This window comes from Macrobrachium nipponense, chromosome 3 (genome assembly GCF_015104395.2).
Source record: "Macrobrachium nipponense isolate FS-2020 chromosome 3, ASM1510439v2, whole genome shotgun sequence".
NCBI classification, from domain to species: Eukaryota; Metazoa; Arthropoda; class Malacostraca; order Decapoda; family Palaemonidae; genus Macrobrachium; species Macrobrachium nipponense.
The window spans coordinates 9,446,036-9,566,035 of NC_087202.1; the positions used below are offsets into that span (position 1 = coordinate 9,446,036).

The following is a 120,000-nucleotide window of genomic DNA, read 5'->3' on the forward strand; positions in this document are numbered from 1 at the left end:
TTTGCATACATATATATATATATATATATATATATATATATATATATATATATGTCAGACTCAAAAATGTTGTTCTCAACCCCTAAAAACGTCGGTTTTGGTGTACCTCAAGGTTCAATCCTAGGACCAATTTTATTCAACATCTATGTAAATGACCTGAGAAATTTTTTAAGTGACTGTTTCATTGTTCAGTATGCTGATGACACTCAAATAATAATTGATGGATACATCGATAACTTGGAAGATTTAGTACGCAAAGCTGAGGAGATTTTATATAGAGTGAAGATGTATTTTCAAATAAATGGCTTATTGTTGAATGAAAGTAAAACTCAATGTATATTCCTAGGCTCCAGACAATATCTATCCGAAATCGGGGATAACATCAAAATCAATTTTTAATGGGGCATCATCGAACCTATGGAATCCGTAAGAATCTTGGAGTTCACTTCGATAAATACATGACATTTGAAAAACATATTGATGAACTGCACAGAAAAGTTATGGGGACACTTATTTATCTCAATAGACTAAAAAATTTATTCGAACCAGAAACTCGCCTAATCGTAGTGCAATCATTAGTATTAAGTTTAATTCATTACTGCTATATAATATGGGGTTCAACAAGCAACGTCCTTATGCAACGAGTACAAAAACTTCAAAATTTTGCGGCTCGGGTGGCCATGGGTACAGTGAGCAAATATGATCATATATCTCCAATTTTACTAGAACTGGGTTGGTTGAAAGTGAAAAACAAGTACACTTTTGATATTTGTGTTTTGGTTTTTAAAGTTTTAAAAAATGTTTTTCCGAACTGGCTTTATAATTTTAGAACCGTTGACTCGGTGACAGGGATGACTACAAGACAAGCAAATAATCTAGTGTCCAGAAGAGCCAATACCGATATAGGATCAAGGGAAATAAATACTAAAGGTCCACAGTTATGGAATAGTTTACCTGGCTCATTGAAAGACGAAGAATCCCTAAGATCTTTTAAAAATAAACTAAGAAAATACCTTTTAAACAATAATTAAGCTTCGTAGATAAGTTTTATGGGAAACAACCGTACCTGACATTAGCCACGTCTCACGTCAATAACCGCTTTTTAAGACATACCATTATCTATGAAGAACATTTTATGTTGGAGTAATTTTACTAATTATTGTTCTAGGAACAATGTTTTATAACCGAAATTATGATTTTCCTAATTCAGGTTTTGTATATATGTATGTATGTGTGTATGTGTGTATATGTGTATATGTATATAGATATGTATATGTATGTATGTGTGTATGTTGTTATATTGTTTTAATAGCTTTAATGTGCGCTTTCTAACCTTGGTTGATGACCTGATGTAAATAGAAAACCCAATGTATTATTGGAATAAAGGATATTATTATTATTATTATTATTACTCTCTCTCTCTCTCTCTCTCTCTCTCTCTCTCTCTCTCTCTCTCTCTCTCTCTCTCTCTCTCTCTCTCTCTCTAACAAATTACCCTGAGTAATCGCCCGAGAAGATATATAGATCATGTCCGTCTGCCTAATCGTGTATTTTTTCTTTTTACTTCCCATTCAGTCATGAACGCCAGAGCCGAGCTCGACGATCCAATATCACATTATCATCATCATCCGAGATTTGGGAATTAATCGAGATTTGAAGCTGCCAGTTAACGGCGCCCAAACAGGGTATAATAAACACGTCGACAGAAGGAGATGAATTATACAGACACCTGTCAGGAGGACGCAAAATGCCTCTTGTATCTATGTCCTTTTGGGAGCAATAGATGGTTAGAATTAGATCGCTCTATAAATGGGGGATACTTGTTGCAGTAAGGCTGTGAAAAAAAAATCCAGGGATTTCACGGAATTCCTGAAATTTCCAGGGTGTTCTTGAAATCGCCAGCTCACTCTGGGACGTTTGATTCCCCCCCACACCCAGGGGGTGGGGGGGATAGTTACTAAACACGGCGAAACAGCGTAGTAGATGAATCGCTGTTTCGGCACGTTTAGTACCAGTTCACTATATATATATATATATATATATATATATATATATATATATATATATATATATATCTATATATATATACATATATATATATATATATATATATATATATATATATATATATATATAGTGGTGGCAAAATCCCGCCGAGATATAGCGAAAATTCAGATCTCAGATGATTATATTATATATATATATATATATATATATATATATATATATATATATATATATATATAAAACCACAACAACAACAACAGGAAATTCGAGAGTAAAGGAAAATAAAATAAAATACCGAGATGAGACGCCGATGAAATTACGAAGTTGACTCAACTTCCTTCCTTGGGAGATGATCGTCTTGAAGCACAAAGGTGATGACGTGCGATGCTTATGAAAGTTTTTTTTCTCTCTCAATCTAGAATTTCCATGGTTTTTATATTTTTTTAAAGGTCTGATTTTCCGTCGTGAGATGGTCCATATTTTTGTTGTACTGTCTTTCTTTATAAAGTAAAAAAAATATTAAATTAAATATTTATCAAATAATAAAATCTTTACTAGTTACTTTGTTCAAAATGTGGGATATCGTCTCTTGGGGCCACTTGCAGTGGAATTTTTATTTTTATTATTCAGTTCAGCGTCGACAACTGCTTTCAATATCGAACCTTTTTCTTAGTGTTAGTACATGTTTTAATCGTTCTTAATCTTTTGTTCGTGTTTTTACCGATAATCTCTCTCTCTCTCTCTCTCTCTCTCTCTCTCTCTCTCTCTCTCTCTCTCTCTCATTTAGCGTTAATATAGCTTTCATATTTTGCTCTTGTCATATAACCTTAAGTTGCAAATTATTGATAAATATTGATCAAGAGACTCATGAGATCGGTGGAGTATTGTGAGGAAATAAAAAGTTCACAGTTTCTTAATTTGATCTCATTTCTGTTTTCCTCGAGGCGAACGCACTACATTTGTTCTTTTCAATCTACGACTGAATGTGTCATTGCCGTAAAGGAAGTTTATTAGTTTTATATAAGTTTGTTCCATATGTGTCGAAAACATTCACCTCAAGCAAGAATTGTGTTCTCGGAAGTGTTGCCAGTTTCGCGAAAAGATATTTTCATTCCAAACATTTGTAGAATTGGAAAAATTCATATGAGATATATTGTAACTGCTTAGATATTTAATCATAATTCATTTACCGTTACAATGTGCATAGTACTTACAACTTTCAGATTGACAGACAGAGGAAGGGCTTCTTCTTAAAATAATTTGTTCATCACTCAAAAACAGCACTCACCCCACCCACCCACCCACCCGCCACCCCGCCGTATGGGGGGTAGTGCCGTCAGTGCAACCTTGTGTGGTGCACTGTAGGTATTTTACTTAAGGTTCTTTGCAGCGTGCCTTCGGCCCCTAGCTGCCACCCCTTTCATTCCTTTTACTGTACCTCCTTTCATATTCTCTTTCGTCCATCTTACTTTCCATGCTCTCCTAACAGTTGATTTATAGTTCAACTGCTTTGAGGTTCTCCTCCTGTTACGCCTTTCAAACCTTTTACTGTCAATTTCTCTTTCAGCGCTGAATGACTTCATAGGTCCCAGTTTTTGGCTTTTGACCTAAATACTATATTCATTTCAATCAAAATCTGATAATAGTACATTAAAAGTGCAAGTCACGTCCATCATTACGAAAGATATGATATAAACCTCTGTACAAAGCAGTGTTCTATTTTTGTTTCAAAAAACTAAATTCAGTTCCCATCAGATTCATGACCCTTTGCTAACGCTGGGTAAACTTCTCCCGAATTTCATTTTAAGTCTTAAACTCTTCAATAACTTTTTAACCAGTTTTGGAACTTGTCTTCGGGGGAGTTTATCGTTCTATTGTGTTTTCCAAGAAATCCTCGTAAGTTGATTTACTCTCATTGTTAGAGTTTTATAATCATAAGTGGAAAGTTCCTTATATATTACAACTCTAAATTGTTTTTAAAATGGATCGGTTCAAATTCATTAGCATTACAAAGGCAGCTATGTTTGGCTCCCAAACTCTTGTGGTTGAATTAGGAGTAAATGCACTTGATTATTATTTACACTCTTACAGTTCAGATATTTTACTATTAGCTGGTCCGCTGGTATGATGATTAGTGTCGTGGTATGCCGCTCAGATGTTGCGGGTTCGCGTGACCCCCTAGGGCGATGCAACATCACTGGCTCTGTATCATGATCAGTTACTGCTGCAGTGTTGTGGGGTCTTTAGCGGTGGGAGGCTGCAACCAACATTCTTTGGAAGCTTGAATTTCCAGTCAGTGTCCCCTTTTGTGGGCTTGTTCCTTGTAAGTAGGTTTCAGCTACTGAAATTATTATAATAAATAATTACCATCGTGACTTGTTTCACACGGAGTAGTCCATTTCTGAGCTACCAACTCATGCTACGACTTTGTATGCATAAAGTCCTCTGAAAATGGCTTAGATATAAAGTCGAAACCGGTCAGGGTCTACATCTAGTCTTTCTTTATTTCCCTGTGGTAAACTGTTATTATATGTAAATGACGTGTCAGAGTGATTGTAATCATAAAGGTGAATGAGTTAATATCAAGGAATATCTTATAATCTTATATATATATATATATATATATATATATATATATATATATATATATATATATAATATATTCGCTGTTGGCTTACTGCTGAGATTTGACTGCTAATAGAATAGCAGTTTGATATTTTCGATGATAAAACAGTCTGTGTTTGTTCCTAGCGAGAGGGATGTCGTGGAAGGAAAGGCTAAGTTAAAAAATAATGTTTACGTTAGGGTAATATCCCAAGAATTCGGATAACTTGCAGTCTGGTACCTGACAAGTGCGTTGGACAGCAGAAAATTAACATTAAATGTAAAGTGAAGATCAAATCTAAGTCTGGCCAAGTCGTCCAATATGGCGGCCTCCTAAGCCCGACTGAGCTTCTCTCTTCCTTATCTCAGTCCCAGGTGTGGCCGAGGGCGCTTTCCAGCTGATTTCCTTGATGATCGAGGTATCTGCATAACAGTCAAAACTCGGCAGTAAGCCAACAGGGATTATTTAAGTTTCTCGTCAATGATAATATATTTAGATGGAGACAAACCTTTGAGTGAGTACATACAACGAAGGTTACCTTGATGTCTTTGGTTGCCTATAGATATCCCAGAAGTTATAATAACAATATGTGAAGGCCAGAGTTCTCTCTTCGAAGTTTACATTCATCTTGGAATGTAATAATGATTTAGCTGTCCAAGAGCAGAAACACAGATTCGAGCAGATTCAGAGGAAATAGCCCTCGATGGCGACATTTATACTATAGTAGATTCACATCTACCATTCATCTGATGTCCCGATCAGTCCCTTACGACGCTCATGCTTGGCTGTTGATAAGCCAGTCACAGGGCTGGAAACTCTCCTCAGTCTCTCGAGAAAGTTCACATAGGTAGGATGTATGTTTCACCTCTCCTGAGCGATACGTCTTTCAAAAGTATCCCTCAGGAGAGGTGGAACATACATCCTGCCTATGTGAACTCTCGAGAGAGACTGAGAGTTTGGATCCAGCCCTGTGATTGGCTTATCAACAGCCAATCAGGAGCATCCTAAGGGACTGGCTTAGACATCAAATGCACGGTAGATGTGAATCTACTATCTTACTATAATGGGTGGCTGGTCCGATGGGCATGAAACTTGGCAAAGTCATAGTGAGGACCTCTAAGATGGTTTATAATGGGGTTTCATCCTACCTCCCTCCCACACCCTCTGAAGCGGGTGAGGGTGAGAAAGGATTCCATGAAACGGAGCTGGTTCTGTTCGTGAAACGAGGTTGGTTATGCCCGTAGATTTTGTTGCTTTATAGGAATTTTCATACATAATTTCTGTATACATATGTTTGCTAGTAGCTGGAATGGTGTCATTTTCTATCTCTCTCTCTCTCTCTCTCTCTCTCTCTCTCTCTCTCTCCTCTCTCTCATCTTGTCAAGAGAAATTCCTTCTGTATTCCTCTTTTGTGCTTATCATTACAAAGACCCAGAGCCGTCCCTTCCAACATCAAAGAGCGGTCGAGGGGATGTCTGGTATCAAGTGGAATTGGTACTGAATGCAGAGTTGGACGTCCTCTCCTGTTTAGTAGGGGAACCAAAGACATGTTATGGCTACCGTGAATTTTCATCTCAGAATTCGTCTCATTTATGGGTAATGACGTCACTAGAGGATGCTGGTATATGCAGGTACAACATACAAAATAATTGTTCTAATTTTTTAATGCTTCCTTTCAGTTGTTGAATACTTTATAACATGACTACTGATTATTTTCAGCTAAAACATTTTTAGTGGAACCGTTGTTGCAAAGACGTTCTAGATGGCATAGCAACTTATATATATATATATATATATATATATATATATATATATATATATATATATATATAAAGGAAGGGGTGTCCAATCAGACGCCAGTCATATAAACGCGTTTTATTAAGAAACGTTTCATGTTATCACCAACACATCATCAGTCTGCAATTGAAATTCAACATTAAAATAAGCTTAAAAATTACAATAAAAATGAAAACATACTCAGAACGTTAAAATAGAGAATGAGAAGAAAACTACCTATTCTTAAAGAAGGAAAGAGCTAAGTGACTAAAAACGGTAAGGTCTGCACACAACGTAAACCTCACGCCAGAAACAGAGGAGATGACGAGGTGTTGGAGTTTAAACTAGGTGACAGGTGCTTAATAAACAATGACTCAAGGGTAGTTAGGTGGGTAGTTTGCTTTGTGGTGCCAATAATAGAGAAATGTTTCTTATCGATGGTGATTTTACAAATCTTTGCATGTGTTCTTATATTAGGGAACTCGGGATTAGAGATTCTGGACCCAGTTCTGTAACTTAATCCCAAATGGCTATAATACCGGACTTGTAACATTCTACGTGAAGATCCAACATAAATACCAAGACATCTTGGGCATTCAAATTTATATATAATATTGGACTTCATGAAATCCTGTAATTTGTCCTTGTAATTAAAAAGCCCTCCATTTTTGTGGATTCATGGGAATGAGATTGAGTTTTAAAAAACCAAATTCCTTTTCAATAATATTTTCTACTTTAAGACGTAAACTATCTGAATGAGTAAAGGGGATGGGTACGTATATGGTTAACTTAGGTACATTAAAATTAAGGGTGGGTGCTGACAGATACTTCGCTAGAAATTTACTAATGTTAAAAACCAGCTTTTTGGGAAACGAGTTCTTTACAAAATATTCTAAAAGAAACTCGACTTCAAGGTGGAAGGAGAGCCAATCAGATGTGTACCGAAGGGCCCTAAAAACCAAAGTGGAGATAGCATTATTCTTAAAATTACGGAAACACGAGCTAAAAAAGTTGTTGCCGAGCCTAGTGAAGGTACTATTTCTAGAAACACTTGTGTTGAAATGGTGGTCACTTCTAGTTATTTTTATATCCAAGAAGGCCAGGGTGTCATCCTTCTCATTTTCCAAAGTAAATTCAATGCTAGGATGGGCCTCATTAACATAATCTTAAAAAAGCTGGCATTTTAAGTTTAATATTTATTGTAATTTTTAAAGTTTATTTTAATGTTGAATTTCAATTGCAGACTGATGATGTGTTGGTGACAACATGAAACGTTTCTTAATAAAACACGTTTATATGACTTGCGTCTTATTGGACCCCTTCCTTTATCCTTATGGTTTTCCTGATGTGATATATATATATATATATATATATATATATCATATATATATAATATATATTATATATATATATATATATATTTTGGGCTTGTGCCTTGTATGATAAGGCGCCCTATGAGGTAATGTTAGACTTGCGATAATCTTACGCTAAGTCGGTTGGTATTGCACTTCCATATTCAATGGAGTGTCTGGGGGTTTGTAGATCACTTACGAAGTCGGTATTATCTTGTTGGTTATTACGACGATGTGTTAAACTCATGTTGGTTCGGTGAGGAGGTTCTTGTAGAAAACACAAAGTATAAAAATATATATATTCTTCTGAAGTTTTACATGGTGAAGATCAGGTATGATTGTACAAGTCTTCTAATAACGATAGCTTGATCGCTTCTGCCAATGATGATGGCTACTTCTGTTCTCTCTACATGATAAAGCTTAGGTAAAGAGATACAGGTCTTCTAATGACGATAGCTAACTCTGTTCTGCTTCTACTACCATCTCTGTTACAAGTTATGAAAGAACAGACAGTAGTTCGAACATATGAACATACTATCAGATGACATAGTTACATACGAACACACAATCAAATGAGACACGCTACAGATCACGTAGGCCGTATGAATTATAGGTCGCGGTAGTTGTCTCAAGCAGGGAGCTTGGACTGTTTCAAAACAAATGAATGACCACATACTTTAGGGTATACGTCATCTTTAGAGTCTCTAGTCTGATCACATTCCTGCAAGCAATCTGGTTGACCTCTTTAGTTTTAGTCTTTTATATATATGGACTAACATTCCATATTTTTATTATGTAAACACTTACATATATAATATATATATGTGTGTGTATATATATATATATATATATATATATATATATATATATATATATATATTATATTAGTTCTCCGTTGCATTAGTTAATTTCTCATTTAGCCTAAATTTTAATCCTTTTAACTGATTTTTTTTTCGACCGAAAAATAAATTAATTTTCTCTGAATATTAATATATACTTGTGTGTGAACTGATAATTTTTTTTATAATCATGAGAGATTTAGTATATCGTATAAAAAGTGTAAGCTATGATTACTTTCCAGTGATGTTGGTAAAGCAATTAAAAAGTATTCATTTTATAATCAGTAATTTGTAATTAAGATATATCTCCGTTCGAAGAGATTATAGAGCGATCTCAATTAAAAATGAAAGGACGATACTTCCAGATACGAAGTAATTTCAGCTGCTGAACTTATGGCTTATTCCAGAACCAAATCAGAAGAAGTTCTTAGCCTTGAAGAAAAAGTTGAGAAATCGAGATGAACAAGAATTAACCTTTTTCAGAATTATGTCTGGCGTTGTATAGAGGACAGCCTCAGACTGAGTATACGATGTGAATGGTAAAAGAATGACTATAGTAGATTCACATCAACCGTGCATTTGAAGTTTAGGCCAGTCCCTTACGATGCTCCTGATTGGCTGTTGATAAGCCAGTCACAGGGCTGGAAACTCTCAGTCTCTCGAGAGAGTTCACTTAGGCAGGATGTATGTTCCACCTCTCCTGAAAGACTTATCCCTCAGGAGAGGTGGAACATAGATCCTACCCATGTGAACTCTCGAGAGAGACTGAGTGTTTCCAGCCCAGTGATCGGCTCATCAATAGCCAATCAGGAGTGTCGTAAGGGACTGGCCTTAACATTAAATGCGCGATTGATGTGAATCTACTATAGTATATTTAAGTATACGATGTGAATTGTAAAAGAAAAATGATTAATATACTTAAATACTCATGTCCGAATGTAACTGGCCTTCAATGAAGTTCTATACATTAACCCTCACATTTACGAGGATTCAATTAGCGTATCATTAAACCAATAATGGAAATAATATCATTTCTCAAAAAGGCGCCTCACTGTACTGCTGACGCATGTGTGATTGGCTCTGCCATCGACGCTAATCTCCCAATTCAAGTGGGGATTCTGATCTCTCCTCCTCTCGTCTCTCCCATCTCCTCTCTCTCTTCGTCTCTCTCTCTCTCTCTCTCTCTATTTCTTTGATACCTTTTTCTATCAAGGAAGAATTTCAAATTAAATTCTTAATCAAATTGTAGGAAATCGCATAATGAGCGAGAAATGATTGCTGTTGGTTATATAAGGTTTCTTTCGAACTGTATAATATTGAAGGAAACAGTAGGAATTGTAATAATACAGGGAAACAGTAGGAACTGTAATATTACAGGGAAACAGTACGAATTATAATATTACAGGGAAACAGTGGGAATTATGATATTACAGGGAAACAGTAGGAATTGTAGTATTACAGGGAAACAGTAGGAACTGTATTATTACAGGGAAACAGTAGGAATTGTAATATTACAGGGAAATATTAGGAATTATAATATTACAGGCAAACCGTAGGAACTATAATATTACAAGGAAACAGTAGGAATTATAATATTACAGGGAAACAGTAGGAATTGTAATATTACAGATAAAAGATAAACAGTAGGAATTATAATATTACAGGGAAACAGTAGGAATTGTAATATTACAGATAAAAGATAAACAATAGGAATTATATTACAGCAAACAGTAGCAACTATAATATTACAAGGAAACAGTAGGAATTGAAATATTACAGGGAAACAGTAGGAATTGTAATAATACAGGGAAACAGTAGGAATTATAATATTACAGTGAAACAGTAGGAATTGTAATATTACAGGGAAACAGTAGGAATTATCACATTGCAGGGAAACAGTAGGAATTGTAATATTACAGGGATCCAATAGGATTGATTGATCTATTAATTCTTACTGGCGTCGCAACGATGAAGTTATTGACACCGGATCCAATAGGAACTGTAATATTACAGGGACAGTAGGAATTATAATATTACAGGGAAACAGTAGGAATTATATTACAGGGGAACAGTTGGAATTATAATATTACAGTGAAACATAAGGAATTGTAATATTACAGGAAACAGTAGGAATTATATTACAGGAAAACAGTAGGAACTATAATATTACAGGGAAAAAGTAGGAATTGTAATATTACAGAGAAATAGTAGGAATTATATTACAAGAAAACAGTAGGAACTATAATATTACAAGGAAACAGTAGGAATTGTAATATTACAGAGAAACAGTAGGAATTATGATATTACAGGGAAACAGTAGGAATTGTAATATTACAGGGAAGCAGTAGGAATTATAATATTACAGGGAAACAGTAGGAATTATAATATTACAGGGAAACAGTAGGAATTGTAATATTACAGGGAAACTGTAAGAATTGTAATATTACAGGCTTTCATCTTTTCGGCTGAATAAAATCCGGTCCACAAGTAATCGAGTGATTATTCAATTGACAACTGTATGATTTTTTTTCTTTTTGTAATTGTTCAGTAAATACTAAACAGTATATTTTTTTTTTTGAAATTTGGGAATAAGCGTGATATAAATTCAGCTATATGAAGTAATCATTTGTACCTGAGAAATAAGAAATATTTTCATATATATATATATATATAATATATATATATATATATATATATATATATATATATATGATATATATATATATATATATATATATATATATATATATATATAATTATATATATGTGTGTGTGTGTGTGTGCGTGTGTGTGTGTGATGTGTGTGTTTATGTGGGATATATATATATATATATATATATATATATATATATATATATATATATATCAAGTATAAAAGGCCCATTAAAACAATATATAGTCATTAGCTTTAAACCAGGGTGTTTTACTGTACCTCATTCCATATTATATACATTACATCTGATGTATATAATATGAATAGTGTTGGACTGAGTACAGATCCTTGTGGGATTCCACTTAGTAACGGGAATGGATTCCCTTTGTAATTTTGTGACTTGATTGCTGTCGTTCGATCTTTGATGAAGTTCCATAGTATTTTCTCAAAAATGCTTGGAAGGTTGAGATGTAATATATTGTATTGAAGTCCTTGTATCCGTACTTTATCAAATGACTTGGTTATATCTCTACATACTAGGTTGCATAGGTACCTTCTCCTTTGTGATAGTGCAATGCTCTCATATATTGTTGCTATTGCAATCTGGGTACCTCATCCTTTTCTAAATCCATATTGATTTTTATTGTGTAGCTGATTACCTTATAGGAACAACACTAATTTGTTGTTAATTATCTTCTCAAATATTTTCCCAGGTATTTCAGTAATAATATTGGTCTATAATTGTCTACCTGACACGTATCTTTTCCTGGTTTGGGTATCAAAATCATTATTGCATTCTTGAATATAATTGGAAAATATCCCATTGAGAGAACCCAATTGTATTTTTCTCTTTTTCTTTCAAGGGCAATATCTGGTAAATTTGTAATAATTATTATGACATTGGTAATTCCACTTCTTCCTGGTGCCTTGCGTTTAAAATTTTTAATTATTATTTTATTTCCCATAACTTTAGTTGTGTTTTGATTCTCTTTACGAGAAGAAAGGAAGAAGGAAAAAGCGCTGTCAATAATAATAATAATAATAATAATAATAATAATAATATATAGGTATTATTTCTAAAAAAAATAGTGTATTGGTATATATACATATATGCACACATATATACATATCTATCTATATAACTATATATGTACAAATGTATATATATATATATATATATATATATTATATATATATATATATATATGTGTGTGTGTGTGTGTGTGTGTGTGTGTATGATAGTTATTATTATTATTATTATTATTATTATTATTATTATTATCAAGTCTTCTCTCTCTCTTTCTCGCCCTGTCTACTTCCATGCATACATGCATACATACGTACATACATACTTACGTACATACACACGCACACACACATGTATATATGTATATATACAATACGATCATTATTATTATTGTTATTATTATTATTATTATTATTTTTATTATTAGCTCATATATATATATATAATATATATATATATATATATATATATATGGATGTACGTATGTATTTATGTATGTATGTATGTATGTATGTAGAGAGAGCGCGCGAATGAGAGAGAGAAGACTGATAATAATAATAATAATAATAATAATAATAATATATTATTATTATTATTATTATTATTATTATTATTATTATTATTATTATTATTATTTCTCCTCGGATTTTCTGAAACAAGCTTTTTTTTGTCTTTAATAATAATAATAATAATAATAATAATAATTTTACTGTATTATCATTACTGTATTATAATAAAAATAAAGTTAAGACGTGAAGAAAATTAATCCACAATAAAAAATTTAACGTAAGTAAACTTGAGGAGAAAAGATAAAAAAAAAAGCCTGTTTCAGAAAATCCGAGGAGAAATAATATTGGACTGGAAAAATTTAGATTGATAATATCAGTTGAGGTAAAGTTTGAAGGGTGAGGAGAAGATAATCTCCTCCTACGAGAATGCCTAGGTTGGAAGGACTTCATTGGTCAGAAGCTCTGGGAGCGAGAATCCTTCTTCATCCAAGCACGAAGAAGAAGAGGAATTCCTTGGAGCCGAGCCGGGAACGAGGCGCTCCGAGGCCCGCGCTGGAGGAGGAGCCTTCCTCGGATCCAAAGGAGCCACTGGTCAGTTTCAGAAACTAGGACTAGTGACGTCTGACATGTTAGGTATATCATTACCATGATGTTTGCTATACTTACCGTAGCTTTTTGCGCACTTATGTTAGTTGCCTGTGGATTGCTTAACTCAATTGTTGAGGACCTGATGATGCTCTATTTTGCTGAAGGACCTTTGAGTGGACCGCAGGATTTCGATTTTATAGCCGAGGAACCTGTTGTTCCCGAAATTGTTGTTGACGAACATATGAACCTTTGGACGTTAGGCTGGACCGTCGCCATCACCTGTATGGGTGTGGCATTGTTGGCTGGCCTGGCGGTGACTGCTTACCATAGATACCGACGACGAGGACATTACATTCACGAACTGGAAGAGGATCTGGAAATGGAACGAACCGAGGTGGCCAGACTGAGAGATCGTCTGGAAACTGAACAAGAAGGAAAATTGAAGACGGAGGAACGCCTGAACAAGATGACCCAAGACCTCCAGTTGTTGGGACTCCAGCGAGGACGTCTGGACGCAGACAAGATGATGCTAGTAGACGTTCTGGAAAAGAGTCAGGTTAAGGAAACTGAAATGGAATGTCTCTTGAACGGAGCTAAGGACCAGATCGAGTTTCTACAAAATCAAATTGTAGAGAAAGATCTTTTGATTGAACGGAACATGTTGGAAAGGAAAGAAATGGAAAATCGTCTGGAAGAAGAGGAGAAAGCGAGAGCCAGAGACATCCAGATTTTGGAAAAAGAGAGGAATCTCTTCCAGGAGTGGATGGAAAGCGCTCTGAAGGAAGGAAAAGAGCTCGCCTCGAGACTTAAAGAAGCTGAAGCCACCAATCGAGTTTTGGCTTCGGCGAATGAAGGCTTCAAGAGCGCGAATGACCAAATGCGAGAAGCTCTGGAAGAGAAAGTGAAGGAGATCGACCATCTAGAAAATTTGAAGGAAGCATCTGCACAAGAAATAGCTGATCTGCAACAGATGAATGGCGATCTTGAGAGGGAAATTGAAAGGAATCAGGATGAACAGGAGAAGAACAAGATTTTGAACGATGAAGTTCAGCAAATGAGAAATTGGGTTGCTGAACTAGGCGGTCAGAATGCTAAGATGGAGGAGGAACTGGCCAGTAACGAACAGGAAATCAAGTCACTGAAGGACTCTTTAGAAAAGGGAGAAGGCGAAAACAGAATTCTGAAAGAAGAAGTTCAGCAGATGAGAAATTGGGTAGCTGAACTAGGAGGTCAAAACGCCATGATGGAGGAGGAACTGGCCGATAAAGAATTGAAAATAAATTCACTAAAGGATTCTTTAGGAAATGAAGAAGGAGAGAAAAGAATTCTGAAAGAAGAGGTTCAGCAAATGAAAAACTGGGTAGCTGAACTAGGTGGCCAGAATGCTATGCTGGAGGAGGAATTGGCCAGTAACGAACAGGAAATCAAGTCACTGAAGGAACTCTTTAAAAGAAAATGGAGAAGGGCTAAAAACAAGAAGAATTCTGAAAGAAGAAGTTCGCAGTTATGAAATTGGGTAAAGTTGGGGTTTGCTCGGGGGGGGGGAAGGGAACTAGGAGGTCAAACGCCATGATGGAGGAGGAACTTGGCCGATAAAAGAAGTTGGCAAAATAAATTCCACTAAAGGATTCTTTTAAGGAAATGAAGAAGGAGAAAAAGAAAAGAAATTCTGAAAGAAGAAGGTTCAACAAATGAAAAACTGGAAACTGGGTAGCTGAACTAGGCGGCCAGAATGCTATGCTGGAGGAGGAGTTTTAGCCATAAAACGACCAGGAAATAAATTCACTGAAGAATTCTTTAGAGAATGAAAAGGAGAGGAACAGAGGTTTGATTGAAGAAGTTCAGCAGGTGAAAAAATGTGAAGCTGAACTAGGAAGCAGAAAGGCCCAGTTGGAGGAAGAGTTACTTGACAAAGTACAGGAAATAAATTCACTGAAGAATTCTTTAGAAAACGGCGAAGAGACCAACAGAATTCTGAGAGCCGAAGCTCAACTGATAAGAACCTGGGCAGCAGAAGTTGAAAGTGAAAAGGCTGAAATAAAGAAAGAGTTATTTGAGAGGGACCAGGAAATAACTCTTTTGAAGAATGGTTTAGACAATGAAGAAGAGAAATACATAATTCTGAGTGAGGAACTCGTACAGATGAAGGCGCGGGTGGCTGAATTGGAAGTCACGAATTTAGATATTAAAGGTGAAGTTACCCAAAAGGATAAAATTATAAAGTCCATGGAGAATGCTCTAGAAAAAGAAAAGGAGAGGAATAAAGAGTTAAGGAAAAAATTGCTGAAGCAAGTTGAAAGACTTGATCACATCATAGCATTCACCCAAACCATGGACAAATAATTCAGACGAGGATAACAACTGTCAAATGATGCAAGATGGAAGGAAAGAACATGGAAGGTGATGGATGCTGCTGTGTCGTGTTCCAGAGCAGCTGCGATCTTCTTGGCCCATTCGATGGGCTTGACTGCACGATGGGTGTTCACTGCTGCTCCCCCCCAGCAGCAACCAGTAACGGTGAGGTCCCCCCACCTCCCACACACCCATCCTGCAATCAACCTCATCGACTGGACCAAGAAGATCGCAATGGCTCTAGAACATGACGCAGCATCATTCAAATCCCTTCACATGGGCTTCATCAGGCATCCTTGACAATTCTCTCATCTCCCTGATAGAAGCAGGAGGAACAACTCTCAGGATGAGAGCTAACAGCTGGTTGGAGGAAGGAGGACCAATTCTATCAGAGAGAACAACAGTTGTTCGGAGGAAGGAGGACCAGTTCTCTCAGAGGGAACCAACAGATATTCAGAGGAAGGAGGACCAGTTCTCTCAGAGGGAACCAACAGCTGTTCGGAGGAAGGAGGACCAATTCTCTCAGAGAGAACCAACAGTTGTTCAGAGGAAGGAGAACCAGCTCTCAGTTTGAGAGCCAACAGCTGTTTGGAGACAGTGTGGAACCGTCAAGTGATGCAGGATGGAAGGAATGAACATGGAAGGTGATGGATGCTGCTGCGTCATGTTCCAGAGGAGCTGCAATCTTCTTGGCCCATTCGATGGGCTTGACTGTAGGATGGGTGTTCACTGCTGCTCCCCCCAGCAGCAACCAGTAACGGTGAGGTCCCCCCACCTCCCACACACCCATCCTGCAATCAACCTCATCGACTGGACCAAGAAGATCGCAATGCCTCTAGAACATGATGCAGCATCACTCCCAAATCCTTCACATGGCTTTTCATCAGGTATCCTTGGCGATTCTCTCGTCTCCCTGACGAAGGCAGGAGGACCAGCTCTCAGGATGAGAGTCAACAGCTGGTTGGAGGAAGGAGAACCAGCTCTCAGTTTGAGAGCCAACAGCTGTTTGGAGGAAGGAGGACCAGCTCTCAGTTTGAGAGCCAACAGCTGTTTGGAGAAAGAAGGACCAGCTCTCAGTTTGAGAGCCAACAGCTGTTGGGAGAAAGGAGGACCAGCTCTCAGTTTGAGAGCCAACAGCTGTTTGGAGAAAGGAGGACCAGCTCTCAGTTTGAGAGCCAACAGCTGTTTGCGGGGCCACTGGGCCAGCAGAAAGACCCCGGAAGGCAACCAGAGGGATACCAGAAGGATATCCAGAGGCAGGAGGACCAAGCTCTTCAGGATGAGAGTCAACAGCTGGTTGGAGGAACAGGAGAACCAGCTTTCTTCAGTTTTGAGGAGCCAAACAGCTGTTTGGAGGAAGGAAGGAGGACCGCTCTCAGTTTGGAGAGCCAAATCAGCTTGTTTTGGAGAAAGGAAGGACCAGCTCTCAGTTTGAAAAGAGCCAACAGCTGTTGGAGAAAGGAAAGGTAGGACCCAGCTCTCAGTTTGGAGAGCCAACAGCCTTTGTTGGAGAAAGGGAGGACCAAGCTCTCAGTTTGAGAGCCAACAGCTGTTTTGCGGGGCCACTGGCCGGCCAGCAGAAAGACCCCGGAAGGCAACCAGAGGATACCAGAAGGATTACCAGAGGGAATAACCAGAAAAACTTACCAGAAGGAAACCAGAGGGATACCAGAGGGATACCAGAAGAGGATTCTGTTGGAATAATCTAGAAGACCGGCTATGCAGAAAGTCAAGTATGCTATGTCCCTTGATGCAGACTTCTAATAGAAGATCTCTGTCAAAGCGGGCAAATAGTCGGATATTTAGATCTATTCTTGCAGATGTCTTCTTCCTGGTTATTCTGTTGGAATAATCTAGACCGGCTCTGCAGAAAGTCAAGTATGCTATGCCCCTTGATGAAGACTCTTCTAATAGAAGATCTCTGTCAAAGCGGGCAAATAGTCGGATATCTAGATCTATTCTTGCAGATGTCTTCTTTCTGGTTATTCTGTTGGAATAATCTAGACCGGCTCTGCAGAAAGTCAAGTATGCTATGCTTATGAAGATCTTCTAATAGAGATCTTGTAAAGCGGGCAAATAGTCGGTATCTTCTAATAGAAGATCTCGTCAAAGGGCAAATAGTCGGATATCTAAATCTATTCTTGCAGATGTCTCCCTTCTGGTTATTCTGTTGGAATAATCTAGAAGACCGGCTATGCAGAAAGTCAAGTATGCTATGTCCCTTGATGCAGACTTCTAATAGAAGATCTCTGTCAAAGCGGGCAAATAGTCGGACATTTAGATCTATTCTTGCAGATGTACTCTTCCTGGTTATTTTGTTGGAATAATCTAGAAGACCGGCTCTGCAGAAAGTCAAGTATGCTATGCCCCTTGATGAAGACTCTTCTAATAGAAGATCTCTGTCAAAGCGAGCAAATAGTCGGATATCTAGATCTATTCTTGCAGATGTCTCCCTTCTGGTTATTCTGTTGGAATAATCTAGAAGACCGGCTCTGCAGAAAGTCAAGTATGCTATGTCCCTTGATGAAGACTCGTCTAATAGAAGATCTTTGTCAAAGCGGGCAAATAGTCGGATATCTAGATCTATTCTTGCAGATGTCTTCTTTCTGGTTATTTTGTTGGAATAATCTAGAAGACCGGCTCTGCAGAAAGTCAAGTATGCTATGTCCCTTGATGGAGACTCTTCTAATAGAAGATCTCTGTCAAAGCGGGCAAATAGTCGGATATCTAGATCTATTCTTGCAGATGTCTTCTTTCTGGTTATTCTGTTGGAATAATTTAGAAGACCGGCTCTGCAGAAAGTCAAGTATGCTATTCCCCTTGATGAAGATCTTCTAATAGAAGATCTCTGTCAAAGCGGGCAAATAGTCGGATATCTAGATCTATTCTTGCAGATGTCTTCTTTCTGGTTATTCTGTTGGAATAATCTAGAAGACCGGCTCTGCAGAAAGTCAAGTATGCTATTCCCCTTGATGAAGACTCTTCTAATAGAAGATCTCTGTCAAAGCGGGCAAATAGTCGGATATCTAGATCTATTCCTGCAAATGTCTTCCTATGGAGAGGGTGGGTGGTTGGAGAGGGTGAGGTACAAATAACAGAAAACGAGCCTAGATGAGTTCAGTGGCCCATTGTAGGCGCATGAGCTCACTTAAGCTCAGTGGCCTATTGTAGTCTCATAAGCTTTGTTAGGCTAAGTGGCCTATTGTAGGTTCATAAGCTTAGTGGCCTATTGTAGGCTCATATGCTTTGTTAAGCTAAATATCCTGTTGTAGACTCATAAGCTTAGTGGCCTATTGTAGGCTCATAATCTTTGTTGAGCTATGTGGCCTATTGTAGACTCATAAGCTTAGTGGCCTATTGTAGGCCCATAAGCTCATTTAAGCTTAGTAGCATTTGTAGGAATATAAACTAATTTAAGCTTAGTGGTATATTTTAGGCCCATACATTTAGTAGCTATTGTATTCAAATAAGCTTTGTTAAGCTTAGTAGCTCTCCTGGTTGACCTCACAGAGGCCATTCTGATTGAGGTATACCTCGAGGAGGTATTTCTGAGATATTTTCCAAGACGCAAAAATCTCTCATAAGCTTAGCAAAGTTTATGGGCCTACAAGGCTACTAAGCTTATATGCCTACAATAGGCCACTTAGCTTAAATGAGCTTATGGTCCTACAATAGGCCACTAAGCATAAATGAGCTGATATGCCTAGAAAGGCTACTAAGCTTTTTTAAGCTTATGTGTCTACAATTGGCCACTGAGCTTAAATGAACTTATATGCCTTCAAAGGCTACTAAGCTTATGTATCTACAATAGGCCACTAAGCTTAAGTGAGCCTATATACCAACAAAGGCTACTAAGCTTATCTAAGCTTATGGGCATAAAATGGCTACTGAGCTTATCTAAGTTCAAGGGCCTGCAATAGCTACAAAGCTTATGGGCCAATAAGAGACCAATATACTTAAATTTGCTTATATGCCTAAAAAGGCTACTAAGCTTATCTAAGCTTATGGGCCTACAATAGGCCACTAAGCTTAACAAAGCTAAAGGGTCTACAACAAGCATTATATTGTAGGCCCATGAGCTTAGATAAGCTTAGTAGCCACAGTATGCCTATAAGCTTAGATAACCTTATTAGCCTCCTTTGTATGGCCATAAGCTCATTCAAGCTTAGTAGCTTATTGTAAGCCCATAAGCTTAGGTAAGATTAGTAACCTTTCTAAGCATATAAGCTCATTTAAGCTTAGTGGTCTATTATAGACCCATAAGCTTTGTTAAGCTTATAAGAGAATTTCATCGTCTGGGAAAATCTCTCGGAAATACCTCCTCGAGGTATATACTTCATTCGGAATGGCCTCTGCGAGGTAGTCATCAACCAGGGGAGCAAGGATGAGGTAACACTTGCCAAGAGGCTTTCCCCCAAGTTATTTCTCGTCCTAGAGGGCCTCTTTGAGGTAATCCTGAAACTAGATTTCCTAGAGGTATTATTCATCCGGAAATGTCTGTACGAGGTATTCTCTTAGCCTAGGAGGGGCCTCCACGAGGTAATTTTTGCGGGAAAAGACCTCGACGAGGTAAGTATCGCCCCTGCGTGCCTCTCTCTCTCTCTCTCTCTCTCTCTCTCATCATGTCAAGAGAAATTCCTTCTGTTATTTCTCTTTTGCGCTTATCATTACAAAGACCCAGAGCCGTCCCTTCCAACATCAAAGAGCGGTCGAGGGGATGTCCTCTCCTGTTTAGTAGGGGAACCAAAGACATGTTATGGATACCGTTAATTTTCATCTCAGAATTCGTCTCATTTAAGGGTAATGACGTCACTAGAGGATCCAGCTATATGCAGATGCAACATACAAAATAATTGTTCTAATTTTTTCAATGCTTCCTTTCAGTTGTTGAATATTTTATGATATGACTACTGATTATTTTCAGCTAAAACTTTTTAGTGGAACCATTGTTGTAAAGACGTTTTAGATGGCATAGTAACTTTATATATATATATATATATATATATATATATATATATATATATATATATATATATATATATATTAGTTCTTCAGTTGCATTAGTTAGTTCCTAATTCAGCCCAAATTGTAATCCTTTTAACTGATTTTTTTTCGACCGGGACAAAAATAAATTCATTTTCTCTGAATATTAATATATAGATGTGTGTGCACTGATTAATTTTTTATAATCATGAGAGATTTAGTATTTCGTATAAAAAGGGTAAGCGATGATTTCTTTCCAGTGATGTTGGTAAAGCAATTAAAAAGTATCTATTTTATAAACAGTAATTTGTAATTAAAATATATCTCCATTCGAAGAGATTATAGAGTGATCTCAATTAAAAATGAAAGGACGGTATTTCCAGATACGAGGTAATTTCAGCTGCTGAACTTATGGCTTATTCCAGAACCAAATGAGAAGAAGTTCTTAGCCTTGAAGAAAAAGTTGAGAAATCGAGATGAACAAGATTGTGTGATTGGCTCTGCCATCGACGCTGATCTCCCAATTCAAGTGGCGATTCGGATCTCTCTCTCTCTCTCTCTCTCTCTCTCTCTCTCTCTCTCTCTCTCTCTCTCTCTCTCTCTCTCTGTAATTGCTATGGGGAGCAAGAGCTACAGTTCGGTTTCTCAGATTTCTTTCCGCAGATTAGATATCTGTCAGTAAAATGGATATTTATAATTAAAAGATTTGCACAACAAATGACCAGGAACCTTTCTCTCTCTCTCTCTCTCTCTCTCTTCTCTCTCTCTCTCTCTCTCTCTTTGATACCTCTTTCTATCTTGGAAGAATTTCAAATTAAATTTGTAATCAAATTGTAGGAAATCACATAATGAGCGAGTAATGATTGCTGTTGGTTATATAAGGTTTCTTTCGAACTGTATAATAATAAAGGAAACAGTAGGAATTGTAATATTACAGGGAAACAGTAGGAATAATAATATTACAGGGAAACAGTAGGAATTATAATATTACAGGGAAACAGTAGGAATTATGATATTACAGGGAAACAGTAGGAATTGTAATATTACAGGGAAACAGTAGGAACTGTATTATTACAGGGAAACAGTAGGAATTGTAATATTACAGGAAATATTAGGAATTTTAATATTACAGGCAAACAGTAGGAACTATAATATTATAGGGAAACCGTAGGAATTATAATATTACAGGGAAACAGTAGGAATTGTAATATTACAGATAAAAGATAAACAGTGGGATTTATAATATTACAGGGAAACGGTAGGAATTGTAATATTACAGATAAAAGATAAACAATAGGAATTATATTACAGCAAACAGTAGCAACTATAATATTACAGGGAAACAGTAGGAACTGTAATATTACAGGAAAACAGTAGGAATTATAATATTATAGGGAAACAGTAGGATTTGAAATATTACAGGGAAACATAAGGAATTGTAATAATCCAGGGAAACAATAGGAATTGTAATGTTACAGGGAAACAGTAGGAATTATCATATTACAGGGAAGCAGTAGGAATTGTAATATTACATGGAACAAATAGGAACTGTAATATTACAGGGAAACAGTAGGAATTATAATATTACAGAGAAACAGTAGGAATTATATTACAGGGGAACAGTAGGAATTGTAATATTACAGTGAAACATAAGGAATTGTAATATTACAGGAAACAGTAAGGATTATATTACAGGAAAACAGTAGGAACTATAATATTACAGGGAAACAGTAGGAATTGTAATATTACAGAGAAACAGTAGGAATTATATTACAAGAAAATAGTAATAACTATAATATTACAAGGAAACAGTAGGAATTGTAATATTACAGAGAAACTGTAGGAATTATGATATTACAAGGAAACAATAGGAATTGTAATATTACAGGAAAACAGTAAGAATTATAATATGACAGGGAAACAGTAGGAATTGTAATATTACAGGGAAACAGTAGAAATTGTAATATTACAGGGAAACATTAGAAATTATAATATTACAGGGAAACAGTAGGAATTATATTACAGGGAAACAGTAGGAATTGTAATATTACAGGGACACAGTAAGAATTATAATATTACAGGCTTTCATCTTTTCGGCTGGATAAAATCCGGTCCACAAGTAATCGAGGATTATTCAATTGACAACTGTATGATTTTTTTTCTTTTTGTAATTGTTCATTAAATACTAAACAGTATATTTTTTCAAGTTTGGGAATAAGCGTGATATAAATCAGCTATATGAAGTAATCGTTAGTACCTGAGAAACAAGAAATATTTTCATATATATTAATACTATATATATATATATATATATATATATATATATATATGTGGTGTGTTTGTGTGTGGTTATGTGGTGGATGTGGTATGTGTATATATTTATATATATTATATTTAATAAATATTATCTATATATATATATGGGTATATATATATATATCTATATCTATATATATATATATATATATATAGATATATATATATATATATGTGTGTGTGTGTGTGTTTATATATTTGGGATATATATATATATATATATATATATATATATATATATATATATATATATATATATATATATATATATATATATATATATATATGTAGTTGTAGTTCTAATAAAAGGAGCCCATAAAAACGCCAAAGTACAGAAAGTAGATAGTACTATATTTCAGAGAGAGACAGAAGTCTCTGAAATATAGTACTACTTTCTTTCTGTATTTTGGCGCTTTGGTGTTTTTATACTATTATTGATAATTAGAAATCTTTATATATATATATATATATATAGATATATATATATATATATATATCTATAAAAGGGGCCCATAAAAACGCCACAACGTAGAAAGTAAGTAGTACTATGTTTCAGAGAGAGACAGCAGTCTCTGAAATATAATACTATCTGTATTTTGGAGTTTTTATGGGCTCTTTTTATTAAGATGGAATTGTGCTGTAACAAGATTTTTACCAGTCATGTATATAATTATATATATATATATATATGTGTGTGTGTGTGTGTGTGTTGATGTAGATTTACATACATGCTTGTTTATGTGTCATAGTATAGGCATATTAAGGAGAGAGAGAGAGAGAGAGAGAGAGAGATTGTTTGAGTATCTATCAAGAAGAGAAAGTCAAGAGTTAACATGAACCATTGACTTCTGAGGCAGTAGGGCAATTCTTAATCCACCCAGCTACAGAAAACAAGAAAAGAGAGATCCCGGATATGAAACATCACATGCAAAGGAATCTAGGTTGAACTTCTACACCCAAAATTCGGGTGTCACCCTCCCCCCACTCGGCCAGAATTGAGTGGACACTTTTAATGAAAAGGGGGTTGTAACTGATGACAGTTTTGAAGTAGGAGTGACTTCCTCCATTTTTATGCTATTTGTAGCTGTAGGTCCTTGCACAATACTAATTTTTTTAGCCGTTCAGATCCTCAAGGTTACTTTCATTCTTGCCATATATTTGTGGTCTGGTTTTTTTCCTGTTTTTGATGAACGTAGCCCTATTCAAAATTTGTTGGTGAGGATTGAATGCGTCAACTTTACTGTGGTTTGAGCAGAGAAGAGAGAGAGAGGGGGGGAGGGATCATTATTATGATTGCATTTATAGACAGGTTCATAAGCCTTCCATAGCTAAATGGATTAAGCCTTGTTCTATTGTTTCAGTGGTCACCAGGTTAGTTCCTTAGGGCTATAATTAACATCTGTTTCCAGGCGAAATAACAGTGGAGGAAAAATCAAAATACCTATCATAATTATGCAATTTAGTTTTCTGTAAAAAAAAAACTATTTTGCGGCTTTGTCTGTCCATCCACCCTCAGATCTTAAAAATACCGAGGCTAGAGGGCTGCAAATTGGTATGTTGATCATCCATCCTCAAATCATCAGACATACCAAATTGCAACCCTCTAGCCTCCTCAATAGTTTTGACTTCATTTTACGTTCAAGACAGCCAAGATCGTGCTTCTGGCAACGATATGGGCGTTGGTTAAAATATCAAGGGCCGCGGCTCATACGACATTATACCTATACCACCGAAAGATAGATCTGTTTTCGGTGGCCTTGATTATACTAAGCTGTAGCAGCTATACAGAAAACTATTGCATATTTTTACTCGTTAATTTAGCACCTTATTTCGTAGGCCCACTGTGAGATAAAGCACAGCATTCCGGGGGCCTCAGTGGCGTGATCGGTATGGTCTTGACCTGCCACCTCGGTGACCGCGAGTTCGATTCTCGGGCATTCCATTGAGGTGTGAGAGATGTGTATTTCTGGTGATAGAAGTTCACTCTCGACGTGGTTCGGAAGTCACGTAAAAAGCCGTTGGTCCCGTTGCTGAATAACCATACTGGTTCCATGCAACGTAAAAACACTATACAAACAAACGCAGCATTCCGTTTCCTGAAACGAAAGTCTGAAGTTTTGCAAAAGTTTTGCTGTATAAAGAACTAATAATTCCCAAACCAATTAAAAAAGATAAACTCTTTCCTGTTTCCTAGAGCCTTTAGGGATTCTTGCTTGGTTCCTTCTAAGCCAATTTCAAGTTACGGTGTAACAAGCAACGTTGTAAAGCTCCGATTCCATGGAAGTTAAAGTGGAATTATATATACATTCGGGCTCCACCTGTTCCCGCGTTTTCAATATATTCTCTTCGACGAGGCAATGGTTGATTGTAGTAGTAGACTGGAGGTAAAAAGAGAGAGAGAGAGAGAGAGAGAGAGAGAGAGGAGAGAGAGAGAGAGATTGATGTTCGCAACTACACATGCATTTTCAAACATATATATATATATATATATATATATATATATATATATATATATATATACATACATACATAAATATATATATATATACTATATATATACACACACACACATATATATATATATATATATATATATATATATATATATATATATAAACAATTATTAAGGACTGTAAAGAGACTCGGTAAAGACACAGGCAACAGACTCAGACAACAGACAGGTAGATAAAAAAAAAAGACACAGACGGACACACAGACAGACCGAGATATAGATATTTTTCAAAGACTTCCTGACCGGCTATCGTGGAAGCGACGTATTGCCAACAGCGACCTGTATGATATATGCCTTCCCTCCTATAATCGTCGATATAATGCGAAGTTTAATTGAACCAATTCTATAGGTCATCAGTTGCTGCTTTCCCGTAACAATAAGGTGACTACTGTACCGTTCAGTAGCGCTATGGGATTTATATAATTAACTTAATGGTGCTTGAGGAAGACTGCTATAACCGACGCTGTTATCTTTGTGTAAGTGTGTGTGTGTGTTTGTGAGTGTGTCCAATTACGTACTTTATCAACTTGTAAAAAATACATCCACATCTCGTAATAATCACAGACGCGTTTTCCTTTTAAAATCTTCTATTTTAAATTTATAGGTCGGAATGTTATCTGAAATATCTGACGGAATGGTGACATATATGAGAGATTTCACGTTTAATGTAAGTGTCTCCTGGCGTAAATAAGTTAAGATCATGAGAAATGTATTATCAAAGACCTCTCTCTCTCTCTCTCTCTCTCTCTCTCTCTCTCTCTCTCTCTCTCTCTCTCTCTCTCTCTCTCTCGCTTCTTTGCTAAGTGAATCAGCTGTAACGAAAAAATAATTACATAGAAGTTACTTTTTAAAAATAATTACATAAAAGTTACTATTATCAAATAAAGCCTCATATAACTATATATTATATATGTCGTTTTTCCTAGTTTTGCGAAATATTAGCTGAAATCAACACTGCAGATCATTCTTGGGAGAAACCTCCTACGGGCTGCTTTATGAGCAAGAGCCCGTGCTGGCATAAGGCTAGCTTAATAAAAAAAACAATAAACATCATTTAGTTGAAGTAGATAGAACTAATGGAATTACAACAATTTTCAAAAGATTCCTTCTCTATAACTGCATTTACACTTAAAGAGTGCAAAGGAAATGCAAGCAAAAAATATTTTTTAAATCTGAAGTTAAACTTTGTAAATACTCCCAGAGTCCCAGTTGTTACGGAAAAGGTGTTTTACTACTAGATTTCATTACGTTTAAATTAGACCTAAGTTTAGAATGCAAGCGACTCACTTATTCAGAATTATTTTGCCAGAAGTTTCTTCCGTGCACCATCACTTACTTCAGGTCATTCAAATCCAAATACGTGGATTGAAAACGATGTTGGAAAATGGAGTTGATAAATAATTTTTTTTATGAACAGCAACAGGGAAGCGTTAGAAAAATAGTGTAAGGTTTCCCTTGAATTGTATTTCGACGAACGTAGTTTTAATTCTACTTGGAATTCAGTTTTCCTGGCGTATTCAAACCCCATTTCATTGTCCGCTGATTCGTAATGAATTAAATCAAATGCATAAGGGATGTTATTTGGTTTGACGGTGAATTATGCGAAGCTAAGAAAAAGAAATTAAAAATGGAAGATCTATGGAAAAGATCGAAAAAAATCAGTAGGAAATTAAAATTGGCCACTGTATAAAGCAGCCAGAAACCAGCACAACGATCTAATTATGAAAGAAAAGAAAGTGTATGACAATAAAATATTTAGTGAAAAGAAAAATCCTTAAAGAAATCCATGATCATTTAGCTGGAATATTACGACTCAAGAAAGAAAACGTTCTACCTGATGTAAGTGACCTCAAGAATCTGGCTGCTAACGTTATTCATTCCGAAGTGGTTTGTTTATTTATTTATTTATTTATCTATTTATTTATTTATTTAAATATGTTCAAGCAGCATCGAAAGCTTTCGCTTAATGGCAACTGTCAAGATACGAATTCGTTTCCAGCCCTGTGTTAAGTCTTTTAAAAAACAAATCTACATTTGTTTAATTTCCTATTTTTATAGAATTGCATTTTACTGTTAAAATTTAGCAGTAAATATATTTGCAGATAAAATTTTTGTTGATTTTGATTAACGTTATACGATGGTTTTGACGTAGAAAGTTGAAGAGCTGTCTACTCTAGTCTGGGATGGGAGAGAAACATGTGAAGAAAAGTGACGTCCGACGGTCCAGCCTCCAGGAGAGCTAAGGGAACTTCGTCCCACGTCGCTCTACGTCGTTCTACTCCTGTTTTCGTCGTTCTGCTTCAAGACTCAAGGTAAGAGTAAGACACGTCTGGAGATGTCGCCAATAAGGTGAAAGGATGATATATCAGGGTCGTTTGTGTGAAATTAATAGTCGTGAAAAGAAACATGGCCGACAACTCCCCCCCCCCCCCCTTTGAAGTAGGCCTCAGTTTCCATACCTTTGTTCAAAGTCCTTTCTTCCTTCCTTCCTTTCTTTCTATTCTTTCTTTTCTTTCTTTGTTGTCGGGAAAGGAGGCATCTTGTTTTTTTTTTTTTTATGGGGGGGAGCCTTTTATGAAGGCCTTGGCTGTTGGAACTTGCCTAATTGTTGGTGTTGATTGACAGCTACTAGGTAGGCTAGTACTAGAGGGAAGACACGTGGTGAGTTGAATTATTATTATCATTATTCTTGGTTACTCTTCAATAGATGAAGGCTGGCAAATGGCCGTGTAGGCTTAAAGACAGGGTGAGAGCAATCCTTTAGGAATGCAGAGTGAATCTTATAGGTAGGTACTACCTACCTACTACTAGGTACTACCAGAGTGACCTTCAATACCTAGATTTGGTCATGTGCCAAGCGGGCCGTGTCTCTTGCGTACCAACCTAGGTATAAAACCAATTCAGAATTGCCTGTGAGCATGTTCTCGTTGGTTATACCCTTTAGCCTATTTTCCTTGAGTTGTCATTACAAAACTTGGTGCTTAGATTAATGTAGCCTTGGCCAGCAGCAGTCTTTCTGAAATTCTTAGGTTAGGTAACACATTAGGCACTTGGTACACTGGTATTTCTACAGAATAGCTAGTTCCGCACGGACTGCAAGGAACGTAACCGTGGATACGACATCCACTAGGGATTGGGGTATCCAATGTATTTCGCTGTGTTTAGTACTGGCCCCTGGTAGTTAATTACAGTCGTCCGAATAATATCAAGGTAGATCTAGGGTACTTATCCGCGGTGGTCTTGACTATGGCAGTTGCGGTTTTTCTATGCAGTTTTACGTACTGAACAAGAATTTTAAGTAATATTTATTCGGACGACTGTTATTAATCCCCCAGAGGCCAGTACTAAACACAGCGAAATACATTGGATGCCCCAATCCCTAGTGGATGTCATATCTGCGGTTACGTTCCTTGAAATTCTTGTTCAGGAGGTAAAACTACATAGAAAAACCCCAACTGCCATAGTCCAGGCCGCCACGGAATAGTATCCTAGATCTACCGGTACGCTTATTTTGGTTCCGGTGCTTGGTCCTCAGGACCTAAATTTAATAATCAATCAATTAATCAACTTACATTTACATTTATGCATTTTGGTGGTTGAATTATAAGTGGTTATATTGTATGATTGGTATTTTTCTTTTTAATTTTAATACCATCTCATTTAGGTAGTTGGAGATTTTTGCATCATTCGCAAGTTTTTTTTATATACCCAATACAGGAAGCATGCTAAAATTGATTGTTACCAGCTCTGGCTTTTCTTAGTTTGCCCAATAATGTTTCGGTGATCGTGCTCCCTTTTGGATTTTATTGCCCTTTGCATTGTGGGTAAGGATGTCTTAACATATTTTGAACATTGTTACTTTAATTTATGAATGTGGGTATGTGGTCAAAGTTGAAGCCTGATGGGTTCTTTTGCTTGATTCTCACCAGTCAGTTGGGAATTTGGATTTCTGGCCATCTTGAAAAAACTTGGTTCATTCCTCGTACTGTCAATGTGTAAGTCTTTTTTCCCATATTTCACCTGCATTACAAAATTTCACCCAAAGTATTTGTGTCGATTGATAATATTAGTACAAAATTAGTAAGTACTTCAGTTTTTGGGACATACAGGGATGTATCTTCTTAACATCCCATGTTAATTCTGATGAAAGTGAGGTAATGTATTCAGTGTTACACCCTGATGAGGATATAATAGGTTGGGAGGTTCAGGGATGCAAAACGCACTCCCCTGGTCCACCAGGTTTGGACTCTGTATATAAGGTTAGGTTTGGTTGCAACCCTGTTGTTTGTGTAGTATGCTGTGCTAAATAAAGTTAAATGGGGTGCATGCATCTCTAGTGGTGATGGAATTGAAAAATATATTTTTAAATCAATCTTTGCTCTCCATTATGATACCTGTAATTACATCATTGAGTGGGAGGGTGCTGCTAATGAGTGTAGTTATGATTGTGATCATTAATGATTACATCATATTCTGTTTTGTGTGGTTTGGATTATCTTGGTTATTGTCATTAAGTTGTCATCCAAAAAGGAGGAAATCGCGTGGTTTCAAGTCTGTAAGGAGAGAGGATCTGTACTTGGTGTTACTTTTCACTTTATATGGTCATGACGTAATGCTGTGGTAAATGTAGGTACAAGAGTTTTTATAACAACTGTGATCAATGTATCGTTTTGTTACATGAAGTAAATGTTTATTTAAAGTGTAAGCAGATGAGAAACATGTAAAATATAGGAAAGACAGAAAAGATTCTTCTAATGCTAGTACAAGAAGTGAGGTTATGAGTAAGTCTCTCATCTCTTTAGCACCTATCAGAAACAGCTCTCCTGCTCTCCCTGCTTTGCTAGCAATGCTTCATAGATTATTTCATCTCCACTGTAAGTAGTCTTGAGGCTACTTTTGGAAGCATATAGAGGTAATATTCTCAAACTTCCTACTTTACCAACCCAGTAGTATAGTCCTTTACTGTCTTTGCTGTGCTGACCTAGGCACAATTGTCCCACTTTCATCAAGGTGTGAGTGGTATCCCTTGCAAGGAGCCCCTAGCATCTTTCAGGGGTCTTTGCAGCATAATGAATTAGTCCTCTCCTGGCAACAGTTCCAGCAGTTGGATTGTAATCATTGGGTAATAAACATCTTATTCCTGGTGGAATTTTGTTGTTGCCATGTGGGTTATGATTATTTTTTCACACCTTGTACCCACCACCTTTTCAATGTGCAAATCGGCTATCATAAGAGATGTAAGATTCTTTAAAAAAAGAAATAGAAATTTTTATAATTATTTTTTTAATACCTCTCTATTACGTATCCCCTCCAACGTCCCCACTCATGTGGACAGGAAATGATTGGTAAACATTTGACACTTGAATCACCTGAAAGAAATTGGTTAATAGAAAATTAAAACTAAACGATCCTGTTAATTTTAAAGTGTTCACACTATAGTCCTTTTGCCTGTGTTTCATAATAGAGAGGTATATTTGAAAAATAAAATTTATAAAAAATTTTATTTTGGTCTTTTACAAAGGATCTACAGTATGAACAATTCTCAAGACCCTGACACTACAATTCCCAGAAAGAACTGCTTTAGCATAACTGATTTTCTGGGCTCAGCTCGTGTCGGCCTATGATGGGATTTGGCCAAGATCTTAAACAGCGGTTCTGTAGCATATGAGAGAGCAGCCATTTCCGTTATTATCAGTGAATTGAGGGACCTGCCAAACCTAGTTCGCGCGTCGAACTCCGCCTGAATCAAGGAATCAGGCAGCCTTGGAAGCTTCTCGCCGAACTGGTCCATGGCGCAGTCCGGTTTGAGCTTGCCAAGCGTGAACGTGGCTGGCAAGTTCTCCCACAATTCTCCAAAAGCTGGGAAGAGCGGAGAAGTAGACTCCGCCTCCCTTAGCTGTGGCATGGGCTCATCCTTGAGGACTGCCTGAAGAGTCCTCTCTACTATTTTCGTGGCGAACGGAAGAGAAGCCTCTTCTTCCGTCGCAAAAATAGTGAAAGGACTCTTATAGGCCTGGAGCTTAGTGTTTGTGCACTCCCAGTCCTCAAGGCAGTGAACCCATTCCCGTTGGGCATGATCCCTACTGTAGAGAACATCCTCCCTAGAGATCTTGTCTTCCCTAGTAAGAGCCGCTACAGTCAGCCTAGCATAGCCGATGAAAGGCTGCGTTAGACCCGGAGGATAAAACTCGAAGTCCTCAATCCTTCGAGTTCCACACTCCGGGATAGAGATCATCCCATCCTTAAATGGAGCGTAGGCGGCTACTCTCCAAGGGTTCTCCATAGAGAAAGCTGGCAGAGAGTCGTATGGTGGGAGCTGGAAAATACCAGCACTTGGCACTGGGGAGACTGGAAGAGGGACCTGAGAGAGCCCAGCTACTCGGTCCTCATTCTCTCTAACCCTGTTAGAGAGATCCTGGATGGATTGGCCTGATTGAGACAGAGTGCTCGACAGTTGTGCGAACATCTGCTCAAATCTCGTCCCCAGGGCGGAGACTTGCGAACCAACCATCTCACCCACCTGTTGCATCACCACTGCTGAGAAAGCAGTGGGATCAAAGGTGCTGGGTCCCGCTCCTCCCACCGGCGTTGCCGGAGTGGATGCGGTGGAGGCAGGAGAAGGCATTGGCTCGGCGGGAGCGCGAGCCTTCTCCTTAGAAGCCTTGCTTCTAGAGCTCTTCGAGTAAGAAGGGCTCGGCTTGGCCTTCACCGCGTCAGCGTAAGAAGTCGAAGACTTCCTAGCCGAAGAAGACGAAGACGACTTCTTAGAAGTCGTCTTAGATAGAGTCTTCGGTTCTCTCTGTCCCTTCACCTTAGGGGGTACAGAGAGAGCGGGAGAGCGGGTAGGGATCTCAGATCCCACAAAGCCTTGGAAAGAAGCGCTCGAAGAAGGGACAGGAGAAGATCCAGGAACACCCAAGGAAAGACCTTGGGCGCCCGACACACCTACCTCAACCAACAAATCCTCTACCCCTACCGCCATCGGCTCGGTGTTTAGGTCCAGGGCAGCGACGTCCGGGACCGACTCCTGTGAAGCTACGACCCCGAAAGATTGCTGGAGATCTTGCTGGATGGAGGCTATGAGAGGGGCTGCGGACAAGGGGTCAACATACCCTGTTGACTTGCCCGCAGGGAAGATCTGGACGGCCAGCTTCTTGTCAAGGATGTACGGCTGGCCTTTGGCGGCGTTCTTCCCGAAGCCGCCCACCCACGCTTTCAGGGTAGCAAGGGCGACCTCCCTCACACCAGTAGCCTGGAAGAAAGGGCGAGATGAGCTTCTAATGGCGGAACGGGGTTAACAAACTTATGTCTAAGAGTTGTTAGTAAATGATAAAGAAGCCTATAATCGACTTACCCCCTCCACCAGCTGACTGACTAGGTCGTAGCAGATGGCGCAGGCTTCCGGGTGCCAGACGATCATATCGTTGAATGACGTGGCACATGGAGTGTGAGACCTGCACTCATCGTGGCCGCAGGGGTCGTACAACGTCGCGTTGCACGCCGGGACCTGACAGTTGGTAGCCTCTAAGTGGAAAAATACATGAGTATCAGGAGAACACTTACAGTCTAACAGTTGCTCCGCTGGTGCTGGAGCGAGAAAGTTAGATTAAACCAGAGCCCCGCCATAATACGTGTGGTAACAAGGTTGGTTGGTTGTCCTAGGCTATGCTCCGCTGGCGGCGGGGACAAGAGATAGAATCCAACCAGGAGTGGTGGTAAAAGGAAACCACGACGAAAAATGGCGGGGATGGTAAGCATATGAATAATAAAATTAAACAAATCATCGTAAAATTAGGGTACGTATATCCTTAAAATAACAATAATATCAAACCTTTCTCCACCCGTCTACTAGAAGAGTGCCCGGGTAAGAAGCAAGCTCCCTTCCGGTAGCGGGGGAGAGATGTAAGGATATAGGGTAGATCATCACAGCAGGCCAAGCAGGCCACCTACCATCAATGCAAGCCACCCTCCGAAAAAGTACATTATAACGCGTCCTGACACCCGAGATGGGCATCAGTCGCGACTTGTTGTTGGTGAGAAACGGAGCTAAAGACCTCTACTCTCCTTTCGAAGTAAGTATTTTCTCCAAAGTTAGAAATTAAGGCCAAATTTTACGATTTAAACAGAGGGTACTGAAAACGGTCTCAAACGTAGTGCAAATCTCACCAAAACGCGTTCAACATTTTTACTTACAACTCGAGGTATTTAGAAGATTGACGCCATCTCGATGTTTACGGAGTAGCTTGTGTCAATAAACTAACCATTTCCTGTGATAAATCCGCACACCACTTGTACCCACAGACGCTGGAGCACTTTTATCACAACAATCGAAACACGATTTCTCATCAACAACAAGCCAGGCGTAAACAGCTGTTGGGGTAGAAGATGACGAGAAGCGTGCTCTTGGCTAATTTTTAAATAAGTAGTAAAACATCAATATTTTACATATTTATGATGATTAATTTGAAAATATTCGTTATTGAAAAAGTAACTCGACTCTGACTCAAATTTAAGTAATTATTTTTCTGAATTAGAACGTTCTTTCAAGTTCTGTATTATGACGTCACGACATCTTGACTTTCGTACCTATTGTAAATAATTGCTATACTCAACTGTCATTGCAGAACAGTTTACCAGTTATTCATGCAGATTGTTATCAGCTATACATGTAATTGTTATAATCGTAATGCGCATATATATCTTTATTATTTACTTTTTGGATATATGAAGATGTTTTACTGCTGGATTATCGCCGTAGTGTGACGCAATCGTTTTCGGTCCATGGGCCTCTTGTCTGTTTTCGCACCATAAGAAATTATGGGGCCGAATTTGCAATGACCAGAAAGTCGTTAAAAGAGGAAAGTTAGCATTGAGGGGCATATGTTTTGACTGAGAAAAATACAAATTTATTCAATAGCTAGCTTTGTAAAAAATACTTGGTTATAAAAACTTGATTGACAACTAAGCAGCATGTCTACTATGGGTTTTCAGAGACAGTGCAAGCAGGTTTTTGGGCAATACCTATTTCTGTAACGAACACTCTTAACAGAACGAGATTTTGCTATAGTGCATTACACCCAGTGCCGTAATTTATAAGGGTATCGTGAATCACTAATCGTAAAGAATAACGACACTTGTCCTTGTACCAAGAGACAAAAACTCCATTATGCAGAAATGGATACGAACACGCGTATAAAGCTCCACCTACCCTCTCCCCAACTCCCCAACCCCCCTCCACCGCCATCCCTTTTCTTCTTCGTTCCTCCGCCTTCCTTTCTCTCTCTCTCTCTCTCTCTCTCGCCTCCTCTCTCTCTCTCTTTCTCTCTCTCTCTCTCTGTTGCCATTCGGTATGTGTTGACCCTCCAAACTGGGTATAAGACTACACACAAAACGTTGAAATTGGTGAAATTAGGCTATGTATTGGAAGTATATATACATAAATATTAAAGCAATTTTATCATTATTGCATTACTATGACAACTAGAATTCATGGAAACAGTTTATAACCTGTTAAGCGTCACCCACGTAATAATACGTTTACCGCGATCTACTCGGTAGCGCCTTCAACGGGATATTACGTTCAAGACTTTAACTGTGCTTGTCAAGCCGTCAGCCCCGTAATAATACGTTTACTCGTATAGAAAGTGTAGGAACATCATTTGGTAACACTCTCAGCACATGGGAAACTTATTTCCAGCCTGGCAACTCTTTCCTGGTGGTCGCTTATGCTAGAAAACTGCCTGTCCCTGTTGGTTTTCTTTCAATATGCTTCGGGCGTTTATCGAGACAAATTGATTTCGCGTCTTTCACAATGAATGTCCCAAAGAGGAGGCATATTTCTTTAGGTGAGATCAATCAAATACTAGATGAGGAGTGTGATATTGATAACCTATTTGATGATGAGAGCTCTAGTTCTGAATCCTCCAGTGATGATACAAACTTTTCTTCCAATTGCGGGAGTGAAGATGACTTTTCTTTGCCGAGTGACTGGACTCCGAGAGAGAGAGAGAGAGAGAGAGAGAGAGAGAGAGAGAGAGAATTTCCTACAGTTAATTACAGTATGAATAACAAGCATAAAAATCAATATTAACTTTGAAAAACTATCATCAGTGCTATGATCGCTGATTACAAAAAAAGCGTGACGGTACGTTAGCAGCGAGCTCATCAGGGGCGGACGCTTAACAGGATAATGGAACGGCGTATGTGTGAAGCCTCCACTAATGTGGCAACGATGATTTTGCCATTCTTAGCATGCAAACATTAAAGGTTACATTTATTTCTGGCATACGATTATTTAAGAAATTCAAAATACTAATAAAGACTGAAATCAATGAAAAGTGCTAGCAAAAACAAAAAAGCAAAAAAAAAAAAAAAAACGTAGTCGTTCCTCTATGCACTTTTCCGTATTCGTTCCTCTATGGTTTTCGGCAGCCAGATGTACGAAAACGTTAGAAACATTTGATTTTATCTACGTTAGAAATATCTGTAATTTTTCGGGGTAATTTGGTTGCAAAAAAGGGATAATATACATGAATTAAATCAAAATTTTTAAATAACAATGTAAATTTAAACTAAATAACGAGTAAAGTAAACAGTTTAGGGAATAAAACTTTGCAGTTTCGTCGTCTGTCGTCGTCTGCTGTTTGTAATTGTGTTTATGGCGCGCGCGCTTAGAAACCAGGAACAGCAACGGGTTTAAAGTACAATGTGGAGTGAACTGAGACCAAAATGTGTATAATAACAATCAAATAAGCACTGTGGAGTTTCAGTTGTGATGGCAGTAAGGATAAAAACCGCCGATTACAAGGTAAGAATGAATTCAGTTCCAACCATAACCCCGGGAATAACAAGTTTCATACTTTCACTAATATAGGCAACAAAATGTTGTTTTATTGTGCTGATTACAACTGCAATCTTGAGTAAGATCAATAAACGTTACATACATACGCTAACATTGTTCAAATGAGTGCTGGGAAGGCTGGGGAAAGATGGTGGCCGTCACTGATGAGAACCGTCCATGAAAATCGTAGCCGCCATATTGGATTTCAAAACTGCCTTGAAAACATATTTTACGAAGAGCTCACATGCTTATTTTAGTTCGTATGGGGCTTTCATATATCACAATATGTTGACGAAACTTCAGTCTTTTAAATGGTATGCTTAGAGTTGCAATTGTATTCATGTTTCACCAATTAAATATCGAGTGAATAAGACCCGTCTACCGTGATGAGGGTTGGCCTGTTGTGATGTTTCCCCCTAGTAGGCAAGCAACCGACCACTAGTAGTGACCACCCCGCCCGCTGGCGGAGCCAGTAATCTATAACCAAAGGTGCCCCGGCTGCGACGGAAGGCTCCGTTCGTTATAGAAAGGGAAGGTGGCTGAGCAACTGGGGAAGGGGGGGGAGGGTCTCGGCGTAACACGGCGGGAGAGAGAGAGGGGGGGGTTGGCCTACTCCTCCCCGACTCAACAACTACCCGCTCGGAGACCCGGTACCCTATGAGTGGTCGCCCTATACCCCCCGCTCGGAGGAACCCCTGGCCACCTCAGAGAGGGAGGGAGGAAGGCAACTGAGGTTGTCATGACAACCAAGGGGTCCCCCAGCGCCTCCCTATACCTGGTAGGGAGGGAAGGGGAAGGGGAAGGTGCGATGGAACACGTGACCGCAAGTGGCCTAAGCCGCGAGCAACACAACCGTGGGAGGGCCACGTGAACCAGGCTGTACCAAACCATGGGACATGCACCTAGGCTAGCCTAACACCCTAAATAGAATAAAATTACATCGTAAAGATGGAAAAGACACTTTTAGTAGAAGAAAAAGAAGCCCAGGAGGAGGCAAACTGTTCCGAGGAACAGAAGCCTACTCGGAGCCAGCGATAGCCGATGAAGAGCAAGAGCCGGGATGCTGGGCTGGAACAATAATAATAGCCCTAAATACCAAACTAAGAGAAATGGTAAAGGGGCTAATCTAGCTAAAACTCGATGTAAAAAACGATGAACGTAATAAAGTAAGCCCATAAGAATAAGAAGTCCCAGTATGGAGGACCGGGAATTCTTAACGAGGCAGCATGGCGCCGCCACGAGACAACCGGGAAACCGTATATGACCTATTAGAAGGAAAATACTGGTTCCCGGAAGACAAAAATATAGTAAAACATTACTTATGAGGCACTTAACTTAGCCGTTGCGATGGCAGAACGTTCCATATCGAAGAAGATAATAAAACCCGTAAAAGGCACAGCACAGAGAAAAAAGCGTCTGGACGCTAGTGTTAATAATTAAGGATGACCGCTAGGGGCGCTGCTGTCCGTGGCGTCCTCTAGTAGTAGTAGTAGCGGCTGCATCGCCCGTTGGTATCAGCTCTCTCTTGTGGGGATTCTGATTGGAAGTTCTAATTGGTGAATGTCTCGTGGTAGTGTTCCCACTCGCCCCTATCACCATACCGACACTTCTTTTTAAGAGTGAGCGAGTCAGTTTTACTGACATTTTCTTAATTTTGTTTTTCTCTGGTAATTTTAGATTAATTTTACCTAGAAAGTATGATATTAAGGATCCTTTCATAGGGCGACACGAGCCAATCACCCAGAAATAGATTTTTCCTTCGTCAAAATCCCTTTTTCCCACGTTCATATTGGTCACTTGGAACCATGCTGATATTAGCTAATATGTATTAGTCATGTTTCCATCAATTACTATGAAGTTTGAATCCCAAGATTAATGGAACAGGGAACTCAGGCCCATAACTACGAAATTGACAATACTTTTGTATTAGGATTAATGGTAGAGAACCATCAACCCTATTAATGTTTTGTACCTTATTTTTGGTCATTTCATACTTTGCTGTATTCTTTTGGAATTAGGACATGAGTAGCCTGTTAGATTGCAATGGAGATCTGGTTATGTGAAGAATACCCTTGCATTTTTTTTTATTGTAGTTATTAGGGTAAACATGACATGGCAGTTGCTAGGTTGGACTTTGGTTTTGTAATGTGTAAATGAATTGTTGACTATTTGTGCAAGGTTCACTGCTAGTTATTGTATTGGAACTCTTTACAGCTAAATGCAAAATGGTCAAAGACCCAAGTGCAATATCCCTCTAGTGGCCCTAAAGATTTGGCAGCCCATGAAATCCAGTCACCCACCCCATTATCCAGTCTCACTTGAATTTTTGAGTTCCACTTTGGCTCTCCCACAGAGCTTATGCCAACAGTATCTGCTGCCATTCACAGTAGTTGCCCATTCAAGTGCTGACCTGGCCCAATGTTGCTTGAATATGCTAGTTGAGAGACCACCTTTGTGGGGAACATGTTCCATATCATACACTGGTGGTTACCCATCCAAGTATTGACAAAACCCAACATTATCAACTTGATGGATCAGCTTAGCAATTAGTGAACTTACAACTGCCATCATTTGTGGTCTTTTCCCTTTGTTGGTCACACTAGAAATTTTTGTTTTATGTAGCTTTTATGTTTCATTATTGTTTTATATATTGGTAATTATGTATTTTCAATGGTACCATTTAGTTTCCTCATGGTTGCCTTACTCATTTAGCTGTATGCATCATGTTGCTGAAGTTCTGTAGCATATTAGCAAATTATAGAATTTACTATTGTTTGGTGTTAATCTAAGGCTGTTATGACATGCTTTCATTCTTCACTCTTTGTATTTGATCATTGTTTGTGTTTTATGTCTATAACTTTGCAGATAATTTTATTCTTTGTGTTAACTGTATTCTTCTTCCAGGCTAATGTTAAACTGAAGCCAAGAGAAGAGATATCATCCTAAATAATCAATGCAACCAGAGGGACTTCCGTCACATCCTCACTTGCAAAGGAAAGGTAGGTAAGCAATGTGTGGTCAGTCACCCACTAAGACCACATGTGGATTATAAAGTGAGATAATAGATCTGAATGTATGTAACCTGAAAAAAAAAATTTTGGCTTATGTATAATGGTAATTATATGTAGCAGCTCCTATCTCCCTCACTTCTTGGATTCCTCTTAAACATCCTTTTAGTGGTAATCTGGTGTTTCCTGCTTGTCCACTGAGGTCTGTTATTGGGTAGTTTTGTCCTGATGGTTGATGTATTTTTGGTTGGTGAAGGAACTTCAGTGTTTGTATCAAAGGAGTTTTATCCTTTGTGGATCCTGAATTCAGTTGCTTAACTTGATAACTAAGTTTTGAGTACTGAGACACTTGGGAATTTAGTTGTTGGTTTGTTTTCCAGTAAAGGATATAAGCCGGATTAGCTTGTGTGCATTGGGTGTTTATGATGAATTGATTTATGTAACCATCATTCTCATCTACGTCTGTACAACAGTTCATGTTTCCCATTTAGTGAAGCTTGAAAACACTACAGTTCACTTAATTTTATCTTATGAGGTGAAGCCCTTTTTGCTAAGGAAGACTAGATTCATCTTAAGAGGATTTTTGGGTGTCCCTGAAATCCATAATGATGGATTTGTGGAATGATAAAATGGAGGAATGCAGATAAAACCTGTAGAAGTAGGATTGTGGCAGTAATCTGTATAGAGAAAAAATGTGGAAATGGTATAAACTGTGGCCCTTATATGATGCAGTCCCTATCTGTACACGGTGCTGTATAATTTAGACAAGAATCTGTTAAAAAAAATCTCTTTAGCTCTTTCAGTTGAACTAGTTTTCATATTTAACTTGGTATCTTATTGTTCTAAGGCTGCCTCTTTCTCCATTGCATTAATATCTTTTTAATGCAGGGTTTTTTCTAAGGTGATGACTTCTTTAAAGTAAAAGACAGATCATTAGCTGAGCTCTGGATATTATCCTGGCTTTTGTAGACTCAAAGATTGCATTAAATTACTTGATTATATGTATCTGTAATAATATGAGTCTAGAGTGATTGAATTCTTATTCTTTTCATGTCACTGTAGTATATGACATAGGTAATGTTTGTTTTCAGCTTAGCTCATAACAAAATTTGTTAGTTACTGGAGACTTGTGTTGTGGAGAGTAGTCACAGAAAGTTGTTTTATGAGGTTTTTCCTAAATAATAGGCAGTTTTCTGTTGCCCTTTTGGCACATTTCATTATCACTGCGTAACTTTTTCAACGTTTTTGTGCTACCTTTCAAAATTCAGATTTTTTTTATATATTACATAAGCTGTTCATTTTCCACTTTATATTTAACTCCCCCTGCTGGGATGAGGAAGGCTTATGCAGTAACATCTGCCCCAAGGACAGGGTGAAGATGGCCTTGTAGAGGTAGGAGAAGAGGAGGACATCTGTCAGTTGGGAAGAGAAAGGCACCAAGTATGAAATTGCTTTTTTAGGACTGATTTAAAGTAATATACTCTGCAGGTCTAGGAAGAATAGACCCTACTTGGTTGGGACAAATAGAGATGAAGAGCTTAGGGGTGTTTCCTTCCTCCGTAGGAGCAATTCAGCTTCAGTAAAGCAAGAAGTGTAAATTTTGCTTGAATTTAAAAGAGCATGTGGATTTTCATATTCCCAAATTCAAGTGTCCTATTTTACTTAGTGTCCTTCCTTAGGGCCTGAAAGTTTCAGTAGTGCCAGGAGTCCATAATTTTATTACTATGTGCGCCGTTTCTAGGATCACACACTTCTTCATGAGTCCTGGAGCTACTTCAACCTCTAGTTTTTCCAGATTCCTTTCCAGGGATCTTGGGATCGTGCCTAGTGTTCCTATGATTATGGGTACAATTTCCACTGGCATATCCCATATCCTTCTTATTTCTATTTTCAGATCTTTATACTTATCCATTTTTTCCCTTTCTTTGTCTTCAACTCCTGGTGTCCCATTATTATTATTATTATTATTATTATTATTATTAATATTATTATAATTAGGGTCTGGTTTACTTTCCTTACTCATGATCATCTTTCAAAAAGAGTTGGAAACTCAATTCCCTGTATCAGGGAATCATATTAATTGAATCCTCTTTTAAGTGAATAAGCTGACAAAGAATGTGAATTTGTGGTTATTGTATGAAAGGCATACAATAATGGTTATAAACTACAACATTACGTAGAAATTAAACTCATTATTAGTTTTTACTATTTTGCAATATAAATTTTCAGTTTTTAGAATGAATTCTTTACTGCCAGTGTTACAGTATACAGGGAGTCATGGTAATTGACAGCTTAGGTCTTGCTTTTTTACCACTGGATGTGCCATTTTTATTGAATATTCTCTAATAATTCCTTACAACAGTAATTTGGAAGGATAGTGGTACCTCATTTGTCGAACATTTCTTATGTCGAATATTCCGTTTTTCGAACAAAATTTTCAAGAAAACTGTGTATCGTTTGTCGAACAAATATTGGTACTTTCAATTGACTGATTATCTTGTTTATACTTTTATTAGACAGCCTACTGGATCCTACAAGAAAAACTGTATTTAAATGTTTTTTCCTTTACAATACGTATATAATTTAACGATAACCATATTCAACAAAATTAATAAAAGACTAAAGCGTTCAATATAAAATTTAGCGTAAAAGGTGTACAAAATTATACGTCTCGCACAGCTGACTTGAGACTGAATGAGGGAGCATTGATATTGTAGAGGAGAGAAGGAGAAGAGATAGTTAAAATATCACTATGTATGTAAAAGCAATAATTCACAAAGAGAATTTCACAGTAAATTTAACGTAGAATATAAGAAAAATAAATACAATTCAGGAACAATAAAAAAAATCTTGAGCTAGTGTTCAGTACACTGACTGAGATGGTATAGTGTAATGATAACCACATTCAACAAAACAGTAAATGAAAGAATAAAGCTTTTCACAATGAAATTTAGCATAAATGACAAACAAAATCATACATCAGTGCAGTGGTGCACAGCTAATTTGAGATGGAGGGAGTGTTAGTAGTTTTTGAGGAATAATGAATGAATGATTTTTAAGTTATCTGGTGTCGTGATATTGTTGAGGAGAGAAGAGACAGTAAAACCTTTACCATATGAATATAAAAGCAGTACCAGTTAGCATAAAATAAAATTTTATTTCACAATAAATTTTCCTGTAATGATAAAACATGAAAACAAACACAATACAGTAAAAAAAAAAAAAAAAAAATCTTAGTTGAGCCAGCGTTCGGTGCATTGAGTGAGATGATAGAAAGAGGAGAGGGAAGGGATGGAGGGTCTGTTTCCTACTAACTTACCAGCTGGACTGGGGTGATTATTTGCCCGTTTCTTTCACAGAGTTACTAACAGTAACTCTGGTCCAAAAGAAACACACTGCTTGCCTACGATTGTTTGTTCAAACAACTTCCTTGTGAAAAGTTATTCAGTCTCTTTCATTTTCTTACGTGCATTCTTCACTTATTACTTTCATTTTACTTGCATTCTTTACTTAATACTTATTTGTTTGCAAATCCTCATGTTTATTCTAAATTTTGCCATCTGCCAACAGTAAGTTGATGTATTGTGGCTTAACTAATCTCTTTCTTGCACTTAAAATCCAAGTGTAAATAAGTCAACAATCTCTCTCTCTCTCTCTCTCTCTCTCTCTCTCTCTCTCTCTCTCTCTCTCTCTCTCTCTCTCTCTCTCTCTCTCTCTCTCTCTCTCCACACTTCCTTTGATTATCCTTGTAAAATGTGAATAAAATAGATTTTGTTATCAACCTATGCTTACTGCAATCATTTCAGTTTCCTCCAAGGGTTCCCGTCTCTTCTCCCTCCATCCCAGCTGGCCTGAACCTCGTAAAGGGGTAGTGCTATTAGTGCTCCTAATTCCGTGTATTGCAGCCATTACTTAAGGTTTTGCAGCATCCCTTTGGCCCCCCAACTGCAGCCCCTTTATTCCTTTCGCAGTACCTTCGTTCACATCCTATTTCTTCCATCTTACTTTCCACATTCTCCTTGTAAGGGAGAAGGGAATATGTAGGGAGAGAGAAAGCTAGAAATCTGAGGTTCAACAGGAAGAAGGGATCACAATAAATGGCAAACATAGAAGAAAATAATGAATGGGATAAAAAGCTAACATAAAAAAAGTAATTATATATAATTATCAACTACATACATACTATACTCAACTTAGGCATTAAATGGTGTATAAGAGACAAGAAGTACATTCGTTGATGGTGTTCCAAGCAGGTGTCTTCAAATGATTTGAAAATCGAACCACTTGCAGTAGGACATGAGAATGGTGAATGGCATCTAATCTTGAAGGTCAAGCCGAAGATCAAGAACACTGAACATTTACCAGGAGAGGAATAGCCTGTCCAGGAGGAGAATGTACGACGTAGCTGGGCTTCAAGGTACGTTATGCTATTTCATATATTCTTTTAAGCACTGTCCAAATATCCGTCTAGGCACTGTCCATTATTTTCAGCATGACTTGGGCGTGAATTATTTACATGAGAATCAAAACATCGCTTGACTAGGGTCCCACACCTGTCAATACGGGTTTGTTGTATTGCTCAAAAGCAGACTGGTTGAAGTAGAAACACCACCACATGAAGTAAACTTTTTGAATAAAGAAAACCCAAGGAATCAAGAAATAACAAAATTCCAAGGATTCTAAAATGCCCTGCCCTCTAGCGACTAGAGTTATATACTAAATTTTATTTTATATTCCAAGGATTCCATAATACCCTGCCCTCTAGCGACTAGAGTTATATACTAAATTTTATTTTTAGAAGAAAATTTCTAAATTTCCTTTACACTCCTGACTATTGTTTCAGAGTATAACTGCAAGGTTTTCCTCCTGTTAAACCTTTCAAACATTTTTACTCTGTTTCCATTTCAGTTCTGAATGACTTTTAAGTCCTTGTGCTTGGCCTTTGGCCTAAATTCTATATTCTATTCTGTTCGAAACTGTACTCAAGTTCTTTGAGAAGTAAACAAGTAGCATGATATCTATTTTGGGTAAGAATAGGGACGGTTAATGTGGAATCAGAGGGATCAGATTGTTAATGCTATGAGGAATAGTACTTGGACTAGTTAGCGTGAACTGTCATTAGGAAATACTGTAGTGTTGAGGAATGATTTTTACCTGGTTATAAATTTTTTTCAGTTACAAAGTAGAGAAATCAAGTAAGTTCTTTTGACAGTTAACCTAATCTAGAAAAATTCTTTTCAGGTACTTCAGCTTAATAAATGGTCACTTATCAGATCTTTGCGGAACACGTTGGATATTGTTGTGAAGGAAAGCAAGGACACTGCAGGCAAGAACATTCCTGTGTCATCAGTGAAGTTAGGACCATGTGACCATTTATCTCCCCTCCTGCCAAATCCATAAAATCTTAAAGTCTGAGGAACTTATAAAGCTTGTGCCTAAGTATTGGTTTACTTGTTACTAAATGAATTAAATTGTCATAGTTGAAACCAAAAAAGTTGCTGAAAATTGGAGCACATGCCATGCCACCATTTGTGCTTTGAGAAAATTTGGTTTAGTGAAACTGGTAAATTTTTAGTTTCAGCCAAATTTGGAAAAATGCAATAGAAATATATTTGTTGCATCAGAAATAGTGTGGTTTCAATGAATTTAACGTTTATTTTGACTGCAAACCAACCGATTTACCTAGGGCCCTGTACCCCTACCTAGGCCTAGCGGGGGGGCTCCGCCCCCCTGCGACCCCCCCTTAAGGCCACAGTGATTTTCGGGGCACTACCGAACCTAATACAACCACCTAACCTTACCTAGGGCCCTGTACCCCTACCTAGGCCTAGCGGGGGGGCTCCGCCCCCCTCGCCCCCCTGCGACCCCCCCTTAAGGCCACAGTGATTTTCGGGGCACTACCGAACCTAATACAACCACCTAACCTTACCTAGGGCCCTGTACCCCTACCTAGGCCTAGCGGGGGGCTCCGCCCCCCTGCGACCCCCCCTTAAGGCCACTACCTAACATCCATCAAACCAAATCCAAAGTGATGGTACTGCTGTATACATCGTTATACTACCACCATTATAATATACTCTATAAATTAATGAAGCTTACCTTAAACTGTTGGTTGATAAAAATGTGCTGGTGCTTTGAGGGAAAACGTGAAGCCGTTGCAAGGTTCCCTGACATGCAACTTAAAGTAGGAAGTGGCCAGGTACCCGACGACCACATTGCACTGCAAACAATCGGTAGGAAATCGAAGGTCTGTCAAAATTAATGCCAGAAGGGCCAGCCACTACCTCTGCCATAGGTACAGGAAGACAAAATGCCGTTTTTTGCTTCATTATTCGAGTATTCAGTCAAACAAGGATACCAGTGGACACTAGACAGGTAACTGTATTACTCCGCTGAAATGCTAGTGAAACTTAGTTTTCGACTCAAGTCATTCGTAATTGGTTATGAAACCCATGACGTCATAACGATGTCACACCTCTCAGCCAATAATGAGTAACTGGAACTGCTTTTGTTTGCGTAAGAAAGTAAGTTAGAGGGCTCATTAAAAGTAAACATTACCGTAGAGGAAACACCTCTCCCGACTTAGGAAAAATTCGAGGTAAAAACTTAATCTTTTTTTTTCTCTGTAAGTATGCATTAGCGACAATAATGTATTGAGAAGAAGTGTTTTGTTATCACGTGCTTTACTCGGGAAAAATATCAATATAATAGATTTCCCATAATGGTTGAAACTGAAATAATACCGTGAAACTTACTTTCTCTCTATTGTCTGGCTTTGCATTTCTCATCCTATTACCATATATTTCTGCATATATGACTTTTGTGTGTGTGTGTGTGTGTGTGTGTGTTAACCTAACCTACCTACATACACCCCAGATGTTGCCTATCTCTATGGTTAGCGCTAACCTCATTTGTTTTTTTTATAAACTAAGCTAAAATACTATATACATGTCACGAGAGGCTTCCAGATGACTTCTAACTTGCCTCCCGTCCCGGCACGATCTCCACTCAACGGCTCGAGGCCGGAGGAACGTCGTATGGCCAAATCTGCCGCGGAGCGCCAATCATGCCCATATAGTTCGAATATATTGACAGGCCTCCTTCCATGGCCTTCAGAATCATGATGTTCAAGTCTACATTTCTGAGGCCCAACTTCTTGAGTATCCCCACTGCTCTCTTGGAGGCCACTCCCCTCCAGTTTGTGGTGATGGCTCCCACTGTCGAAGTGTGGCCCGTTAATTCTGCCACTTTGCTGGTAATTTCGGGGGTATTATATTTCCTTATCTTTATATCGTCTGGATGGTTCAGCGAGCCGACATTCGAATCCCCGACTATTTGGACATCTAGTATCCTGGCTGCGTGGTGGTTCCAGACTGTTAGGTCTGGTTTCCTCAAACCTTGGGAGGTCGAGATGTGCAGCTCCTTCACTACCTGGTGTCCTCGGTCTTCTAACTCGGTGGCCAGCCAGTTCATGACGTTATGTCGCACTATCCTCCAGGATTGCATCTTCGGGCAGTTTTGCAGAATGTGATGCAGTGTGCTCTGGCTGGCACACCCCAGGTCGCAAAGTCCTTGCACATCTCTTCCTCTTGCACTCCTCGCAGGGGTGGACAGGACTCCTTGTCTAAGTTTAATTAGATTACAAAATCTGCCCCCAGGGACTATAGATGTTCCAGCATCTATCCAGTTGTGCCGTAGTCCCTGGGCTGCCGCACTTAGACCTGATCCATCAACAGAATTGGTGAGTTTCTCTCTCCACATGCTCTGTACATTCTTCTGAGTAGCTTCTCTAGATGTTGCCTCAAATTTTTCCCCTTGCAAGACCAGCCACCACTGGGTCTTGTGCTGTCTTAAGCCTGCCCCACTTGTTCCTAAGTTCTACAGGGACAAGTGTTTTAAGATTATATATCCCCATTCCTCCTTCCTCCAGCGAAGTGTATAGGGCCGTATTTGGGATGTCTTTTGGGAGGTGTAGGGCCTTCTTAATAAATTTTCTTATTTCGGCGTCTAGATGGTTAAGGTGGTACTTTTTAAGACGTCCATTTATTGCCATGTGCTTCATTCTGGGAATGGCCACTTTTTTCAGAGTCCAGAGTTTTTGTTGGGGCTTCAGCAGGGCCTTTTGTAGATGACACAGGCAGTTTCTTAATTTCCCTAACACCTTTCCATTTGTCTTAGTATCTGTGCCCTCTTCTATTCCTAGATATTTATATAGTTCGCCGGGCTTTATAGCTGGTATTTCCGTTCCCTGGTACTTAATTGGTCGGCCATCTTGGTACCAGGTTTTCTTAGACCGATCGCCGACGATTCCGAGGGTGGCACACTTTTCCAATCCAGGTTCAAGGCCCAATCTACCTGCTTCATTTAGTAGTTTCTCTACTCCTGCTGTAAGCTTCTCTCTTGACGTTGCCACCACAACGATATTGTCGGCGAAGGCTATGTATTTTATCAATTCTGACTCCAGCTGGGCCCCAATTCCAGCTGGTAGCTTTTCCAGAGCCGCTTCAAGGGCGATGTTGAATATTATGGGGGAGAGAGGGTCTCCCTGCATAACACCCCTCTTTACTCCTATCTCAGCGTTAACGATCTTGGTTCGGGTTTTTTCGTAATAGTTTGCTAGATACTCGATGGATTTCGTATCTAGCTGACGGTCTCTTAGGATTTCTAAAATGGCAGTATGTACAACCGAGTCGAAGGCCTTTTTAATATCGACGAAGCCTAAGTATAGGCTCGTGGATTTGGCCTTAGCCTTACTGATTAGGTCTTCAAGTATCAGCAAGTTTGCGCCGACCCCATCTTCTGACTTGAATCCTTTTTGTCTAGTTGAAGTTGGGATCCGGTCCGCCAGCCGCTTTGCCAGTATTTTATGTAACCCCCGAGGTGACTGTAATGGGTCTGAAGTCACTCGGGTCGGTTGTGTTGTCCTTGGGGATCACAAAATTCACCCCAAAAAATTGGGAGAAGTCTTACACTACCATTATAAAAATCGGATCATGAAATCTAAGTGATGTCTATTGGTAGGCTAGCCTCAGCCTAGCTTAGCCTTGGTGATATAACCACTGACATACATGAAAAGATTCACATTATGAAATAAACTGATGATAAAGGTAAGAAAACCATTATTACCGCATGTATTATTGGCATATTTGAGGAATAATTCCATATCAATGAAATCAGCTTTTTATCTATGTAAGCCCAGCTAAGAAAAAGTAAACATCTAGTTATGGTTGTGCTCATAGCAACCTTCAGAAATATTATTGGTAGTGTAATTATGGTAGGAACATTTAGGAGAACATATTGGTTTTAATTTTTCATTGAAAATTCATCATTTTGGTAGTAAATTACACAATTTTGGATTACAGACAGCTGTTTGGAATAATTCAGTCACACAACACAGTAATTATGCACGATTATTATTGTACAGTATCATATTGTTGTAAGGGGTTTGTGATTGGCAATGAACATAAACAAAATAGTGGATTCCGTTTTAGCCGACGTGTTTAGGAGACGCGTGATTTAGAATAGCCTTTGTTATTTTGAATATTTTTAATTTCTAAAGATACAATAAGTAAAACAGGATTTGTTATAACTTCATCTTTACATAACCTAAAGGAGCCTATACACAGATGGTTTTGTAATTTAGCAGTCATCTAGCACTACAGGTATGAGATCAATTCATGAAAATTTGCCATAATTTTTTATCTTGTCTTATCTTGAGGGTCGTCTTATACACGGAAATATGTTATGTGGTTATCCCTTGTTGATGTAGTATGTCCATGAAAAAAACTATGCAGCCCTTTTAAAACAGTAGTTGAGACTTTGTGCTGCAGCCCTTTGGTCCTTAGCTGTGTTGCTTTCTGCATTTTTCTATACTTTTTCCCATAGCAACAACCGCCGTCAGGTTTTCCTTTATCCTTGGGTGTTCTGATCTGTTCTACTATTTGTTTTCTTATTTCCTTTCAGTCTTGCTAGATCAGACCATGGGTGTCATCCTGTTCAATTGCCCTTGTGATAATGCAGAAAGTTGCTAACAAAAATTTTCCATATTTACAGTATTCAAATCTCTAGAACTGATGCTTGTTACTCATGATTTATATAACCTCGAAAAAGTCAAAACATGCACAAATACTCTTACATGTTGTGTAAATGTTGAGGAGAAATTTCTCTCTTTTTCATCAACAGGAATATTGACAACTTGGAGCTTAATGTATTTGGAAATATTTGCTGAAAATGCCATATTGCAAACTGTTAAGCTAAGCCAATGTGTGCTAAACATAAATAGCTGTGCATAGAGGGTTATTTACCAGATGATGTCATTAAGCAATACTCTCAATTTATTCATAATCATAGTTAATAGAAAATTGAATGCAGATGGTGTATTTATACCAATGTCAATTTTAAAACCTTAAAATTACAGTATTTGAATTTTAGCTAATTCCAGTGCATTACTTGATCTATCTCATATTGAAAACAAAGTTCATGTGTCAAATCAACATTTATCTTTGTAATAATTTGCTTCCAATTACCTGCAAACTTAACATACACTTTTTATACAGTAATTTGTGCCAGTTTAGAGTCTATTTTCTGTACTTGTTTCATACTTCAGTTTTTCTACTCTGAAAACCTTTTCAAGTGAAAAGGCATTGTGGTTCTCAAATTGTTTGATCTTGAACTTGGGAAATTCAATCTACAGTATAAGGAAATCCTTTTTAAAAGTTACCAAACCAACATTGTCAAATAGGTATTTACTGTTGAAGATCATGGATTGGTCATGAGATGTAATTTCAGATCTCCCATTTTCCCATCAAAAGTAACTTCATTCAAGGATAGAAAGTCATATAAGCTTAAGTGTCCACTTTTATTATTTACAGTGAAAGTGTTGCTCATTTACGTTCAGATAATTTTATTTCACTTAATTGGTTAAGATCTGAACACCACAAAGTTTATTTGTCAAGTTAGTTATTCAGATTTGAAAATTTAGGATTTAAACTGATGCATGATGATAGTGTAAAGTGACCAGATCATTACTGTAGCACAGCCATTAAAGAAAACTGGAAAAGTGCTGTGTAAGTAGATGTAAGCTTGAGACTTGGACCATTTCCATGTTAGCCCTCATGAAGCTAGTGGAAACAATCTTGGTTTTAAACCTGTTCATATAGGCACCATTTTCAACAAGTAAAGAACATTTTCTTTTCTCCAAAAATTGACAATTTCAGTAAAGCTAAAGCTGGTTAGAAACATCCATAAAAGAGACCATACAAGTTTTTCTTTTGACAAACCTAGACTAGTGTTGTTGTTTAGACAAGTAATTTTGCTAAAGTATTTCAAATGACTGTAAAGCTAGTTTTAAATTTGGTATGTTTTTCAAAGTGGTTAGTTCTCTTTAAAAAAAAAAAAAAAAAAATAATTTTGACAGATTTATTCTGCATAATTTTATATTTTCTGTGTTGAATGTAAAATTTTCAGTTTCATGTAATTTTGTTACTTTATCAATGACTTAATATATGAGTTAACATAGATATTTTCAATGTAAGTCCATGTGTTCAAGTTAGAAAGGCACTACATTGGTTTGTGTACTGAACATTTTGGGTGTTTTCATATCTTGGAACTGTAAGTTACTATAATCCTCACATGTAATTTTAGTTGCCTTCAGTTCAACTTAATACATTACAGCATTGTACTTTGTAATGGGAGAATTTTTTTTTTCTTATGTACACTTACTGTATAACCACTATATAGACTGTATTTACTATGCCATAATTATATTTGACATACTGTAATCATGCAGAACTGCAGCACCAAAACAAAACCTCAACTTTATTCTCTTCTCTCCTTTATTTAGTCTCTATGTACGTAGTAATATTTTGGACAATCAGTGTCTTCAGGCTCTGTGAAAGTTAAAAGCCAATACATTTATACCAAATGTGTAACTTTATATTTAATGAACATAAAGAAAATAAAAATCTATTAAACTAAATTAAAATACTTAATTGCCAAGGGCAGTGTTATTTAAAACTTAGTTTCAATTTTTCTATCTAAAGGCCTGTCCACGCGAGCGGGCCTGATTGGGTTGCTCCGGGGTTGACGGGCAAATTCTGATGGGCTTACCTGTGAATGTTGTCCACACGGGTGAAGCGATGTTGAGGTGGGCGTGCCCGACGATGCCAGTAGTGTGTTCAGTGCAGTACGGTAAACATGGTGCCTACCACAAAGAAGAAGATATTGTGTAGCATGATAATTGCTTTGTGTGATGAAAAAGAAGAGAATATGGTGCAAAGAATGGCTCAGTACAAGAAATGTATATAGTTAACGTACGTCTGCCAGGGTCGAAGCTCAAGCCATCGGGCACCTCCATGGTGATTTTGCTACAAGACACATCTGGCAATTTGACGGTTTGCCCATCAAGAGTGCCCGTTGGAGGGGAGGTCCGCCAATCAGGCCCAGTTGTGTGGAAAGGCCTTAAAAAGTCTTGCTAGTCTTCCCTCAGTTTCTGTCAGAGCTTTTCATAAAATACTAAAATCAGAAAGCATCAAATTATAGTTTTATTTTATGTAATTGATTTGACACTTACATTAGACAGTTCCTTATTCTATAGAGAAACTGAAACCAAGCTTAAATATGGATAACCCTGCCTTCAGCAGTAATTATTTTTTAGTTAAAATTTTTTTAATTTTCAACATGTCGATAACATGTCACTACATGTTTGCTTGGTATAAATGTATTGGTTAATTTACATAGAAGATGGACGGTTTTACAATAAGCTTAAGATGGACTGTTGCAATTGTCCAAAACATTGTCTCCCACACCGAATAAAGGAAAGGAGAGAACGTCGAAGCTTGTTTTGCATTGTAGGTCCTCACCTGATTAAGGTCTCTCTCATCTAAATACATTATTACTCATTACATTCATTACGTATCGAAAAATCTTTAATGGTACTTTGTTTAGGTAAATGTGATTTTAATACTCTTAAGGTAAATGTGATTCAACAGAAAGGTCAATAAAATCAAAACTTATCAACATGGCTTTTTATTTCCAATAAAACATGAAAATATTACAATAGTAAATTTAGCAAAAACATTTTTAGTAAATTTAGAATTTTTGTTTTACCAGTAATTCAGTGTCCCCCTCCAAAATAGGGGCTGACCTCATAAAACTGGTGGCAATAAGAGCCTTTTCTACGGCCCTACAGACCAGAGAACCTATGAAGTCAAACATATTTGCTTACTGGAAGCATTCTGTCACCAGAACACTATCTAAGTTGTTAATTTTCCACTGGAATAAGTCTAAAGAAGCTTCATAACAATCAAAACTTTAGACTCTTGCTGACAATTTATTTCCTTAGTGATAAAAAGTTAGTGCTTGGTTGATATTCATAAAGGTGTTAAGTTACGGAACCAGAAAAATAATTTTGGACACAATAGGACTTAAAAAATTCTTTAGTCATACTTGAAACTAGACCAAGTCAATCTCTCCCATGGTCTAATCTGAGAGCAAATTTGCCTTCTTGAAAGTACTGGAGTGACAAATGGCAATAAAAACTAGCTCATTTAGTGATCTAGCCTAATTTTGGCAGTGTCATTTCACAATTCTTTAAAGAACAGACTGAAAACTTGAATATCGTAAATTATTAATGCGAATTATAAGAAAGAGCACTTTTCTTACCTTAGCTGAGAAATGTATGTTACTCGAGTTGAAACCGACATTGAAAGCTGAAACTTGTGAATGTCTTCTTTTATTCAGTAAAATTTAAAAAACACTTAAATGAACATGACTGTAATATCATTAATGCTCAGACATTTTTAATTTACTTATACGTCCCAGGTCACCACTGACGGTAGAGTAGTACTTATTTCAAGTGCATTTTATTATATCAGGATAACAAAAGTTCCCTAGAAAGCAGTAGGGCTGAACACAAATCCAAGAGTTACATTCACACAGTGCTTCTCGTATGGGCAAGAGATTTTGGAAGAGGGGATGATGTCAATGCAGGGTACTACCCGGACACCATAAAGCTTCACCCCAGCCAATAAGGCATCCAATTGGACTACTGTCACATTCCCCTACATTGACGAGTTAGCACAGGCAGTACACCCACCAAGGTAAGACTCTGAATGACATACCAATGTTATCAAGGTAACCTTAGATACCAAACCGTAGCATCCAAATACCTTCCTTAGAGGATGACTACCTGACCTCTACATTAAATTACACCACCTGTACATAGTAAAGTTATTTCCTGCATACTCTATAAACCTAAAGACATATAAATATAGGAAATATATCCTTTTTATTGCTTGTCTTAGTGCTGGCCATCTTCAATTTCTGGATGTCCTTAATATACAACTTTACATTTTTGCCTTCACTGACTCTGACACACCAACAGACTTTAAGTAGATATGGTCCAAATAATTTATGACCATACTCAATAACATTTATGGATTCTGTTTATTGCAAGTAAACTGCTATAGTCAAACCAATATACGAGCGGACTCCGAGCCCATTTGCGACGTTGCCAGATCCTTCTGACCATTTTAATTCACACCTGGTTTGACCTCTTTAATCAATGGGCAGACTAAGATAAAGAGAAAGAGTAGTTTAATGATACGATTCCTGCTACAGACGGAATTCCTGACGTTCATCCCCAGGCACACCACTGTGGCGCTCGCACAAGAGAATCCCCGAGACCTTCGAGGCGAGATCCACGGCTTCGCCTCGTTATCCCAGATATGAATGGTCAAAGTAGATAATCCTTTAATTTGGTACTATCCCTCTAAATTGTTTCCTTACCCAATATTTTCCTTCACATGTAAAACTGTCTATCTTCGGAATTTCTTTCCTTGCATAAAAAGCCAATACAGTTCGCCGTATAACGCATCGATCGAAATCGTCCAATTTGTTACGGTTTTTTATCTTTTCATTTTCTTTTCCATAAAAACCAGCTCTCAAAATTCTTCTTCCTTTTCCCTAGCTTCTTTACAAATCTGATGAAAGTTGCTTTTGATATCTTTGGTGCATCTGCTTGATTGATTCCAAACATGGAAATTCCATTTTCTTTTTTCCATTTAAAAAACTTGTACATGTATACCATTTTGCGTTCTTCAGAACAAAGGACACGCTGTGGGGAACTCTCCATGGTGTTTATGGAAGCTTGCTGTGCGAGACAATGAATACGGAAGATTATCTCAACCCATTTTATACGATTTGACCAAGGGTCTCAGTGATCTGACCAAAGTGAAGAAGTGGCACAAAGTATGCCAGATCTCCAAGTTTGTCATTTTTTTCCCTTCTCTTAGTGAAGCGAAGGTAGCTGGGTTAAGGAGAATTGGCAAAGATGGAAATGGTCTTGGAGTCTGCTCATAAAGGGGTTTGACTTTAGCAATGAAACTAACCAACTGCCAATTTTCATACTCATCTAGCACCAACATATAAAAAAAAAATTTATCATCTACACAAGGGCAATAACTGATTTGCTGTGCAATTCAGAGTAACAGGCTAGGAGTAGGCCTGGGAGAAAGCCAAACATTCAATAACATTTGCCCACTGATATTACCTTCACACTGAAATACTATTCCTTGCACCTGTTATATCAGTATAAACAGGGAAACTCTTAGCCATCATCATCATAACAGTAGGAAAAAGACATTTGTACAAACCAGACCATGTACCAATTGTATGTATGTATTAGGACATGGAAACTGGAAATTACAATGAAATAATGCCTGCCTCTAATTGAAGATGAGTGCACCAATCTAGGTAAAGTTAATTTAAAGTTAAGCCAATCAATAACAATACAACATCCAACCTAATATGTCTTTCAAATGACATTGCTTGCAACAACACCTACTACATGAAGTGTGAAAAAGCTCAAACCTAACAAATAAATCTTTTCAGAAATTGTAAAACATTACTACTGTGTAACACAACCTGTTTTCAGAGTCCAAAGTAACAAGCTTGGAAGCAGCCTCACTAGAAAACTAGGCTATGAAGACAACCGTAAGTAATTAACTGAGAATAAGAAAAGAACTTCTAACCTTAACCTTAGGTCTCTATCGACCAATTTGAAGAATAAAACTCCAACAACTCTGAAAGGCACTCCAACAATTTAGAAAGGCAGTCCAGCAAATCAGAAAAGCAATCTACTATACAACACTGGGGAAAGATTGGATTACAAAATATTGCGGCTGGTCTCCTAAAATCTTGTCCACTATAAAGACTGTGACTGAGGAAACAGCTACTTTCCATAGTAAGCAATGATGCTGTCCTCCTAGAAACAAGATAAGATGTCCTCCAAGCACAAGATAAGGAGCAGCAGAGGACGTTGTCAACAGCACATCAATAACCAATACTTAGTAAATAGAAGGGCAGAACATTACAAAACGAAGTCTCAATTCTCGATTTCTTTTCCTTTTGCAAGAAACTGAATGCTTTTGGAGAGCTCCTCTGACCAAACTCAATAAACTACTAAATGCTTTTGGAGAGTTCCTCTGACCAAAATCAAACTTAACATCAATCACCAGAGTAGTTTAGGAACCAGGAAGGCATGAGTGTTACAAAAACCAATGAAAAGACAGGCTAAAATCAATAGCATATTCAGGGCACAGGCAGTGAACAACAAAACTGAATTAACCATCAACACAAAATATATTCTCATGCATGCAAGAATCCAGAGGAAGGAAGAACCTGACCTCAGTTGTAGCATCCATGCTGATCCTTTTTATTGCACACTGAATAAAGAAATTTGCTTCATCAATTATGCGGATGCCTAGAGCACAAGATGGTAAGGGCTACTAAAATCTTTAAGGTCTGCCAACCTGTATAACAGTTTTTTTTTAACCTTCATCTAGACCCTTTTGATAAAAACATTCTCTGTGAGCTTTCAGACTTATGAATGAGCTTCACAAAACTTTGAAACTACAAAACTATCAAGAAATCTAAATGTGCAAGGTCCAAATCTTAGAATCATACCATCCTATTTCAGTTACTACTATAATGGCAACCCAAGACTTAAATCAAAAGCTTGCAGAAAACTTTTCTCTATCAAAAACTCTTCGTTCCTTATGGTTCATCATTAGATGCTAGGATTAACCATACCATCTCTTCCTACTGTTTGTGTCACTTCCTGACTACAAAATCTAATTCCTGGTATTCTAAACTTTAGTTGGAATTCATTTCAATGACACTTCCTCTCTGACTAAGGGGACACCAGAATGGACAACTACCCTTTCTCTAATACATCAGCAAGCTGAACACCCAAAAGAATGAAAAAGTCAGAAAATATGGGCTGCTCTAAGAGCAGGTTCAGTGCTCAGCCTGATGCCACCTACAAATACTAACCAAACTAGACGTTCATAACCCAAATATACTTTTGAAATCAAGGATCAATCACAAATGAAGCACAATAATATAACAACAACATAAGACATCCATTGACAAATGAAAACTTTTGCAACTAAGTACATAACCTAGGGGTGAAATTTGACTGTGGCAAGGACAAACAATGAAATTAGACTGTGGTCCTGTGCTATGATTTAACGAAAGGTGAGAAAAACTTGTGATGCACATAGTAAAATACATACAGAACAGCCGGATGAGATATCAACTGTGGAAATTATAGGATATGAGGAGGAAAAAAGGAAGTGCAGGGAAAATTATAGACAGGCCCTGTTGCACATATTACAATTTAATAACAGCATACTGAAAGCAAGACCTTCCATTTGGAGAAATTTTAAGTTTGAAAGTCAGAAGCAAAAATATGCTAACCTGATACCAAACAGAGAGAGAGAGAGAGAATGAGAATCAAGTGTTCAATAGTCATGGTCTACTACTTAGTATTTGAAGTTTTAGCAAAGCAGATGAGGACTTCTTTCAGGAAACTACAAATAAAAAAATGAAAAATGCCAAAACAGCCTGTTACTTATTAGAACTAAATAAACAAATGCTGGCAAATGAAGGCTATGTGTGTATTGTTTACCCAAGAAAAGTTACACTTGTTAATTGCATTACAGGTAATTACTACTTAACAAATGGACTGATCTTATCAACTGATGCTTGAATCACAACTCTCAATCAGCATCAAGAGCTGTAATGTTTGACATGTGCCTTGCTATCAAGCGAGTGGCCTAGCATTCAGGTGAACAGCTAATGGCAGCGTCAACCAAATAAACACTTCAGAAAGGTCAGTAACAACTGATTTCTTACTGAGTAAAATAAGAGTGCTAAAATCTGTAAGGGTAAATGGGATTAGTACTGACAAGGAGACCTTACACAGAGATCGCACACACAAAAATGAAATATGATAAAGAGAAGATTATGCTTATTTATGAGGCTTTGGCCACTTTTAAATTAGACTAAACAATGCAATAACTTCTAGATTGTTTACACAAAACAGGATGAAATCCATAATGGATTTACAAAGAGCAAGCATGAAAGGAAACTTTTAGAACAGAGAAAAAGGTATCTAGATGACAAAGAAAATCTCTCCTGCTAAAAGAAGGAAACTCAAGACAAGATTCAAAATCATAAAAGAAACTCTTTAGACAAGAGAGAGAAATTTAAACAGACCTACAAACCAGACCCAAAATAAATCCCCCAGAGTTTATTAAATCCAGGAAAGATTTGGGCACAATATACTGAATAAATTTTCCAAACTGCAGGCCAACAATTCAGAATGGATTTATGTATGCGAGCACACAACACCTCCTTCTGACCAGAATGATATGGAGTATAAAGTTCATTAATCTTACAAAATCTAAATCAATTTTATCCCAACTGAAGCCAGTCTCAAAGAAAAATCTTGTGGGAATTCAGGAATGGAGAACACACTAAACCTTCAAAATGGATTTAAAATGCATCATGAGAAAATAACAAATCTTTACATCCTTGGCTGGTGGAAGTGTGAACTCTGTAATGATAGTGTTGTAAGCTGTGACATTAAGATTCCTGGAGACAGGAACAGGATAAAGTGCTCAAGAAGTGATATGACAGGGGTGAACAGCAAAACTGTTGAACAATAACTTCCAGAAAAAAAAACTAGTAAATATATCACACTGTAATCCATAAAACGTTTATCCTAACCTCAACTCTGATTATTGAGACTGACCAAAACTGATGATACAGCAAACACAAGGACTCCTCGTTTGAGAAGTAAGTTGAGTATCACCATATGAAACATGCCTTCAGGTACATAATTATTACTTTTGAGAACACAGTAATCCTGTATGTTCTCAATATGTCAGTAATTGGACCAAAACAATTACTTTACAATGCTTTGGAATGCCACCAAAAAACAAAAAGTGAACAGATAGAAGTGGAATAAGAAGGTGAATAGGTTTATTTTGTAGATTAACAAGAAAGTAAACCTTATATGTGGACAAAAGCATGACTGGTTTAGTGAAAAATTTTGTTAGAGATAAGGGAGTATTATGCCTGTTGCTTCATTTCATCTAGCTGCTTATTTTTTTAAATGTATGTTGGAAAGATTTTAAGATTTCATCTTTTTTTATGTTCACAAGTAATGGATGAAGCTGTGATAATTCCTTTCACTTCATACCAAGAATTGTCTTAAGCTCCTATAGAGGCTTAAAGGTAGAGCTAATATCATAACTATCATCATCAATTTTTTGTGCAATTTTTTCCTCTAGGATCAGCCATGGATTTAATATACAATCTCTTCTATCATGACAACAAATTTACAGGCTTCCATAGCACATCTTACCATTTGACAAAACCAGACAACAAGTCACTATCTGTCATTGTTAAACTTGGAATAGCAAAGTCCAAAACCTAAAGAGTGCATCATTAACACAAATATGTACTACTGTAATTCACTAAAGCTAACCGACAATGCGATTAGGCAATGGAATACTGAAGACAAATGATGAAGACATAGTGAACCACAATATTTGTCTACAATCCAAACTTTGCAGAAACAGACACTCCTGTGAACATTTCTGTAATGACGAACAACTCTGCTTTTGAAAAGTCTATCCATATATATCACTGCAGTCTAAAATGTATTCCCTAGCATAAGAAATAGCTCATTACACACACACGACAGCAATATTTAAAACGTGTTTTTGACAGTTATGAATTTATAAAAACAATTAATGTAAAAAATTTAATTACTCCATTATCCACATGAATTTACTCTCGGAATTATTGTGACCATTTGCTCCATCCTTTGATACAAATCAGCAGGAAGTAACAATACATGTACAGGCAATTTAAGGAAATGAAAGGCTCATGCTGCACCAGTTCTGGGTGAAATGATGCAACCATTTGCTTGTTACACTCTTCTTCAGTCAACTGTACAATAAGAAACAATGCATGCAATGAAACTTGGACATGCATAGAGGGCTACTGATCCCCCTTCTAGAAAGTTTTTGATACCCTGAATATAAAGGTGTCCTTGAAACTCTTCTGTGTCCTTCATGGGACAGGGTACAATCATAAACTACAAAAGGCCCAAGAATTAATGATGCTTACATTCACATTATTTGTGCTTTTCTATGTTTCCCCAGACAGAATGCTATAAACTGGCTTCAAGTCCAAACTAATACAGATACATCTCACAAAAATACAAAAACATTTCCGTGAATTAACTTCATTTTGTTATAAATAGTACTGGGATTATTGTTAGCTAAGCAGAACTTGAACATAGACATCAAGGCAAATTACTACTATGACTCAGGATTTTTTCCAGGTTATCCTGTATCCACAATTATCTTTGGTTTTGTGACAGTTAAAACACCTTTGCAAATTTCAAATCATTGAAGTAAAATGCTATACATTACCAGTACGATAAAAATGTCAACATCACGATCTTAAGATCTATATTCTTATGAAGTTGATTCGAGATACCTATTCCAGTAAATATTAACCAACTGGTACATGTCCGGGGGACAAAATGCTTCCAGTACCCAAACAGTTGTCACATTTCCACTTAGAGAAGAGTGAGCAAACCAAACCACAATAGTCACTCTGGAGTGTTTGACTCCCATAAGGCTTCCAGTAGCAGGGCAGCAGTTGGGATGGCTCAAGTAGCACCAGCTCAGTCTTACAAGACCAGCCCCTTGGGGTGTGGGCACAAGCCTTTATTCTTTCCAGTTCATCTAAACTATGTACATCTGGAAGAGAACTTCAACTTTAAACTGAACTTAAGAGCAATGTCAACAATACAAAGTGGACTTTCTTTTGGCATGAGCATGGGAGACCACATTTAACTCTGCAGCAAAATTCTATTGAATTCTTTGTTAAAAGTCTGGCTAATAATTTACAAAATAAAAGTCTAGCTAAATAATTTACAAAATATTCTTAAATGATTCCTTATGTATTCATCTTTCTGACAATGATGCATGTCATCAAGTGGTAAACGGTTCCCTTTACCCTTAATTCCTTAACAGAAACAGAAACCTCACTGCTTTTGATTAAACTGCTTTATGCTCCTTATACAACTCCTTCAACACAATGCTATTACTTTTTGTCAAACTCCTAGATTGGACATTAGTATAAATCATTCAGTTTTCCACCTATCTTGTGTCCTAAATTTTCTTTGCAATTCCCCTCTGTCCCCCCACTACTCATTATTAATAACAACTATTATATTTACTAGTCATCATCATCTAAGGACAAAAATTTCAACCTCATTTCATACCTGATATAGGCCTTGATCTATCATCTTTTTCTACATTATCCTGGGCCTTTTTTACAAGTCTCTTGGTCTTGCTACTTCTATTTTTACTATCTTTCTGACATACTCTTCCTTATCCCTTCTCATCACATGTCCAGACCATCTCAGTCTTTGAGATCCAAGTCTGTTCAGAGCTACTTAACCCGATGTATGTCCAATATTTCCTCATGCGCATCCAACCTACTCTGGCTTTAAATCTTAACATCCCATAATCAACCCTTCTCAAAATCTCCTTTGTCTTCTTACTATTATTATTGTAAAGAGCTTTGACAAAATTATAAATTACATTTATAAACTCTCTTCAGACACAGTCTCAGGGCTTGTTACTGGGTGGTCTGATAAAGCTATAAATTACAAAGCACACCTCACAGTACATACCTAAAATGACAACAATTCAGAATCCTAGGTCCACCTTGTCCAATTAATCATTTACTTCCACCTACGGCACCCTGAATATTGTCTTCATTACAAATATTTATCTGAACTTGGAATATATAAATAGTATAATGTCAAGCTAGATTCATTCGTATCTTTACCTCACGATCCATAATTAAAAGCAAATAAAATATCTACCCATTATACCTTAACTCACTGTGTTACCACACAAAGCAACATGGTAAGCCTTCTTTGCTAATTTGTAAAGAAATTTTTGATGACAGAGTAAAGCTAACCAACTCAAGAATGATAAAAGTCCTCTTTACATATAACCAAATTACAGTCAGGAAACCATTTAAAATGTACAATAATATATATAAACTGACTAGGAGATGTACCACAGTGCAGCATTGGCCAAATTCTTTTACTCTATCATTTCATTAAACAAGTGCACTAATCACAAAATACTCATCTCCTAAACAATAAAAAAAATGGAATTGAAAGAATTACTGAAAAGAGATTTTGCAAGTCAAATTCATACACTAAAATTACTGCATTAATGACTATAAATTTTTAACCGACATTAAAAATTAAGGCATTATATTCCACTGTAAGAAACAGACTGTTTAGTCTACAAATAAACTCATAAAAAGGACTAGACATCAACGGATCATACTAATCTCAATGCAGAGAGACCTAAACATCAACGGATCACACTAATCTCAATGCAAAGAGACCTAAACATCAACGGATCATACTAACCTCAATGCAAAGAGACCTAAACTAAATATAAAGCTATCTATGAACACGAACTGAAAATGAACAATCTTGAAGTTACATATAACCTAACATGAACAATCCTTCATACAAATTATTATGTCTTAAAGGCAGAAACAATGTCTAAGCCCAAAGAAAACTAAGAGCCGAGTTATTGCTTTGAAACCTATCAAATCTGTTGTTGCCAATGGGTGAAAACTCCATTGACTGGGGAAAGCCCAGTGTCTCACTTCTTCACCTCTGCATTCCAAATTATTTTTCCCTGTCAGAGTGACTGGGATGAGTCCATTTCAAGTTGAAAATGCAAGAATATGGAATACGTAATTTTTTTTAGTAATATTTACGTATTTATAGGTAAAATAAATTGAATATCTAAGATTTCTCTAGTAGACAGTTAGTTCAAGGAGTCTGGTGCAGTATTTATGTCCTACAACCAGAAAATTACCAACCTCAGCTTACTCTCTTGATGACTGGGTGTTGCAGAGTGAGTCTTACACCAGTTTTCCAAAAAAGTTAGTCTGATCAAGGATGGTATACAGACTTGTGACCCTACCTTGGACATTTGTCTTTTCTAATATATGAAGCAGGAGAAGATAACTACTAATGCCCATCCAATTGATGGTCTTTGATTTTCACTCAGTCCCTTGAATAAAGTTAATAGCAGAAGCAACAGTTTTTGGTAAACTTCAAGAGAAAAGAGAAAAGTACCATTCTGCAAATATTGCAGAACTAAAAGCTTTTTCTTGAATTTCTAAGCTCAACTGAAGTTTTGAGATTCTTGCAACTGATAGCAGGCAGGGGGCTCTCTCAGACAAAGGAGTTTTAACCAGTCAGCTAAATGCCTTTGTAATATGTTTTTACCTAGCACTTGGTTACCTTCATCTAAACTTGCAATAAGTCTCAGTAATATACTCTTTAAACTATACCCTCTAAACTAAGTGAGCAAAATACTACATTTTTTATTCATATTAAACTAACTATTTCAAATGGATTGTAACAGCCAATTCATGGCCACCTAAAAATGAAAACTGCCATTAAAAATGCACTTTTTGATTTGGCCACTGCTGCAATGAGATACTACCATACTAAATTTAAAGTCTATGAGTATTAATAGTCTAGGAGTATTAATAGGCAGAACACACACTGATACCATTCAAAAATAAAAAAAATATTTTCTTTTAATTTCAAAAGGATAGGATAGGATAAAAGATTATTTTGACCAGAACTTTGAGCTTTACAAAGGTTCTTCTTGGGCTGGTTTTAATACCAAAAATGGAAAACATTTGAGAAAAAGTGTCTTTTTTTCTATTTTCAAAAGGCTCAGATAGTGAACTGATAAGTTATAAACAATATTAACTGACAACTGATTTACAACTCTTCCTTACTCAAATTCACTCTTATTTCAGAATCCATCTATTTGAGAAATACCTCTCTATATCATTTCTGTCTGCAGTCTGGTTAATATACTCTTACAATAGCACTGACCCACAAAATGTCAAACATTGAATTTCAAACTGACATCCATCAACAGATACGTCTTTCTAGTTTACAGGAATCTTCCCTTTAGATTCAAATCAGAGCATTTCATATGAAAGATAAAAAAAGGGATCTCTGCTTCACTTTACAAAACCTTTCAAAAATGAAAATGTGTTCTGGCTTTTAAAACTCTAATAAAACCTCAACAAAAATAAAACATGGACAACAAATGTGCAGAATGCCAGTGAGCTTCCATCTACAGCAGAACTTTGTATTTAATGTACCAGATAAAAAAATTCACCCCTTTATCCAATTTTTAGTTGTGCACCATTGAACTGGAAAATGAATGAGAGACTGCCTTTTAGAAATTGCTATACAAATTGCTATACACCTAAGGAAGCCTGAAATTTCCTGCAAGAAGTATGACTGATACATTCGGAATATTTTTAGACAACTGCTATATCAGGACGTGTACTACCATGTGAAATATGAAATAAAATAACTAGTTCTGATGGAATATAAGTAGTGGCTACAAAACTAATTGCTGACATCAATTTAATTCCAAAAAACCATAAATACTTAAAATGAGAAATATATGCAGGAACGGTCCTCGTCTGACACTCAACAAACAATACCTGTTTAGGTGTCTTTTACAATCAGAATGTAAAAAGACAAGTAAACTTCTTGCGTAAGAAAGGAATCATGGTTTTACAATGCCTTAAATTTCATACATCATAAGGTACTTCAATGCATTGTGTGACTGCTTTCCTTCTCTTTGTGTGTTTGCTAAAATGCTGCAACTTGTTTAAATTCTTTGATCCACATGATACTGCTGTCTCCCTTTTCCTTTCCTGTTTCCCTCTCTAATAATTACTATATTAAAACACTAAGATTAGATTCGAAACATTCAAAATGAATGCTTAACAAAAATTACTTACTTCTTTCTTCAAGGCTAACTTGGGAATCATATAAAATAACTTCTCTTTGAACATTTTAAATATAAAGTCTAAGATCATAAAATCTTGCAAGAGTGACTGTGATTTATGCACACCCATTCCTCCCAGCTGATCTACTTAATAGGCAAAAGTTCTTATAGTCATGATTACATGTTGGGAAAGGTTTGTTAATGCAGGACCAAAATCTTGGGTGAACTAAGGTGAACTATACAGTATTAATATAAAAAACTTCTGTGCATGAAGATATCCATCCAATACAAGCGTACATTATCCTGCTCATGGAAAATTAATGTAGTTGGAGACACAAATTATGCAAAAATGAACATGCCCATTGTAACGCATTACAGAATTTAGCTCAATGGCATCTGCACAAGTAAAATTTATTACAACTGCTTAACAAGTAAATTCGTCATAAAGGGCAACAGGTATAAAATGCTTAAAAATTACATTTGTTTTGCAAAGCTCATATTTTACAATGACTCTTCCCTTCAAATCCTTCAAATGGTTTATCATACAAGTATGTAATGTATCATGAACTTTCTTCATTGTACTGTCACCATACAATGACTTTTATACATATTCTAATTCCATTAAATGACTTGATAATACCAATTAACAAATTCATTCTAAAATATATGCACAGTACTTATATTCATTATTCTTATTCTTGCAAAGTCCCAAAACATTAACTATTTTTAACAAAAGATATTACTATAATGCCACTAATCTAATTTCTTACAAGCTCAAATACAAAGAAAAGAATGCTCAACACAAAGTAGCATTTACAGGTTAAACTTACTGAAGACGACATAACCAACAGAAGTATTGTACAGGTTTAGGAGCTTAAAGAAACAGACTAAACGCATTAGGAAAACCGTTCTCAAAATCTTCAACTAACAAAGGCCTCATTGTCCAAGGGACTAAGCCTGAATACATGATTGTGCAAAAGACTTAGACAAAAATTGAGGTTACAAGGCTTGGAAACTGACAAAGAAGAAAAACTAATAATGAATTTTAGCAGTATACCCCTGCAGTCATTGTACAGCATAAGAAAAAAATTATTATTTCCCAAGAACCTTTCCAGTGACTGCCATCTCATAGATACAAAGGTATCTTTGAAATATCTAAAAACTGACGAATATTCAGACCTGATACATATCATCTGTACATACAAATATAACCCCCAGAATAGGCTGCATAGGTGCAGAAGTCATATAAAATTCCTCTCAAAACAAAATCTTAGCATGAAAGGAAAGTCAGCGACAGATCAGACAAAGCTTGATGTCGTCTGTTAGACAAAGCTGGCCCGACAATACAAGCAGGTATAAGGGATGTTATGATTTCTGGCAGATTTTCAACTTTATACAGATGCTAAAAACCTGAAAAGAGAAAAAATAAAGGTTTATGGAATTACATTAACAATATTTGATAATAATTCACACAAGGAAAAGACTGAAACATTTAGTAACCATTCTCTCAAATTCTACACAAAAGTTGTTCAGATTCAAACAGGCACCAGCAATATATGTACTGAAATTTTATATTTTTCAAAATATCTAAATCACAATTATACTATATAACAGCATAATTCTTAACTTTGGCTTACACGAATTTTCACAAATGTCTCCCACCTAACCATCTAATTTTGTAGACATTACCTTGCTCCAAATTTCACTTCTTGTTCAAGAAGGGAATGTTCAGCTGAGCCCTATGAGAGAGAGAGAGAATGACTTCAGGTGCTTAATGCCACCTGCTCATTGCTAAGTCTTATACAACCTATACTACAATACTGTGGATCAGGCTTTCTGGCTGTTAGATGGATGCTGATACTCATATGTTAGTTGCGCTCTTGACTTCAAGGGGGCATGTTGTGTTTCTCTTCCTCCCATGACATTTTGTTTATTTATTTGGTCATAAATACACTCAAGGGTTGATGTCACTTATAACAGTACTTTTGCAAAGAAAAGTGCAAAGAAATATTAAAAAAAATGTATAATCCTAAAATGTTACAGCATGTTCAATCTCAGTAAATTTGTGTAAATATTTACTAGGAATATACTCAGATTTTGTTACTAATTTTAGTTATGTTTTGAAGTTGTGTGAGCTGTAATTATAATTTTACAAAATAAAATAAAATTATTTATTAGAAAAAACATGTATAGAAAAAACAAGTATAATTTGGTAAAATTTATGATTGTCTTGTAAAAGCGGCCCTGCAAGGAGTAGTAAATAGTCTTTTTCAACTTATCGTGGAAGGTAGGGAGAATTTTTTTAGAATTTATTCCTTACACCATGTGCATTTGCACATCTTCCTTTTTCCATTAATGAGTTTTTCATGTTTTTTCTTGAACTGGCTGACCTCAAAGTTTCCCCAGCCTGGGGTGCTGCAAATGTTTTTTTTATCCTGGCTCTTAAGGGTTAATGGAGATGAGACAGGTTTGTTCAGGAAATGGATGCCTACCCACACATACATTGCCAAAGACAAGACAGCACCAGGCCATGAACTCAGCTAGAAGAGTTTGACTTTGCTTCTTGGGGCTTGTACTGCTGGTGATTTCAAGCTGAAGCCTACACTGGTGTATCTGCAGAACTAGGCTCACCTGCCTCAGTATCTCCAGTACCTTCTGCAGGTTACGCAGAACTAGACGACCCTACCCCAGTATCTCCAGCACCTTCTTAAAGTTCTGCCTCTCTAGACTCACCTGCCCCAATATCTCCAGCACTTTCCTCCACCCAATAGCCTAGTCAATCCTATCTCAACTTCCTTTGCAATGCCCAGTATGCAAGCCAACCACAGGAGTAAAGGTAAGGAATTGTTTCTTTTTATTTATTGTACAGTAAATGCATGGATAATATTTACCCTTTAACTATATGTACTATCTTCCATTCATCTTTTTTATTTAGCTATCTCTTTAAGACTTTCTCTCTATTACTCTTTATGATGGGTTTGTCAATAACTGGTGTCTGTTCTTCTCTTAAAATGGACATTCATTCGGTCTACCACAACCAAACTGAAATAAAATAAAGGACAAATCCACTGGTGCCTACGTAACTAAAACCTACTAGGTCAAATTAACCAGAAGCTTTTGTTTATATCAGGACGAAGTCAAGACTGCACCGCTCACCAAAAGTTATTCATTTTTTGAAGGATTGTAGATTGTTGGGCAGGTGTCTGGTAGTACATCTATGGGTGTACATAAATTTGGCGGCTCCTGCAAGGAAACTCTTCTTCTTCTTCTTTCCCACTGTTATCCCTACATTATGGGGTCGGTTGCCTGATGCGCCTTCTCCACTGCCTTCTATCTATCAAAGGCATCATCATCCACCAAACCTCTTCTCTCCATATCTTCCTTCACTTTATCTCGCCATCTTATTTTCTGCCTCCCGCTCGATCTTCCTCCTCTAAGGGAACTGCTGACCAGCAAATGGAAGTGAGCACATAAGTGACTGAACGCATGCTCTTGTAGAAATGAAAATGCACACCCACAAAAATTAAATATACATACTGAAATAATAAACAACACAGTAAACAAGCTGAAAATAATAAAGAGCCCTTTACTAGCGTAAATTAGCTTTTTGAAACAAAGTATCACCAGATATTTCTATTGACATTAAAAAAAAGACATAACTTAACTTATAGCATGCATGACCAAGTGAACTGTACTCTTCCCCTTCAGGTGTTCTTTTTATTGAACTATAAACTGCTTCACAACTCTTAAATTAGGTCTAAGGTAACTCGGCTATTCTCATGGTGTATCTAGATCTACATGACAAGTTAATGTCGTAATCTGAACCTTGTGTTTGCGGGGACAGTCTCTCTTTCAGATATGCATCTGCAAATGGTTGCTGTTCACAGGAGATGAATGTACTATATTGCACATAATTATTTCTGAACATATTTTTGCATCATCTATTCCTTTAAAATATAATTCACTGAATATTTAATGCCGATTATTTGGTATTTGTTGTATCAGCTCTTATAATAGAACCATGTTGTTGGTTTTGTACAAGAAATGGTACAGTGTGCTCCCACTGTACTCTTCTGATGATTACTTGCTCCATATTATGTAAAATGAAGTGGTAGAAGCCTTAGTAGATCCAAAAGCAGCGCAAGTGGTGGTGTACACAAATGAACGCCGGAAAAAGCAACATATTTTGGTCAGTCTTGGACCATTTTACATCCACAAACTTCACTGCTTATATAAAATGTTGCTTTATGCCTATGAACAATTCTGAACATTTGGCAAAGCTGATTGCCAAGCTTATTATTTCAAGCACTTAAGAGATACATCATCAAATGCAGTCAGGAAGGTACATATCATTTGAAAAGTTGATTACACCAAGATAAAGGATGGTATTAATGTTGTATGCTTTTGATATATGTCCTGCCAAGGGTAAAATGTTATCAGGATGTTATCTGCATCTTAGAATCATCACCTTCTACTAAGGATTACTCAAAAGTAACTAGTATTTCCTTTCTCTTAAAAATGCCCTGTTTTCCACCTTCCATGAGTTTAATTTCACTGGCAACTTCCACTGTAACGAGCTACTATCTGCAAACTGAACTGGGTGAGGTGTCGCGCTGTCATACTGACTCAAACAAACTGGCAATACCTTAGATTCTGGTGCGTGTCATTTCAAGAGAGGCAGACGAGCTGCTTCTTTTTCAAGAATTTCTTTCTCCCAAAATATCTCTACACATATACTGTAGGCTTATTTATTTATCCTGACTTCTTTTCCATTTCAGCTTTAACATATTCCTCTTCCACTGTAACTGATTTGATCTCCTTTCTTGCTGTTCTAGTCTGTGGTAACATTCTCAGAAAGTTACATTAAAACCCTTAAATATTTTTCCTAATGAATGATTCTTTACTATGTTTTATCTTGAAAACATCTTAACTGGTAAGAATTTTCCTTTATTCTATTAGCAAAAGTTAAAACAGTAAGATATACTAGCAGTGTCTACTTAGCCAAACACATAGAGAAATAGTACTGTGTTCATTCGATACAATACTGACCAGACATCAGGCTGAATACAAGGTACTTTCTGTGGAGAACTGTAGACGGCACTAAGAGTTCTTTCCTGTTTACTGTAAGGTCTGAAAAAAATAATAAAATGCTAGCATGCAAAGCTCCAAGAATTGTTTTGTGCTTCTAATAATGGAGTGAGATTTATGACTAAAATCAACTAATGGTCATGTTGAAAAATAGTCAGAGAGCAGGTAATTCTTAACTTTCTTAGTGAATAATAAACTATACTCTCTACAAAATACAGAAGACACTGAAGTTTTCTGCTATCAAAACCAGATATTACTCTTGTTGGTAAAAGCATTGCTCATGCAATTCAAAAATACTCATTGACAATCACGCATCAGGTACTCAAACATAAGCAAAAGACTTTTAGGATCTAATATTTTTTACAATATCAAGCTGAGAAATCAAAACAAATTTAAAAGTACACTTACTCTGAAAGGTTTTTTCTTTGACAACAGAACAGTTAGGACCAGTCCATAATGAGCCTGTTTGTTACCTCCACTCTTGATTGGTAAATAGTATGCCTTTGGTGCCCATCTCAAGTACCTCAAGAGAAAGTCACAGTTTGTGTAACTGATTAACAGACCAATCTGAAATAGAAGTAAAGATTTATGATGGCACACTGCAATTACATATATTTCTAAAGACATACATTACCATGAACACTAGGTACTGTAATGTAGCACAAGCAGTTGTAAAACCAAGTAGGATATATATAGGTAAAAAAATCACTAAGCTATTTCCTTAGACAGTCTTTATGATGTTGGTCTAATGGAAGGTACAGCAAACAGAACTAAGAACATTACTTAAATAATCTTTAAATTTCATAGCTGCATATGTGTGTGTCAACAGTATAAGACGTAATGAATATGTCAGACTATTGTGAGTTGGTGCAGGAATAGAAAAAGTCGGTGACTAGAGAGGGACCCCAATAACAGACTGTACAGGCTAGCCTTAATCTCTCAAGTTGTAGTATCTCAATGGACAGCTAGTGTCTTGGCCAACCTACTACCTTGAATTCCAGTAATCTTGGCAAAACAACTGACATGGAAATTTTTTTCAGTTAATTAATAATGGGTTGGGTTGGTTAGGTTACGTCAGGACCTTAATTAACACAGATGCAGATGTGGAGACAGTTTCAATGGTCTCATTAACTGAGATCAGCTGATATTGCTTCATATTATAAAAGTTCATTGGTTTACATCAACCGTTAGTGAAGGGGTCACAAGTAGCCTTGATTGTTTCCATAGTTATCCTGTCTTCTAGGGGGGAGGATAAAATTCATTTGGTTTTGGTTCTCTCCTGTAAAATGCCCCACTCCAATAATTGTAATATATAATAGACATTAATGAAAGATATAATGTAGTAATATTTTGTGAATTTATCAAAAATAAAACGGCAAATATCTTAATAAGTGCTTCGGCCGATATTTAGTATAAATGTGTTTATACCTTGAAAGAAGATACAAGTATGTTCTAAGGAAGATGAAAATTAGTGACGGAAAGTCCTATCGGTCTAGAAACACAACTTGAATATTTGTACCTACAGAAAAAACAAAGTCCTTCATGTTGTTGTCTCTGTCGTACCACCTATTTTAATGAGCTCCTGTTCGTTCGTTTGTGAGCTGCGCAGTCTCAAATTGTCATGGGGAAGCCACACCTTCCGAATGATGTCACGAAAAAAACTCCACCCAAAAAGTGACATCATTATAGACAATATCCAATCGTAAATAAGCACATTTCAATTTTCTCTGAAACAAAAGAAAGCAGTGTTTTCAGCCAATGACAATATTTAATGTTACCAAGTCGTTAATTTTTCGGCAAATACACCCATTTTCTCCAATTAAGCGTTACTTGCACTAGTGCCATGAGTGAATTTGCAGGACTGTCTACAAGCTCCGATTTTGTTCCCCAGGAAAGTTTCCCCACAGTGTGAGAAAATTGTTACGTGAATTATAGTGATTTCACAAACTGTTATTATAGGCATATAGAAAGGCTCGTAACTTTTGCCCAAAATCACAGTTTAATCAAGAGTGTAAATTTTGTTGATCCACAAACTCGTGCCCATACCAATACCATAGAGAGACGGTGGAGAGATGTCAAGAATTTTAGTCCCAAAATATGGCCAACGTAAATAACATTTTTGGTGATATTTAGCAGTTGTATATTTTAAAATGATATTGTTAGAATACAATAAAGTTTTGTACATACTTACCCGGCAGATATATACGATGAATGGCCCTCCCAGCCTCCCCTCAGGAGACAGGTGGAAGAGAAAATCTGGTTCTAGAACGGGAACGGTTCCTATTCCTGCCACCCAGCGGCAGGGGGGTAGATCACCTGACCTACCTGCAGCGTGTGCCGCGAAATTCGAATTTCTGTCGGACGTCAGAGACATAAGCTAAGTATATATCTGCCGGGTAAGTATGTACAAAACTTTATTGTATTCTAACAATATCATTTTTGTACATGCAACTTCCCCGGCAGATATATACTTAGCTGATTGACACCCTTGGTGGTGGGTAAGAGACAACTATTTACTGAATAGACAGGTAAACAACATACGTTGTAGGTAATAAATAAATAAAACCTTGGTTCCTACTTGTTCAGGCGGAAGATTCCATGGCTAATGCCTAGGAATCTGCTTCGCCTCAAGAGCCTCAGCGAGGATGTGACCTATGGCTAAGAGTTCTTGTGGGTCTGTCGATGGGGTCTTATCCATTTACTCGACAGAGCCTCTTACATGACAATATGCCTATGCCTAGTGGCATAATTAAGGAGCACAACACCGATCCCGATCACCTGATCCTAACACGAGGGTTAGTGCTTAAGTTGAAAAGAGTTATCCCCAAACTCCTTTCAAACAACCCAAAGAAAAAACACGACGTTAACTAAAATTTAACTCACTAGTTAAGGATCAGTATCGGCTCCCTATCCCAGCAATGTATCCGCAGACACGTATCAACCAAGAGAGAAGGATCTCTCGTAGGTTATCTTGACATCCTACGGATATGGGAAGTCAACACAGAGTTGCATCTCCCGTAATGTGACAGCTAATATGTCCTTATGACATATTGTTAGGAAAGAACAAGAATACAGAAAAGCTCGCACTTCATGCGCTTTTAATTCTCAGCTGTTTGAAGGAATCATCAATGCACTTGTCAAGTGCTTAGGAGATCACATTGTCTCAAAGAAGGCCAGGGCATTCTTTGATATAGATCTCTTCTGGGTGAAGCCTGGAGCCTGGCTAGCGCCTCGCGCCTGGCTGGAGCCTTGCGCCTGGCTGGCGCCTAGAGCCTGGCTGGAGCCTTGCGCCTGGCTGGCACCTCGCGCGTGGCTCCCGCCTGATTGGCTCCTCCCTCCTGGCTAGCGCCTCGCGCCTGGCTGGAGCCTTGCGTCTGGCTGGCGCCTTGCGCCTGGAGTTTGGCAGAAGACTTCATGATTACTGTCTATGAGTCTGCATGCCTCAAGAGTTTCAGCGAGGTAGGGACCTATGACTGACAAACCCTTCTGGATCATGTCAATGGGGGCTAGCCCGCTTACACGACAGAGCCTTCTCGGATCGTGCCAATGGGGGCTGACCCACTTACATGGCAGAGCCTTACCTGTCATATCAATGGGGACTAGCCCTCTTACATGACAGAGCTTTAGGTTTCTCTTTACTGGAAGGAGCCTTGCGCCTGGATGGATCCTCAATCCTGACTGGAGCCTAGCCTTGAAGGAGCCTGGCACCTGGATGGCGCCTGGCTGGCTTCTAGAGCCTGGCTGGCTCCTAGAGCCTGGCTGGCTCCTAGCCTGGTGGTCCTAGCCTGGCTGGCGCCTCGCGCCTGGCTTGGCTCCTCCACACTTGCTGGAGCTTCGAGCTTGGAAGAGTCTCTAGGCTGTCTGGTGATGTCCACATCGGACACTCTTATATCTGTCCGATTTGTTCGCCTCTGGCGCATTTGCGCCAGGTTGGAGGCCCGCTCCTTCTCAGTATCCGGCCATGACAGAGTTCCTTGGAACTGTCCGCCTCTGGCGTTTTTCGCCTGTATTGGCATTTGGCGCTTGGCTGGCGCTACATTGTCCGAGAGTCCTGACAACCACATAGTTTATCAGGAGACTGGAGAAGGGTGGAAGAAATTCTTCCCCTTTGAGCTTTTGGCCCCTGGCAAGGGGAGGTGATTTTTAGTCAGCTACACCCAGTAGACGACAGGATATCTAACAATACGAGAGAGAAGAGTCTTCCTCCGAGGAGGATCCTTCGTTAACACTTCTTTTGCTAACGAGATCTCTTCTTACATGTTTGATGAGGTTCCTCGTTGCAGAATCTTCCCTATCCTTGCCCGAAGGAAGGGAAGGAGTCTGGAAGTCGAAGGAGAGACTGAGCTGAAATTGGGCGGAACCCTGATTTCTAGCTCTTATTGTATTCTTCTGAATACCTTCTGGGAAGCATTTTGAGCCCTCATCGCACCCCGAAGACTCTGTAGGCATACGTTTAAACCATCTCTTCTTCTGTAGATGAAAATGTAAGTACCCTGCCTGGGCAACTAAACTTCTATCTGAAAGCCGTTTGCGTCCAAGGAACTAGAGTTTTGATTTAGTTTTCTTTTGCCAGACATACTATGCTGGCAAGAAACCCATTGCCGAGTCTCCATTGAATCTGATGCGAGATTCCAATGCACAAAAAATTCACTTGTCTTCTTGGTCGTTTAGGGCTAAGAGAAACAAAGAATTCCTTCATAAACTTCCTCAAAGAAGTTTGATGAGGAGCAGTTCCATTTTGTCGGAACACGGAATCTGTGGCCACAAAAAAAAATTCCATTCGAAGTACATGATATCCTACTCTTGTCGTATTGCGGTATCGTATAGATCCCGAAGATCTTAATCCTTTGTTATCTCTAACCTTCCCCTTGTAGAGACAGAGTATAGCCTTTTACTGGCGTTCTTTGATAGCAGATATCATACATAGGTGATTCTTCCCTCTGAAAGTGAAGAAAAAACCTCGCTATGTGGTTCACAGAGGTATCGGAAGAGGACAGTTTCCTCATTCCATCTAGCACGATCTGCAGCAATTCTATGTCTTAGCCATGACTATTGTCATTTACCTTGAAAAATCCTCTCATTCATGTCCACTTCTGGTCAGTCTGCACGTGGAAAGACTCAGAGTGGAGAGGTTTTTCAGGTCTATTTATAATAGGTTCTGATAGAATATCCAGATACTCTTGGAAAAGCCTTACGAAACATGCTGTGAGAAGAACGTGACTTCTGTGAATCCAACCTCTCTAAGGCCAAAATGAGGCATTCATCCTTTCTTCCTTTGACGCCCATTTATCTTAATATCTGTTAAGAATTTATAACTAGGGGAAAAAAAAAGATAAAGTTTATTATTCCCCTTCTTTAAATTAAAGATGTCGTCTATTGCTACCTCTCTTGGTTCGAGGTAAAGGAAGCAGTCTATAGGAAGCCTGTTCGTCTTCTACCTTGCGAAGAGATCTATGAAGACTTTCCGCAGGTTCTCAAACTCTTTTCAATAAATGTTAGACATACGTTTAACAGTTATTATCTTTCGAATCGAGAAGGTTCTCACGGACATGCCAAATCTTGCATCGAACCTTTAAGGATCGTTACGTTCCGTGTCTGTTCCCAAATAGGTTCTCTTTTGTTAACGCGAACAGGGGTGAAAAAGAGATTCTCGATGCTCTTTGCGATATGAGAGAGTCGTGGAATTGGGCCTAAGTGATTAAAAAAAAATCATTTCATCATTCCTTGTAAGCGACCCCTTTCCTTTGATTAAATGGGTAACGAAATCAGGAACGAATCTTGCCGTTACCGAGCCTCCGAGAGGCTACTGGTTTGTTTGTTTGTTTGTATGGTGTTTTTACGTGACTTCCGAACCACGTCGAGAGTGAACTTCTATCACCAGAAATCCACATCTCTCACTCCTCAATGGAATGGCCGAGAATCGAACCCACGACCACCGAGGTGAGAAGCAAACCCCAAACCAACACCTACTGGACTCTTAGGTTAATAACTCGCTAAAACGAGAACATATCTTGATGGTACTTCTGGCGCATTGCCGCCAGGCTGGTGGCGCTTCCTTCTAGTTCTTTTAAGGTTATGTGCCAGAACATCTGTGCCCTTATGGTACCCGACATCCTTCACGTGTTAATTCCGTTCTTAGTAGGAAAAAACTTTTATATACGTAGTATAGTCCATTCAGGGAAACAACTTCTGCCACTAAGAGAATGTTTCCCATCGACTCACCCATCTTCTCTTGAGCAATATCCGATTCTAAAAAGGTTGTGTGCGTTTCTCGAAAGGATGAGAGAATTATATTATTTCGTGCTCTGCCGTATTAGAACTCCTTTATAATACTGTCACATTGTGGTAAACAGCATTAATCTAGGAAACCTTTGTAAGGATACTAGGGAATTCTGTAGTTAACCTCGGTATGCGCATAAGACTTGACCAATACCCGTAGTCTTAAAGTGAATTCTCTTCTACTACTTCATCTTCTCACTAAGCATGTACTCTAATAAGCCATGTTTTCGTAAGCATGAGAGCATCATATATAGAGTTCCGCTGCGTTAGAATCCTTTAATAATGTTACCTACGGTAAACAGCATTGAAAGGTTGTAATATCTTTCTTATTGAAAGCTTCTTAGCAAAAGGCAGACAATATTTTATTTGTTTGCTTAACTATCCCCTCAATCCGAGGCTAAAACCGCGATTGTAGGGAGAGACACGGTTAGTTTATTCCATCCCGCAGGAGAGAGACATGTAACCAACCACTCATGACCGACACCTACATGTTACTGCGTTGGTCTCTAAGGCGCGATAGCAGTCTCCGTTAGCCGTCTGGCCTTACTCTTCCAAGAGTTGCCAGCTACTCCATTAAATAAAGGAATCTTATAAAATTATCGAACTTCAGGAAGTTCTTATTAATGCATATTTAAGCGAAACAAGACTTCGATAAATCTAGAAGCTAAGTAGGTGTTGTCTTAACAATCCCTTTAAGCGTAGTCCTTCCTAGGAAATTCCTGGAAGGATACTGATAATTGAGTTGCTCTACAAAGAAGTAACTACGGATGTGTGATTTGCCGTATCGTATTCTCATACAGCAGATACTCAACTACCTTCTTTCCCTGGCCGAGGCAGATAAAGGAAAAAATTTTTACTGTCTTCGTTTCTTTTCGTTAATAGAATGATAGAAAGAGTATATATATCTCCTTAAGGAAGGAAGTTAATGCCAGGAACTCTTTAAATCTTCGTGATTTCCTCATAAATCGCGGAAGAGACAGAATTCCTGTTCGTCTGTAGGGTTTACGGAAGGAAGTAGATATTTTCCTATCCGCCATCATACCCAAACGTCGATGAGATTCTTATAAGAAAAACTCCCAAAGCGCTTGCCTCTTCATAACGAGGGAAGAGCATGAATGAAGGAGTGTGTCCGCATTACTCAAAGAGGAGCCTCGCGACTGACCCTCTCTCTCTTAAGAAGATTTGGAATATTCTGGCGCCTGGCTCCTTGCGCCTAGCGCCTGGATAGTTCCGCGCGCCTGGAATGTTCCGCACGCTAGAAAGGATACTCGCTCCTGAACGTTCGCTTGTGTGGAAGGTCCCGTGCGCCCTGATAGTTTCCGAGCTTTTAGAAAGAGCCTCTTGCCCGGAAACGTTCAATGAGGATCGTTCTGATTGCCACTGTACTATAAGGCTCCTTGCTTTAGCCGTCTGTTTTTCTGTTGCAATTTGCGCCAGGCTGGCGCTTCGTCCTTTTCTTTGAAAGGCGCCTTGCGCCAAGAAAAAATTTTCTAGAACGGCTCGCGCTCAGTTGCTAGAACGCGGCTCGCGTTTGGTTGTAGGAACGCGGCTCGCGCTAGTCTGTTTTCTGGAACGCGGCTCGCTGCTGGCTGTTGGAATGTGGCTCACGCTAGCTTGCTGGAACGCGGCTTCCTAAGTTCCTGGCTGGCTCTTGCTCAGTGTTTCTCTTTAGTTTTCAGAGAACGCGCTAGATCATCAAAACATATACATTCTTCGTCTTTTCGGATGTAAGATGAAGAGACGCACTTTTTTTAAGGATGCCTTTTCAATGGCTATCCTTGGCAGTCTGGGACGCTCTACAGAACCTGCCGAGGGGGACGCCTGACCGGTGGGGATTCTCTGAAACCCCCTTACGGCTTTCGACATTCCTTCTCCCCTGGGCTTGGGAGCTTGAAAGAGGTCTAGGCCTGGGAGCGAGACAGAGCCGATCAGACGCACCCTCCACTGCAATGGGGAACACTAGTAATCACTTCTTACCTTTCAATAGCTCGCATTTTGAGCCACAATCCTTGTCTTCAAATTGCAATTATGAATTTGAAGTTTCTGCGAAGTAAGAAAGGGTGGATGAGGATGCAACACTACTAGTACTGTTAATACTCTAATTGCTCGTTAGTACGAGTTTTCTAAAAAACTTTTAAAAGAAACGTATCTAGTTACATGCTTTACTGACTCCCTAAAGTAGGAAGTCAGTATATTTCCTCAATCAATTCTAACACTTATTACACATATTAATGAATAAATATTAATATTTCCCTTTCTTGCAAACTATGTGAGTGTCTACTGAAAATTTCGGTAGTTACACGTCATATATTCTTCGAAATTTTCGAAGCCAAATTCATTAAAAAGTTAATAAAAGCGTATGCCGAAACCAAAGACCCAATACTTCCCTGCAAAAGACAGCCCAGGAAGATCGATGGGCGATGAAAAACGAAAATCAAGTCAGGAGGTAGCAACAACATAGTTGACACTACCGCGACAGAGGAAATCTGGTTCTAGAACGGGAACGGTTTCCTATTCCCGCCACCCGCACAACCCAGCGGCAGGGGGGTAGATCACCTGACCTAGCCCTGAGCAAGCCGTGGTGCCATGCGAAATTCGAATTTCTGTCGGACGTCAGAGACATAAGCTAAGTATATATCTGCCGGGGAAGTTGCATGTACAAAATTGCACATTCAAGACCCCTTATGAAGGTTTCACGCCTTTGTGATAGCTGCTGCTGAACTCTATCCTCCACTGTAAGGTAAGCTATTTCCTGTATACCTAGTACCTATATAGGGTAGAATATCACAGCAGGCCAAGCAGGCCACCTACAATCAACGCTAGCCACCCTCCGAAAAAGTACATTATAACGCGTCCTGACACCGGAGATGGGCATCAGTCGCGACTTCTTGTTGGTGAAAAACGGAGCTAAAGACCTCTACTCTCCTTTCGAAGTAAGTATTTTCTCCAAAGTTAGAAATTAAGGCCAAATATGATATTGTTAGTATACAATAAAGTTTTGTACATACTTACCCGCAGATATATACTTAGCTTATGTCTCTACTCCGACAGAATTCAAAAAACTCGACGGCACACGCTACAGGTAGGTCAGGTGATCACCCTCTCCCGCCGCTGGGTGGCGGGAATAGGAACCAATTCCCGTTTTCAGACCAGATTTTTCTCTTACGCCTATCTCCTGAGGGGAGGATGGGTGGGCCATTCATCGTATATATCTGCCGGGTAAGTATGTACAAAACTTTATTGTATACTAACAATATCATTTTTTGTACATGCAACTTCCCCGGCAGATATATACTTAGCTGATTGACACCCTTGGTGGCGGGTAAGAGATAGTTTACTCAATATAAAAAAATAACAATAAAACCAGGGAAACAACATCTGTTGTAGGTCATAAATATAAACTTATTAAAACCTTGGTTCCTACCTTATTGGGCAGAAGACTTCATGATTACTGTCTATGAGTCTGCTTGCCTGAAGAGTTTCAGTGGGGATGAGAACCTGACACTGATAGCTCTTCTGGATCGTTGTCAATGGGGGCGAGGGCGGCGCTTACTTGACAGAGCCTTGTCCTTGGATCATACCAATGGGGGCTGGCCCACTTACATGGTAGAGCCTTCAACCTTTGTCGTATCAACGGGGACTAACCCTCTTACATGACAGAGCCTAGGTCCAAATCACTAACAAGGAGCACGAAAAACCAATCCCGACCACCTGACCACACTACATTTGTTAACACTACGATTTTGAAAGGAGCATTCCCAAGACTCCTTCCAATCGACCATAAAAACACAACACCAAAAACGTTTAAAAATACTAACTTAACTAACTATAAAGGATTAGGTTCAGCTCCTTGCCCCAGCAACGAATCCGCAGACACGAACGGTCCGAGAGAGAAGCACTTGTCATAAGTGACTCGCAGCGTCTCCTTTAAGTAATTTGATGCAAAGACCGAAATTGCACAATCAAATAGGTGGATTCGACAAGAGTCTGTATCGACATATTCCTATGATACGCTAAAGAGTAGCTACAGCTCTGACCTCATGTGCTTTGACTCTTAGAAGCCTTAATGTTCCTCTTCACAGGAGCATGCGCTTCTTTGATAACGTCTTTAATAAAATACGCTTGAGCATTCTTAGAAATCATCCTCTTAGGATTTCTTAACGGAACACCAAAGGCTATCTACATTTCCACCAAGGTAGCTTCTTCCTCTCTAGGTAGAACTTGAGGATCCTGACTGGGCACAATGTCCTCTCTAAGTCTCTCCCTACCAAAGAGGACCAGTCCCTTAATCTCAAAAGTCCTTGGCCATGGTTTAGAAGGATTTTCGTTCTTTGCTAAAAACAGGGGATTAAAGGAGCATACTGCAGAATCTTCCTTAAAGCCCACAGTTCCTTCTAAAGCCTGAAGTTCACTAACTCTCTTAGCAGAGGCTAGTGCAAAGAGAAAAGAGGAGACTTTCTAGTCAAGTCTCTGAATGAGGAATTTTGAGGAGGTTCGAATTTCTCGGACATTAAATATCTAAGGACCACATCCAGGTTCCAACTAGGTGGTCTTATAGTCTTGGCCTTCGAGGTTTCAAAGGACCTTAACAGTCATGCAGATCCTTGTCTTCCGAGATATTAAGGCCTCTATGTCCTAAAACAGATGAGAGCATGCTTTTATATCCCCTTATTGTGGTAACGGCCAGATTGCATTTCTCCCTCAAATAAAGGAGAAAATCCGCTATTTCATTTACAGAGGTACTGGAAGAGGATACTTTCTGGGACTTGGCCCATCTTCGGAACACCTCCCACTTCGACTGGTACACGCGAAGAGTTGAAGGTCTTCTGGCTCTAGCAATTGCCTTTGCAGCCTTGCGTGAAAACCCCCTCGCTCTGACGAGTCCTTCGACAGTCTGAAGGCAGTCAGACTGAGAGCGGGGAGGTTTTTGTGGTATCTGTCGAAGTGGGGCTGTCTGAGAAGATCCTTCCGCAGTGGAAGGGCCCTCGGGAAATCTATCATCCATTCCAGTACCTCTGTGTACCATTCTTGGGCTGGCCAGAATGGGGCGATGAGGGTCAGTTTGGTTCCCTCCGTCGAAACGAACTTCCTTACCACCTCTCCTATTATCTTGAAAGGAGGAAAAGCGTACCCGTCGATCCCCTTCCAATCCAGAAGGAGACCGTCCACTGCAACTGCCTTTGGATCTGAAAATCGGAGAGCAGTTAGTTCTCCAACCTCGCATTCCAATTCGTTTGCGAACAGGTCGATATTGGGTCTCCCCCAGAGGTCCCAAATCTCGTCGCACACTTCTGAATGCAGAGTCCATTCCGTAGAAAGGACCTGATCTCTTCTGCTCAGAAGATCTGTTCTCACGTTCTTCTCCCCCTGGATGAACCTGGTTAGAAGAGTTATTCGCCGTTCCTTGGTCCAAAGAAGAAGCTCCTTTGCTTTCTCGAACAGGGAGAAGGAGTGAGTCCCTCCCTGTTTTCCTTATAATAGGCTAGAGCTGTCGTGTTGTCCGAATTCACTTGCAACACGGAACCCAATACTTGAGGTTCGAAGTAACGAGAGCTAGATGGAACTGCTGCCAGTTCCTTCTTCTTGTTGTGATGCCGGACACCTGTTCCCCATTCCAGGTGCCTGACACTTCTCTCGAGCCTAGAGTCGCTCCCCATCCTTTTTCCGAGGCGTCTGTGAATAACACTAGGCGAGGGCTCGACAACTGAAGGGAGAGCCCTTGATTCAATCTTTTGGTTTGGCTCTAACCACCAACTGAGTCCTTTTTTATGCTCTTTGAGAGCTGAAAGGAGTCCGAAAGCTCTTGGTGCTTCTGATCCCATTTCTCTCTGAGGAAGAATTGTAGGTCTTAAGTGTAGCCTCCCTAGAGAAACGAACTGTTCCAACGAGGAAAGGGTCCCCAGAAGACTCATCCATTCCCTCACGGAACATTGTTCTTTCTCTAGAAGGTCGTCACTTTCTGTAAACATCTCTCCTGTCGTTCCTTTGATGGATACACACTAAAACCCAGAGAATCCATCAGATCCCCAGATAGGGGACAATGTCTGCTGGGATTCATCTGGACTTCCCGAGGTTTAGTAACAGTACCAAGGACTGAACTAGATCCAGTGTTAATTTCAAGTCCTCCAGACAACGATCTTTTGATTGGGGCCCTGATCAGCCAATCGTCGAGATACAACGAGATTCTTACTCCTTCGATATGAGCCAATGAGTCGACCATTCCTCATAAGACCCGTGAACACCTGAGGGGCCGTGGCAAGACCGAAGCATAGGGCTCGAAATTGAAAAACTTTGCCCTGTACCATGAATCTTAGGTACCTCCTGGACGAGGGATGGATAGGTACATGAAAATAGGCATCCTGAAGGTCCAGGGACACCATCCAATCCCCTGGACGAAGCGCTGCAAGAACGGAGGAAGTCGTCTCCATCGTGAACTTCGTTTTTTACAACGAAGCAATTCAGGGCACTTACGTCCAGGACTGGTCTCCACTGTCCTGATGCTTTTGGTACAAGAAAAAGACGGTTGTAGAACCCTGGAGATTGAAGGTCTTGCACCCTTTCTATCGCCTCTTTGTCCATCATTTCTTCTACTAGTTGAAGCAGGGCCTGGTTCTTTAAAGAATCTCGGTATCTTGCTGTTAACTCCCTTGGAGTTGTTTGTTAAGGGAGGCTTCTCCCTGAAGGGGATAAGGTATCCTCTCTCGAGGATAGAGAGGGACCAGTTGTCCCGCCCCAGTCTCTGAGCCCATACTTTCGCAAACTTCGCAGTCTGGCTCCTACTGTAGTCTGGAGGACTCCTTTTTCATTGTGGTTTAGGGAAGGGTGGCTTACGTGCTGATCTTCCTCTCTTAACCGGTCTCCTACTCCTAAGAGAGGGTCTAGCCGTCGTTCTCCTCGAAAGGGTTGCTGAAAAGCAGGCTTTCTCTCTTTAGACCAAAGGTACTGCTGGTTTTAGTCTTTTCGCCGACTGCGCAAGCAGATCCTGAGTAGCCTTTCCGGATAACGACTTAGATATATCTCTCACTGTCTCTTGTGGAAACAGGTGACTAGACAGGGGCGAATAAAGCAGAGAGGATCTCTGTAGATGGAGACACCGATTTCGTCAAAAAGAACTGAATACAGATCTCTTTTTAAGGACTGCCGATCCAAAGAGAGAAGCCACCTCCGTAGATCCATCCATCAAGGCCTTATCCAGGCAAGAAAGTACACTTGTTAAAACTTCCATCGAAACAAAGTCTGATCCTGTGCTCTCTTAGCAAGAAGCTCCCAAGGCCCAATCCATAAAATTAAAGACCTCAAGTGTGCGAAATAGACCCTTAAGTAAATGGTCCATTTCGCACATTCCCCATGAGGCCTTTGCCGAATGAAGAGCGCGTCTTCTAGACGCATCCACTACGCTGAAAAATGCAATTTGTCGAAAATTGCATTTTTCCTAACTATACAAACCTGAGGTCCTTTAACAATAGGAAGGTAACTAGCGGCAGCTGGGACGGTTGTAAGCTTCGAACAAGGGGAGAACGGTAGTTAACTGCTTGTCCGATCGTGCGCGCGCCCGCGCGCCCCGAGAGGTGAAGAATCACTTTTGCTTTAGGCCCATGCAAAAAGTTGCAGAGTGAGGGGTGGCATGAGGTGGGACTATATGTAAAGGACCTCAGGTTTGTATAGTTAGGAAAAATGCAATTTTCGACAAATTGTCATTTGTTTCCGATACGTAATACAAACCCTCGGTCCTTTAACAATAGGAAAGCTCACTTCTTGGGGGTGGGAGGAATCTGAGTCTTTTTGGTGAACAGACTGGTGTTCGTCCAACCCTGGAGTGCCTCCCTGGTCGTAAGAGCAAGGGATGGGATCCAAACCTCTGTCCGATTGATCGGGGTGTGCACCGCAGGATCAATGGTCAGACCTCTGGGCCAAGTACTAAGAGAGAGGCAAGCGTATCTCTTCGTACCAGCAAGCAAGAACTTGTTCCTGTTTGCAAGAGACAATCATAAAATGATGGTTTGTCTCAATTTGGCATCCATTTTCCTCCCCCTTGTTGGAGGAAGGTGGTGGATATTTACTCCTATCCCTACTGAAAGGGATAGGATGGTGCTCTATTGAGTAGCCTCACCTGCATCTCGTCCTTACCCAGCAGGGTGACGACCGTGTCCCTCTACCCAAAGGTAGAGGGAAGAAAAAGATGGGAAGAGGAGCCAGTCACACTCTCATTCCTCATCCATTCTTACGGTCACACCAGGACTCGATGCTGTTCAGCCTGCGAGGGTCTGGGTTAACTACACAACGTGTTGAGCAACCACCAAGTTCCCAAGTAAAAAAGATCCAACCCCGGAACTGTGGGCAATATCCTGAAGGTAGAAGGAGGTGCATGCGGTCCGGTTGGACCAGGCTCCTGCCTTCTTACCCTGCGCCACGGAGAAGTTCTTGCGGAACGCGAGAGAATGATGAAGAGGCGTCCGCACTCATCCTGGGGTGTCGAGTTTTCTTCAGACAGCTCCGTCGCACCTTCACAGGACAAAGCAGCAATAGCCTTCGTATCGGTAGGCGGGTTGACGTCCATTAGGGAGGGTATTGTGAAGGACTCGAACCAATCGTCAGTTCTGAGTCTTCGCTACGAAGATCGGTACGAAATCGAGCGTCACAAATCCCCATCCCTTTGTGCTTGACTTCTCAAGAGAAGTCATGCAGTTACCCAAGACGAAAAGAAGGGAATAGTCGTATGACCTATCCCTCTTCTCGACTTTGGTTCTGTAACAGTAAGCTCTCCTACTCGACAAGCTATTAAGACGAAGTAATGATTGCTCTGGAACAACCGAACTAAGTCCACAGCATAGTTTCGTAACTGACTCGGGCGCTCTGACAGCTGCCGACTGACTGGTTCGGAATCAGTAGAGGCAAGTTGTCCAGCATCCGGGTAAGTCCACGTGACCTTCGCCCTTTAAGAGTTATGCTGAGAGACCAAACAAATAAAATATTTGTTAGTCACCGATGCCGGACGGCGCGGCGATGATTCTCTTAATGCATAAGCTCAAAAGGCGAAAGTCAATTGCCTTCAAAAGACCGAGGTCCCTGATGGCAAGAAAATCTCATAGACGTTGAATCTCAGCTTAAGGAGAAACAACACTATGTGACGTTGAAGACGAAGGTAGGCAATGAATGCAACCTACGTCTTCCAGCTGAATCGAGAGAAGGAATCTCAAGAATTCTAAACCTGTGCTTACAAATGACTGAAAACGCTAACCGCCATTTCATTGCTGTCCGTTGTGCATGAAAGCGGGGCGTTCTTCAGTAATGAAACACAGGGGAGAGCCGCTTGAAGAACTGCTTCTCATGGGCTGAACGTTTGGAGGTAGAGCTGGCAGGTGTGGGAGTAGGCGATGTCTTTCAATACATCTGCTAATCCGGGGTGAACAATGAACAATTGTACACCTCCGAATACAAGATATTTTGAGGACAAACTCAGATTCCGCAAAAATCATTCGAATTATCGGATACGATGCAGCAAGAGACTATTACAGAATTCTTTTTTACCGTGCGGTAAACAGAAAGATGAGAGTCGAATAGATATCTCTGTTTAAAATTCTCGCAATACCGAAGACGATGAATACTAGCGTCTCTCAGCAGTAGATGGTCATTCATGTATGCGAGAATCCCCGTTAATCAGAGACTTAAGTCCGTGATTGTTGGGCAGAGATACGGTTGTTATTCAATCAAAAGCAGGTGAGAAAGACATAAACAACCGTCTATCTCAAAGCGGCAGCTGATACTGAAATGCCTCGGGCAATTCAATACGCAGTAGCTGTCGCTGACTCGTCATCCTGAGTTGCCAAGTAATCCTTTCCACGAAGGAATGCGTTCGGCTAGAACCACCGAGCATAAAAAGATATGCTCGAGCAATTATATATTTAAGCGAAACGAATTTCGGTAAATATAAAAGCTTAAAATGGTGTTGTTGTGACAACACCATAAGTATATAAAATTGAAACTGGAAACTCCTGGGAGGTTGTAGGGCAACCCGGTTGCAGTTCAATTAGAATACTTTTCGTCTAAGTCGCAATCCGTAGAATAACCAGGATATGCGCCTACCCCTCTGGACCATTCAACTGCTTAGCAGAATCATGGTCGCGAGGTTAATATACGTAGTATATTTGTAGGATTCTGAAACAACGATCTCCATCCTAAATTCTTTCCTTCAAGAAAACAAATAAGGATTGGAGATCGACCACCTTCGTTCTCTATTAAAGAGAGTGAAGGAGAAGTCTTCCTCGAAGGAAAGCTTCAATGGTGAACAGAATACTAAGACGATAGTTCCAGCCAAACTGGATACTCCAGTCCGTTCTTCTCTATTCCAGGTGGTCGCCTACTGTGAGATAGTCTTCTTTCAGCAGCAGTCTTCTTCCTAATGCTAGAAATTCCAGGAATTCGAGCATAGGCGGAGGTTCCCGATTATCGTGTAACATATCGGGGATTCTCGTCTCGCTCACTTTGGACCGTGGTCTCGCCTAAGTGTTTGGAGATCGTAAGAAAACTCTAACACTCTGAATGCGCTAGAAATTCCGTAGAATTCTAAGCAGTCTGCGAAACCCCCACCGAATTCGTCAAACGATACGGCTGGTGGTCCTCTCGATTCCAGTAGAAATCGAGGAATGGCAGGATCCCTCCTCAACGACCGGGGCTTACGTCAGGTAGGAACCGAAGGTCCCCCCTGGTAGCGCAGTCCCCAACGTGGGATCCTACAGAGAAATCTCTGTAGGATCCTTCCCCTTTCCCTCGTAGCCGTAAGGAGAGAGGGAATGGGGGAGGAATTGGATACTCGCTCGCCTTCCCAGTGGAACTAGCAGTTGGAGAAGAGTAGGAGCAGCCATCGCCTTGCGGCGATGGCCTCTCAGAGTCTGGGAAAACGTATCGTCAGGAGAAAACGTTTTCCCCGAGGAGGGTTACGAACTCTCACTGTAGGTAAGGGTCTGCCGCCACTGTGAACGTCGTCTGGGTGGGGCTGATCGACACCTGACAGGAGAGAGCCGATACCGTCCTCCGACTCATTCCAGTCCTCGTCGAGGTCGAAACCTCTCAGGAGGACCGAGAAGGAGTATTTAAATACGTGTCCGAAGACACGTAGAAACGCCGCTGTCGCAGTAGAGGAGGTGGAAGTAGCTTGATCGACCGGCCAGAACTGAGAGAGCCTTCTTGTCCGGAGACGAGAGACTCTGGTTCAAGACAGAGACCGTCATGTCCACCCGAGGTACCGGCTGGTCGCTGCGAGAGCGGCCGCTGGCCTGGCGAGAGTCCACCTGAGTGGCTCTCGACAGTCTTCTGCTCCGTGCCTCGGTCATGACGCTGAGCGAACTCAGGCGTCTTAACTTTGGCTGCACGGTCACCCGAAGGAGTCGTACACTCGGAACTTCTCGCGGACGAGAAAACCGAGCCGGTACCTGGCTTAGCAGCAGAGCTGCCAAGACCAGGCGAGGGTGTACCAGCGGTAGCCAGCACACCCTTGGTCCCCGTCTTCTTCTTCTTCTCAGAAGGGGAGACGGGCCCCCCGTTCCCGAAGGAACAGGTAGGACCAGCAGAAGAACCCCCCCGTCACACCGGAATGTGACGAGCCCTTCGAAGTTCCCGAAGGAGTCCTTCTTAGGGGGAATACAAAACCCGGTTACCAGCTGGTCGCTGCGAGAGCGGCCGCTGGCCTGGCGAGAGTCACCTTAGCTGTTCTCGCCAGCCTTCTGCTCCGTGCCTTGGTCTTGGCGCCGAGCGAACTCTGGCGCCGAAACTTTGGCTGCACGGTCTCCCGAGGGAGAGCGTACACTCGGGATCTCCCGCGAACGAGAGACCAAGCCGGAACCTGGCGTAGCGGCATCGCCGCTAGCACCAGGCGAGGAAAGTACCAGAGCTAACCGATACTCCTCTGGTCCCCGTCTATCTCTTCCTTACGGAAGGGGAGGACGGGCCCGCTCCCGAAGGAGCAGGAGGACCAGCAGAAGGACCCCCCGTCCCACCGAGGTGGGACGGGCCCTTAGAAGTTCCCGCGAAGGAAGACTTCTTAGGGGGGGGAGGGCGCCTTCTTCTTCTTCTTCTTCTGCTTATGGGCCTAGAAGTCGATGGGAAGAGGCAGCAAACAGACGAAGGCGAAGATACCACCTTCTTCTTCTTCGGCTTATGGCCTTAGAAGTCGAAGGGGAAGAGGCGAGCAACAGGACGAAGACGAAGATGACACCTTCCTCTTCTTCGTCAGCTCACGCAGGACAGTCCGTCAGTCCTCCATCCAGGCCGGAGTCGGGCCTATTGCCGAAGCAACACGGCCCGACTGCACCCTGTCCGGAAGGACCTGGGACTGGGGAAGACACACCATGGCAGGACCATGGACATGGAGGGGGCAGGCAGGAACAGGAGCGACAGGAACAGCACCAGCTCAGGAGCGGCAGAACAGCGGCAGCGGTAAACACAGAAGGACAGCCAAGCCCAGTAGCGGAACCAACATCAGCGACAGGTAGGCAGGCCCAGCATCGCCTCGTAGAATCATCGGCAGCCAGCGTGGTACTGGCGGCCGGTCCAGGGGCGAGCTGCTGGAACAGCGGAAGTCTGGGGCAGGCAACACGAAGAAAACACAGGCGGCCGGCGGTACCCCTCCTCGGTACGGCGGCGACCGGCCCTAGAAGCGGCAGACGGCTGTCACCGACACAGCATGGGGAGTGTAGACCAGCGGGGGGAAGCAGCATAAGCGGCCGTGAAGGTTGTAGTGGAGACCACTCCAAGGTCACCGCCCCAGACCTCGCTAGACTCTGCAGCAGATCGTGGATGCTAGGCACGCCCTGCAGCCGCAGTGGTCCATACCTGTCCAAGGTCGTCTCCCACGGCTGTAGCACCTGCGGTAGCACAGACAGATTAGTAAGAGGGGTTCCCTCACGCAGGGGGGGGAGACATGCCCCACCCCGAACGGAAGGAAGACCCCAAAAACAAAATACGAGGAAGCTGAGCGGGGCAGGAAAGAAGACGAAGAATCGGATACCAAGGGAGTCGCGGGAGAGCTTTTCCGACGACTTCCTGGCAGACCTTCGCTTCCCCCACCCTACCCCCGCACAGCAGTGAAAAGTATATGAAAATGAAACAGAATACTGCACTTGCGATTCACTTCATAGAACTTAAAGAGGGAAAAATCAATTCCCGGTAAGAGCGGAAACTTGATCCATAATAATATGATGCTATCATAAATATATATGAAAATGAACAATACTGCACTTGCTATTTTCACTTTCACAGCAATAAATCGTAAGGATTAATTCCCGGGTAAGAGCGGAAATTGATCCAAAATTAAATTTGATGCAATTAATAAATGAAAATGAAAAGAAAACTGCATGCGAATCCACTTTCATTGCATTCTATTCATACAAAATAAGAGGCTCTTGCCGAGCGCAATCAAGCTCTCGGCAACGAACGCACAGGGCAAATATAAATGAAAAAGAGTACTTACATCTTTCAATTACACACTTTCGCCCAAAATACATGACTCGGCGCGAGTGCGCCCCGCCCTCGGCCACCGAGACATAATTCAAGGGTTTCAATTCATGGAAAAGAGCGGAAATCGCCGTCTCTACGGCGATAGCTCCATGTTGATTCATAATTAAGTAATGAAAATGAAAACAGTGTACTTACAGTTTCATTTTCAAGTCAAACCAACCATTAGTAGAAAACACAATATAAACAAAGCATACGACGATGAAGCGGGCAGAGAGCGATGACGAACACGTCCTTCACACCCGCGGCCGAAAGCAAAAGTGATTCTTCACCTCTCGGGCGCGCGGGCGCGCGCACGATCGGACAAGCAGTTAACTACCGTTCTCCCCTTGTTCGAAGCTTACGACCGTCCCAGCTGCCGCTAGTTACCTTCCTATTGTTAAAGGACCGAGGGTTTGTATTACGTATCGGAACAAATCAGCATCAGCTGAAGAAGGGAGGCCCAATCCCATTGGCTCTTTCGTGTCATACCAGACACCTGGCTTACCTGCCAACTTCGAAGGAGGGCAGGAAAATACCGTCTTGCCCGCTTAGAGAGGAGCCAGTTCTCCAAGCTCTTGATGGCTTTTCTTCATCGAAAGGGTCGGATTCATTTTCACGAACGAAGAGGACTTGGAAAGTTTAGTGCTTGAAAGCAGTGATCCCGGTGAAGGAGGATCTGCAGGACGAAGAGAGTCACCGAACTCTTGAAGAAGCAGGGCTGCCAGTCTCTTGTAATCGGAGACGACCGCGTCTACAGGAAGTTCCTCCTCAGTACCTCTTCAAAGGTAGCATTAGGAGAAGAATGCCTCTTCGGAGAAGGAGTCCTAGAAGGAGAAGCGCTCTTTTTCCTTTGAAGGAAGGTTTGGTAGAGGCAGGATCTTGCTGCTTGAGAGGAGAAGAGCTCGCATCTTTACAGGTAACTCTATAAGGAGTAGGGCGAGAATCCCGTAACAGGCTCTTTTCAGGCTCTTGGCGCCTGTGAGGAGAGGCGCTAGCGTTCCATCGGTAGCGTCTATCAGGCGCTACACGCCTTGGGGTAGAAAAACGTCTGCTCTCATCCTGGCTCCTGCCAGGAGAGGGGTTTACTTCCTTCCGAATGTTCTCGTAAGAAGGCAAACTCGTAACTCCTAAGGAAAGCCTAACAGGAGTAGACGTAGAGAACCCATCCTGCTCTTTTCAGGCTCCTGGCGTCTGCGAGGAGAGGCGCTAGCGTCCCGTTCTGGGCGTCTGGAAGGTGTAGAACGCCTGTTTGAAGAATACCTTCTAACATCACGATGGCGCCTGCTAGGAGAGGCGCTAAAATCTCTCCGAGAACGTCTGGGGGGCGAGACTTCTTCTTCTCTCTCTCTGCGTCCCCGTGAATAACGGAGATTATCTTGTTCCTTAAGATAGCAAGGAGAGGCGCTTGTATCTCTCAGACAACGCCTATAAGGAGAAGAACATTCTTTACTCCTAAGAAGGATCGACTATCCTTGTCAGGAGAGGGCTTGCGCCCTTATTCGGGCGTCTAGACGAATGTGGGATCCTACTAGAAGAAGCTCTTCTGGTCGGAGTAGTAGATTCGTTCCTGAAAGGGAGAGGTCGTATCGTAACGGCCTTGTTTGGGGAGTAGCGCCTTCCAGGAGAGAGGCGCCTACCAGAGTCCGAACGGCCGACTTGACGACCGTCTCTTAAGAGAGCTCTTTACTGGAAGAGAGACGTCCTTCCTGCGAGAAGCTCTTAGACCGCGAGCCTACTAACGAGGATAGCTGCTCCTGCAGTTCCTACCAAGAACTCTTTGTAGAAGTACGAATTCCTTCCGGTGGAGAAGAAACAGGAGACTTCATCGCTCTCTTCTTCTGAGCGGGAGAATACTCCGGAAAAGGCTCTGGACTGGAGTCTAATGCGTCTCCTGCAAGGCTCCTTCCAGGCTCTCTTCAGAGGCGCGACTTAGACGCGGTAGCATCCCAATCCGGCGTCTTGGGAAGAAGTAGAATCCGAGTCGGACCAAACCCACTTTCCTAATGGACTCTTTGTCTATAGCTGTCCAAGGCAGCCTGGGACGAGCCTACCATGGGCCTGCCGAACGGGACGCCTGACCGCGTTTAGGAATACTCTACAATCCCCCTTGCGGCTTTCGACATTCCTCCTCCCATTGGTCATGGGTAGTCTTGAAAGAGGTCTAGGCCTAGGAGCCAATGCGGAGTTCGGTCAGACGCCCCCTCCCACTACACTGGGGACACTGTAACACTTCAACTGCACACTTCACTCTTACCTTCCATTTCGCTCGGTAAATTGCCTTTGCAATTTTTTACGGATTCGAACGCTTCCATTTGCAGCTTTTCCTCCAATCGGGAACGAATCTAATACTACAATTTCGCTTCGTGGGGGGAACGGAGCTGAACTTGCGTTAGCAAATAAGGAAAAGAATTACATTAAAAGAAATAGTGAAAGATTGTCCTGATCCTGAAAAGCAGTTACCTACGTTGAACTTTTTAGCAGCTTTCCTAATTCTATCTTTCTCCAACTTAGTTTAACATACTCAGTCAAACTCTTCCAGTTGAACTTCAGTCAAACTCAAACATTCGTCCACAATGGTGTTACTAACTGAGGCATTCCATTCCCCCTACCATTTAACACAAAAAAAAAAAAAAAAAAAAAAAAAAAAAAAAAAAAAAAAAAAAAAAATAAGTGTGAGGGGTCCACCGCCTGCTTTGAGGGGGCAGTCTCACCTTACATCCTTCTTTCACACGGAAACCCGAATAAACGCGGTTTCAGTCGCCCAACATCAGCCATAATGAAGAAATCCTAAGCAAATCCAAATAACGGCTCCCAAATCAGCGTATACCAAAGCCAAAGAAGAAATACTTCACCAACAATCCTTTAGCAAAGCAAGCAAGAATTCCGTACAGGGTGAAGGAACTAACAACGATTTTGTTGTCAGCAACCGGCGCAAAGAAAAATCTGGTCTTGAAAACGGGAAATTGGTTCCTATTCCCTGCCAACCCAGCTTCGGCGGGAGGGTGATCACCTGACCTACCTGTAGCTTGTGGCCGCGAGTTTTTGAATTCCTGTCGGGACGTTCAGTAGACATTAAGCTAAGTATATATCTGGCCGGGGAAGTTTGCATTACAAAATTTAAGATTTAAACAGTAGGGTACTGAAAAGGGGGGTGGCTACGGCAGTGGGAAATCTCACCAAAACGCTTTAGAAATTTTTTACTTTACGAACTAAAAATAAAATGTTTCGGAAGATTGACGCTATCCTTCTGATGTTTTACGGAGTCCGCTTGGTGTCAACAAAACTTCCCATTTCATTGTGCTAAATCTTGCACCGCCACTTTGTACCCATAGACCGCTGGGGCACTTTCATCACAACCATCGTAAACCCACCACCTCTTGACCAGCAACTTATTCGTACTTATTCAAGGGGACTACGGCATTCTTTGCGGCGGTTTTGGCGCTCATTCATTTGTTATTCAGTGTTGTCAATTGGTATGTGTTTACCTCCAAACTATGGTATAATAACCTTACACAAAACACGGGGAAATGAAGTGAAATTAGCGTATCTATTTGTTTATTATATATACGTACATTTATTACAGCAAGTTTTATCATTACTGCATTACTATGACAACTAGAATTCATCGAAACAGTTTGGTAAATGCATTCGGCGTATGTGTTGGACGATCCACTAGATTGGCCAACGATGAGCCATTTTTTACCCTCACGTCGTTCTGCTCGTAAGTTATACATCCGAAACATTTGTAATTTTGTTTGGGGGTTTAATTTGGTTGCAAAAAATAGGGCATAATGGACATGAATTAAATAAACATTTTGAAGTAGAGTTAACAACCTAAATATTGAGTAAACGTAAACAACATTAAGGGAATAAAGCTTTACATCTCATAATCAGTTGTTTGTCGTCCTGGCTGCTCGTAACTTTGTTTACGGAGTGAGTGCTTAGGAAACACGAACGAGCAAATGTGGTTTCGGAGTGCCACTGTGGAGGTGAATTAAGACCAAAATGTGTATAAATTAACAATCAAATAAGCCACTGTGGGAGTTTCCAGTTTGTGATGGCAGTAAGGATAAAACCACTGATTACAAGGTAATAATGAATTCAGTTCCAACCATAACCCCGGGAATTAACAAGTTTCATACTTTCACTAATTATAGGCAACAAAATGTTGTTTTTTTATGTGCTGATTACAAACTGCAAATCTTTGAGTAGATCAATAAATGTTACTATCATCGCTAACATTGTTTCAAACATGAGTGCTGGGAAGGCTGGGGTGAAAGAATGGGTGGCCGTCACCTGATGAAAGAACCGTCCATAGCCAAAACGTAGCCGCCATTTATTGGATTTTCAAACAACTGCCGTTGAAAACATATTTTTACCGAAGAGCTCACATGCTTATTTTTAATTCGTATGGGTCCTTTCATAATATCCACAATATTTGTTGACGAAACTTCAGTCTTTTAAATGGTATGGTCGTTAGAGTTGCAATTGTAATTCATGTTTTCACCAATTAAATATCGAGTTGAATAAGAAACCCGTGACCACCGTGATGAGAGTTTGGCCTGTCCGGGTGATAATTTCTACCCTAGGGTATTTTTGATTATCATGTGAAATATGCTGGAGTGAATTTGTTCTCAGTTAGCCGGTAATGGGCCCGCTCAAATTTTTTCGGAATTGGTCCATGAAGTGTGCAAGGGGAAGGTAGTGCCCACTTCAAGGGGGGGTGCCCACCCGCTATCCTAGGTAGGGGTACAGCACCCTAGGTTAAGGTTAATTGGTTTGTTTTGGTTAGGTAGTGGCCCTCGGAAATCACTTTTCTCCTTTGCTCCCCCCTCCCAACCCAAAAAACCCCGGTTCCCCACTTGGTTCCCCCCAAAGATTGTTCAGATACCTAGGAAACAAGGGTGTACTACCTAAGATAGGTAATTTGCTTTTGACCTAGTACCAATAGTAAGTTAAGTTAATTTCAGTTTAAGTATAGCCTAATCAATAAAAAATACATCAGAAAAATATATATTCTTCTGCAAGCAAGAGACTGAGCTCTCCTTTAGGTAGATCTAGGCTACTTATCCGCGGTGGCCTAGACTATGGCAGTTGCGGTTTTTCTATGCAGTTTTACATACTGAAAATGAATTTTAATTAATATTTATTCGGACGACAGTAATTAACCACCCAGCGGCCAGTATTAAATAGGGCGAAATACATTGGACGCCCCGATCCCTAGTGGATGTACCTAGTATCCGCGGTTACGTTCCTTGCAGTCCGTGCGGAACTGCTTCTGTAGAAATACCCTCCTTTAGATTTACCAATCAAACTATCATACGATTACGTACCGAGATTAACATAAATTTCACTTAGGTATAAGACGTTTAAAGTGCTATAAAGGACACATGATCCAAGGGTACTCGAATTGTTGTTTATGTTATGGTAACTCCGATGATGCCGATGGGTCGAGATCTCTGTCTTTGTAATGGCTCCTCTTTCATCCCCTTAACGCGAGATTCTTCTTCTTCAAAATGGATTATGGTGTCCCTGTTTTTATCATATAAATTTAACCGCCGAACTCCATGGCCAGGGGGGACATTTTTGCGTACGTTCTTTATCTCCCTTGCAGCGTGTTATTTCTGGTTCTAAAGAATACTAGAGACACAGGATTATCACTTTGTTACTTTGTTTGGCTTCATGTCCAGCCCTCCACAGTGATGCTTCCCTCTCTGGTAGGCAGTTGTAGGTTTTTTTTTTAATAAGTTGCTTCTTATATTTCATAATAATTGTCTTTTAGTATTTTTTTTCGTCAGTATCGTAGCTCCTGCAGAATAGGAGAGTCTTTGGATCTACTTTAAATTTGCTTTCTTCTTGTGCGATCTTAACTTCAGGCGGTATTTTGTTGTCAGGACCTGTTTGTTATATAGTCTTGATGCGTAATGTTCAAATGCTCTCTCACCTGACTTACAATTTGTTCTAGGTTCAAAGAGACTATATGCTTCACTTGCATTATATCAAATAAGTCAATCGATCAATCAACTTCTTCAATGGTCTGTCAGACCCACTATAGTATAGGGCTAGGTCTTCGTCTCTCTTAACCAAAGTGAGTCGGCGCCTGCTGTTAATCATTTTATCACAATCCCGTATCTTAACCAGATAAACTTTCGGTTATATACTTAGTGCTTTAGACTAAACAGCGTCGTCACAATTTCCGCCTCCCAACGTTTGGTTTTGAATGTAAAAAAGTAAAAAAACTTTTAATTATCTGTGCAGATTCAAAGGTCGGTCTAATGATCTCAATATTGTTCCACGACGCCCATTCAATGGTCTCTGGTTCGCAACGCTCAACTGGCTTTGACTTCGTCTTCGCTGTAACCTTAAGACAAATGCAACACAAGGCGGGCCTTACTTAGCAAACATCATCTAAATTACACTTTAGTGTTGGTTACTTCATTCTCGGCCCCTCGTACTTACGAACGAGCAATGATAATTACTTAGGCCAAGTTGAAGTCAAGATCAAAATATAGCATACGATGGCGGTGTTCATCGTAACCGTAAGAACTACGATTCGGTGTAATTCTCTCTCTCTCTCTCTCTCTCTCTCTCTCTCTCTCTCTCTCTCTCTCTCTCTCTCTCTTTCTGCCCTTTGTGTATGGTTACACGAGCGACAGTAATAATACCCATGTATATGCATGTATACACATGTGTACGTATTTATACACATATACTGTGTATATGTATATGGCTGCATGCACACAAGCACATACGAATACGAAATTATTCACAAACCCACAAAAGACAATCGATCAATCAACTTCTTCAGGATCCTACCTTTCCTCAGTGCCATCCAACCCGGAATCGATCCTGTGAGTTTTCAGCACTCTGAACTGACAGTTTTCCAGAGCTGGTGAACCAAAGACCTGGAATAAAGTTACGAAACTCATGAAAATCACTTGGGGAAAAAAAAGCGAAATTGCAAAAAGCCAGTTAGTTAATCTAAGCTCTATAATCTTGGAACTCTCTCTCTCTCTCTCTCTCTCTCTCTCTCTCTCTCTCTCTCTCTCTCTCTCTTCTCGAATACATTTACGAAACTCATGAAAATCACTTGGAAAAAAAATGCGAAATTGCAAAAGCTAGTTAATTAATCTATGGTCGATAATTTTTGAACACTCTCTCTCTCTCTCTCTATGGAGAATACAGTTACGAAACTCATGAAAATCATTTGGAAAAAAAATGCGAAACTGAAAAAAGCTAGTTGGTTTATCTAAGCTCTGTAATCTTGGAACTCTCTCTCTCTCTCTCTCTCTCTCTCTCTCTCTCTCTCTCTCTCTCTCTCTCTCTCTCTCTCTCTCTCGAATATCTATCTATCCATCTATCTATCTATCTATCTATCTATCTATCTATCTATATATATATATATATATATATATATATATTGAGGTCAGCAAGATAGCAGCAGTCTCTAATTCTCTTTTTCAAGTAATGGAATGAGATACATAACCTCCACCTCCTGCATTTCCGACTGGGCCTTCGCAGTCTGTTTTCTTCTGCGGAACCATTACTGGAAATGATTCTCAATAACGGTTCTATTTTCCCCGTTCGTTCCTCCTCCGCGCGTAGACTTTTTGGATTTCCGGTGTTCTGTCTCAATTAAATTCGGCTTTAATTGAATTTATCTTTGGTTCATCTTTAGTTACTTTAATTTATTTTCAGTTCGTCTTTTATTTAATTCATCTTAGTTTATCTTTAATATCTTTAATTTATTTTTCTTTAGTTTATCTTAACATAATTTTTGTTTATCTTTAATTGAATTAATTAATATTTAATTTATTTTGAGTTTATTCTAAATTTAATTTATCTTTAGTTTATCTTTCAACTTAATCTACATTTCAGTTCATTTATCTTGAGTTTTATCTTTAATTCTATTTGGTTAGTTCATCGTTAATGTAATTCATGTTGATTAGATGATATTCATATATTTTTGCAGATAGAATTTCAAGAAGTGTTTTTGTAACTGAAAATTTGAAATGGAAAAAAGTCTACAGTGAACTCATTACATTTTGCATATATATATATATTATATATATATATATATATATATATATATATATATAATAATATATAGTGTGTGTGTGTGTACATGTTTAAACTGTTCTATTAATATCTCCAATTGTCCTAACCTAATGCCGTGTAGATCACGCCATCTTCACATTAAGAATTCGCAAATGTAAGTTCAAACTAATGATCACCATTTAAAAAAAAATAAAATACGCAAGTCTATCCTCGTCAAATATTGCATTTTACAAATACGTTTCAAATTGTATCCATTCCCAAAATTTTGAAAAAATGAAGCCATTCGTGCATGGCAACAGACGTGAATCATTTTAGCAAATCCTTGTATAACGAGCAGAGGTCTTATTCCGTATCCTTTAAAGCAGGAGAGCATCCTATCTCTAATTAAGCTCTCGGGCTGGGCGGCATAAATCATCCTGGAATCCTGCTTCTGAGAAAGCAACGGAAAGTGCTGCACCTCTGCGCTCTCATCTTACGTTACTCTCCACCAATTATTTCAAGTTTCTCAGACCTCATTTTTTCCTTCATTATTCCTCTGAGGATGACGCCCAACAGGGAAGATGCAGTGTATATTACCCTAATACAGTTCTTGAATTTTAATAATTGGCTTACATTTTTTTTTTATGTGTATGCATTCATTTGTTAATTGGTCTGTTTTTTTTAATAACTGCTCTCTGTGCTTTGTGTTTCCAATTACTTTCTGCTGTTTCTTTCGAATTATCATCATATTCTTTGGAAGTTTGGATGTTCAGTTAATGGCCCTTTGGGTGGGCTTATTCCATATGAATAGAGTTCATATAATAATAATAATAATAATAATAATAATATAATAATAATAATATAATAATAATAATAATAAAATAATAATAATATATTGGAAGGAGACCCTCTTTCAAACAAGTCTTATTGAAAGATATTGCTGCATCAGCTGCATTCAACTTGTAAATAGTCTTCTCTATTTTTCTAATGATAGCTTTCTCTCTGCTATTACAGCTGGCGAGTATTGCGCCGATGTTACTCACCAGGAGCAGTCAATTTCAGGGATAATTGTTACAAATTTATTTATTTGTTACAGTAAATGAACAAATAAGTCAAAATATAAGTTAATATAGTGGCCAACGTTTCTCTCGGTATCATCCGAGCATGATCACGGCAGTGGATCGGAGCAGACTGTTGGTGCTGTCAAGATCTACTCAATATATAGCGGCAGGTCAGCAGGGGTTCAACCGCTAGCTGCGTTTAGACTATTTACAAGTTGAATGCAGCTGATGCAGCAATATCTTTCAATAATAATAATAATAATAATAATAATAAAGAAGTCCTTCACTAGAGCCTGTGCAAGAAACATCAGCTATCTTGCAGTAATAAGTGGTACGAACACCAACCTGAGGGAGTGATAGAAAACGATCAGGCAACGATCCTCTGGGACTGTGGTATCAGAACAGATAGGGTGATACGTGCAAATAGACCAGACGTGACGTTGATAGACAAAATCAAGAGGAAAGTATCACTCATTCATGTCGCAGTACCATGGAACATCAGAGTAGACGAGAAAGAAGGAAGAAATATTGATAGCTATCTAGACCTGAAAATAGAAATAAGAAAGATATGGGATATGCCAGTGGAAACTGTACCCATAATCATAGAAATACTAGGAGGCACGATATCCTGTTTCGTTAACAGAAGGTTTCGTTAGTGCTTACAGTGTGTCGTCTCGGTGATCTATTTTGCACAGAAATGTATTTTATTATCTATTTCTATTTTAGTCTAAGGTAACGTTACAGTTATATTCATGTCCTTAACTATAACGTTACATGGAGAAAGAAAATAAAAGATACAGTTTAAAAGTCGATCAGAGCTTCACTAAATATGAAATAATAAAACGAATAAAATATTTCATTTTTTAAATAAAGACGTACACACACATATATATACGTGTATATATTATATAATATATATATAATATATTATTATATATTATAACCATATATATATATATATCCTTATTTAGCCACCTTATGTAACATGTATGCAAACAAAATCCCACATTCGCTTCTCTCTCTCTCCTCTCTTCGTCAATTCCTCTCCCTCTCTCTCTCTCGTCCTCTCTCTCTCTCTCTCTCTATCTATCTATCTATCATATCTATCTATCTATCTATCTATATATATATATATATATATATATATATATATATATATATATATGATACATATATAGAGAAATAAAGAGAGAGAGGTTTGTTTTTGTGTATTCATAAGTATAATTCTCTATGAATTGTATTTTAAATTACTTCTCTGATATTTAGCTCCGTATCACGATTTTTTTAGTCTATTTTAAACTTGTCATAATTCTACCTGGATTCATTATACTTATCTGACTTTTGTTGATAGATTCTGTAAGTTTTCCTCGATTACGTTCTGTCTCTCCGTCTGATTCGTACTTGTCTATATTTTCGTTTGTCCGTCTCTAAGCTAAATCTTCTGCTTAGTCGATATCATCCGCATTTTTTTTTTTTTTTCTGTTGCTCGGAAATTGCGTCAGTCCCGAAGGTATTCCCAGAGGGGATACGACCCCCGACGAGGGTCGCATGAGTAAACAGGCGAGAACCCAATACCGGTTGAATTGGCCACGCCCCTTTTCGGGGAACGTAATATCGTTAATATCATCTGGGGATTTTTATTTTCTATTATTTCTTTTTTTTATATTTTTTAGCCTCGGCTACAAATTCAAAAGGGACCTATTTAATCTTCCTTTTCATTCAACGTAAAAACTGGAATTATAATAATAATAATAATAATAATCTCGGTTTTCATCGTGTAGGTTCTGGAAGGTGCTTTGGTTTTTCTTTTTTTTTTTTGCTGACTCGGGGAGTAAACCTACAAACTATTTTGTTGTTATTGTTGCTGTTGTTGCGCTGTTGTTGTTCTTCCTGGGGAGGGGGGTAGGAAAGCCCTAGAGATGAGCCTAAAAATGTCTGAAAAAGATGTTTCGCGTTGAGTTAAAGATGCGGGAATTTTACATTATGATATTCACGAATCTAGGAAGAATTATGACAAGTTAAAAAAAAATCATGATACTGGGCAAATCATCAGAGAAGTATTTTAAAATCATGTTCGTGGATTATTACAAATAAATAGAACATTAATAGAGAATATATGCTTATAAACACAAAAACAAAGCTCTCTCTCTCTCTCTTCTCTCTCTCTCTCTCTCTCTCTCTCTCTCTCTCTATGTACGTGATACCATAGTATATTATATATATATATATATATCTACATATCTATATATATATATATATATATATATATATTATATATATATATATATATATATATATATATATATATATATCTATAGATATATATATATATTAGGGCTTGTGCCTTGTATGATAAGGCGCCCTATGAGGTAATGTTAGACTAGCGATAATCTTACGCTAAGTCGGTTGGTATTGCACTTCCATCTTCAATGGAGTGTCTGGGGGTTTGTAGATCACTTACGAAGTCGGTATTATCTTGTTGTTATTACGACGATGTGTTACTCATGGTGAGGAGGTTCTTGTAGAAAACACGAAATATAAAAATATATGTATTCTTCTGAAGTTTTACATGCTGAAGATCGATATGATTGACAAGTCTTCTAATAACGATAGCTTGATCGCTTCTGCCAATGATGATGGCTAATCCTATTCCTCTACATGATAAAGCTTAGGTAAAGAGGTACAGGTCTTCTAATGACGATAGCTAACTCTGTTCTGCTTGTCTACCATCTCTGTTACAAGTTATGAAGGAACAGACAGTAGTTCGAACATATGAACATACATACAAATGACATAGTTTCATACGAACACACAATCAAATGAGACACGCTACAGATCACGTAGGCCGTTTTAATTATAGGTCGGGGGGGTAGTTGTCTCAAGCATGGGAGCTTGGACTAAAAAATGTTTATAAACAATTGAATGACTACAGGTGACGGCATGTTATCTTAGCCTACATACTTATTGTATACGTCATCTTTAGCGTCTCTAGTCTGATCACATTCCTGCAAGCAATCTGGTTGACCTCTTTAGTTTTATTCTTTTATATATATGGACTAACATTCCATATTTTTATTATGTAAACACTTACATCAGCTCGGTCAGCTACCAAAACCAACCACTGAATATTACTCAAACTTGACTTGCATTTGACTTATAGGAGTGTGATACAGACACTATGTGAATATATATATATATATAGTAAATAAAAATTCATGGGTGTACATGAATTGATTCAAGTAATAAATATAAAACAATGATATTGGTAAATAATAGTGATCACGTGATATATAATGATACAGTTTTCCACTTCATCTCTTTAAGATACTTATGCTACAGAAAATACTAATGTACTCTGATAATTGCATAGAATGAAGATTAACATGATAAAAATCATATTTTAACTGATAAAAAATTTTCATATATGAATTGATAAAATTATTAATGTTTATGCTGATTGATTCGTTGATTTTTATGCTAAATGTTATATATCTGATTCATTAATCCATATACTAACTCATATATAACTGCAGATATTGGAAAGATAAAAGGTAACAGATTGATTATTAGGCTACCTGATTTGTTTATACATATGTATATGGATTCATATAATTATGAATAATATATGTGCACTTTAAATAGATTCCTATTGCGTACACGCAAAGATATATTTCGATTCTGTTATTTATGATCATTTATATATAGATTCCTAGTGCGTACACGCAAAAATATATTTCGATTCTGTTATCTATGATCATTTATATATAGGATACATGATACTTTATATATATAGGATACATGACCGAGGTTATACTACTTCACTTTTAACTAGCGTTTCGAACAACTTTTCGTCCATTACACAGTTCCAGACAACCACCTATAGCCACATGAAACGGCCGATTTCACAGGGTTAAAACAAGGGGAAAATTTGCCTGGGCGGGTCCAACGTTCTATTTTTGCGCTCATACTTATTCTCTGCATCCTAAGCCACACGATTACTTTCGCGATGAATAAAAAAACATCCCCAGCACGAGTCCTTCGCCAGCAAAAGTAGAGTTGAATATCCTTCGGGTCGTATCGGAAGTAGTCCCTTTCGTAGTCGATTTCCGAAAGTCGCTGGAGCGTTCCGCATGAAAACGAGATTAACGACGAGATACGGTGTTTTTGTTTTTGTCCCGGAGGTTCGAAGAAGAAGTCCATGATGGTGCTTATTCCTTTCACATTGTAGGCAGTTGTTACTCGACTGCCGTCGTCCGCAGCGACGAACGATTTTTTGAAGTTGCGATGTGAAACTCTCGTACTGCAGGATACTGTAACCAGGTTCCATTAATCAGCCTGCAAGTGAAATTATACTCACAAGGGCAAAGTAAATTCAGACGACATCCAAATACAGGGGAGGGGAGAGAGCCATTTAGACCAGACTTAACCCACATGAATTCGCTGATATTTTGGAATTCAAAAGAGTCCGCTGTACAAACTTTTTTATCCATGGCATTAACAATGAGTGAACCTATCCAGGTCTATGATGACTTGTAAAAATATCCATAATTATAAAAAATAAATAGATATCATTACGAATCTCAAAGAAAATTTGATATTACTGGTAGTAAGTTACTAGACAAAGAAGTGGAAAAACGGAGCTATTTGTAAGATTGCCAGGCAACATAAGAGTCAAGAGAAGATTAATCATGATTCTGTATTTCTCTATGCTAACTGAAATTAAGTTGTGATAAAATCTGATCCTATGTGCCCTAACAAAAGTTTCATATTCAATTTTCTCGCGCGCATCCTCTGAGGTTAATTTTAAAAACTATTAATAGGTAGGAGGTGCAACGAAAAAAACCCCTATGTAACTAATTTCTAAATAAACTTTGGGTTTTTCAAGAAAATGTGACATTTTCCCATGAATGTTTTACTTGAATTGCAATAGGCTAATGTTGCAAGTAAATATATCATATACATATCTTGATACTTCTAAATGTCTATGAGGTTCAGAAAAAATTAATCCATTTTGTTGTTATAGAAAATCCTATTTGCTTATTTTTGTTATTAATTTAGACCACGTCTCCCTGCCTCGCCCATGAGATGTTCGGGCTAGGCATTCCTTTCTCCAGTCAATCTGCTTTTGCAAGCGCGAGATGAAGCCTGTGTAAGCAGATTATTGAGGTTAAAAGGAACAAATACTGATACGGCAATGATGACGTCGTCACTTGGCAGGAGATTGCTCTCAGCCAGCTAAGAGTTACGTTACTTGCTGTAATAAATACGACTTTAGGATAAATTTATTATCTTTTAATACTCGACCCACACGAAAAGAATGTCTGAAAAAAAACAGTACCAAAATTGAACAATATATTAGTTTCATGTTGGAAATCTGCATAATTGTAATTATGTTAAATTAAATATTCCTTATTCAAACTATATGAAAAAGGTTTCCATACAAATTCTATATATATTATTAGCCCTGTATAAGATTCATATAGGATTATTTCATAGATAACATTTTCACTTCTAGACTTCCTGACTTTAAAATCTCTTTTATTTTATTTTATTTATTTATTTATTTATTTATTATTATTATTTTTTTTTTTTTTTTTTCATTGACTACGAATATAAATCACCGGGACAGACAATATGTCAGTAGGTTTTGGATATGTATTGAACTTTTAGCTTATTTGTCATTACTAAAGTCTATACGCATATATATTTGGATATTTAATTAATCTATGGTTACGTTTTGCTTATTGATTTTATTGTGATTCCTTTTTTATTATAATTTGTAACCCTTCCGACTTCTTACGGAGTGTATTATATTGACTCCACTTGTATCCATATTTATTTTATATATTTATTTATTTATATATATATATTTGATAAATTAATGGTTGGCTTGAATATGTGGAAAAAGTGTTCTAGCGGCGTACCGTATAAGGCTACTTGCGGCATCAATTCTATAGATACAAGATATAAATGATAAAAGTATTTAAAACCGCAAGAACCGCTATAATCCAGTTCGGATCCAATATCACGAGTTGTAACTCGTAAGACATTGACACTTCCTATTTAATTATCCGTTATTCTACCAAACCGATTGACTCTGGGTGATAAAATATATTATTGGTTTTTCTTAATGGAAAAGAATTCACACAACGTGTTATGGAGATTATTATTGATTTACACCACCCGAGTCAGATTATCATGTGTTGAATTCCATGTTTACTGATTTAGCACTCATCAATATTCCTAATGCCACTCAATTGCGGTGTTTTTTTTGTTTTTTAGTTGCTATTAATTCTATATAACGTGTCAAGGAACTATTAACACTAAGAAGTGTTTATTCCCTCTGTCAGACTCGTAATTCTGTTAATAATTCTACGTATATTCTTTCAAGGATTGATTTGGCACAGGATAGGCCCTTAAACTGACAGGTGTCTTAGTGTATCCCTTGTTTTCATGACACGTGTTACAATTAGTTATGTGCTTTTTATATCTGTAAGCATTGTAGGCCAGTAAAACAGTGATTTGGCTTTCTGTGACATAGGAGGGAACCCTGGATGACGGAATGCAACCAGTTTATGACGATTGGTATGAGAGAGATTATTACTACTACCTGGTCGTTAGTCATCTGCTGTGTTCTTCGGGTTTTCCTCGTCACGGACCTACATATAATATTACATTTGATTACATTATTCTGATACACATACTTTAAATATATTTTTGCTTTAGGGTTTCTGCTCGAAGTGTTTATTGGTTTGCTTAGCCGCTGACCCTGTTTCCGTCCGAAGTGTTTATTGTTTGCTTATTGCTGCTGACTCGGTTTCCGTTCAAAGTGTTTATTGTTTTGGTTATGTCTGTTGACTCTTGCTTTGTTCAGTTTGTAACAGTTCTGCGCTCCAACCCAGATATTCAATGCTCGCGATCTCTTGGGTTAAGGAATTTTCTTGTTTAGATACGGTTTTAAAACATGGCACGGGATGTTTCTATATCTTTTAGTCTAATTAATGGTTCTTTGCAGTATGGTGCGGGATTGCGGGATAATGCGTCAGCTATGATAATTGCTTTCCCAGGTAGATATCTTATCTTGGCTCCAAAGACCTGAATGATCATTTGTCACCGAGTTCCCTTTGGACTGTGATTAAAGCCTTTGAAAAAACTCGGTAAAGGACTCATGTTCGGTAAGGACTTTATCAGGATAGCCATAGATTATGAACTTAAAATGTACTAGTGAGTTAAAGATACCTAGCCCTTCCTTGCCTATTACTGCATTTTTACTTTCAGAGGGCTTTAGTTTACGTGAATAAAAAGCTATAGGAAAGAACTGTTTATCATATTACTGAAGTAGTACCCAGTCTTAACCCCTTGGTCTGAGGCGTCTGTTGCAAATAAAAAAAATAAAAAAAAATTCCTTATTTAAATCAGGGATTTTTAAGTTAGGTGAGCTGCATTATTCCGCTTTTAAGATATCGAACGCCTGTTGATGCTTTTTAGACCATAATAAATCTACGCTCTGCTTCGTAAGATCTGTTAAAGGAGCTGTCATGATTGAAGAGTTACATACTTACATACGATTGTAATACCCACTACAGCGCCAAAGTGCTGTATCCCCCTTTTACGTTAATAGGTACCGTAAAGTTATGAATAGCCGACACCTTACCATGGACTACTTTAAGACCTTGACAAGACACATAAAACCTAGATAAACATGTTGGGTTTTTTAAAACTCACATTTAGATATTTTACTCTGAGATTATTTGTCTTTGTCTCTGTAGCACTAGCTCTAGTTTATGTGAATGTACTTCTAAGGTATTAGAAAAGATTATAAGACCAACCAATAGGCATGTAGGGTATCCCCTAAAAGTCTCCAAACACTATATTGTAATTGGGGCGCAACGTAAGCCGGAGGCATACGTAAAAATTGATAATGTCCCCTGAGTGTGCTGAAAACGGTGTATGAGGTACAATCACTTAGGTAATGGTATCTGGTAAAAGCAATTAAGTAAGTCCAAGCTGGTGAAAAATTTATTCTAACCTAACAGAGATAAGATGTCGTCGCTACATGGCACTGGAAACTATCGGGAGTCGTTTCCTTGTTTAAGCGACAGAAATCTACGCAGATACGCCAAGTCCGATCTTTTATGGCATGACGTTTTGAGGGAAAATTATATGGGCTATTTGATTTCCTAATGGCTCCTATTACTAACATATTTCAACTTCGTCATTTATCTCTATTTTGAAATTGCAGTGAGAGTCTATACGAAGGTACGTATATAGCTTTATGTTTGTCCTTAGATCCATGATTTTGTGTTAAATTACATCCGTTTTTCCCAGAGATCACTCGCTAGTGGAGAAACTTCCTGGTATTCAGGTAAAAGATAAAAAAAATTTCTGCTGAATCACCTCTGCTTGAATGACTTTACTGATATTACTTTAGATAGATTATCAGAGAGATTCATCCACGACTGGTTGGGCGGGATTAAAAATTAGCAACAATAAAAGAAATGCGATATTTATATGTATAGGTTTTTGTGGATTACTATATTAACTTGTTTGCAGCGAGTCAACCGTGTCTAGGGCTTTGTTCGCGGAAATCGTTATATTTCAGAGTGTCGGGAAGGATTAAAATTTCATTTCCCAGCAAAGTCTTTTTACACGCACTAAGACATTCGAGGGTGCATGCTTCTCGAGATTTTGCGTGCAAACTACGACTGCGGTTGTGGGAGAATTCTGTTGGGTCATTTGAACAATGTTACGATTTATGAGACAAATGTATTGTTCCTTTATATAAGTTATTATTTGATTAATTGTCTCTTTTTTGTTCAAACTGATTTTGATATGTTTGAAGGTTTATAGGATTTTCCTTTGAAAAACACGCCTTATTTTGCAGGATGTAAGATAATATTTTGTGTATCCCTAGATGGATATCTTACAATTACACTAGATACAGATCAATGTTTTTTATAACTATAGAGGTATCTGTAAGCGCTCGCTTATCCGGACTTCTCATTAGGGAAGTTCGAACAACAGACGGTGAGTCCGTAAATACAGGATATTACGTGTGCTAAAGAAATGAAACAAGATATTCTCATTTTTACGGCGCGTACAGTTGGGCTTAATCCACCAGTATTTATTATAACTTAATGTATTAAAATTAAACGAAAACCTGCTCTGATTACTTTATACAGTCGTGTGTTTCATAGGAAAATCCTTTTTAATTCAAGAAGATATTGGCATGTATGAACCAACATCGCTTTTCCCCACTCTGCTAGAGTCGCTTATTGTGTGGAATTTGCTATGCTTTGAACACTTCGGCAGTTTTTGACTGACCTTGACCGCTTGACTAGGTGACACAGTCACCGAGTTTGCTTGTTTGATTCTGAACGGGCTACTGTTCTATTTCTTTTTGTAATAATTAGGATCCTTCTCTTTATTACCATCGGCAACGTATTGTGTGTTTTTAGCATTATGTTGCTGGTTACGTATAAAGCAATGAATGACGAACTATTAGGAACTGAGCGATTACTAATAAGACAAGTTATCACTACTGCATTCCATATTAACTGTTTGTACTTCATTCTTTGCTAAAATTTGAAATAGTGAGGGATCCTGGTCAGCGCATTTAGCCTGATGAAAGTTTATTACAGACATGTTATTCCTTGCAATCCAGCCATATTTTAAAAGTTAAGTTGAGTCATTGAGGTTCGATATTTTATATAACTCAAAAAACTCAAGGCTAAAACTGCGATCGGGACTTTGCAAAGGAGCATTTATTGTCATGACCCGAAATAGTGTTACCTCTAATTTATCTAGATTTGTACGGGTGTTCCACTTGTTTTTGTGTGTTTTCTAATCACTACGGTGCTTAACGACCCTATCCGTGCATCTGTATAAATACAGACGTCCACTGCGTAAACGCATATTCACTGTTTAATATAATTTGTTACGTAAGGGATTAATAATCACCCAAAATGATAAAATTAACACAATATATGATTATGATTTTTCAGTAGAACTTCTGGAAACAGACACTCAAAGATAAAAAACTCGCAGTAGCGAAATCTCAATGATGTAGATAATTTCTGTAAAAAAGTAAGATTAAGAATGTCTCGTAACTTCAGCCACAGGAATAACGAAATTCGACCTGCAAAGGAAACACTCAAAGTTACTCCAAATGAATAAAAAATTGTAGACTTAGCTTGCTTTTGTGGGAAGTCACGGTGTTCCGATAACGACACACGGCGGCCTTGGTCCTCCTTCTCTATTTAGCGGATGACCTGGTTTGGCTTCAGTTTCCCCCGTGCGCGTTGTTTCGATGATTCGAGCCCTTGAAAGATCCGATGCTGCAGACGCGCGTTCGGTTTGTTTCTTGGAGTGCCGGAAACGCTCACTAGCGATGTTTTCTTGAATGATTCTAATGAGAGACGAAGCTTGCGTTGTCCTAGGAAAAAGGACACGTCGGTTTTGTTTCTTGAAGTTATTCACTAACAATGATACTAAGTTGCTTAACGAATCTTGTTGTTTTCTGAAGTCGCTCACTAACGATGATACTAGGTTGCTTGAAGAATCTGCTGCTTTCGTCGTCGTTGACTTCATGATTTATTATTCTGTTTTTTCTTCGTAGGACGTTGTAGAGTTCTTCTGGTACGCTGGCCACCAATATTAGGGCTTGTGCCTTGTATGATAAGGCGCCCTATGAGGTAATGTTAGACTAGCGATAATCTTACGCTAAGTCGGTTGGTATTGCACTTCCATCTTCAATGGAGTGTCTGGGGGTTTGTAGATCACTTACGAAGTCGGTATTATCTTGTTGGTTATTACGACGATGTGTTAAACTCATGGTGAGGAGGTTCTTGTAGAAAACACGAAATATAAAAATATATGTATTCTTCTGAAGTTTTACATGCTGAAGATCAGATATGATTGTACAAGTCTTCTAATAACGATAGCTTGATCGCTTCTGCCAATGATGATGGCTAATCCTATTCCTCTACATGATAAAGCTTAGGTAAAGAGGTACAGGTCTTCTAATGACGATAGCTAACTCTGTTCTGCTTGTCTACCATCTCTGTTACAAGTTATGAAGGAACAGACAGTAGTTCGAACATATGAACATACATACAAATGACATAGTTTCATACGAACACACAATCAAATGAGACACGCTACAGATCACGTAGGCCGTTTGAATTATAGGTAGGGGTAGTTGTCTCAAGCAGGGAGCTTGGACTAATGTTTATAAACAATTGAATGACTACAGGTGACGGCATGTTATCTTAGCCTACATACTTATTGTTATCGTCATCTTTAGCGTCTCTAGTCTGATCACATTCCTGCAAGCAATCTGGTTGACCTCTTTAGTTTTATTCTTTTATATATATGGACTAACATTCCATATTTTTATTATGTAAACACTTACATATATATATATATATATTATATATATATATATATATATATAATATATATATATATCTATACATATATATATATATATATATGATATATATAATATATATATATATATATATATATATATATATATATATATATAGAGAGATAGAGAGAGAGAGAGAGAGAGAGAGAGAGAGAGAGAGAGAGAGAGAGAGGACGACGTTAGAACATTATCAAAGATATGTATTAGGTATAAGACGAATTACCAGGAAAATGACTGAAATCATTTAACTGAAACATAAATGGTCAAAATATTTATTTTCATTTAACGAATTTACCTTTACAAATTTTGCACCGTTGAACACTATATATTTAAGGTAATTTAATATATTAATAGATATAACGAAATGAATGTATATATGTGTGCTCTATATTCAACAGGACATCTAAAAAATGTCGACACGGGAGTAGGGGGGGGGGGGGGGTGGTGGGGGCTGTTTTTATGCAGGATATTAATGTGGAAGCGTAAAAAAAGGAATATTAGCTTTCTGATAGTGTGAATGAATAAATGGTGCCCCAGATATGTAAATAAAATACCATTTGATGCGTCCAAATGCAAAACAGGAAATTAGGGAACCTACTTAACAACCTGGAAACAGTTGAAAGCCGATAAAATTAAATTATATTACGTAGAACGTAGAAACATATTCTTTTTTATTACACAAACGGTGAGCCGTCAAAGAATGGAATAAACTAAACAAGGTTTACCAGCACGGTTCAATCAACTGACGCGGGCAGTTCGTTTGGTAATACGTTCAACTGTTATCACAACATCAAAGCCCCCCCCCCTCCCCCCCTTTCATAAGCCTGCAAAATTAGTCGTTTGTGGACTGACATCCTGTTGTCATTCTGTGAACTGACCTGATGTCGTCTGAGTACTGACATATCATCTGTGAACTGTCATGTTATCATCTGAGTAATGACCTGTTATGATCTGTGAACTGACCTTTAATCATCTTGAACTGACATGTTATCATCTGAGTACCTACCTATTATCAAGTGAACTGATAATTTATGATCTGTGAACTGACCTTCAATCACCTGTGAACTGACGTTTATTCATCTGTGAACTGACATGTTATCATCTGGGTACTGACCTTTAACAATCTGCGAACTGACCTTTAATCGACATGTTATCATCTGACTAATGACCTGTTATCATCTGTGGACTGACCTTTAATCACCTGTGAACTGACCTGTTATAATCTGTGAATTGACCTTTTTTCATCTGTGAAGTGACCTGCCGTCCTCTGAGTACTAACCTATTATCAAGTGAACTGACCTGTTATCATCTGCGAACTGAAGACTCAAAATCCTGGAATTCGTGTGTGGGTTATTTCCTGTTTTGCTATCAATTACTAGAGAAACTCGTATAAATGAAAGGTTGGTGTGATTAACAAAAATCAGAGGAAAGGTACTTTGTTTTGCATTTGGGGGGTAGCATTTAATATTATTATTATTATTATTATTATTATTATTATTATTATATTATTATTATTATTATTTTTTTTTTTTTTTTTTTTATCACAGTCCTCCAATTCGACTGGGTGGTATTTATAGTGTGGGTTTCCGGGTTGCATCCTGCCTCCTTAGGAGTCCATCGCTTTTCTTAATATGTGCGCCGTTTCTAGGATCACACTCTTCTGCATGATTCCTGGAGCTACTTCAGACTCTAGTTTTTCCAGATTTCTTTTCAGGGATCTTGGGATCGTGCCTAGTGTTCCTATGATTATGGGTACAATTTCCACTGGTATATCCCATATCTTTCTTATTTATATTTTCAGGTCTTGATGATTATCCATTTTATCCCTTTCTTTCTCTTCAAATCTGGTGTCCCATGGTATTGCGACATCAATGAGGGATACTTTCTTCTTGATTTTGTCAATCAACGTCACGTCTGGTCTATTTGCACGTACCACCCTATCTGTTCTGATACCATAGTCCCAGAGGATCTTTGCCTGATCGTTTTCAATCACTCCTTCAGGTTGGTGCTCGTACCACTTATTATTCAGAAGATGAGCCCTATTCAAAGTTTCCAAAGAATACGTTTTCATTAGGAAGGAGTAACAGGAGGTAGAGGGAAATACAGAAAGAAGAGATCTCACTCATTTAAAAAGACAAAATAAACTAATAAATACATGAAAATGTATTAGTATGTAGATACATATACATATGTATGTATGTATGTATATAATTAATTAAGTCAACGTCCAGCAACTAGTATAAACCCAGGTGAAACGGATCTCGGCCGAGTATAAACTTTCCTGAAGGGTTTTCTGAAGACTGAATAGAAGCTTTTCCAGGAAAAAGTTCTGGACAGCCAATCTGTCAGGATTAAAGTCCCGAAGTTGTAACCCTTTCCAGGCTTCTCAAGAAAAAAAAAGGGCCAGTTTTAAGATGCTGAATTCACGGTGATATTTCGGTAATTGGTTTATATATATTTTTTCTTGGTTAAGTACTTTCGCGAATAGATGATATGTACTGGAGGTCTTTATTGCAGAAGTCAATCCTCTCTTGTTGGAAATGTAAACAAATTGAGAGAGAGAGAGAGAGAGAGAGAGAGAGAGAGAGAGAGAGAGAGAGAGAGAGAGAGAGAGAGAGAGAGAGAGAGAGAGAGTTGAATATTCAAAATGATTCTTATCCACGTTTCGTGGGCTGCCATTTTCCTTTCATCAAATGTAAACAAACTGAGAGAGAGAGAGAGAGAGAGAGAGAGAGAGAGATGATAAATCAAAATTATGCTTATCCAGGTTTACCTTTTCATGTTATGACATTTTGCTTTCATCAAATGTGAACAATGAGAGAGAGAGAGAGAGAGAGAGAGAGAGAGAGAGAGAGAGAGAGAGATCAACAACGACCAAACTACTTACTACTCAATATCGCCGTCACAATCATACTAGCAGTATTGTGAACAGGGCGAATTTTCTCCTTTCCTAAGCGATTAAATTAATCCGCCCACGGTCCCCTGAACCAAAGGCCCGCCACAGTTTGGGGTTATTCGTCCACAGACATTCAGCGATCTTCCCGATTGCTGCATTTCCAGAGAGATGACTTTATCCAGAGGAGGAAGAGAAGTAAGTGCAACTCACATGTCAGTAAAGAATCAGGAATTTCATGCGCATGATCTGGCAATAAATAGATCCAACAGTCTTATAAAATACAAAAAATATCGCGCACGCAGGCATCGTCGTCTCTATTTCCTAATAACAATACACTTTCACAGGACATTCGGATGTGCCAACAGGTCCCAGGACCATGAAAGGAGATTTGCAACGTCACAACAAGAAACTTGGACGATGGGAATGACAACTCAGGCCATTGTACCCTAGAGAGAAGAGGAGTATCTAAGAACTCTGCATTTTGTTTCGCTGATTCCTGCAATAAATGAGGGAAGGCCACAACTTAGTTTTTATAATGCGAGACTCTCTCTCTCTCTCTTTGTCAAAAGTATGTAAGCGATAGGAGGAGTTATATTTACTTGTAATTGCTCTATTGTATCTGGTCGCCGAGGTTAATAAACAGAGAGAGAGAGAGAGAGAGAGAGAGAGAGAGAGAGAGAGACGCACTGCTCAGCGATCTATTAAAATAATACATACAGTAGGCGTTTAGGTAAGGTATAATCCTTCACATATTCGTCAAGGTGGAACAGTTATGAAGCAGTCTCTCTCTCTCTCTCTCTGCGCTGGTTCGAATCCACGAAAGGACGAAGTTATTGTAAACTTAAAAATTCTCCCCCTTATTCACTCCAAGGTAGAGCGAATTGGATATGAAAGATTTGTAACTTAATGCATATATACATACAGTATATCCATTAATTTAATTACCTTTATTTATATATAGATAGATGTTTTTGGTTTAGATGGATGTATCGGTTTCCTTCTTATCAAAGTGTGTATAGAGATGCCGCTATGACCTGTCAGAACAACATAATATCTTTCACAGACCGATAAAGAATCATATTGGAACAGGATATATAACTTTATTTGCTCCTGGCCCTGATACATTGTTATTTCATGCCCTAAGGGAGCCAGATCCGATTCTTTGACGTAGTTATTTCTGAAGAGTTGCTCGGCTTTACTTTGGGACGAAATTGTACGGGAAGATGGGACGGGGCGGGGTCGCTTTCTCAAAGGGTCTCTTTCTGGTTACCCATTTTTCGCTTACTCGGTAGTAGTAAGCCTACACAAACTACTTTATGTTGTTGTTGTTGGGGGGGGGGGTACGGGAAGACTGGGGAAGGGGGGGGGGTTGCTTTCTCAAAGGGTCCCCCGAGTTCGAATCTCGGCTCGGCCAACGCGAAATCAGAGGAATTTATTTCTGGTGATAGAAATTCATTTCTCGATGTAATGTGGTTCGGATCTCGCAATAAGCTGTAGGCCCCGTTGCTAGGTAACCAAATGGTTCCTAGCCACGAAAAAATATCTAATCCTTCGGGCCAGCCCTAGGAGAGCTGTTAATCAGCTCAATGGTCTGGTAAAACTAAGATATACTTAACTTAACTCAAAGGGTCCCTTTCTGGTTCCCCATTTTTTCACTTACTCGGGAAGTAAGCCTATACACTGCTTTGTTGTTGTTCTTGTTGGGGGGAGGGAGAGGGGTAGGAAAGGTCTATGGAAGAGCCTAAAAAGGTCAGAAAAAGGTGTTTAACGTCGAGTTAAAGATACAGGAATTATAGGATAGGATATTTATGATTGATTTATTAGAATGAAAATGTACAAAATAAATAATGTGCATGTTAAACAGTACAGGTAAATTATTTCTAATACAATATAGCGTATTTATTTTAATCTTCGTTGGTGGAACAAACCTCTCTTTAACAGTAGATTTTAGCACGCGCCCAGAGTAAGCTGGAAGTCGTATCACGCCTTGTTAGATGCTGGCTGTCTGAGAAAGTAGCAATTAAATTTTTGTTTTTTTAAATATCATGAATATTATTTCTTGTCAAACTGCAGTAACTACTGCTTCCAATACAACTCAATTGTTAAATTCTTTTCAAAGGATACAGAAGATATTGAATCTTACCCATCAGTTCTGCCAACACGAATTGCACCTCTCTCTCTCTCTCTCTCTCTCTCTCTCTCTCTCTCTCTCTCTCTCTCTCTCTCTCTCTCTCTCATAATTGGCTCTGTGCATCTCAAGTATTACGATGAACATACTTACAGAGTTTTTTTTTTATAACTTTATATCTCACTTATTAGATGTTGCAGAATTTCTTAAAAATACCGATAGATTTTTTTTATAAGTTTATATCGCACTTATTAGATATTACCGGAATTTTTAAAAAAATACTTAAGAATTTTTTATATTTTATTTCACTTATTAGGTTTTGCAGACTTTCTTAAAAATACTTAAAGAATTTTTTTTGTAATTTTATATCTCACTTATTAGGTATTGCAGAATTTCTTGAAAATACTGACAGATTTTCATGAGTTTATATCTCACTTATTAGATATTACACAATTTCTTAAAAATACTTACATAATTATTTTTATTTTATATCTCACTTATTAGATATTGCAGAATTTCTTAAAAATACTCAACGATGTAAAAAAAATTGTATATCTAAATTAATTTAGCTGGCCAGTTTAATTCTTGTTTACCATACTGTTTGTTAAGTAGTCCTGAAAAAGCCGATATTCGAAAAATAGAGAAGACTCTCTACAAGCGTTAAATGCTTTGCTGGCAAAGTAGTTGACTTTTAATAAAAAGTATTATTATCCTTAATATTATTATTATTATACTAGCAAACATACGTATACAGAAATTCGTACAGTAACTAAGTCTAGGGGCATAACCAGCCCCGCTTCAGGGAATCCCATCTCACCCCCACCCCCTTCGGAGGTGGGGGCGGGGTGGAAGGTAGGATAAAACCCCATTATAAACCATCTTAGGGGTCCCCACTATAACCCTGCCAAGTTTCATGCCCATCGGACCAGCCATTTGGCCGTGATTGAATGACTGACAGACGGACGGACGGACAGACAGACAGACATAACGCCCATTATAGTAAGATTATTATTATTATTATTATTATTATTATTATTATTATTATTATTATTATTATTATTGTATGCTGGAAGTAAACCCTCTTTTAAACATGTTTTATTAAAAGTAATTGCTGCCTCAGCTGCATTAATTTTATACAGGTTCTTCTCTATTTTTCTAATTATTGCTTTCTCATTGTTACTTAAACTGGTGAGCAACGCACCGAAGGTTGACATATCTCGTTCTACCTAATTGAGATATGTCAACCTTCGGTGCGTTGCTCACCAGTTTAAGTAACAATGAGAAAGCAATAATTAGAAAAATAGAGAAGAACCTGTATAAAATTAATGCAGCTGAGGCAGCAATTACTTTTAATAAAACATACTATTATTATTATTATTATTATTATTATTATTATTATTATTATTATTATTATTATTATCATAAGCAAAAAAATGAATGATATTAAATGAATGAGATGAAAAAAGAAAGGAGAAAATCTGGCCCTGGGAGAAAAAAAAAGGCAGAGAAAACCTCGAATCGAGTGACTTCGAAATCCAAGATATGCTAATGAGGACGCATCAGCAGGTGCCTGATTCTATCTCAGTTTCCTTCATAATCCCAAGATTGAGTTTTATCCAAACGAGGATCTCCCTCCGGGCAAAAAAGGCTTTCAAGCCGAAGTTTCGTCCGGAAGTGGCTCCGGAGGTGGGCATTTTGGGGACTTTTCAAGGAGGAGGAGGAGGAGGACTCAACTCGCCCTTAAAATACTGACATCCAGACATTCGTGTGCTTTTGGCTACAACCATATACTGACAACCATATTTTGATTTCGTTAATGAACGAGTAAAAAAATGTAATCGAGTTTTCTGTACAGAGTATAATGCTGTGCGAACCGTGGCCCATGAAACTTTCACCCAGGCGCACAATCATGGCTAGCATTAACCTTAAATAAGATTAAAAGTACTGAGGCTAGAGGGCTGTAATTTGGGTACGTTTGATGATTGGAGGGTGGATGATCAACATACCAATTTGCAGCCCTCTAGCCTCGGTAGTTTTTAAGATCTGAGGGCGGACAGAAAAAGTGCGGACGGACAGACAAAGCCAACATTAAAACAATGTTTCGTGCTTTGAAACGCATTTTGTTTGTTTGTTTGTATGGTGTTTTTACGTCGCATGGAACCAGCGGTTATTCAGCAACGGGACCAACGGCTTTTTACGTGACTTCCGAACCACGTCGAGAGTGAACTTCTATCACCAGAAACACACATCTCTGACCCCTCAGTGGAATGTCCGAAATCGAACTCGTGGCCAACGAGGTGGCATACGCCAACACACCATACCGACCACGCCACAGAGACGATGTCAATAGTAGTAATTGGATTAGGAAAAGTAACATCAGCATGGAAACAGTTTCAGCACGACACAAAGATTCACAAAACGCTGAATATGAACCGTAATATATTTTCTAATTGCTGCTCTATGAGCAAGAGCCCGGGATGGCGTACGCCAACACCATACCGACCACGCCACTGAGGCGCTGTTTTTTTTTCTTTTTACTTAAGGAACATGCAAATCAAGCGCTTCGTCGTACGCAATGTCAGTATACATTTTTCTACGCGTAAAAAAAAAAAAAGTCGTTATCTGGAAAATTACTTTGCAGATGAATAAAGCCTAGAACCTTGATCACGTCTATTTCACTCAGCGAAAACATCAGTATCTCCCAGAAAAATATGAGGCGAATGAAGCGTTAACTTCATTACCTTTTGAAAGGCGGAAGACTGATGGATAAATAACCAGCTTGTGGCAGGCAGTGTTGGTAGGAGGGGGCCGGTGGGTATAGAGGCTGAGAGACCCAGATCTAACCGAAGTAGGCTGTCTAAAGGTTTTGAGAGATAAAATTAAGTTCAGGAATAGATACAGTAATTACTCGCTTGTTATCAATACGGGCACTGACTTTTGTCATCGCATTTTAGCAACATAAAAGTAATGTAATTACATTTAGGAAGTATGAGAATGATGTAATTATAATTAAGAGACAATTATAATTGGTAAACAAGCGCATATACACAATAATAAAGAACTTGATCAAAGTAAAGGTAGTGAATAACTTTGATCTACGATAAACATTGTCATTTAAAGCGCCCTTTTTATCTTCTCGTTCTTCATTTGTTTGCTGTCAGCCCTGGAGCCCCAAAAGGAATGTCTCAAAGTGCTAGGTTTGGAAACTCCAAAGACCGCGAGGGAAAAATAAAAAAAAAGTGAGGAAAGACGTCGGGAGAGGAACAAAGATGATATGTCTGAAGGTGTCTCACATTCCAGTTGCTTCCAGGGGAAGAGGAGACTTTATGCTTTGGTGGAATTTTGCAGTTGCTTCCAGGGGTAATACCATATTCTAAAATTTCCTAATACCCCCCCCCCTCTCTCTCTCTCTCTCTCTCTCTCTCTCATTTCCTAATGACTATTTTCATAATTCTATCAGGCAAATTATTGTGCATTTCTTAATTTTTCTGGCCCACCTCTAAAATTATCTCATTTTCTTCATGATATGAGAACATTATTTTCTACATATTAGATTAATTGGGAATAATTTCTGTATTTATGAATTAAAAGTCATTTTCCGTAAACTATTACAACAAATAAGTGAGAGAACCCAGTGGTTACACATGATGCTAACACGCGTTACGTACCTGAGTAGATATATCGAAGTAACACAGCTATTCAAGAGATGAAAGTAGATTACGTGTCATAACTGCAATGGCAGTGTTTTAGTTTTCATCTATATATAGGCCCTGGATGACTACCCTCATACTATTCTCCTTGGATTTTAGTACATTTTTATCTATTTGTTAATTTATTATTTTTTTCTTTTTCAATAAGTGGGGGTCTCTTCATTCTTTATTTCCTTTTACCTCGTGTTACTTCTTCCTAATGAACACCATAATATTCTTTGGAAGCTTGAATTTCAAGTCAGTGGCCCCTTTGGTGGGCTTGTTCCACATGAATAGGTTTCACCTTCTGAATAATAATGATTATAATAATACCTCTTATGAAGCAGTTAATCCTGTTTAACTTCTACATTTCTCCTCCTCTTTAGAGCGCCTACGACGCGGACGTAATATGTTAGTGGTATTAAAGGTTAAATTGCAGCAATAAAACTCTGATTAGTTTTTATGACCGTTCTTCCAGCCTGAGCTGCAAACTTTAATATCCGGTTAAACGTATACGGAAGTAACATAAAGCACTCATAATTGCAAATGAAACGCTGTGTGATAATGTTACGCAATCTATTGCGATATTTCGTATATTCCTCAACTATGTAGGTATATATATATATGTATGTATAAATATATATATATATATATATATAGATATATATATATATATATATATATATATATATATATATATGGTATGTGTGTGTGTGTGTGTGTGTGTGTGTGTGTGTATACATATATATATATATATATATATATATATATTATCTATTATATTTATCTATATATATATATATATATGTAAATACATTCTTCTGTTAAAACAGGATACGTCGCAAGTATAAAAAGCCCATTAAAACACTCTGGTTTAAAGCTAAGGACTATATTTCAGTGGACTCACTTCCACCCTCATCAAGCAGTGAATGACGAAAAGGAGTTACATTGGCGAAATATATAGTGGGAGATATGCCCTCAGGTGATGCCTAAGGGGGTCACCGCTAAGCCGCCATTGGTTCTGTTAATTGTCTTGATCAGCTTCATCGCTGCCTTTAAGGAAGATGTTGTCTATCTGGTCAGAGTCCCATGCTCCACTGGAAAGGTTGATCCTATTATCTTGTTTTATCATTGCAGATTCTACCATCTGACACATGTATCGACAGCTGCTCTTGTATAAAATTCGGGCTGAATTTTATGTGTAAGGTATGTATAAGTATATCTATTTATTTAGCCACACTCCAGGTTGGTAATTCTCAGTATTTTTTCTTCACCGCTTGCCTTACCAATAC

The 120,000-nt window shown here is 38.7% G+C and overlaps 2 long non-coding RNA genes across 3 annotated transcripts; one reads left to right on the forward strand and one right to left on the reverse strand.

The window, feature by feature from the left end:
- The first annotated feature begins 27,702 nt into the window (after positions 1-27,702).
- On the forward strand, positions 27,703-45,004 carry LOC135221616 (uncharacterized). 2 transcript variants are annotated; one of them, XR_010316050.1, is made up of 4 exons: positions 27,703-27,831; positions 39,264-39,358; positions 43,565-43,784; positions 44,609-45,004. It is a non-coding gene; the product is annotated as an uncharacterized LOC135221616 (long non-coding RNA). The 2 variants fall into 2 exon arrangements; XR_010316049.1 differs by having other exon boundaries at positions 43,621-43,784.
- Positions 45,005-52,377: 7,373 nt separating this feature from the next.
- LOC135221617 (uncharacterized) lies at positions 52,378-94,970 on the reverse strand. The gene is made up of 6 exons (XR_010316051.1): positions 94,800-94,970; positions 71,220-71,423; positions 70,105-70,263; positions 69,658-69,738; positions 67,765-68,050; positions 52,378-66,018 (listed from the first exon to the last, which is right to left on the reverse strand). It is a non-coding gene; the product is annotated as an uncharacterized LOC135221617 (long non-coding RNA).
- Positions 94,971-120,000: the final 25,030 nt, after the last annotated feature.